This window comes from Epinephelus lanceolatus, chromosome 13, assembly GCF_041903045.1.
Source record: "Epinephelus lanceolatus isolate andai-2023 chromosome 13, ASM4190304v1, whole genome shotgun sequence".
Classification (NCBI taxonomy): Eukaryota; Metazoa; Chordata; class Actinopteri; order Perciformes; family Serranidae; genus Epinephelus; species Epinephelus lanceolatus.
The window spans coordinates 6,103,335-6,247,513 of record NC_135746.1 but is presented as its reverse complement, the minus strand read 5'-3'; the positions used below and the strand labels follow the sequence as shown (position 1 = coordinate 6,247,513).

General features: G+C 41.9%; 3 protein-coding genes and 1 long non-coding RNA gene across 9 annotated transcripts; 3 read left to right on the top strand and 1 right to left on the bottom strand.

Annotated features, from left to right (window-relative positions):
* The first annotated feature begins 443 nt into the window (after positions 1–443).
* Positions 444–10,217, top strand: enpp5 (ectonucleotide pyrophosphatase/phosphodiesterase 5). Its single transcript, XM_033648938.2, has 4 exons — positions 444–697; positions 3,445–4,350; positions 5,685–5,861; positions 9,066–10,217. The coding sequence occupies exons 2-4, from the start codon at positions 3,468–3,470 to the stop codon at positions 9,470–9,472; spliced, it is 1,467 nt and encodes a 488-aa protein (XP_033504829.2). The 5' UTR covers positions 444–697; positions 3,445–3,467; the 3' UTR covers positions 9,473–10,217.
* Positions 10,218–16,777: 6,560 nt separating this feature from the next.
* Positions 16,778–44,219, top strand: clic5b (chloride intracellular channel 5b). Of its 2 annotated transcripts, none has more exons than XM_033648055.2 (6): positions 16,778–17,483; positions 36,797–36,906; positions 36,992–37,117; positions 37,718–37,824; positions 39,382–39,563; positions 39,904–44,219. In XM_033648055.2, exons 1-6 carry the CDS (start codon positions 16,899–16,901, stop codon positions 40,066–40,068), a joined length of 1,275 nt encoding a protein of 424 aa, XP_033503946.2. In that variant the 5' UTR covers positions 16,778–16,898; the 3' UTR covers positions 40,069–44,219. The 2 variants fall into 2 exon arrangements, with proteins under 2 accessions (XP_033503946.2, XP_033503947.1); XM_033648056.2 differs by lacking the exon at positions 16,778–17,483 and adding an exon at positions 27,520–27,863.
* A 14,484-nt stretch (positions 44,220–58,703) lies between these two features.
* On the bottom strand, positions 58,704–111,590 carry runx2b (RUNX family transcription factor 2b). 5 transcript variants are annotated; one of them, XM_078173677.1, is made up of 8 exons: positions 111,043–111,581; positions 110,670–110,793; positions 86,940–87,202; positions 85,339–85,495; positions 83,269–83,373; positions 69,179–69,346; positions 64,485–64,646; positions 58,704–61,964 (listed from the first exon to the last, which is right to left on the bottom strand). In XM_078173677.1, the coding sequence occupies exons 2-8, from the start codon at positions 110,725–110,727 to the stop codon at positions 61,486–61,488; spliced, it is 1,392 nt and encodes a 463-aa protein (XP_078029803.1). In that variant the 5' UTR covers positions 110,728–110,793; positions 111,043–111,581; the 3' UTR covers positions 58,704–61,485. The 5 variants fall into 5 exon arrangements, with proteins under 5 accessions (XP_078029803.1, XP_033505069.1, XP_033505073.1 ...); XM_033649178.2 differs by having other exon boundaries at positions 111,047–111,580; XM_033649182.2 differs by lacking the exon at positions 64,485–64,646 and having other exon boundaries at positions 111,047–111,590.
* LOC144466517 (uncharacterized) lies at positions 111,537–131,554 on the top strand. Its single transcript, XR_013493120.1, has 3 exons — positions 111,537–111,657; positions 115,447–115,497; positions 128,883–131,554. It is a non-coding gene; the product is annotated as an uncharacterized LOC144466517 (long non-coding RNA).
* Positions 131,555–144,179: the final 12,625 nt, after the last annotated feature.

Genomic DNA, 144,179 nt, shown 5'->3' with positions numbered 1-144,179 from the left:
GCCTGTCAGTGGGTCAGAAATAGTCTCAGTGTGACGATGCCGCGTCATGATTGAGATGCCATCTTCCCTATAACAGAGCATGAAGACACCAATCTGACCCCACTCCTCTCAGACAGCACGTGACTGACACCTCGTGGACACAGTCTGTCATTAACATTGCACAGGGCGGATTTTGCGTTGCATTTCCAGCATTATCATGGTCTGACGGAATTAGAGCAGTCTTTCAAGGGGACTATTTTTAGCAGCGGAGCATTATTTTCAGTCTCCTCCGGCTTCACATCTCCAAATGAAACGCCCTTCACGCTGACACACTTCTCCATATTTATTTAATTTGTCATCTTAAAGCAAAACGCCTGTAACCCCGCTGACACCGAGATGTCTATTTATACTACCGCCCCCCCCCCCTCCGCCCCTCCTTCTCCTTCCTCCTCCCTTCCTCATCCTACATTACGTCATCGGGACCGGTGCATTCGCAGTGTATTTGGGGGATGCAGCTCCTCACGAAGCGAAGCATGCACACGCAGGGAACACCGGACAGCCTTTTGTCTTTAAATGACCCGGTTTGGTTTCATATATGTAAATAGAAGCGACGCAGACGTTATTATAAACACACAGCAGGTTAAAAGGCGGGACTTCCTTCCGGCTGTTTATCTCAGTGTGCAGCGCGAGGCGAGCCAGTGCAGGTTCAGATAACAAGGTAAGCTTGTTGACAGTCTGCAGCCCGTGTTGCCTTTTGAATTTGTGCATTTCTCTGCATCGATCCTGTCTTCATGTTGAAGTGCTGCTGTGTGTGTGGTTGTTGTCTTGTTGTTGCACAGCTGCGTGTTGTGGCTGTTAGCTCTGCAGCAGCTCCTGTGCTACAACACGGAGACTGTGTTTCCTCTTTAATGTGTCTCACTGTCATTTGGACATTTGTAGTAAAGTCGCTGCTACAGATGCGCTGCAGTCATTATAACCTCAGTCCAGTGTCATCATTGCTCTCTGACCTGTAATGTCTTGAGTGCTGATGCTTCCTGTTTACTGTAGCTGCTGTCTCACTCCATGTTGTGATGATATGTCAACATCATATCAGTGTCATGGTCGACTTGTTATTGCCTGGAACAGCACATCAAAGCTGCATCACACTGATACTACTGTCAGTTTCATCAGCTCTACTTCTACACTGGGGTCATTATTTTGGTTATTATTAAACTATAAAAATGATCCATGACATGTTCCCAGTGCGCAAGGTGACATTTTTAAATTGTTTGTTTTGCCTAAACAACAGTATGAACTAGAGATCTGTTAGAGATGCACCATATTAGATTGTTTTGCTCAATGGTGGTGCTTATTTTTGACAGCTATTTAAGATTTAGTCTTAGTCTTGAGATCCTTCATAGCTTTAGAAGAAAACTCAAAAAAATTTTAGTCAACAAAAATTTGAAACATTTAAGTAGACGAAATTTCAAAAGGCTTAAGTAAAAAAATAAAAATAAAAAAATTTAGTGGACAGAAATTCAAGACATTTTAGTAAACTTTTAGTCTTTATGTTTTCTGTATGTTTTTTTTTCTTTCTGTAAACTAATCCGGTGAGGCTTATTCACGTATCAGAAATTAGAATCAAACGTATATAAAAATTTCATTTTGACAATTCTAAGAATAATAGCTAAGAATAATTTCTGCACGCTTAGAAACTTTCATTTCTCCAGCTGCGTTTGACAGGTTTAAGGGCTGATTTTCTGTCATATTTTTGTTTAAGAAAAAACAAAATAAAAAGTTGATCACAAAAATAAATTTACGAGTACACACTTAATGATCATCATTTGAAAGGCTCAACATCTCTCTGTTTATGCTCTCAAAAACGTTGACACCACAAATAACTAATCTGAGATGACAAGGAGTCCTGCAGGGATTAGATGTGAAGTCCGACAGCCAGTGGCTACTTGCTCCGCTGCCATTCAGCAGCTTACAAGTGGAGCTAACTACTAACAGCCACTGCTGCAACGAACAGATTCCGCAAAGTCAGACACACAGCTGAATATTTACTGATGAATTACAGCTCACAGCTTGCATCAACGGCTGACGCTGCTCCAGTGTCAGTGCTTTTGCTGGCTAGCAAAACATCCTGGCGCTGACTATTTCCTGGAGTTTGCCAACCTGTCGCTCATGAGGCATTTGAAGATAGCTGCAAGCACAGCTGATCTCTGCTTTCACTGTTTTATAGTCCACCGCTAACATTTTTGTCGTCTCTTCACTGAAAATGAAACATTGATTTTGTCTTAGTTTCTGTTATCAAGATCTATTTTTAGCTCGACATCATCTTGTTTTGTCATGGAAAAAGGTCGACAAAATTTTTTTGTCATAGTTTTCATCAACAAAATTAACACTGCAGTGGTGTAGTGGAGGGTACAGAGTATTCCCATCAAAAAGCCAAAAAACATTGGAATATATAGGACAGTATACCCACTTCCTCCACAGTAACCTACCTATCTACATAGGGGTACACCCATCTCATATGCTACTGTTACACCACTGATTTTGCTGATAGGCCGATATTTTTCATCTAATTTTGGCCGATTGCCGATATCTGCACATATTTTTTTTCTACCTGAATGCAGAGAGCATTAAGTCTCATCTGTAGTGGAATTAACATCATAGTGCAACACAGTCTCACAGACAACTCCCAACAAGGCACTATGTGGTGGTTAGGTTTGGGTACCATTCACATTTGAACTGATACCGGTGTTTTCCCCTCCTGTTAATGCACAGCACTTTCTTCAGTGGTTAAGGGAGTGTTTCTTTGACCCATCCACCACTCCTCCAAATCTCCATGAGCAGACTTTCTCAATCTTTATACTTAATTTGTGTGTCTACCACAACAAAGATCCTCTCTGACTTTGCATGGGTTTTGTTTTTGTGTTGCCAACAGGTCATTTTAACACATTTCATAAAGCACTGTTAAGACTTTGTGTCCATTTCATGTATTCCTAGGTTGTATTATGCTTACTGTTATCATGATGCAGACATGAAATACAGCACTTTTCAAGGTGTGCACATTAAACTTAGAAAACTACCTCAGCTTAGGTTACATGTAAAACATGACATTTATTTTTATGTTACATTTTTGAGCAAATCTGTTGTTTAATCCAACTTCAACAGGTCTGGATGATGCTCTCTGTGAGACAATCCTGACAACAGCCACAAGTTTGTCATTATTTTGAGATACAAACTCATTATTTTGACAGTTTCCTGTTATTTCAAGAAAGTTTTCTTATTATAATAACTTGCAGGATCTTTTTCTTAAACATTCTGTCAGAAATTTAGGCCAAACCATCAAAACAGCCCCAAAACATAATTACACAGCAGCATGTGAGCAGGCTGTCTTTATACCTTTTCCTAGATAAGAGGGATTAATTGTTTAGCCTCACTGAATTCTTCCTGAGCAGTTTGTGTGTGTGTTTGTAGGTTTTCTCGTCACACGCCACACCATGCTGGGCTGCTTGCTGCGAGGAGGCCGCAGTCCTCTGGTCTGCCTGTGGGCCCTGCTGCTGCTGCCGCTGGTCTCTCTCCATCGCTTGAACCAACACGGCCACAGGAGCCACAGCGTGAGGGAGCGGCCCAAGCTGCTGCTCGTGTCCTTCGACGGCTTCCGCTGGGATTACATCCACCGGGTCCCGGTGCCTAACTTTCGCAGCCTGATAGATGACGGAGTGTTGGTGGAGCGGGTGGAGAACGCCTACATCACCAAAACCTTCCCCAACCACTACAGCTTGGTGACGGGGCTGTATGCTGAGACGCATGGCATCGTGGCCAATGAGATGTACGACCCCACTCTGAACCGCTCCTTCTCCATGGAGACGGACAGTATTTATGACTCACGGTGGTGGGAGGAGGCGGTGCCTCTCTGGGTGAGCATTCAGAAAGCTGGAGGGCGGAGCGGGGCTGCGATGTGGCCGGGATCTGATGTGAAGATCCATGGCATGTTCCCTAACCAGTACCTCCAGTACAACTCCTCCGTCTCCTTTGAAAGCAGGGTGGAGCGGATTATTGAGTGGTTCTCTGCACCCAAAGAAGAAGCAGTGGATTTTGGAGTTCTGTACTGGGAGGAGCCGGATGAGAGCGGGCACGCCCTGGGACCCCTCAATACCCTCATGGACAAAGTCATCGCCGGGATCGACGAGAATCTCGGCTTCCTCATAAACGAGCTGAAGAAGGCAGGGCTGTATGAGAAGGTGAACCTGATCGTGACCAGTGACCACGGGATGGCGCAGCTCTCCCCCAATAAAATCATAGAGCTGGACGAGTACGTGAGCAGAGACCTGTACACCTGGGTGGACAAGAGTCCGGTGGTGGGGATACTGCCCAAAGAAGGTAACACTTTAAAACATCTGTCACATTACATTTTGGGAAATATGCTTATTTGCTTTCTTACAGAGAGTTAGTTGCCCAGGTCAAGACCTTTAAATACGTCCACTCTGTGAGTTGACTGATTCGTCTGTCATTGTGACATGAAACAGCATTTTCTCGCTTGATAATTGATCGATCCAATGTACAATTATCCAGTCAGCACCATGGACATGACTAATGCTGTTGTCAAGCTGTGTGCCAGAACCAGTGAGGAGTAGTAACTACATTACCAACTGCTAAAGACAAGACAGACACTGCTGTCGAGGCTGTTCTAAGTTAACATGTCCTCTCAATATCGCCTGACATCATAGTTCATTTACACTCTGCTTAAAATGACAGGTTCAGGCAAATGCTTTGGTCTCTAATGATCGGTTAGAAAATTTAAATCCCCTTAACTCGTGGCGATCGGTTAGAGTGGACACGTCAGACTGAAGGTGAAAATGAAGTGTAACGAGTTGTCTGATATCAGGCAAAAGAGTTTGATGAGAAGATCCATACCACTCTCAGACATGACAGACATCGATCTGCTCTCTAATAATTCATTCCTTCATTGTCTGTAACCACTTAGCAGGTTAGGGATCACAGGGGGCTGGAGCCTATCCCAGCTGACACTGGGTGAGAGGCGTCAGACTATCAGTCACCAGACTATCACAGGGCTGACACATAGAGACAGACAACCATTCACACTCACATTCACACCTACGGACAATTTAGAGTCACCAATTAACCTGCATGTCTTTGGACTGTGGGAGGAAGCTGGAGCACCTGGAGGAAACCCACGCTGACACGGGGAGAACATGCAAACTCTCCTCTAATAATGTATATACACATATTTTAGAAATTTTAAATCTTTTGTAATATTCTGAGTATTGCAGAAACATATATTGCGATATATTAGGATTTAAACCTTTTTTCAAATGCAAATTAATAAAAAAACTTTGTCAACGTCTGTTTTTATCCAATAAAATAAACTGAATCATTTTTATTGCAGCAACCTGCATCTAGTGGACTGAAAAATAATTGATTTTAATACTTTATATGGGTTCCAAAAGTTTAATTTGTATTTGCAACATTATTTTCAAGAATAAAATATCAATATTGATCTGTGCATTGATACCATATCACAATGCAAAATATCGCGATACTATGCTGTATCGATTCTTTTTTCCCACCTCTAACATTTGGCCATATTTTAATTTCAATAATATTTCTATTAATTGTGAAGCCGTGCTTTAACCTAGAATCAAATGGGTTTTTTAAAAAATAAATTCTATCATTGTTTGTCTTCTGTTTTCCAGGGAAGCTGGAGGAGGTGTACAGTAAGCTGGTGGACGCAAACCCGAACATGATGGTGTACAAGAAGGAAGACGTTCCCGAGCACTTCCATTATCAGCACAACGTCAGGATCATGCCCATCCTCATCGAGTCCAAGGAGGGCTGGACCATAATGCAGAACAGGAGCAGGCGCTACATGCGTACGTATTCAAACCTCAGAAAGCTGCATTTGTGGCTGTACGTGATTAAACAGAGTTTTTTTTGCAGCTGTTTCAAGCAGCAGGTTCTGTTTGCTCTAATAATAACTTCACAGGAGGTTTTTCAGTCATTAAACCAAAGCTGGCTCGTGTAATAGCAGCTGTAATTAACAAAGAACGCCAGATTTGTTTTCCCTTAGAAACAGCAGGAGTGCGTGTGTGTAGGTTTGGAGGTTTCTCCTGCACCGCCTCCAAGTGCAGTTATTTTTTCTTCTATTTAAATTAACCTGTTATTTTACTCTTCGCCTTAGAGATCTCAAACGGTGTATCTGGAGTTTCTCATTGCAGATTACAGCAGCTAATTTTCCTGCTCTCCTGTTGAAGGCTTGTTAATCAGTAAAATGACCTGATGGAGTCTGTGGCTGGACTGAAAACCTGCTGACTCTCAGTCCACAGTAACGACGTGGTGTGAGACTGCTTAGCATGCACACTGGCCTGCATATCAAAAGTTGTTTCTACCGTATAGCTGTTTGATTTATGAGAGATCAATAGGCCTGAGTGATAAAAGCAAAGCTGTTACTGTCTAGCAGTGGAGACTTCTGCTCCTCAGTGTATTAGAGGGAAGGCACTGAGACATATTGGCGTAGACCCAGGCTGCATGAACCACATCAATACTCACTTATTAATGATTATTATCAGTGTATGTGAACTGGACCTGCACTTCCTGGTGGCTGAATATTAAAGGCACAGCCACATCACAGTTCTGCCCTGTGTCAAAGACACAACAGATGAATTCAGGGATGTGTTGCATTATGCGTATCTTTACCCCAGCTTAGACCAGTTATTTGCGACAAGACGAAATCATTGTAGAATGTTGCTCTCTGGTTGAATTTCTGGCGGCTGGTTTCAGCTTTATGATTTTTTGCAGCCAGTATCTCGCTATCACTATCCTCATTTATGTTTTGAGAAGCTACAAATTATATTCAGCCACAAAATAAGCCTGAAAAGCTGCAATCAGAGCAGAGGTACAGAGTGTTGTTGCATAGAGATGATACACCGTCTCATGACTCGGAATCTCCAACTCTTTCAAGTTTTCAGAAAGTTGCAGACCGGCGCATTGCATGTAGTTGCATGCTTCGACTCGTCTCATTGTGTCATCTGTTGTCTGAACTGGGCTTTTGAGGTCTAACAACATGTCCTTCTTCATAGAACATTTGCAAAGCTAGTTTTTAAAAAACAAAAAAACAAACACCATGTTAAGTTGCAGTCCACTTCTTCCCTGCCTTTATTGGTGTAATCAGTGGAATAGCATGAAACCATTGGCAGGACTGTGCATTAGGGTTGGGTTGGTGTGAAAATGTTCAAACTGATTTGATATTAAGCCAAACATTGGACTGGACCTGTGTACCATCTTGTAACACTAGGTGTCTTACTTGACTCAGCAGCCACTGCACAATGCTGCACAGTGCCAAACTAATCACAAGGCTGACCTTGACAAACTTGTTTCTTTGGCAAGTGTATACACATGGACTCCGAACAGTGCAGCCTCTTTGTATATATAAATGAAACAGAGGAGGAAAAACAAGACATGATGATAGTATGTATAATTTTAATTAAATACAGGCAAATATACTGTATGTTGCCTTTTAGATCATGCTGTCCTTTCATCCTTGCCCAGGAGATTTAACAGCTTAACCTCTAAAAACAATGGTCATTCACAAATGGCCTCATGTGACTCCAACGATCACCGTTGCAGCAGGAGTTTCAACGACCATCGTTGACACACCATTGGAGCACTAACGAACCAGTGACATCATTGGCCTTGTGAAGACCTCCCCAGAGGTTAAATACCTGGGTTGTTTCCACACCAGTTTGTCAGACTACTTCCAGCCTAGGCTGACAAGCATGAACTGATGAAGCCTCTTGGATAAGAGGTGAAACGTCTTCTAAGACAAAGCTAAGTCCAGCTGCGTTCGATTCAATTGCCTTGAGATAACTATGACCTGGATGAATGAGAATATCCACAGGCATCTTTTAGGTGACGGTTCACCATTTGTAATGTGCACTTTCATGTGTGCTGCCATTGTTGTGTGACGTCAGCTATTTCTTAACTTTTCTTCATAAAGTCAAGGTAGATGGATTTGCCAAGTTTACTTTGAGTGGTGTTCCAGTTTAGTAGCAGGTTGGAAATTTTGAACTCTGGGTTGTCTGGAACCCAGCATTAGACGCGGCCCTGATACTACCTCCACTATCAGTTTAACAGCCGAACAACAATGCCCCCCCCACCCCCCCAATTCCATGTCCATACATCAGGGAGGCAGAAAAACGACGTAATATTCCTGCCCCTTGTACAAAAGGGGCTTGACAGAGCCCTCTCGTCTTGTCACCCCAAAAAACACATGAACTTCCTAGTAAACAAACACACCTTGCACTGTGCGCATCTTCACCTTCCCACCTCTACTGAAATTTGATCTCCATTATGTTGCAGACAGGGGAGAAATGCAGCTCAGCCTTGCTTACAATTTTTCCCAGTGGCCACTCGCGGTATTACAGCGGGGAAAAAATCCTGTGAAGCCCAAAAAGCATTTTCTCCATAAATCAACATTATAAAAGAGACATCTATAAAACTGTTGACAGGACACCTCGAACTGCAAAGAAGGTCAATGATGATACTGTATTATGAATCTCTAAATATTTATTTATATCAATATTTCAGTTTAAAAAGACATGCATTAAATTGTGTTACTGTATTATCACATATGCAATTTGCTGAATAAAAATTGGTTACAAAGAAAAGAAAATTGAGCCAACTCGACAGCGTGTTACGTCACCCCTTGCACGTCTGTTATCATACATGTGAACAATATAAACTAAACATAAAAAAATCAAAACATTGCTCCGTAGCGTTACTGGTGTCATTAAAAAAACTGCAGTCGTCAGTCAGTCTAAGCGTTCATCAAAGGTCTGTGTGCTTGTGTGTTTTCATTTTTGCACATGTGTTGCCGTGATTGATTGAGCAGTAACGAGTCAGCTGGGGCAGCGGTGACGGTAGTAAATCATCTGAGAGAGCAGCAGTGCCAGATTCCATAAATCTCTGCCTGTAATTAAGCGGATGTGGAAACTGGAGATCTATAGATCAACAATGCAAGAATAATTAACATCAGAGTACTGAACCTCTTTATGCAAACATTTTTCTTTTCTCTCCAGTTGGGAACCACGGCTATAACAACTCCCTACCCAGCATGCAGCCTGTGTTCGTGGCCCGTGGGCCGGCCTTTCGGCAGAATTACGTCAAGCACTTCATGCGCTCTGTGGACCTCTACCCTCTCATGTGCCACATCCTGTCCATCCACCCTCTACCAAACAACGGCTCCCTCTTAAACGTTCAGGACCTGCTGTCTGTGGAGCCTACTCCATCCCCGCCCCCCACCCTCACTCCCAGAGTCAATGGATACTCCTACGCCCCCGTCGTTGGTTCTTTCCTGGGCGTGGTGATGGTGCTGGGCTTTCTGGTGGTCTACATCAGACAAGTGACGCTCAAACAGCTGCCCTCACTAAAACACAGAAGCAGGGAGATGTCGCAGCCCTTACTGCAAGAGGACTTGCACCTGTAGCTGAAGATAGAGAAATGATGGCAGACGTAAAAGAAGAGGAGGTATTGCTCCCCAAGGTAGTCCGCTCTGTCCAGAAGCATCCCCGAACGCCTCCCTTATACCACTAAATGCCAGTGTGCTGCTCTTTTTATTATTAGCCGGAGATCAAGGGAATCTAACCTAATCATGTACAGAGGTACGTCTCGCTTGTTTGAGTGTAAGGGGAATGTCTGGGGTTTGCTTCTGGTGCAGGCTTAATCAAGATAATAAACCTTTACATGGGCTTTATAGTGGCTTTGCTTTGATTGTGAATTTTACCTAAACTCATCTCATCATTTTCATCGTCACTAAATAAGTAAAAACTCAAAGCTAAGAGTGGAATTTAACCTGTGACTCTGGCAAGTACGAACCTTTGGTGGCCAAAATTGTGACCTGGATAACATTAAGGTGTCAGTATGCTCGAAATCAACTTGTATTTTGGAGGTGAAAGAGCAGCCACAGTCATCGGTGGGGTGAAAAACCTTAACTGAAGCGTAACTGCACCAACAATCTTTCCTTGATGGCAGTCATAGTTTGTCACTCAGTTGCACACAGGGAAACTTTTTGGAAAGTTACATTAATGTCCGACACAGTCATGGCTGTCACTGTGCAGGGACTAAGAGTGCCTCAATAACACAACATATGGTATTAGCGCCTTTTTTATTTGGCAAAATGTTTCATTTAAACAGTTTTAGTGCTTAAAAATAAGCTTTATTGATGCCTCCTAATAGACAAAGATGACAGTTTTAAAACAAATTAAATACTTACATAAATGGGCATTAAGCATTAAGTGCTTTTTCAGCTAAGATGCTTTGTTTGCATCTGGTTGCTATGATACGAAATATCCGCGGACGTAAAACTGTCAGCACAAGGTAGAGTGCTTGCTCTGGGTGAAGGGGAGGCTGAACGGACGAACCTGCCTATCGATGTGGGTTCTGAATTAATTTTTCGTTTCTCCAGTTGGTTTTTCTGGTATTTGTCTTGCCCCTCCTCCACTGTGATTGGACGGCTTGTTAAAAGTAACAGTGACAAGCAGCTGCAGCATTTTACCCAGAGTTCAACATTTCTCAACGACCAGAAAACAATTGCCAAACGTGTAGCGTTCAGCACAGGATAGATGCTCAGTGCTTCGTCAGGCTGCTGGTGTTTGTAGCAAAGTGTCGGCGCTCCCACCGCAAAGAATTTAAGAAACATGCTGGCCGCATACTGACATCTTGACAGTAAGGCTGGAGACATGCTTGTTTTCTAATCATGTGTTTGCATAGACAGTGGGTTGCGTCGTAAAAGAAAGTATCATTCACTCTCGTTTGTGTACTACGTGTGTTACTGCAGGATTCCACTAGAGGGCGCACCAGAGAACTAATGTGTGTCCACTGGGTGCGAATAAAACAATTTCGGGTCATACGTTTATTCACGAGAGTTGAAAAATACGAACTTCAGCGACCAATTTGCACTGCGATAGCCAGTCAGCATTGAGATCCTCCGGGGACGTATGACGAGGAGGACGTGCCAAGTGAAATACAGAGATTTTATGCTCGTATGACGCAAGTTATTTGCGCGTATGAAGGAAGTCAACACAAATTTTCTAGCATTCAAACTTGCCCTAGTAATGCCTAGCAAAAATTTGACGAACATTAGACGATATAGAACTTCCATATTTGGGTCATGTAAACAATAAACACTAAGCACCCTCATAGCTAGTATGTATAAAGCAGATCATGACGGGGGTGAGTTTCTTTCTCTCGTTCTGCCAACACTGCCCTGACCGTTCATGTGTGTATCACATTTTGAGGACACGTCCCGTTGATTTTTGAGGACGTGCCCAACAAACACTCCAAATGAACGCACGTGACGTGAGGCAGCCATGATGTGCACACAAACACAGTTAAAAGCAAGTATATCTCTGACCTAACAGAGCTATGGACAACAGTCGATTACTTGGTGTAAGAAGAAGGTCATGTCAGATTTTTGCCACCAACTGTTCTACTTAGAATTTCATTTTTAATACAAATGCTGTGAATAATCAGTAAAGCATTCAGCTGCAGTCCCTGGAGACTGGCTGGGGTCAGTATTATTTCTGAATGTGACTTGGAAGCAGATGTTCCACTAAGGACTCACTCAGTGTGCCAGGCTACTGTCGTAGGTCATCCCATGAGCCGATCACATCACGACCTTGCTCTTTAGTAGTCAGTTACCATTTGCCTTTTAACTTAACGGAGAACATCTCTCTAAGGTGTGCAATCGTTTGTGTGTCAGTCTGTTTTATCTTTGTTTTTGTAGAGTTTGTGTTTGGAGGGCATTTTTCTGTATAGATGACCGTGTATCGCCCTGCGTTGACCGTCATAACCATGACCATTTGTTGGTGAAATGTGAAGTGCAATTGATATTGGTCAGTATTTCGTAATAGGGATTAAAGGGTTTCGTTGTTGCTTGGTTGAGAAGACTATTTGGGCATGACTTGCAAGAACTGTTCCCCTGACTTGCACTACAGGACAGAAACAAAACAGAATGAAGGGGGCAGTAGTTTGATGCTTCGTAGGTCATGTATAATTTGCACTTCTTGTTCGTAGTTGCGATTTAAAAAGATAAAAAAAGTTAGGTGCCTCTTGCCAAAAAGCTTTTTAATCAGCATAATCATAGAAAATCAAGTAGAATCCAAATCTGCAAATTAATAAGTCTAATATTTTTTCAGCATCTTTTAAGAAACAATTGGTTGGATTTTCTCCTTATGCTTTTAGATGCATTGACTAATAATACCTGTGCCCAAATCAATGACAGACATCACTGTGATATATACTTTGTACGAAATTTAAATTCTTAAATTGAAAGCATTTATATGGAAATTGTTAATTTTCTGATAATTGTCTTGTTTTATGAAAGAGAAGTGTTGTCTGATAATTTTCCCCTGACTTGTTGACAGAGAAATGAAATATATCCGCAGTATATTTAAATGATTCATTTGAAATTGTTAGAGAAGAAGAAATATTAGATCAGGTTTATCTCAGTTGATTATGAGCTGGATTTGAAATATGGAAATTTAATATGATTTACAAATTAACTATCTTTGCCATGTTGATGCAATTAAAGAGTCTTCTGAAATTAAAGGGACTTACTGAAACTGAAACTGAGCAGTTTGTATTTCTTTATTTTCAGTCTGTCTGTTGATGTGTTTGATTATGATGCCCGGGCCTTTACACATTTTATTAGCCGAGTCCTTTGTCGATTAACTAGAAATAACACATTTCCAATATCTCCACCTAATTGAGTTTATAATACATTTAGTCAAGGATGGATCACTGAATGGGCCTACTGGGCAAAGGCCCAGGGCCCAAAATGTCCCTCAAATTAACACGTACCAACTAGGAAGAGACTCAAAATGACCACAAAGAGATGCAAAACCAAGGTGGCCCTAAAATAATATCAGAATATTTCAGGGTATTTTTGCAATAACGATACTCTTGATGATATAACTATTTGCTGAAAAGATATTTTATCACTAAGAAAATTGCGAAAGGACTCCCGCACACTGTCTAACTTGCAATATATAATTTATTTGCGACGTTTCGGTACTAGACCTTCATCAGGCAAACAGGTCAAGTACCGAAACGTCGCAAATAAATTATATATTGCAAGTTAGGCAGTGTGCGGGAGTCCTTTTGCAACTTTTTGGTCTTCCCGAACACACCTGTCTTGTAGCCTGGAAATCCAGACCCAAATCTAGAAAGATTTAGGGTCTGGCTATGAGTAATGAAAATGGCCCAACTCCAAGCATGCATTTGAAAATATCACTGCACGCAATTGGATAACACTACGACCAATCAGAACAATACACAGGGTGACGTATCCAGAGCTTAGCTACCAGCGGAGCTAACTGGTAGATTAGACTCTTGCCATATCCGGTCGGCAAAACAGCAAAAACGTCTTTCTTGCAAAGGAAAGACTCGAGCGCCGTCTTCTGTTCCTCTTTTAGAGAAAAAGCCAAGTCTAACTCGTTCATTGTAGCGGCCAAAGCTGTTTCAAACAACTGGTGTTCATCCGTAGCCATCTTGCAATGTTTACTGACTGATTCCGGACTTCGTTGTCGCAGCGCTGTCGTCATCTGTTTAGCTCGCCTCTGGCCCGCCTATATCAGATACACCGATGTGATTGGTGCAGCTCGGCTCCAACAGCATGGGTAATGAGCATCATTACTGATTGCCAGAGTGACTCACTGAGCAAATTCAAATTGTGCTCTCGCGAGAACTCTGGATTTCCAGGGTACCTGTCTTGTTTAATAGATGTGCAAAGTGTTTCCTTTGTTCTAGCCTGAGGCTGTGTCCGAAATCACTCCCTGCTCACTAAATAGTGTGTTTGCCATTTTGTAGTGCTGTCCGAATGTTTAGTGTAAATTAATATACGCTATATAGTGGACTCATACACTGCCTGGCCAAAAAAAAAGTCGCCACCTGGATTTAACTAAGCAAATAGGTACGAGCCTCCAATTGGATAATTACTGCATGGGCGATTATCTTTCAGCTGGCAACAAGTTATTTAACCCCAACTGGTGCAATGAGTTGCTTCTCATTTCCTAAACAACCATGTCGAAAGACACATCCCGTGGTCGTGGAAAAGATGTTAGTCTGTTTGAGAAGGGTCAAATCATTGGCATGCATCAAGCAGAGAAAACATCTAAGGAGATTGCAGAAACTACTAAAATTGGGTTAAGAACTGTCCAACGCATTATTAAAAACTGGAAGGATAGTGGGGACCCATCGTCTTCGAGGAAGAAATTTGGCCGGAAAAAAATCCTCAATGATCGTGATCGGCGATCACTTAAACGTTTGGTGAGATCAAATCGACGAAAAACAACAGTAGAACTCAGGGCTATGTTTAATAGTGAAAGTAAGAGCATTTCCACACGCACAATGCGAAAGGAACTCAAGGGATTGGGACTGAACAGCTGTGTAGCCTTAAGAAAACCACTAATCAGTGAGGCTAACCGGAAAAAAAGGCTTCAATTTGCTAGGGAGCATAAAGATTGGACTCTGGAGCAATGGAAGAAGGTCATGTGGTTTGATGAGTCCAGATTTACCCTGTTCCAGAGTGATGGGCGCATCAGGGTAAGAAGAGAGGCAGATGAAGTGATGCACCCATCATGCCTAGTGCCTACTGTACAAGCCTGTGGGGGCAGTGTTATGATCTGGGGTTGCTGCAGTTGGTCAGGTCTAGGTTCAGCAACAGTATGTGCTCAAAGAATGAGGTCAGCTGACTACCTGAATATACTGAATGACCAGGTTATTCCATCAATGGATTTTTTCTTCCCTGATGGTACGGGCATATTCCAAGATGACAATGCCAGGATTCATCGGGCTCAAATTGTGAAAGACTGGTTCAGGGAGCATGAGACATCATTTTCACACATGGATTGGCCACCACAGAGTCCAGACCTTAACCCCATTGAGAATCTTTGGGATGTGCTGGAGAAGGCTTTGCGCAGCGGTCAGACTCTACCATCATCAATGCAAGATCTTGGTGAAAAATTAATGCAACACTGGATGGAAATAAATCTTGTGACATTGCAGAAGCTTATCGAAACAATGCCACAGCGAATGCGTGCCGTAATCAAAGCTAAAGGCGGTCCAACGAAATATTAGAGTGTATGACCTTTTTTTTTTTGGTGGTAACTTTTTTTTTGGCCAGGCAGTGTAGTATCCCACAGTAGTGTACAACCAATGGTCACTAATATATAATAATATATAATATAGGGAGTAGTGAATGATTTCGGACACAGAACGAAAACAGAACTGCAACATAGTAAGTGATCTAGTTTTACAGTTTGCCTTAAATGAAAACAACCTAATTTCTTTAGTTTGTGAACAACAACAGTAACTCAGAGTGAGATTCAGATTCTGTTACAATATTAATAGTTCAACTAAATCAAATCTACCACAAATTACACATTTAAACAGCTCCCAAATGCAAAAAAAAAGTTCCACCTGGACCTTTATGCTCTGCCATTTCTCCTCTAATCATCACGCTGTAACCTGTGACAGGCTGTTATGATACCACAACTATCACATTCACATATATGGAGTTTTTTGTCAAGCCGCGAGCATCACGTAGGTATACAAGTAAGATTATAAGTTTCAAGAGTTTCAGACCTGTCTCAGGCAGTCAGCAAGTTAAAGGCTAAGGTGAACAGATCCGTTTTTAGCTTTCTTTTTAAAAAGTTTATCGAGCTAGCTTCCCTGATATCTATAGGTAATGTGTTCCATAGCTTTGGGGCGTGATTGACAAAAGTTTAGTTGGTAGTTTAGTGGATAGTGCGGGTGCCCCATGTGTAGAGGCGGCGGTTGTGAGTCTGACTCCGGCTTGCAACCCTCTGCTGCATGTCATCCCCCCAGGCAAAAAGCCCCAAGAAATAATCTTAAAAAAAAATCACAAATAAAAAAACAACTTGACGACACAGACTCCCGTGTGGCATGGCGGGAGAGGAGAGGGAGAGACGCTGTGCTGCTGCCAGAGGAGCCGCTGACTGAGTTCCCTCTGAGCGGTAACTCGCTAAAATAGTCTGAGAAGTCCGGGGCTGTTCATAAAACATTCAGGACGCCACAGTTTATTCCACACTACTGAAGCTGCTCCTCTTTTTGGAACCACCACGGAGTCGGTAATAATTTCGCTTCCAGTCATGCTTGTTGTTGCCGTGGGTAACAGTATGATCTCAATATGTCTACAAGTATCATGATATCAATGTTTCATATGATATTAAAAATTATACCGATATTATCGTAAATGATATGATATGCACTCCTACACAAAACTACAAAATGGGCAAAACTACCACAAGGAGACAAAATGATTACAAACGACACAAAATTACCTCAGAGAAACACAGACAGATGCATAATGACGACAAAGAGATTCAAAGCCACCACAAACTTTGTGTCTTGCTCCTGTGTAGGAGAGGTGGTGGGGCCCTTTGCATATCGGTGCCCAGGGGCCCGTCGTCTAATATTCTGTCCATGTGTATCATTGCCAGATTACTTTTTTACTTTTGTACCATAAAACTGAAGTGTTACCCTCACCAAAACAGTGACTTTCAGACCTTTGAATGGAGAGCAGGTTTAACAAATCAAACATTTCGACATATTTGTCTCTGTGACCTTCAAAACGCCAGAAAATATGTGTGTGCCAGCCAGCCCTATTGTACTTCCCCTGTGCCAGCGTGTCCTTGAAGGCACAGGCCTCAACTTTTGCATAAATCACTTGTTAACTTTGCAGGATCAAAGGTCTCCTATGAGTTATCGCTGGAGTTTGCCTAGGTGCTCAGTCAGTCAGAGGCAGACGGACTGTGCGCCACACTGTGACCACTGCAGCTCACCTCCTCCACGTTTAACCTCCTGATCCGCCGGGAAAAAACACTGCAGACATGGACAACATCTATGACACGATTGCTGACGGAAGTGAGCACGAAGAGCGCCGCGATGGAGCCGACAGCCCCGACAGAGAGCCCAGATCTGAGAACCCAGGAGAAGCGCAGGAGCAGCTGTACAGCGAGGTGCAGGTCCACGTCTCTGCGAAGGGGGAGCGCAGCTCCCCGGACTACATGGACACCAGGGACAAAGAAAGAAGCTCTTCCTCCTCATCCAGCGATGATGAAGAGGTTAAAGCAGAGGAAAAGGTTGAGGTGCATGTGGAGCCAGTGGTGGAGGAGGTGAAAGTGGAGGAAGTGAACGGCGAGGCGCACAGCGGATCCAGGCGCTCCTCCTCGGCCTCCTCAGCATCCTCCGCTTCCCCCGGAGACCCGTGCGACGACCCGCCGATCCAGCCCAGGGTACAGGATGAGGATAACGCGGAAGATGGGATGTTGATGTCGTACACACACCCCAACACTGACAGCACACCGGAGGAGTGTGTCGACTACAGCTTGAAGACTCTGGAGAGTGTCACTCTGGATGAGAGCAGCGCTGCGCCGGCTGATCCCAGCCAGCCTGACATCTCTCTGTTCGTCAAGGTAAGAAACAGAAAGAAAACCAGAGTCTGTGCAGGTTGACCCGGGTCAGGCTTCAGTTTGCTTCAGCATCACTGCCCAGCATGAGACATCAGAGAAAGCAGCAGCATTATAGCTGGGTTTTGCCTTTATCAGCAGCACTGAGGCCATCTTGTCTCTTGTCTCGTGTTTTCTTCGCTGTGCTGTGAACTTTACTTTTTTTGGGCACAACTTCTGTTTCTTTAGTGTCATGGCTGGTTATTTACAGTGGATGAAGAAGATGTTTTACTAAAGCAAAAAAGTGTTAAAACACCCTGTTACTAGCAGGGACGTAGCACCAAATTCTGGGCCCTGTGCATAAGCCCTCTCTGTGGGTCCCCGCCCTTTCTCTCTTGATCCCTGTCTCTCACACACACCTTTTGAGCTTTTTCCATTTCCTTGCTTCATTAGTTTTCCTTTATGAAATCCGGATTTCCCTTTTTTTTTTTTTTTTTTTTTGAGGAAACAGTCTACAATGCTGCCACTAGGCTCGAGCTGCATTTAGAGACTAATCCTAGTGCAAGGGTGGACTGAACCATTTTGCGCCTTTAAAGGGTGAGACAGGCTTTAGAGAGCTTTCACTATTATTTTATTCAAAGTTCGGTCTTTCAGCTGATTTAAGTTTTTTAGTTTTCATTTAATTTAGTTAGTGTACTAATTAATTAGAAATAAAAAGCTGCAAATAAAACCAAACTTTTTTATTCCAAGCTTTTAAAGGGCCCCCCTCTCATTGGGGCCCTGGGCAATCAGTGGCAAATTAGTCAACTTTGTTGCCACATCAAACTACAAACATTATTAATCATAAATAAACACATTTCAACCATTAAATGTGATCAGGTTTTGGACCTTGTCCACTTTTGTGTTGGCTGCAGACTGACTTGGCAGAGATGGCTGCCATCTTGTTTTTTTTTTTTGTTTTTTTACATGGATTAGTGTATTGTGCTCTTACTACCACTAGATGGCAAAAAAAAGTGTCCACGGACGAAGACAATGAGTTAAGTTGAATGCGTTCTTGGAACCCATCGGCTGTATTCGGCGTCTGACTTCCGGCAGACGGCAATACAGCCTCTGGGGGCAGACCCCCGATTTTTTGGCATTCCAGTTTGATTTGGGCGGAGGAGGCGAATTTCCGTTTCCGACTTCCGTTTATATATAAATAAATATGCTGAACCATTGCAACGGATTCAGAGTTTGCAGTGACGCCAATTATGTTCCGCTTTGTTAGTTCATCGCACGGACCGTTTAACCTGGCAACAACTGCAGCCAGCTCAAACGTGATTGGTCAATATCACAAACAGCCTACGACCGGAAACCAGGGCTCTTCCGCTCTTCTTCCAGAGGCAAGATCTCCGGGGTTTGCCTACAGACTCTACATTCACTGAATGTAGAGTCTGTATATAGAAACTAAGTTGAATGATATACAAGGTCAAGAAAACCCAAAATGTGATGTCCTCATATGAGGACACAGGGTCTCAGGAGGATATAGTCAAAGGACCAAAAGTACTCATTATGCAGAACGGCCTGTTTCAGAACACACATTACTGTATATGATTGTATGATGATTACTGATGCATTAATATCAACACTAATCACCAGTGGTGGAATGTAACTAAGTACATTTACTGCACTTAAGTTCAAATTTGAGGTATTTGTGTTTTAATCTAATGCCACTTTCTACTCCATCACTCCACTACAATTATTTAATAACTTTGGTTATTAGTTACTTTACAAATTAAGATTTTTGCACAAAACATGTGAAAATATAAAAGTGTAGCTGAAATGAAATGTTGATCGATCAGTTGGCAGAAAATTAATTGGAAGAAAATAAATAATGGTTTCTGCTTCGCAAATATAAGGATTTGCTTATTATTTTGAGGGATCCATTTTACTTTCTGCATTGAGTACTTTCACTTTTAATACTTTAAGTACATGTTCCTGGTTGTACTTACATATTTTTACTCAAATAACATTTTCAGTGCAGGACTTTTACTTGTAACAGAGTATTTTTACAGTGTCATATTAATACTTTTCACCAGTAAAGGATCTGAATACTTCCTCCACCACTGCTGATCACTATAATGTTGCAGCTGATAAAGTTGGAGCTCCTTTTAATGACTTCATATGCTGCTGGATAAATTAATTTACACCCTGGGGATTGATAATGTCTTATCTAATCTTAACCTATAAAGATACCACATTTTTTATTCGTTGATTATATTTGGTATTATTAATATAAAGTGGTCAGATAAATGAAGTGCAGTGAAAAGTACAATATATCCCTCTAAACTGTGTCCACAGTATAGATTTCATTTTATTTTTTATTTTATTCATTATTATTTGAAGATACATAAAACTGAATAAAATCCATTTAGTAGAAAAATAAGAGATGTGTCAGGAGAAGTCGAGGCTCGTACAACGGATCTCCTCTCAACATAAGGAGAAAAACAGATGATAACAAAAAGTCTATGTCATATCAAAAGATCAGAGAATATATTGAGAATCATCATCCAGAGGTGTAACATCAGCCAGTTGTTGGCAGAGACTAATGCACACACGACTCATCACCACATTAGACTCAGAGGTCATGATGTGATAATACTCGTATACTTTAAGAAAACGTAAAGCCAAAAATTTTAAAACACAGATATGAACCATAAGAAGAAATAATAATCAGGCATTATAAAGGGGTCCGACTGCTGCTGCTTAACAACTTATTTATAGCCACAGTAAACACATGGTTCACTGCTGAGGCCTGAACTGACTGCAGAGGTTATTTAGGGTGAGTTTATTGAACATCTCAGTCATTAGAAGTGAATGTACTACATATATGCAATATCTAAGGAATGCAAATACATGTACCTTGAAAATATAAATGGTTGTGTCATTGATAATAATAGATATTTAACTAAGATATTATTGGTTATAAGCAAAAAGGCAAAAACAAGAAATTGGTACAAGACTGAACTCCAACAATGGTTAGAAAATTAGAGCGAGAACAAAATGTTTTGGGTGTTAAATAAAAGAAATGGATGATTTATGAGCGGCAACGATTATTCGTATGATGGATACACTGACAACTTTTAAATTAATTGCCAACTAATTTGATAATTTGATAATTTGATTCGGTTTGAGTAACTGAAAAAAGTTGAGAAAAAAGTCAGAATTATTTGATTCCAGCTTCTTAAAAGTGAACATTTTCTGGTTTATTTTCTCCTTTATGACACTAAACTAAATACCTTTTAGTTTAAGACTTTTTTTCACATTTTTTAATATTTTATAAACGAAACAACTAATTAATTAACTAATTAAGAAAATGATTAAAAGTTTAATACATGAGAAAACTCAGAGCACTTTAATATGCAGTATGCACTTTATGTTTATAACTGTACCATTTATTAGTAATATGTAGTAGGGCAATGTGCAACCTTCATTTAGTACTGGTTAATTTTCTGTCACGCAGCAGCACTTTATCTAATATGCACTAGCACTTTATAAGGGCATCGTGCAATTTAGATTTGTATTTATTTAAATCTGTGCAATATATAGTTTATCTATGCAACAGCACTTTATTTACATGCACCAGCACTTTATGGTAAGCACTTTCCTCTTTTGCACACTAACTCGAATGGTCTCTGTACTCTGTTCTGTGTACTTGTATTGTATATGTCTTGAATGAATGAATGAATACTTGTATTGTGTATGTTTTGTTTCTTTTCTTTTTTCTCTTTTTCTATTTTACCTGGTGTATTATCAACCTGCCAAGGGACTACAGATGGAAACTAGCCTACGGCTATAATCTGGCATATTGACATGTATATGTTCATTAATATGCACTGTCCCTTTTTAAATAAATAAAATGAAATTGAAATTCAAATTGAAAAATAATCATTAGTTGCAGCCCTAATTTTGGCACAATGGAAAATGCTTATGGATGAATTGTATATAATTTTTAAGATACTAGATATGTGTACGCCCTACTTTCTAACGATGATGATGATTGTTTTTCTTCTCAATTAAATTTCAGTTTTATTGTCATTCACTGTATGCAGCCGCACACAGTGAATGAAATGTCGTTACTCACAAACCCAGGCACAGTAAAGAACATATAGCAAACAAGACATTCAACATGGACATGACAACAATAAGGTGCAATAACTGCATTGTAAATACTCATTAAAATAAAAAAAATAGGTAAGTGCAGAGGAATAAATAGGGCATAATAATGAACTCTTTAACAATAGTTCTAGTATTAAATAACACTAGTAGACGAAATACTGATTTCAGTACTAAAAGTCAGCGCTCTCTGTATCAGGAGCTCAGTCAGTGACTTTATTCTGCAGGCAGCCTGATGTAATAATTAACTGGTTTACTGTACGGCCATAGAAACCAGCGGTGGACTCCATGCCTGAGCAAATCCGTCTGTGTGTTTTCCTGCTCTCCTGATAGAGCTGCTGCTCTGTGAGGTGAACTATCAGCACATGCAGGGGTCACTTTGCTGATTGGGCAACACAGATTTGAGAGTCAGTGGGCTGAGCTCAAGGAGCTCTGTCTGAGCTCACTGACTGTAAGGCCCTGTGATCAGGAACGACTGCAGCAGTTTGTGCTGAATCTTAAAACTGTCTTTGTGTTGCATCAGTAAAGGCTGTGGTCGGGTAAAGGCCCATTTATGCTCAACGTTAAATACGGATCCGGATACGGACGGAGCCTTCTGTCCGTGCTTCGCGTTCATTTCGTCCGTATTTCTACACGTTTCCATAAAGCTTACGGATACGGGCCAAACGGAGCAGTACCATCGGAAACCGTGGGGGCAGTGTTGCTGTCACTACCCAATACGTAGCTCTAGTGAGACATGAAGAAGAAATAACAATGGCGGTTACCGAATGCCCCGGCGGACATCCTAAAGTACTGGAAATGACGCTTGTTGTCAATTTCTATCATCGGCAATACTAGAGAAAAGAATTCTCCGTCCTCCAGTCGCGATGTATTTAACGGCCTCACCGACCACCGCCTCCTACAAAGCTGCCTCTGTTTTTGTCTTTTATGCAAGAGGTCCATTATCAATATCTCCTCCACAGTCACCTTGTTTGTTTTTGAGTTTGTTGTTGTCATAAACTTTTGACTCTGGGCTGCCCCCTGGTGGATATATTGGTTAACATCCATGCCAACGTAAAGGACACATGGAAGTATGTGGGCAGTAACGGTAACATCGTTTGAAACGGACATATATATTTTCGTACGTAAAGGGAGCATAAATGGGCCTTAAGAATGGGAGTAAGCGATCAGTAGAGAAGACAAATTAAGTGCTACAATCTGACCTGGACGATTTATCTTAAAGTGATCCAAACATCTTCACTACAGTCGTGATAGGGTTAAGAGCTAACCTGACGCAGAATTGGGACACCACTTCCTTTCACGTGAACGCACAAAACCAAGGGGAAGGGCCAAGACAAGGGCTAAGGGGAAGAAATGGAATTGGTCCTAGGTCTGTAGTCAACGAGTCTGTAAGGGATCCATTTGGGATTGGGGGCATGAGTGGGAGTAATAGTGCCGTCTGGGAGTTTCCGAGTGGGAGCCAAGGGGTTAAGGTTAGATGGATAGGAAAGTAGGATAGAGCATAGGTAGATCGTTCATGATAATACCGGTATGATTTTTAATATCATATGAAACATTCATATCGCAAAAATATTTCTACGTGTTGACATACTGACATCATACTGTTACCCACGGCAACAACAAGCATGGCTGAAAGCAAAATTCTCACTCTGTGGTGGTTCCAGAAAGAGGAGCAGCTTCAGCAGTGTGGAACAAACTGTGGCGTCCTGAATGTTTTACTTCTCAGACTCTTTTAGTGACTTACCGCTCAGAGGGAACTCATTCAGCGGCTCCTCTGGCAGCAGATTCTTTAAATCTATCCTTGCAACTAATTTTCACCCATTGCCCTGATTGGGATTAGAGATATGATATCTTGATGTCGTTATGTCACAATTATGATAAACATGGACCGTAGTCCAACCTGGAGGTGACAACATACTTGGCCCCTTCTCCACATACCGCCCCGCCCCTCTGTCCTGTCCAACCTGTGGGTGATTTCCCAACAGTTTAATCTTCAACAATCGCCATAAACCAAACCGAGCTGAGCTATAAAAACAGGGAGGGGAGTTTGGAGATCGTGGCCCCTCCCCTGCTGTTTGTGAGCTATCACTACTATCACTATAAGCCTTAATCTTTTTTATACTCCTACACTGTGTGATAGTGAGCTGTTTATGATACTAACTGTACAAGATGTGTAAGCAGTCACTGGCAGAGTTCACATGGTCACATAATCATAAGGTTTGTTGTCACCCATGGATCGACCGGTTGTCGTATTTGGTGAGCATGTGTCGACACAGCGGAGAGTTCAAACACTCCTCTCCACCTCTGCTCCGGAAAGATACAAAATGTCTGTTACTGTTTGATGTTGGTTGAATGATTAGCCCAACAAGTCAGTGATTTGAGCTTCCTTTTGTCTCAAGAGGACACAAAACCCCCAAGGCCATTTCTTCTGAGCCCTTAATGGGTTTATGACCAACAAAGGATTAAGAAATCTTTAAAGGAATACATAAACATTTGAGAAATATGCTTGAGATTAGGAGATTGATCCCACTGTCACATTTAAGATCGCTATCAACCCTCTCAAATTATCTCCAAGTAAGAACAATAAGTGTTCAACCTACTATGTAAAACCATTCATTCCATTCATCATTATCTGTAAATGCTTATCCTTTTAAGGGTCGTGAAGGAGCTGGAGCCTATCCCAGGTGTCACTGGGTGAGAGGCAGGGTTCACCCTGGACAGGCCACCAGACTATCACAGGCTGACACATAGAGACAGACAACCATTCACACTCACATTCACACCTACGGACACACCTGCACCTGGAGAAAACCCACGCTGACACGGGGAGAACATGCAAACTCCACAAACAAAATTCAAACTTGGAGCACTCTTGCTGTGAGGCGACAGATGCTAACTATTCATCCAATAAAAATAAATTGTTAGAAAAGACACAGGCTGAAGATGACACGGCATCCCAGAACGTTAATGACAGATGCACCCAGGCTACCTTGCACATCATATGTTGACGTGGAAAGTCCACAACCAAGACCTCTCACTCTGTTCTCATCCTCAAGTCGTCTTGGGTTTGACACATAAAGCTTTGCATACTTGAATTTGGGGATTTTCTGCCACTCTCCTCTGCAGATCCTCTCAAAGCTCTCTCAGGTTGTATGGGGACCGGTGGTGGATGATCCATTTTCAGGCCTCTCCAGAGATGTTTGATTGCGTTCATGTCAGGGCTCTGGCTCAGTCACTCAGGGACGTTCACAGGGAGCCACTGCTGTGCTGTCTTGGCTGTGTGCTCGGTGTCATTCAGCCCAGTCTGAGGTCCTGAGCATTCTGGACCAGGTGTTCCCTATGGATGTCTCTGTTAAGCTTTCCTTTAACCCCGACCAGACCCCCAGTCCCTGCCTCTGAAAAACACTGCCACAGCATGATGCTGTCACCACCATGTTTCAACATTGGTATTGGGTGGGCTGGTTTCCTCCCAAACATAACAGTTAGAATTAAAGCCAAATAGTTCAATCTTTGTTTAATCAGAGCAGAGAATCTTGTCTCTTGTCCAAGAGTCCTTCAGGTGCTTTCATGAAAACTCCAAGCAGCTTTCCTGTGTCTTTAACCGAGGAGAGGCTCCTGTCTGGCGACTGACACAAAGCCAAGATCAGTGGAGCGCTTTGGCGATGGTTGACAAGCTCAGCCAGAGTTAACATCAACTTCTTGGTCACCTCTATTCAAAGACCCTCTCCCTGGATTGCTCCGTTTTCTCACTCTTCCTGGGAACCTTCACTGCAGCTGAAATATTTTTTTGTAGCCTTCTCCAGATCTGTGCCTCGACACAATCCTGTCTTTGAGCTTTGTAGGCTGCTCCTTTCACGTCATGGCTGGTTTGCTCTGATTGTCAGCTGAGACCTTATATAGACACAGGTGTGGGCCTTTCCAAATCATGTCTAAACAGTTGAATCTTAAGAAATCAGGATTTGTCACACATGATGTATTCCTGCTCCCGTGCTTTATTCCCATACCAAACAAATAAGCAACGTTTCGCCTCACGTAGGAGGCTTCCTCAGCCTGATTTCTTAAGTTTTCCCTTTGATGTCAGCACCGATTGAAATAAGTTGATTCGGAGGATGTGCATTCTTTATATTTGTTTCACTAATCAGTTGAATCTACAACAGGTGGAGTTCTTTAAGGTGTAGAAACATCTCACAGATGAGAGAGACTACAAGTGTCATAGTAAAGAGTCTGAGTACTTGTATCAATGTGACGTGTCTTTTTTCTTTGCATACATTTGCGAAAAATTCTAAAATCCTGTTTTTACGTTGTCATTATGGGGCACTGAGGAAAAAGTTAAATGACTTGGTGCCTCAGCTTCCTCCCACAGTCCAAAGACATGCAGGTTAATTGGTGACTCTAAATTGTCCGTAGGTGTGAATGTGAGTGTGAATGGTTGTCTGTCTCTATGTGTCGGCCCTGTGATAGTCTGGTGACCTGTCCAGGGTGAACCCTGCCTCTCACCCAGTGTCAGCTGGGATAGGCTCCAGAGCCCTGCAAACCCTAACAGGATAAGCAGTTACAGAAAATGAATAAATGAATATGCTTTCCAGTAGAAGTATGTTTTTAGAGGAGACTTAAACAAAGACAGCTCTGTCTCTGTCATATCTGCATGTCCAGCTGGGATCACGCCCTCAAAAGTGGGTATTTTCAGCCAAAACATGAACATTTTTGCTGACCATAACCAAGTGTTTTTTGTGCCTAAACCTCACCACACATGTTGAAACTTAAGCATAGTGTGTCCATGGTTTGCAGGCGTGTACAATGGCGATCACATGGTGGTTGAGTTGCAACTATTGCTTTGATAAATGTAAAATCAGCTACACTTAGTGTCTTCTCTAGTCTGTAGCTGTAAAGGATCCTAAAAATATCTGAAGAGAGCTTCTTTAAAATGCAGTGGTAATCAACTGGAATGAGATTTTCTATTTATTGATGCCAAATCTGGGGGTTGAAAGACAGCTGAATGAGATCTAAATCTGATAAGACTTTGTGCTCAGCTCATTAACATGTAGTATTTTCACAGTGTGTGTTCTGTGAGACTCATTGAGACTGTAACGGTGGTTATGGCCTACACAAAGAAAACCTAAAATAACTAATTAGACAGTACTCAACATTTTCCCTCATAAACACATAGCATCTCACTAATTGCTTTGTGCTGCATGTTTGTATGTCAGCCAGGAGAGGGGGCTGCTCTATAAATAGAAACTGCTTAAAAAATTAAGTCTCTCTTCCTCTGCTTCCATCTGACTTTAAAATTCACACAATGAGTTTCTTTTTTGGGGTAAAACTCTTAAAAGTGTGTACCAGTTTCAATGACACAAATAGAGAAAACAGTTCAATGTCTTCTGTGTGCTGATGAAGATTTTTGGTGTCAGACCTGCTTTTATTTTTGTCGCCCTACATAGGGCCGTGTTTCCGCACACGAACGCCAATTCCTGCCTTAAAACCGAAGCCGAGCATCAATAATTCACAGAGGAATCCTCTCTAGATCTCCTGCTGGTGATCAAATATAACCTGCCTCAATCTGCCACAGTCAGACACGTGCGGAACATTAAATATGGATGCTGCAGCTCACGCACTCGAAAAGTGACAAAAAGTGACAGAAATATCAACCCACTTTTTTTCTGCTTGTTATATTTGATATTTGGGATTTCTCAAGAGTGGTGATATTTTTGTGATGTAGCTGGAAGAGTCAACCTGATGTGACCCCGAGGAGCATAGAGACAAAATGAGAAAGTGAGGGCAGAGAGGAGACAGATAGGAGAGGAGGTGATGGTGGTGTGTGTGGCTTTAGAGGGGAGTTTGGTTGCAGTGGTGGGAAGAGAGAGGGACGGGGCTCCACCCCCTGGTATAGACTGACACCTGTTTTCCACTGTGTGTCAGTGAGAGTGAGCTCTGCTCTCCATCTGTGTCTAAATCAGAGCGAGGGGCTCTACCTGCCACCTGGACAGGACACAAACAAGACAGAGGACAGCTCTGCAGCACCAGAGGGTGGTGGAGATCTTGAATCAGGGGCTGAGAACCAAAAACTTACTGTGAGGTGTCAGCGGAGTGAGGATAATCTCAGAGAAGATATCTTTTTCTTCCTGGAGGATGTAGACCTCTAAGGACAAGCAGAGGACTGTAGTTAAAGAAAAAGAATCAAGGTGACAGCCAGAGGCAGGCATCATGTCCACTAGCGGTCAAGACAGAGACCCTGATATCGAGCTTTTTGTCAAGGTAAGACAGACAGAGCTGTGGTTGCAGTATTTTCTAAAGTTTAATGTCAGATACAGGCGGTATATGAGCAGGATTGTCAGTGTCGCACCGCTGTGTGTTTTGGAAAGCTTGTGTAACTCAATAGCAGAGGTAGAGTTACAGTGGCACGGGCACGCTGCGCTCGGTGTTGACCCAGGATTGTTGTGACAGTGATACTGAAGCTGCCTGCTGATGGTGGGAAGCTCAGATAAAAAGAGAACTGCATTAGCAGTGCATGGTGGGCTAATTCTCTTCACTCACAGCCCATTAAAATCACCCACCGTGCTCTCTTATATTCAGCTGTCCCTGACATTTTGTGCACGTGTTCATGGATCAATAGATGCTCCAGATTATCACCTGAAATAGAACAAACACGATGAAAGTGCACCGTCAGTAGATGCAGACCTGTTGTTTTCTCCTCCACGAGATGCGTTCGAGGCCCTGTGGGAGATGTTAGATGCGGATGAATATACCTGAGGCAGGTGAGGTGGAGGCAGGTGGAACAGCTGATTGCTGATGTGCTGCCTGGATGCACTGACCCAATTAGCTGATGTGGAGGCTGCTTTCAGCCGATCTCTCTCCTTGGAAACCGGTCAGATGGGTGACTGGAAGTTCACTGACACTGGGCTCGGGTCACAGTGTTCCTCTTCAGTGCGTGAAACTGTTATTTATAGAAAGATAAACACTGTAGTGAGATAATTTGGTTTGTTTTACATCTAGTTGGAGAATTTGAGCTGTAACTTGTTCAATACACGTTATCGTTGTGAAGTCAAATTCACTTCTGACTCTATGTGAGGTGTGTTAATTACAGAACCAGTCTGATGCACACACCTTTTGTATGGAGTGGTTTCCATAGTAGCTGCAGACCTGAACTGAAGTTTCGAGATTAAAATGGTACATTTATGAGAAAAAAATTGAATATTCTCTGAGATTAAAGTGGCAAATTTACAAGAACAAACTCACAAATTTACAAGGGAAAAAAAAGGGATAATCCCTGAGATTAAAATGGTAAATTTGCGACTAAGAAAATCAAAAATGAGAAAAAAGAGAAAAAACTTGGATATTCTCTGAGATTAATGTGGTAAATTTATGAGAACTTTGAGACGAAAACGCAAATATTCTCTGAGAGTAAAGTGGCAAGTTTACGAGAACAAACTCCCAAATTTACGAGAAAAAAACTTGGATAATTCCTGAGATTAAAGGGGTAAATTTGCAACCACCAAACACAAAAATGCATGAGACAAATTTATGAGGACAAATTCAAAGATGTACACAAAAAACTTAAGATAATCTCTGAGATTAAAGTGGTACATTTCCAAGAAAAGGCTGGTTGGATCTCAGAGAATATTCCATTTTTTTTTTCTTAAAAATTTTCCACTTTAATTTGGATATTCTGAATTTTCTGAGAGGGAATATTACCCCCATCCCTTGGCTCTTTATTGTTTTTATTTTTTATTTTTTTTTACCTTTTGTTTTATCACCCACAGTGGCCGTCACATGTCGTCGTAGAGATGTCATCTAGATGAACAGACAGCTGTCCGACATGACTGAACCTCCTTTAATGACCTCATCATTTGTATTTTTGATGTATTGTATTTTGTTATATTACTTTATATTATCTGAGATTATAAAGTCACAAATTTACGAGAAAATCAGAAAAATTCTGTTTTTTTGTCGAGGAACACACGCTTCACTTTGGGAGGCTGGGTTTGTTCTTGTAAATTTACGACTTCAGTCTTTGTGACCCAGAGAGACAGACATCTGTTGTACATGGCTGAACCTAATGACCGAGCACAACATCTAGACTTTCATTGTAAAATCTGTGCAACACATCATGACACAGTGTATTTTTATTTTATGTGAACCCTAATGATGACTTCCATTGTTGACACATAAACCCTTCATGAGTGGCAAGTCTTCATCGTGTATGCTCATCAAAGGGACTGTTCCTACACAGCCTGTGAAAACTGTTATATAATGTTTTCTGTGGCTCATCAAGGTTTTCTCAGATACGACTGGGAGACTCTGAATGTGTAACAGAGCTGAATGGATCAGTATCTATCAGGAAGTGGCACCTAATTTAAAAACAATGTGATTGGTTGGTTGCATTCTAGGATCCAGTGTTTCAGCGGCTTGACAATTAGTTAAGAATAAAAGTGAGGATATCTTAATATTATGATATTTATATTTCACTCTCTCTCCTGAGTCCTTCAACCTTATGCAAATATACCACCTTTAAGTTTTTTTATTTTACTTTTAGACCCATAAAATAAATAATTTTACATTGTTCATCAAAGTGGTTTTAAAACTTTACTGTGTCGGTTATTTAAAATAGGATTTCTAATAATACCAAAATTAGAGGTTTATGTATTCTGATACTTTTCTTTAACAGCATGCTGTAATAACTCTCAGGTACTGAAAACCTGCGGCCGGTTGCGCAAAACACCTAAAGTCCTAGTTACAGTTTCCTCAAAATAAAATCAGTTGCACAAAACACCCTTAAGTCTTCTCATTACAGTTTCCTTAAAATGTTAACTTCAGTATTTCTGGTTGTCTCGTCTTGGTCTTATGCTGAAGGATTCCACAGGCCGTTGCACAAAAGATCTGAGCAACCAAAGCAAGGTAAAAAAAACAAACAAAATCTTAAGGTGCCTCTGATTCTATCTTAACTCCAACATGACCGCGTTTATGGTGATAAATTAAAAAAGAAAAACTAACACACCCTGAGAAGAGTGTTCTGCAACCAGGAGAACTGAACGGATAGTTTTAGTTTTAATTGCAATTTCTTCTTACAACTGTTTTCAGGTATTTGGGGATCTTTCTAGTTTGTGCTTTTTATGATTGTATTCCTTTATACGTTTAACCTTTCCTCCTCTGACCAGTATGCTTTTCTTGTCTTCTTTTCTTCTGCCATTTTTTCACTATATAACTATAGGGCAACTATGTGAGACGATAACAGGCGTCACAAGTGTGAGTCCAATCAAACAAACTTTTACCACAGTAAAATCTCTTTCAACGCAATAAATGATTTAATGTTTTTTCCTTAACTAAAGAAACCTTTTCAGGGATTCTGTGCAACTGTGTAAGTCCCTCAGTTAAGGACAAATTAAGTCTTAAGTGTAATACTTAAGGAGAAAACTTGAGGTGTACATTGAAGTGGACAACCCACTCTACCTCCTCAATAAAACTGTATACTGGAACTAAAACAGCAACATACACTCACTGGCCAGTTTATTAGGTACACCTTGCTAGTACCAGGTTGGACCCCCTTTTTAATTCTTGGTGTCACAGATTCAACAAGGTGCTGGAAACATTCCTCAGAGACTTTGGTCCATATTGACATGATGACATCACACAGTTGCTGCAGATTTGTCGGTTGCACATCCATGATGAGAATCTCCCGTTCCAGCACATCCCAAAGGTGCTCTATTGGACTGAGATCTGGTGACTGTGGAGGCCATTGGAGTACAGTGAACTCATTGTCATGTTTGAGATGATGTGAGCTTTGTGACATGGTGCGTTATCCTGCTGGAAGTAGCCATCAGAAGATGGGTACACTGTGGTCATAAAGGGATGGACACGGTCAGCAACAATACTCAGGTAGGCTGTGGTGTTTAAACCATGCTCAGTTGGTACTAAGAAAATCTCCCCCACACCATTACACCAGCAGCAGCAGCCTGAAGCGTTGATACAAGGCAGGATGGATCCATGCTTCCATCTGAATGTGGTTTTTCCAATCTTCTATTGTCCAGTTTTGGTGAGAAAACCCGTGTGAATTGTAGCCTCAGTTTCCTGTTGTTAGCTGACAGGAGTGGCACCTGGTGTGGTCTTCTGCTGCTGTAGCCCATCTGCTTCAAGGTTGGACAAGGTGTTGTTGCTTCAGAGATGCTCTTCTGCACACCTTGGTTGGAACCAGTGCTTATTTGACTTCCTGTTGCCTTTCTATCATCTTGAACCAGTCTGGCCATTCTCCTCTGACCTCTGGCATCAACAAGGCATTTTGGCTCACTGGATATTTTCTCTTGTTGAGACCATCCTCTGTAAACCCTAGAGATGGTTGTGCTGAAAATCCCAGTAAATACTCAGACCAACCCGTCTGGCACCAACAACCATGCCACGTTCAAAGTCACTTAAATCACCTTTCTTCATCATTCTGATGCTCGGTTTGAACTTCAGCAGCTCGTCTTCACCATGTCTACATGACTAAAGGCATTGAGCTGCTGTCACGTGATTGGCTGAGTAGCTGTTTGTGTTAATGAGCAGTTGAACAGGTGTACCTAATAAAGTGGCTGGGGAGTGTATCATTTACTCACATTATTATTCAGAGTGTATTTGTAAAGGTAAATGAATTAATAGCCAAATACTGCAGTATAAATTTATTATAGACAAACTTAAAAACACAAGAAATATAAAAACTGTCATTTATTCTTATTTAATTATGTGGTAAAACAAACTAAGGGCACCCAAACTCAGTGATATCATTAGTGTACATGTATGTGACGGGTCATATGAAGTAACGTTGCCTTCACTCATCACAGATCTCTCAGCAGCTCCACACGCTCACGCTCCTTCTGCCCACAGGCCCAGTTGTGTGTGACAGCTTTTGTCCTCCGTGTTCTAGATGTTGATTGGCTATTATCAGCGGCTGTGTATTGTGGTACGGCCGTGCCGCTGAGCCCAGCCATAACAATGCTCAGACAGAAGCATCACATGCGCTCAGGCTGCATGACAGCACCCGGCATCAATGGCTGGCGTCCATACAGTTGGCTCAGCTACTTTTAGACTGACGGCTCTGTGTTCTGGTGTTTGCTCGGAGCAGTGTGCCGAAGCTGAATGACAAAATGTTTTCCACTTCACTGTGGTGTCTCTTATTTGTGAAGTGACTGCTGCTGCTGCAAGGACAAGGAAAATTAATCTACATGATTCTCAATAAAGAGATTTTAATTTCCAAATCATGGCTAAATGAAGGAAACTGTCTCCGCTGTCAGATCTGTGTTGACCTCGAGGTCAGTGCACTTGTTCAGCTGTGTGTTGTGGAGCTGTGTGTGACTGCAGGCCTGCAGCTCTGACCCTGCGTTGTGTGTGTGTGTGTCCTGTCGGCCAGTGAACCAGCTGATCGGATCACTATGTATAATTCAACTGGGCCAGTGGGTCAGGTGTCAGTGCTGAGGCTCAGCTGTGTATCCCTACATGCCGACACACGATCTCACTGCATGTGCACAAATTCACGGCGAAGAGGAAGTGATTCCATCAGTCGTGACACTGCTGAGGAGAAAACCTGCAACTCCAAATCTAATGCTTAATTTATAGGATTAAAAATTCTGGATCCATTGATGAAATAATTTCAAAACCATTCGGATAAAATGCAAATCTGCCAGAGAAAAAACACAATGCTTTAGCTTTTGTTCTATGCCCAAATCTAGAATTTAATCTTTTTGTATTGACTCTCGCTTTATCATTAATTTCTATCTGGGATTTAAGGGAAGACTCTCCACATGAATAGGGTAAAACTTTTAACTAAAAGATGAATCTTCCTCATTTATTACTTACATTAAGACAGTTATTTTTTGTATTAAAAGTTTTCTGTTTAAATATTCAAATGAGGCAATATCTAATTAGGTAAGGTAAGGTAAGGTAAACTTTATTTAATTAAATATGCACTAATTTGCATGAATTCCCAGAACCGAAATCTGAACATTGAATAAAGCCAGATTCAAATTCTTGTTTAATTTTATTATCATATCACAGTCAAATGGTGTTTTTACAGAGGGGATTTTGGATTCATTTTATTTCTCATCTTATAAATCAGAAGATACTGTCAACAGCCGTAAAACAAACAAACAAACAAATCAAATAATTGTCTCCATGTTTTAGGAATAAAATGTTCTATGAATCAGGCCATATATGATTAATGAACAAACTCCTCTGTAAAAAACTTCAGAAACGGGAATAAAACTGGAAAGTGTGGTGTATGTAAGCGCTACTGAAGTGGAGATTTTAGGCTCAGAGTTTGAGGAAAAACTTACCTTTAAAGACATTTACCATAAAATTCCATATACTTTAAGACTAAAAATAAAACCCTACATATGAAAAGAGTACGAATTTAATTATTAGATACCATGGAACTTCCCCAGCTGATTAGTTAGATTAAAACAATTATATTTTTACAAGTTTTCTGAAATGTTATTAGTTTAAATATGCAAATGATGCATTATGTAAGTAACTACGCACTTTTTGTGTGAATTTCCAGAAAACTGAACTAAATTACACACTTAAATGTGTATGTTAAACGTTTTCTCACAACTTGTCTGAAAGGAGACGTTATGGAAGCAAAATAACCCCAAATGTCAAACTTGACCACTGTAAGGAAAGAAAGGCCAGATGAAGCACATGAAAAACTGTTATCACCTGTAGTGAGTCCCCTTAAGGGTCACGTATTTATGCGTGTTGATGTAATGTTTACATTTAAACAACCCATGACGCGTCTCTGAACAACCTTCCTGGTCAAATAAAGTTAAAGATAAGTCAGCTAGGTCCAATATGTGTTTAGTTGTTAGTAACAAGTTTGTTCTTGGAGAGAGGAAACATTGTGTGATTTTCCCAAAAGCATGAAGCTGGTGTAGCGAGTAGGGGGAAATTATTTTTATTATCATTTCATTGACGATTATTTCCTCATTTAAAAAATGTGTGAAAAATGTCCATCACAGTTTACTTGAGCCCAGGGTGATGTCATCACATGTCTGGTTTGTCCAACCAGCAGTTTAAAAATCCAAATTGAATCTGTCTTCTACAAGAAAAGTCAAGGAAAAGCAACAAATTCCAACATTTGAGAGTCTGGAACCGTCGAATAATCACCTAATCACTGAAACACTGCAGCTCTAATGTGTTCAGAAATGTGTCGAAGAAAACTTTCTCACATGCCTCCACAGTGAACGAAAAATCCACCAATGGAGAAGTCTTGATCGGGGTCCATGTTTGATAAGAGCAAAAATACATCAAAATTTGTTTACAAACTCTCACACAACTCATGCAATATAATCCAGGTCTCATTTATCCAGTCGTATGCTCAGTATTTCACAAGCAGACAGTCCTTTTAGATGGGGACCTGAACAGAAAGTCAATCTTATCCATGCTCTCATCAAAGCCAAACTCATTGACAAAACCAACATTCAGTGACCGGCGCTATGGCAGGTGTCACAGTACACGGCATTTCGCAGGAGGCAATTGATGATTTTTGGGGACATAACGGTCAGATGTCATTGAGAAGTAACCAAAAGGGCCTAAACTACGCATTGGAGGGATATATTCATCATTTTATTGTTGAGAAGGTCGATGAAAAGCTTAAATTACAAGCCAAAATTTACAGGTCACAGTGTACGCTTGTGAACCGCATCTGGTTGCCGTCACCATCAAAGACAACAAGTTAAAGTGCCACTGAAGTTAAAGTTTTTGGCTCAGAATATGAGAAAAGGATAACGGCCTTTTTACCATCTTTACCAAGAGTGTCTCTCCGTTAGTTTGGTGCTACAGTATTTACACTGAATCATTCAGCATAACGTTTGCCAACCTTTGTTATCTCTGCCATTACAGATAAGTTAATGAAGCTAAGCTCCAGAAGTTAACGTTAGCTTAACTAGAGCCATTTGGACAACAGCTAACAATGATGTACGATCACCAAAGTACAAAACTAGAACAAAATAGGCTAATGAACTCCCAGCAAACAAGGTGACATGATGAACAACGCAGCTAGGAGCTAACGTTAGGCTAACTTTAGCTAACGTTAGCTAGAGATGTTAAAGATAACTTTATATTTCTTTCCAGCAAAGTGACAATATGTTGCCTCAAACACGATGTTGACTTACCTTAAAACAGATGTAGACATCATTGTTAATCTTATTCACGTTGAGCTGATGTTGTGGTCTAACGTTACCACACAACTTTATCCAAAGGAGACACTTTTCTCGGTTGAGATGTGGTTTAAAGTGTAAAAAATACACCTCGTCGCTCAGTCAGTCTGTTTGTGTTATTGTGTGACTCTGGTGTTTTAAAGGGTTAGTTCAGATTCACCAATGTCACACAATAACACAAACTAACTAACTGATCGAGGCAGAGGTAGACCAGCAGCTCCTGTGTTGAGCGAGGGAAAATTACTGTTTTTGTCAATGGAGTCTGGCTTTGAACAGAGAGCATGGATAAGTTTCACTCTCCTTTTCAGTTCGCGGTCTGAAAGAGCTGTCTGTTTGGGAAGTACGACATACGACTGGGTAAATGAGACTTGGATTCAACTGCATGAGTTATGTGAGAGTTTATTACTCGCATGTGAACCCCTGTGACTTCACTTCACCAAGAATTTTCTTAGATTTTGGAGTCTGTTTTACTGAAGGCACGTGAGAAAAATTAAATACCAATGTCCGCAAACAAGACGGTAAAAAAGTCCCAATGTCCTTAGACGAGTATTTCCTAATTAACAGCGTCTTAGCTTGTTACTGTTGCTAAAATTGGTCAAATTTGTTGCCATATCAAACTACAAACATTATTAATCATGAATAAACCATAAACTGTGATCAGGTTTTGGACTTTTGTGTCGGGATCGGCTGCAGACTGACTTGGCAGAGATGGCTGCCATCTTGTTTTTACAAGGATTAGTGTATTGTGCTCTTACTACCACTAGATGGCACAAAAAGTATCCATGAATGAGGACAACAGGTCTGAGTTAAGCAGAATGAAGTATAAGGTCAAGTAAACCCAAAATGTAATGTCCTCATATGAGGAGGTTAACTCTGTGGTTCTTTTTCACACTACAGCTGCTGTTGTCCATCCACTGTATGCACATGTTCTCCTGTGTACACTATATTTCCACACTGTGTCATATTTCATCGCTCTGACTTGTTTTCCATCGTCTTGTTTGCGTGCAGGCGGGCAACGATGGAGAAAGCATCGGCAACTGTCCCTTCTCTCAGCGCCTCTTCATGATCCTCTGGCTCAAAGGAGTCGTGTTCAACGTCACCACCGTCGACCTCAAAAGGTGAGGATACAGGAACAGCTTCCGGTGCACAAACACACACACTTGTGCCCTTCATGACACACTGCTGTCTCTGTGACCTCTGCAGAAAGCCCGCAGATCTGCACAACCTGGCTCCGGGGACACACCCTCCTTTCCTGACATTCAACGGAGAAGTCAAGACCGACATCAACAAGATTGAGGAGTTTCTGGAGGAGACGCTGTGTCCTCCAAAGTAATTCAACCGGACAGCTTTACAACGCGTAGTTTACAGTATCGCTGACTGCACACACGCTGCTTTGGGCTGGATTTATTTCACTTCAGTGACACTGTTGAAAGGGCAGGAAACATTTTAGTCCAACAAAAGGGGGAATACGTGCTGCATTTGATAAAGATTGATGTTAACTGATACAAGTGTTTGTTGTTTATGGCTGCTGTAAATCTTTAGTGAATGGGTGTGTGTGTGTGTGAGGCACACAAACAATGACTATGTGTGCTTCATTCAGACACACACTTTAATTTTAGGAAAACTCAAGACAGGTTTATTGTTTTTTGTTATTGTCGTTTATTAAGACGACGAAAAGAAAAAACCTGTGTGCGAGCAGTTGCTGAGAAAAAAGTCAGATCAACTAAATCTTTCTTTTATTGCCTGTAAAGTTTTTTGCATTATAAATGGACCTTAGTGTGAGAGAGCTTCAGGGGCGGGCGGCCAACTCGGTGTAACATGCTTTCAGCCTGAGCCCAGCTCCAGTCCAGGTGTTAATGCTATCCAGATGCTTTGGTCCCTGCCTGCGTCTCTGACTGCGTCTCCCTCCCTCCTCTAACGTCTGCTCAGGTATCCCAAACTTGCCGCCAAGCAGAGAGAGTCGAACACAGCTGGAAACGACATCTTCGCCAAGTTCTCAGCCTACATCAAGAACACCAAACCAGAGGCCAACGCCGGTGGGCTGCTCATTTCATGCCATTTACACACACACACACACACACAACAGAAAAGAGAACATGACAGCATTTATTCTGTTCCTCCACTAGGTCGTAGCAGAGTCCAGGAGTTGAGGCTTGCTCTGACTCATATATTCTGCAGTGCTGCCACCTAGTGACGTTACCCCCACACACTTTTACCTTGTCACAGTGTTGTCCTTTAGAAATACCAGCATCCGTCAGTGTTTTCATACCCAAATCTGAACGAGATGCAAAATCAGGATTACATACAACAGGTGCCAAAACAGTTTTTGAGAGGACTTCTATCAGTAAAGTCTCTAATATAGAAGATCCCCTCTGAGGTGGGCTCTTAAATCCTTAAAGACTGAATTTCCTCATACACAATTTTTTCTTCTATTGACATTTTAAGAGTTACATCAAACCCCTACTAGTAAAGAAGAGTATTTTGTACATGAATCATTTGGAAAAGATAATGCAGACAGCTTCATCTCTAGGGAAGCTATACGTTATATTCATAATTAAATGTTTGTGAACATCCCTACAATCAATAGTAAAACATCTCTGTGGAAGATTTGAGTCCCACCTTGATGATGGGATTGGAAAAATTTTGAATGCAAAAGAAAAAATGTACATGTTCTACTGAATCCTATGAGACATAAAGATAAAGACTTAAAGATAAAGTTATTCACAGAGCATCTCAGACCTTTAAAGGGCTCCTAAGGTGAAAACTGTCGGGAGCAGGGAGGAGGACTTTTAAGAGGCTTCAGAGTTTCTTAATCAGGGGAGAAAATGGTGGAAACACAAAGAGGTCAGAGAAATATTCTCAAAAAAGGTGGATGTCAGAGTGTAAATGAAATGCTACAGATTAGAGCGTGCAGGGAGAATATGTGCGGTTGAGCTCATTAAAGATTTGCATGCAATTCCCACCCAACACACAACACCTTCACAGTCAGCAGTTCATTTCATCTCCACTCAATGTCCATATTTATTTAAGAGTAATAAGTGGGGAGTAACAAATATAACAGAATAATTACACACCAGTAAACTCACCTGGTTGTCCCTGTCACTGCTCACTCAGAACGTGGTCACAGAGACATGTGCTTGTTATTCTTGAGAGGCCACAATGTTTGAATAGCTGTTGTTTTATTGTGGATTTTTGTGTTAAATGTTGTATTTGTTGCATTTTAAATGTGTGTTTGATTGGCTGCTACCTCGACCAGGTCTCTCTTGTAAAGAGATTTTCAATCTCAGTGGGACTTCCTGGTTAAATAAAAGTTAAATTAAATAAATAAATAAATAATTTTTTAACAATTTAATTTGATTTGATTTAATTTAATTTAATATTATTTTATTTTATTCTATTTTATAAATTAAATCAAATTATTTTTTATTTTTTTTGTTTGGTTGTTGTTTCTGTTTGTTTTTGTTATTTGATTTTCATTATATATCTTGTCTTAATTTTAGGTCTTTGTACTCTTTTTTCTTACTGTTAAAAATAGCAGTGATATTAAAGTAGCAGTGCTGTACTCATAGTCACGTGTGTATTTCTGTGTTCAGTTCTAGAGAAAGGTTTGACCAAGGCCCTGAAGAAGCTGGACGATTACCTGAACAGCATCCTGCCAGATGAGATCGACGCAGACAGCATGGAGGAGGAGAAAGGCTCCACCCGATGCTTCCTGGATGGAAATGAGCTCACTCTCGCAGACTGCAACCTGCTGCCCAAACTGCACATAGTCAAGGTAAAGAGGGAGAAATATTCATACGTGTTAATATATAATATAATAAGAGGAGTATTTGATTTATAGTTTAGGACATAAAGTTCTTATGTTTGAGGCTATTTTAAGGTAAAATTCAAACTCATACGGGGCATTTCTAATAACTTATAGTCATTCAAGTGTAGAAAATAGTGTATAAACATTAGAGTGCCTATGATACAACACAGGAAAACTTTTCTGAAAATACCTCTGGGAATGCACTGCATGTAAAGTGATGGTGCAGTTATGAGACTGTCTAAGAGCTGATTTTAAACGTCAAGCCTGTCTTCAGTTCCTGAAGTTACAGCTTTACCTTCTCTTTCAGGTTGTTGCTAAAAAGTACCGCAACTACGACATCCCCTCAGACATGACGGGGGTGTGGCGGTATCTGAAGAATGCCTACACACGTGATGAATTCACCAACACCTGCGCTGCTGACTCCGAGATCGAGACCGCCTACAAAGACGTGGCGAGGAGACTGGCCAAGTAACTCGCCAACCAACCTGAGCTCAGACGAAATAAACTACAAACACAACAAACAAAACCATCATCACTGTTCATCATACATGTGACTTTAGAGTCTTCAGTGGTGTTTTTGTCATATTAAGCAGGTCAGATGTTGCAGATGTTATAGGGTGGCTCATAATGCTTTACAGCTGTTCGTGGTGTTACAGTTACAGAGACACAGAAGTGGAGCAGACGATAAATTGAACACATTTAATTTAAAGGGACAGTTCACCTCAAAATCCAAAATACACATTTTTCCTCTTACCTGTAGTGCTGTTTATCAGTGTAGATCGTTCTGGTGTGAGTTGCTGATTGTTGGAGATATCAGCCGTAGACACGTCTGCCTTCTCTCGAATATAATGGAACTAGATGACACTCAGCTTGTGGTGCTCAAAGTGCCAAAAAATACATTTAAAAAACTCAGCATCAATGTCTCTTTACAGAAATCAGGACCTGGTTACTCAAGATAATCCACATGTCTTGTTGGGAGCAGTTTCATGCAGGAACTATTTCTACAACTTCTGCCGAACTGCAGCCGTATCACCATGCAGAAGGAAGTGTGCATCTACTTGCTGAGAGATTTGCAGTAGCACTGACAGGCTGAGAAAGACCAGAAAATTGCCAGGACAGTTTTGGAGCTGCTTTTTAGATCTTGGACACAAGGGACTTCCACTGCAGGGGCATATTGATTGCGACAGAGTTTTATGGCAGCTAATGATGAAGCAGCAGATAAACTGATGTAACATTATGATCTGCCCAGGGCATGTGAGTGGCTTTAGCAAATAGACAACTAGATGTCTGACATCATTGAAAAGACAGACAGAAATTATGTCACACATTTTTGGTAGTGATGAAGCCACTAATGTAAGTAGCTTATGTCTGAGCAGTTTTCCTGTAGCTCTTCAACCCCATCGCCAGAATAAATGTTTGAAATGAAAGTCTCTACCAAAGACAGATACGTAACATTTGTTGTTATGTAGTGGATATGCTGAAACTTTACATTTCTGTCTCGAATGCAGGTGCGTCTTGACTCTTGAACAGAAAATCCTGCTCTTGCTCAGCTTCACAATTTATTAGTAACACTAACATTTCGGTCATCCTGCTCCTGCTCCTTTGAAGAGTGCTCAACTCTTCGTTTCGATGTTGATATGTGATCATGTTGAGGCACAAAAACCACTTGTTTTGACTTGAAATACACTCTTTTGGTCGCACAATCACGGCTGGTGTCTTTAAAAACACCCAGTCTCGAACAGTTGTCTGCAGCTGGCGGCCATCTTGCCAAAGTCATGCGCACGCTATTGTGGCAGCACCCTTCATATGTTCCCCTGTGCGTACTCAAATTTGACCTTAAGCACAATACTTGAGTAAATTTTCATTACATTCAGTTACATTCCACCACTGTAGCTAACGTTACAGCTCAGCCGAGGAGAGCGCCATTAATGTTTACATCTCGCACCCTCATGAGCACGAGCCTCTTGTCCATGAGTAGATGCACACTTCCTTCTGTGTGGTGATACAGTTGGCCGGTGTAGTTTGGTAGAGAGAAAATAGTTCCTACATGAAACTACTCACAACAAGGTCTGTGGATTATCTTGAGTAACCAGGTCATGATTTCTGTAGAGACATTGATAAACATATTTTTGGCGCTACGAGCACCACAAGCTGAGTGCCATCTAGTTCCATTATATTGGTGAGAAGGCAGACATCTTTACGGCCGATATCTCCAACACTCTGCAACTCACACCAAAACTCTCTAAATTTATAAATAGCACTAAAAGTAACAGGATAAATATGTTGGTTTTACTTTGGGGTGAACCGTCTCTTTAAATCACAGGTTTCAAACCACATGTATTTTTGCTGCTGTGAAACTTCTGACCTAACACTTTCACTCAAACACGATTGTGTCCCGTCTGTATTTATTTCTCATAACACAAAGCTCTCTTTCATACATAATCCACCGGTCTGCACGGCCAAACATTTTACTAGCTGCTGATGTCAGGGTCGTTCACTTTATTTATTCCTAAACCCACAGAAGTCGAGTCTGACTCCAGTGTTTATTATCAAGCTTTGGCTCCTGGGGAGACACCTTTGATTCATCCATGATTGATGACTGACGCTAACTGTTCACTGAATATGACTGTTGCAATCTGCAGATTCATTTTGATTGTCATTACTGTCGGTGTTGCTGTAGTTGTTTTGTTTCCTTGAGCTTATATGTATCTTGAAATTCACTCCTGCTTCTGAAAGATTGATTTGAAGAGAGATTGATTTTAATGATAAGTTTATATGATGTTAGTTCAACAGAACAAAATGTAGCTGATGAGGGCACTGATAGAACAAAGCTTGTTTCTGATTTGTTTGCATGAATCTGTTTTTAAATTGTGAGTTTCTTTTTAAAGGTCCAGTGTGTAGGATTTAGGGAGATGTGCTGGTAGAAATGGAATTTAATGTCACCTGAATATCACCTGAAAATAAGATTCATTGTGTTTTTGTTACCTTAGAATGAGCTGTTTATATCTACATAGGGAGCAGGTCCTCGGCTACAGAAGTCACCAAGTTGCACCACCATGAGCCAAACAGCATTGGAAAAACATTGATTTGTAACGTGAAACTGATTTATTCAGTGTTTTTACCGGTTTAAATCATCTGGTACGTTTGTTTTGGAGAGGAAGAGACCTCTGAGGATAATTTGGCTCCCAGTAAAACCTTCCTGAATGTCTGCATCTTAAGTTATCAGAGAAATAAGGTGAGCACACATTAGCAGGTGCTGGGCTAGTGCTCCGTCTGCGACAAGCCAAACAGTGTCAGAAAAATGCAAATCTATAACATGAAACTGCTTTACTCAGCGTTTTTTACTGGTTAAATCACCTGGTTCATTTGTGTTGGAGAGGAAGAGACCTCTGCGGATAATTTGTCTCAGGGTAAAAACCACTGGGAGTTCACGTTTGGCACATGGGAGAGGTTTCAGCTGGTTGCAATCTGCGATATTCACCGCTAGACGCCACTAAATTCTACACACTGCTCCTTTAAAAGAACAATGTGTAGAATCTAGGGAGATGTAGTTGCAGCAAGTGAGGATTGCCGATTGCAACCAACTCAAACTTCTCCTGGTTAGAATTCACTCAGTATACAGGAAGTTTTAACTGGGAGCCAAATTATCCACAGAGGTCTCTTCCTCTCCAAACAGATGGACCAGGTGAGTTAACCCAGTAAAAACACTGAATAAAACAGTTTCACATAAAAAAATAAATCTGTTTTTCTAAAACTGTCATCAGGGAGGAGCTACAAACTACAGTGACTGCTGCGAAAATGTCCCCGTCGAGAGCCAGTGTTTGGTTTGTCCATTCTGGGCTACTGTAAAAACATGGCAGTGAACATGACAATCTCTATAAACAAGGACCCGCTCCCTATCCAGACATAAACGCTGCATTCTAAGGTAACGAAAACACAATGATTCTTGTTTTCCAGTGACAGTGCACTAAAGAAAACACAGTTATTTTGATATATTCCACTTCTGCCAATACATCCACCTAAATCTGACACACTGCTCCTTTAAAATATGAAAAATCCTCGACTATGTGCCTTTGTTTGGAAGTATCAAAAATCCATGCCAACGTCACTGATGGACTCATTCTGAAAGAAATGTATCACAGCAGAGCCGAGACATTTGTTCTGCCTCTAGCTATTAGTGTTCAGTCCAGGTATTGATTTTGTCTTGAGTTACACATGATATTATGAATGGAGAGAGTATTTATTTAGCAGCCCCCAATCAGGCCTGATTAGGTAGAGCCATTAGTGCTGCGATGAAAAGCGTCTTCCAGGCTGGGTCCACGATGGTCAGGAGCCCTCCGGCCCCTTCATCACAGACACATTTCCTCCGCTCTGAGGAGCCTATCAACATCCACAGGCTAAAGTTCAAGTTCAAAAGTTTCATTGTCCATGCAGAGGAGGATGGAAATTTGTCTCGGGGCTTATCGTCTTTGGCTTGGTGTCAGGCTGCAACTATAGCGAGACTTCCTTGAAGAACCATAAGGCTCTTGTGTGGTTTGGACAAACATATGATATGAAATTGGAGCATGATGACTGAGAGCCTTGCTCATTGCGAAGCTCTGCAAATAAAATAATATTTTCACAGATCTGCTTCTGCCTTTTCTTTTCTTTTCCAGCTAGGTGATCAATCAACACTGATACTTCGGAGGTTGTCGTGCAGGGAGGGGGTAGCGGTTTGTCTCGGTGATAGCAAAGGTGCTGGATGGTGCTGCCTGGATCGCGGTCCTGAAAAGGGTTAAGTGTGCCTGACTGAGTTGATCAAATCCAGTGGTGCAGGTCTGTTTCTCCATCCATAACGGAGAGAGAAAGAGAAAGAAGGAGGGAGAGAGAGTGATGACCGTTGACAGGCTTAAATAGAGGCTTCCATGCCAGGGATCAAACGCCATCCCTCTTCTCCACTCTCTCATTAAGACGGAAAACCCGAGCGCCGCCATCCGATCTGTCTCCATTTTTCCTCAAAGGAGTCTAACTTGAAAGATCTGCGCCTGTCGGATTTACAATGGTGGGCGAGTGGTGTTTACTGAGACGCGGCGTTGCCAGAAACAACAGTCAAAGAAAATAAATGGAGCCTGCCTAGTGTTTCCACAGGAGTAAGGAAATATGGAGCGAGACTTGTGCCTTGCTGTTTGGTAATTAGTACCTAAACATCCCTGTCCTTGGATCCCATCGCTCACATCCAACATTTCTGCAAGCTGGATAATATACAGTGGAGCATTAACGTCAAACACGTCTGGTCATGGGGCCTGGCACGCCACATTAATCTGTTATTACACTCCCAGTGGATCCACCAGTCGCTGGCCTTGGCTTGGCCACCATAGCACAGGGAGTCCGTATAGGCTGACAGGGACTCACACACAGCGCACTTTTATAGCCAGGTTTAGTAAACCTTTGCAGCTCAGGCATAAATTGTCTAAATTGAGCTTCGCTTTGAGACCTGAGCTGATTAAAACAAACTGGTGCGTTTGACGTGTGAGGACCCACCAGAAACAGACCTGTGATCCAATTAAGGGCCAGACCCATAGTTTAAGAAATACTGCACACATATAGACCTCAGTGCTCCTCGAGCTGCTGCTTACCATGGATATTGTACCCACGAGACAGACACATATGTTTCAGCCTGAGGTGGAGTTTGGTTTTACCTCATACTGTCCCGCTATTTTAGTAGAAGCCGTGTGTTATTCATGTGCATTAACTGCAGGAGCAGCAGATCAGGCTTCATGTGTTGTGTAATCTTAGACTGTATCCTGTTCTGCACCTCAGATTTGTCAGTATGATCATACAAAGACCAGACATAACCCTGGTGTGTGCCTCTCGTGTACATGGTTGGATTACTAAATGGGCCTACTGGGTACACACCCAGGGGCCCAAAGAGTCAGGGGCCCCCCAGTCATCACCTGCAAAATGTCACTCAAATTAACATGTATGGACCAGGAGGAGACTCAAATGACCAGAAAGAGACACAAAAAGAGATGAAAAGGAACTGCAAAAGGACACAAAATTACTTTAAAGAGACACAAAACAACCACAGAGGCACAAAGCCACAAAAAGATGCAAAATGACCACAAAGAGACACAAAAAGACCACAGAGAGATGCAAAGGAACTGCAAAGAGACACAAAATTACTCCAAAAAGGGGCAAAGCAACCACAAACAAATGCTAAATGAATACAGAGACACAAAATAACTACAAAAAGGGCAAAACAACCACAAAGAGACACAGAAAGACTACAAAGAGATGCAAAGGAACTGCAAAGAGACACAAAATTACTTCGAAAAGGGGCAAGATGACCTCAAAGAGATGCTAAATGACTACAAATGAACACAAAATTACATTAAAGACATAAATGACTTAAAAGGACACAAAACAACCACAAAGAGATGCAAAGAAACTGCAAAGAGATATAAAATCAATCCAAAAAGGGTCAATACAACCACAGAGATGCTAAATGACTACAAAGACATACAAAATTACTCCAAAAAGGGGCAAAACAACCACAAACAGATGCTAAATGAATACAAAGAGACACAAAATAACTACAAAAAGGGCAAAACAACCACAAAGAGACACAGAAAGACTACAAAGAGATGCAAAGAAACTGCAAAGAGATACAAAATCAATCCAAAAAGGGGCAATACAACCACAGAGATGCTAAATGACTACAAAGAGACACAAAATTACTTTAAAGAGACACAAAGTAACTACAAAAAGGGCAAAACAACCACAAAGAGACACAGAAAGACTACAAAGAGATACAAAGGCACTGCAAAGAGACACAAAATTACTTCAAAAAGGAGCAAGATGACCTCAAAGAGATGCTAATAGACCACAAAGGGGACACAAAACAACTTCAAAGGGCACAAAATAACTACAAAAGTGGCAAAACAACCACAAAGAGACACAGAAAGACTACAAAGAGACATAAATGACTTAAAAGGACACAAAACAACCACAAAGAGATGCAAAGAAACATTAAAGAGATACAAAATCAATCCAAAAAGGGGCAATACAACCACAGAGATGCTAAATGACTACAAAGAGACACAAAATTACTTCAAAAAGGGGCAAAACAACCACAAAGAGACACAGAAAGACTACAAAGAGACATAAATGACTTAAAAGGACACAAAACAACCACAAAGAGATGCAAAGAAACTGCAAAGAGATACAAAATCAATCCAAAAAGGGGCAATACAACCACAGAGATGCTAAATGACTACAAAGAGACACAAAATTACTTTAAAGAGACACAAAATAACTACAAAAAGGGCAAAACAACAAAAAAGAGACACAGAAAGACTACAAAGAGATGCATTGGAACTGCAAAGAGACACAAAATTACTTCAAAAAGGGGCAAGATGACCTCAAAGAGATGCTAAAAGACCACAAAAGGGACACAAAATTACTTCAGAGAGACACAAAATAACCACAAAGAGATGCAAAGAAACTGCAAAGAGATACAAAATCAATCCAAAAAGGGGCAATACAACCACAGAGATGCTAAATGACTACAAAGAGACACAAAATTACTTCCAGGAGACACAAACAACCTAAAGAAGAGACAAAATGTCCTCAAAGAGACAGCAAACGACTTCAAAGGGACACAAAATAACTTTAGTTTGGTAAAACAACCATAAGGAAACACAAAGAGACACAAAAGATTAACACCTCTGAAGGCTGTTTAACAACACTCACCTCTGTACTGAAGGTATTTCCACAATCCTAAAAGTCTCTTCTGATCATCTAATAAAAACTATTCTGTGTGTTGCACAAAAAAAATAAGTATAAATGTGTTTTTCACATTGCACCTCTTTTTTATGATCCAAACAAAGATGGTAGCCGGAATTGACTTCCTTCATTGTCTTCTTCTTCTTTGCATTTTTATGGCAGATTGCAACACTAACTTTTAGGTGCACACCGCCACCTACTGTATGGGAGTACGTAGAACAGGATCTAGTTTAAATTATTCATTCATTCATTTTCTGTAACCGCTTATCCTGTTAGGAGTCACAGGGAGGCTGGAGCCTATCCCAGCTGTCCAGACTGTCACAGGGCTGACACATAGAGACAGACAACCATTCACACCTACGGACAATTTAGAGTCACCAGTTAACCTGCATGTCTTTGGACTGTGGGAGGAAGCTGGAGTACCAGCAGAGGGCCCTGCATGGGGGGGCACCGCAAACCACAAGCCCTCTTACTGTGAGGCAGCAATGCTAACCACTGCACCACCGTGCCGCGTATCGTAAAGTTGCGTGTTTACCAAAAAATCTATTCCCCTCTCTGAGTTTCCCCACACTTTATCTCCATTTGTTCAAAGCACACACAGATGTAGCTTTCCTTTTGTTGCTGTGTTCTGGACTTTTCTGGGCACAGCCTGCAGGTGAGGTCAGGACAGGCCTGTGAAAATAATGTACGTCATCCATTGGTTTGTGGTAATGAAGCCTTGAATTCTGTATTTTGGCCGGAGCTGTGGAGGTGCAGTGCAACATTTTAGGAAGACTTTTATTTTGACATATTAAAGACATTTACACCATAAGCTGATGCTCAAAAGGCACAAAAAATCACCAGAATGCAGCTCCCACAAATGTTGAAACTAAACCTACACCCTAGTATATCTTCAAAATCCTATTCTTGTCCAGCCCCTCCAACCCTTTGAACCGAACTTACCCTTTCTTCATTATATTTGACGCAGTGCATTACTACATGTGCAGCATTTTCAACTATATTACAATGTGCACACACTTGTGAATTTACTTTTACCAAATAGACACAATATCTAATTTAAACCAGTGTGATCAAAACCTGGAAAGAACTTCCTTCTGTCTTTTACTTCTTCCTTTGACACTTTGTGCAGCCGGAAATAAAGTGAATAAAATTAAATCATTTTTCAGTTATCTATGATTCTCTTTTTAGATGTAACTCTCTGTTATTTAATATTTTCATTAAAAATGAATGCATTTATATTTTTCTTGTGTCATACAAACAAGAAAGGACATTTCCAGGTATACCTGAATGCAATGTTAAAGGTATACTATGCAAGAATGAAGAAGAGTTTCTTTTTGTCTCTATGTCCTCAATCTTTGTAGCTTCTTTTGTAAAATATCCCGACCAAGGGGAAACCTCCAGGGCTGACAAATGAAGCCAACGCAAAAGAAGTGCCAAAAACTGCAGTTCCTCTAATGACCACTTGAGGCTGACTTTTTATATATAACTCACCCATTTCAATTTTATTAAGACTTAAAGTTGTGTGTAATGAAGTGCACTTTGAATGACAAGCTGACTGCAAGATGTGTCTACAGTCAGATCCATCCCTCACGCCTCCACAGCTCCAGCCGAATTGCCAAATCCGATGCTTCAAAATCCACAAACCAACGGATGACGTACATTATTTTTACAGGCCTGTCCTGACCTCACCTGCATGTTGTGCCCAGAAAATTCGTGAACACAGACACATTAAAAGAAAATAAGAGGATACAGGCAGAGAGCAGGAACTCTGCAGATAAATACACCGCCACATATTTCAAGTGGATCATAAGCAGTGATTGAGACGGATTATGTCTGATGAGTTTTAGGAGAATCGTGCAGAGTTGATCTGTAATAAATAGGAAGCACAGATCATTTGAGCAGAGATTCTCTTTTGCCACTGAAAGACGCCCTCCAATTACCAACTGCTGCCATTCCTGATGTTGGGTAATGACTGACATGTGACATCAGCATCCATGTACTGAGGAGGTGATGGCTGAGGTCCTGCAGGCCCGAGAAGGAAGTGTCTAATCAGGAGCATGGCCGACATGGACAGGAACCATGTCATAACAGGAGATCATGTTTAAAAGAGCAGACAGAGCTGCGGAAGACGAGTCCTCGTCTCTTCCACTTGGAGACAGAGAGCATCTAAGAGAGTATCATATTCTCAGCAGGTCCCCCAACCCTCCCCTGCTCGCCTGCCCTCGGAGGTTTGAGTGACTTGTGGTGAAGCTTGATGGGGATTATTGATCTGCCTGGCGCGCGCCTGCGGTTTCGGCGTAAGACTGACGACCTCACCAGAGAGAGTTCTTGGCACCCGGCGGCCCCTGTCTTAGATCAGTGGTAGAGCCGTGTGGAGGCCGGGACAGGCCTGTCCTGGCCTGAAGCGGGGACTGTTTGAGCTCGGAGCCAGGTGATCAAGACATTTTTCTGTGTATTTAAATAATCAGGCCCAAATTTAGGCAGAAGATAACAATAAACATCTCTGATTGGCTTTTTGGAGAGGAGTCGTAGAAATGAGTAACCATGTCTGCAGACTGCAGAGCCCGAGGGTATTTATGCTCTTGGTTAGATTTACTGGTTAGGGTTTCAGTTCCAGTTGTGGACCACATGAAATAATCCATGGTCACTGGAGAAGGATGTGGACACTGTGCTAATTATGTGAGATGATGATGTCAGGTATTGATACCTACTAGTGAGCCAGAACTTTCCCCTCTTTGCTGTGTTCCAATGTATATAACCGCACTGTGGTGGCCACACTCTCTATACGACCACACTCACATCCACATGTCGGACATGTCTGGATCCTCGGCAGCCCTCACACATCCGCACTGTCAGCCGGGCGCTCACTTTATCATTCATAGTTGTAAATCATCGCTTCTCCTGCAGGAAACACGCAGCATTTTATTTTCCAGTCATAAACCATAAAACCTGCCTCTAACACGAGTTATGATCCTTGGAGACTGAGAGGATGAATGTCTAAAGCAGAACCAGACACGATGGCGGGCATCCTTCATCCCCCTCTTCGCCTGGCATCCCCACACGGCTACGGTTGTGTGGTGGATTTTCCAAAAAGCCCCAACATGATCTAAATGTCACCAGGGTTGTATGTCATTCAGCAGCGAACTGGATCTCACTGCTCCGAATTACCAGTCCATTAGTTCTCAATTAACACTCGCCTGATAAAAATTTAACAGCCCTTCATCTGACAGGAAGAACACATACGGCTCCTTCATGCTTGAGTTTCAGGCGAAGATGGGGCCACTGCCCAAATTTTTGAAATTTTATTGCCTGGCTGAAACCTATGGAAAAGGCCTGTTTTGCATGAATATTTGGCACCGAGCGGAGGTTTATCCTGTCTTATGTTCTGTACACTCAGTCGTACTGCAATAGTTTGCCATTTTTTGACAGTTGAGATGGTGTATAATTTGAAACACTGACATGAAGCGGAGCCCTTGGACAAAGAGGTCTTTTGTTTGTGTGTTTGGTCGCTGTCCATGGTCCTGACACTCGCATTTTCACAGTAATTCCTTTTTTTTTTTTCAGGCGGTGTGGCCGTGTATCAGATTGCATAATCTGAACTGGCAGAACTCATTAAATGTAGGCTTTTTATGTTTCATAAGTGCACTTTTCTCTGCGTTTCACTTAGCAGCAAATGGTTTCATGGAATCAAATGTTTCCAAAGCAGGCTAAAGACACAGGCATGCTTTAATCTAGTGATGAATGGATTCTGGTGCTGGATGTCACGCCAACTTACAGCCTACCATGTCTGTGAGGTTCTGGGCAGCTGCCCGGATGCAGCCCTCCTGCCAATTGATCATTTCTTTTATTACAGGTCAGAAGACAAGTCGTCGTTTACATCCCTCCCTCTCTGTTACTCACTTTTCCAACAACATGGAACTGGTTCTATTTTGGTTCTGGCACCTAATTTTGAAAAGTTTAAAGCATTTTGACCAAAAATAAATTGGTTTAAAATGTTAAAAAGTTGCTTCTCAGCTGGAACCCAAAGTAACAAAAATAGGTTTCCTTGATCTGAAGTGCTAACAGCGATATCAGTGGGCGTGTCATATTCCACAGGTCGCTTCTTTGCATATGCTGTCATACATCAGTGCACTGTCCAGATGGAGGGCAGCAACTGGAGGCAGAGACGACCAACACTGCACAAATACTTAGGATCTGCGCTGTGTACGGCTGCTCCAATTGATCAAATTTGGAGAAGTAAAAAACAAAACAATCAAACAAACAAACAAAAGAAAGCAGAAATAAAAAGTCAATGAGACAGCATCAGATGTCGATTGAAAACCTCCATCTTCAGTCTGGAGCAGCTAATGTCAGACGTTAACGTTAAAGTGTTTCATTAAACATTCCTCAAGTTGGACGTAATTACAATTTGCATTTACAACAAGCCACGAGCCAGATTTTTACTAGGGATGCACCATATTGAATTTTTTTGCCGATATCCGATACATACCGATATCGATATATCCCCTTTTCCCCCACTTAATTTTAGTGATCATCAACTCTCTTCTGTAGTGGAATTAACATTATATTATACATGCATACTCTTATTGTGACGGCCCACCAGCAGACATGGAGACATGAAATACAATTGTTTTTAGTGTATGTGATATTCATTCATTGTGCAGTATAGAAAAAAGCATGTTGGCCGATTCTGATATTTCATTTTAAAGACAATATCAGCAGATACTGATGACATGCTGATATTATCATGCATCCCTGAGTTTTACGGCGTTTCACCAGACCTCTGGGAACAGTCAACCAGGTAGAAAGAAAACGGTAGCTAAAGTTAGCTAACGTTGGCTAGTAACATTAGCTAGTAATATTAGCCTGACAGCGGTTCATTCATGTACAGAGATGAAATATAAATGGCAGTTATACTGAGGCACATTTACTCACCCGCTCATTTCAGTTGTGGACCCAACCGCACATAAAATAGTTACAGTCCACTGGACTCTTGAACGTTTTCATTAGCTCACCACGTAACGTTAGCAACATTCAGAGGTCTGGAGGATGAGCTTTTTTTGTTTTGTATGGATCACATTCAACATAGTTTCAGTTTTCTGAGGGAGCACTTCGAAGTAAATTCGGTGCTTGGGCAGTAAGTTGCGGCTTCAGAAACCAGTGACAAAAGGTTTCCTGTAATGACAGCATGATACGCGGCCGATTGCCATTGTAGTTTAACGGCGGCGGTGGCGTCAGGGGGAAACATGGCAGGACAAGGCTGAAAGTTAAGGCAGCTAAAGTCCAAGTGGGGCAAACACAGACTTTCACCCAAGAGAGCAGTGTTCATGTCCTGTGAGATTATAAAGCCAAACCCTGTTCTTTTTTCCAAACTTAACCTCGTGCTTTTGTTGCCTAAACCTAACAATGTGTTTGTTGTTGAAGGAAAAGAAACATCAATTTGTGGCATTGTACCGATGTAGTGCATTTATTTTGAAAGAGACTGTATGCAAACCGTAAATTTCCTGTGAAAACAGGAGTGTATCTTGAAAGAAGAGAACTTCACACAGTGTCCCAGAACATCAACAACCAACACACCCAGGGTACCTTGCACATTCCTCTATTTCCAATTCATGCAATTTATGGATTCATCACTTCCTGCCTTCCATCTGATTTTTGCATGTCAAGTAGTCAAGCTATTGTCTTATGTGTCTTCTTATTAACAGTTGGTCCATGCTTGTGTTTGGGATAAAAATAAATGCAACAAAACAAAAGCTCACATGTAATTGATGCGATCTACCTTTGATTGGCCCTCCATTGACGACACATTCATCATTACAATAGTTCTGCTCGAAAACTGGTGGAAACACTGGCTGATTTGTGAGATAGGATGAGCAAGTACACCAGTATCTGTATCTGTATTTGTTAAACAAATGTAAAGCCACAGTGTGTAGGAATTTCTCCCATCTAACGTTGAAATCATATATTGCAATCAAACGGATAGCGCACTCTAGCGCCTCACTGTTTCAAACGCGTATTGCAATAACGGTAGCCGCTGTGTACCAAAAAGCTATGATAACATTGATGAAACCATGTCATCCGATACTTCATGGAGTATTCATTCAGGCTCCTACACAGACACACGCGACGCGAGTTGACAAACCACCTCCTCACCATGCTGGCTGTGTGTACAACGTAGGACTGTTGGGGCGGGTGTAAATTGAAACAAACCAATCACATCTTGTCTTTCGACAACTGACATGTGGCCTCACACACCTCATCCCTCTCCTCGCAACTGCGCCGCTGACAGCTTAGCCGCTGTTAGCGGTGCCGCTACTACCCCGGCACTACTGCAGCATAACAAATGCAGTATAACAAAGTCCGACTCTTCGAGCAAAATGCAGGATCATGCATATGAAGCATCACGGGAGACGGAATCCTTGTCGCCAAGAAAGCGCAAAAGGGAATCAAAAAGGCAACGTGACCAGTGAATTCAAAAAAACGAGGGTCAACATCAGGGTAGCCTTTTCCAGGTGGAGAGAGCTGCTGAAGGAGAAAGGTAATGCCAGGCCAGTGCCACTGTTAGCTGGGAAACGGCTAACGGCTAACAGCTAACAGCGGTGCAGTGAGGCGAGGAGAGGGATGAGGTGTTTGAGGTGGAGCCACTTGTCGCTGTTAGCTGTTAGCCGTTAGCCGTTAGCCGTTTCCCAGTTACACCTCATCCCTCTCCCCGCATCACTGCACCGCTGTTAGTGGCTAACGGCTAACAGCTGCTGTTAGCGGCTAACGGCTAACAGCAGCACAGTGATGCGGGGAGAGGGATGAGGTGTTTGAGGTTGAGCCACTTGTCGCTGTTAGCTGTGAGCCACTGATGGAAACTGGAAACCGGCAAGTGAAAACGCGAAAGGCGATTCCGTATTTCTCAAGCATGTCCCTGTACGTACCTGTATTTTCAAGATGGTGCACGTACATGATGAGACACCGGTCGCAATGTATGTATAGAATTTTGGAGCTTAAGGACATACTTAGATATGCTGATGGAGGTAAATACACATGTGCTAGGACACACTTTTGACTGCAAAATTTGTTTGTCTCAAAGAACAACTGAAATTGTTACACATAGTGCCTTTAATTATTTGTATCTGTACTTGGAATGGGCAAGGTTTGTGGGTGGGGTTTAAATTGAAAGTGGGCTGGGCCTAATCAGAAGTTGTTATTTTAAGCCTGAAATGTACATGGATTAATCAGAATTTGCAATATTTATTAACTATGATTAAAGTATTTACAGAACAGCCTCAGAATAGAACTTCAGATGATTTTATATCACAAGAGTAATAGGATTTTCCTTTATCAGTAGTTCAGATAATGACACATGATACTCAAAAAAAGTTCATTATCTGTGCCGAATACTCACTTCATCTGAGTATTCAGCTCAACCCTAGTACCAAGGCTCCAAGAGTCCTGAATAAAACCAGTTCAAGAACCAGAGCTAATTTGGTGGAGGAGTATGTGAGGGGGAGGAACAAAACCTCTTGTACAGGCTCCACAGAGACAAACCATGGGGTGTTGGAACTTTAGTAGGAGCACCGCTAACATAAGTTTGGCCACATCCAGAACTTCCTCTGGCTGTATGGAACACCATATGGGTGGGCCCCTCACCCAGGTCCCTAAGGTTAAATAAAAAAAAGCCACTAGAGTGCGCCAAAGTACACAGTTATTGTTGACTCAGTTTGAAATCCTCCTGGAGTGAGTGTGTGGGAGGGCGGGGGGGGGGGGGGGGGGGGGGGTTGCTCAATTACGATCAGATCACATTAAGATCAGTTTTGGGTGTTTTCTGGTGGGCATGGGCCGAGCTCAAGATGGTCTTCCTCTGAGACGTCGAGATGGCCCATCGCCATTGGTTAAGATCAGATGACATCAGATTAGGAAGGTTCAGGGAGGTCAGAGCTTCACACTGATTCGACAGTCGAGGCCTGCCCCTGAGTTTATCTCGGGACTAAATGAGAAATCAAGATGCATGGAGTCCTGAAGAAAACACACACACACATGCGCACACACACACCACACACAGCCCTGTTAGTGGAGACGGAAACATAGACAGAGATATACAGCTCTGTGAGTGGTATGGGACCCTTGAGGATCACTTCCCGCCTGAGCTGCTCCTCTGAAACCTTTGTAGGGGTCAAGTAAACAGTTTGTATGGGCCGTCAGCTGTGTGTGTGTGTGCAGTCATCTGATTGGAGTGGTTTTATCTCCTCATAAACTCCTGTTTGTATTCCTCTCTGGTGATTGCATAACATAAGGAAGGGTGTGCGGTCTGCTGCTGCTGCTGCTGCAGGACTGCTTACAACCTGGAATAAAAATCAAGGGCACATCATCGCTGGCATCATGTTCAACCACCAACTTCAACAGGGACAAAAACTCCATACCAGTCCCTCTTAAATGAGTCTGCCTGGGCTCTGCTGTCTCTCCCATGCATGCAGGACATTATGCTAATTTCTCCGGGTGTCTGGGTCCCGTTGCTCCTCCGGAGTTCATTACTATAATTGCTAGCCATGGCTGAGAACGCTGTGAATGTGAACCTGAAACCAGCGGGAGCTTTTTCCACGCAATCTATATTCAGGGAAATCCCGAGAATGTTCCCAATCTGAACCTTAAAAAAACACATGGGATGGTGCAGCTTGCCTTCTCTTCTCTTCTCCCTTTCTGTTTCAGCGTGTGTACGTGAGTGTGCGCACACGGAGATTGGCTCTATTATGTCTTGGAATAATGTAAAACAGCTTCCCTGGGTCTCCCTGTCTCTGTTCCTGTCTCCATCTCTCTGGTTTCCCAGTGTACCTTTGAAATGAAGCCATGGCAGTGGCAGTGGCAGTAGTAGTCTGGCTGAGCATGCCGAGGCCCCAGCCCGCCTTAGTCCCCGTCCAAAGACAATGTTGGTGCAGACGGAGCGGCAGACCAGAGATGACACCGCTAAATGGGCTTCCTGCGTCCAACACGCCTCGGAGATCAGCTTGTTAACTGTTTCACAAAAGATTAAACGAGTGATGACACCGCTAAATGTTCTTGGAGAATCAGAGTGTGCTCAGTGGGGGCCCTTTAGATTTAAATGGAAGTTCAGCAGACGGGAAATTTAATTTAAATACCGAGAAAATATGGTGGATGAGCTCTAGACACATACATAACCCTTTTTTAAATGAAAAGTCCTTTTCGATAGCTCACTGGGTAGAGCGTGTACCATTAACGCCTCATTTCCACACACCTCTGTGTATGTATGCGAGTCAACTGGGAGTCTGTTCATTGTACCTCAGTGATCTCTACTGTTTGCAAAACTCCTCCAGCCATTTTTTTCTTTCTGGAAAATGCCTCGAGTTCGTTTAAAAAACTTTTGCAGCAGATTTCAAACGGATCATATACCTTGCACAACAGGAAGTTAGCATAAAATCAATTAGCCGACAGATTCATGAATGTAACACAGCTCTATTTATACATTTTTTCTAAGTGTAAAGTTCGATGGCATGTTTAGCTAGCTAATGTTGGTAGCATGCTAGCTATGTAACATAAAGACGCATAGTGGTTCATACGTCTTTTAACAAAATATTTAAAAATAGCTGGCTACACACCTGACAGGCCGACCTCCTCTATTATTTGTCGCCATTCATTAATGGTCCTGTTTATGTCTCTGTTTTGCTCCGTGCTAATGTTACGGCTACAAAATTGGACGCGAAAATACACTGAAAACTAACTTTTCTGCCATTTCTGCGGTGCTATTTTTATCTGTCCATACAGAGATCTATTTCCTTGTACTCTGTATACCAAAAAAGAGACACAACACTGTGTGGAAACAAGGTGTAAGGCTGAGTCTTATACCGTGGCGGCCTGACAGCCAAAAATTCCGAAGCACTGTTAGACTGAAAAACATCCCATTGGTTCGACAGCCCATTTCTCCGAAAATGCAAACTCCCTGCAGTTAGTTGGACAACCCAGTCGCCAGGAAATACGTTCGCATCGTACATGTCTGTAAACCATCGATTCATTACATTTGTCAAGAACAATGTGGTGAATGTGTGGTTAGGTTTAGGCACAAAAAACATTTGGTTAAGGCTTGGAAAAGATCATGTTTTGGCTAAAAAACCCACATTCGGTAACTCAAACGCCGTGAAGGGTCAATAAAAACACCAGTGATTGATCGATCCCTGAATGCTGGAGAGTCAAATCATCAGTCGGAGACCTCTCCTTCAAGTGGTTTGTTTTTGTTTATGTCCGTTAGTGTGCACGGACGTTTTGTTCCCCAGATTTAGCTGCAGAGTGAGCGCTCCTCTCTTTCACAGTGCTCTTTGGCTACAGGCAGCTGAGGACACAGAGGCAGCTGCCTCGAGGAGGAGAAGCTTTGTCTGGTGGTGAATTTACAGTACAGCGCACAGCAGCTTAATATGACACAATCTCTGGTTTTTGTTTGATATCTCGTGTCGCCAAAGCACTTTTCTGTCCTGTTGACAGCGCAGTTAGTTTGTTTACGCGAAGATCCTGCCCAACCCTGTTCAAACACTCACACTCTACATGGAAAAAAGGACAAGTAGTCGATACTAAACTGCCAAATCTGACAGGACTGGCATAATTCTGAGCTAAGTACAGCAATAGTTTTTAGAGAAACACGACTTCGGAGCAATGGCCGTTTGTTTTTTGGGCAACAGGCTGATGGAGAAAAAGGATTTCAGTCCAACGGGACATTTTTCAGACTAATGAGGCTTCAGAATCTTGGGCCGTTGGAACAATGGCCTGGCACCAGCCTGGGTTTGAGTCCAACCCAGGCTGTCTCTCTAGCTATCAGTTAGGCACAGGGGAAAAAGTCTCAAAAATAAAAAGAAAGGTTGTTTTTGAAAAAGTTAAATTACCTTGTAAAAAAATCTTAAAAGCACACATCTGCTTCTCCTTTATCAAAATTTAAAATCTATGAATATGTAAATATTGTTCATTTCAAAACCTGGAGAAAAGATGTGTCCCAGTTCACTGAAAGTCCGTTCTCAGTGTTGGTGAACTGGATGCTTCAGGTCTCCACATCACACTTGGGTAAGTTGCAGAAGAACCATGACTGGCTAGTTGTGATGTCACAATTTCCTGCTCGTTCAAACACATCTCAAACAGTTTTCAAGTCAACAAAGAAACAAAGAAACTTTCCCCTTCAAGCAGATAAGCGTGAAAACAGTCTGTTACTGTCAAACTCTGCACAGACATTGTTCATTAAATCACAAAAAGCAAACACATTTTTAAGCTGAGGGGCACTTTAAATGAAAATTCAGCAGACGTGAAAATCTAAACACTATGTGCCCTGTTGTTTCAGACGACAGAGGAGATTAAGAGGGAAAATTAAGTTACAAAATTCCTATTTTATTCTTAAAATAGACAAAATGTACAATCACAATGCCAATTTCACTCACTGTTGTCAGGTCTGTTTGTCCCTTTAAAAAAACAACAACAAAAAACAACTCACTTGATGATCTTTATGAAACGTACCAGCAAATCCTAATGGAGTCTCCATTAGTTTCAGTTTCCTGACAAGTGTTCATGAGAGAAGAAGCACAACAAAAGACATAACAAGTAAACTTTACATAAGAGCAGGGTAAGGTAATGGTTCCTGGATATCATACATGTTGATCATTAAATAATACAAGGCTTTGTGATGACGCAACATTTAACCGAAGCAAAGAAAGGAGGATGAACAACACAAACAAAAGCAGATGAGGACAAAATGGGATGTCAGTGCTGCATTGATGTGTAAACAGTTTTTAAAAGACCATTTCCTGTTCAGTTTGGAAAGAAAGAAGCGGATGAAAAAAAAAAAAATTCCCACAGATGTGCATCGTTACTATGGAGACACTGGACAAATTCGTAGTTGGAAAAAAGCTGTAAAATCACAACAATCTAAAAGGTTTTTATTTGCTTTCTTACGTTACACTGTAACAGCAAAAAGACTTTTCGTTTGGGCCGGGGCAGTCGGGGAAATGTACTGTGACATGTTCAATTCCATTAAGTGAGTTCAGAACATCCTCTGCAGAGACGGGGAAAGAGGCACTGCGTGCAAACCTTCAATGAAAAGCTTGAAGCCTGATCCTTGGACAGGCCCGTGTTTTTCTCAGCTTTTTCAAATTGGGTTATTATATTACCTACATGCACTGAATATCATATTGTATGAAAGCAAGAGAAATGCTTTTTTTTTAACAAATACCAACTGCCTTGTGAGATCAGATTCAACTCCAATGTAAATGGCTTGTTTGGCCAAGTGTTATCCATTCTGAGTGTGTATATGTGTGTGTGTGTGACTCCAGTGGTGTTATATCTGCACTGAGGACCAAAACCACGAGCCCTGCTGGCAGCCTGCCGCAAGTGCTGCTAGAAATAAAACAAGAAATAAGTGCTTTATGAAACAAACATACACAAGTCTCCCATATTTTTTGGTTACCAGTTTGCTGCCAGCAGCTGCGTCCAATCACCTCGGTTTTTGCACTTTTTTTTCCTCTAACGCCAACACTTCTCTTTTTAAATCTCACATAGTAATTTCAAATTGGAAAATATCAGACCTCCCGTCATACTGGAGCCACAGAATGGTTTGAGATTGTGACACTGGTATGCGAGGACGACACAGATCTGTTTGGTAAACCATTCCAACAAAAGCAAATTTAAAAACAAAGGAAAATAAATAAAAGTCTGAAGGAATGTCACAGTCTCTCTTTTGTCTTTAACTGTGATATATCCTTTTCAGAGACCGAAAGAGAAAGAAGCAAAGAAACAAACAAAGACAGTACCCGTGTGTGTCACACACTAAGACAAACTTTTTCAAAGCCATCTTTTGCACATGATATGAAAGCTGTGATAGACTTGGCATGTTTCTCTATAATCTTGACAGCCGGACTGGATATGAAAATGAAAATACGCATATCTGTGAGACTTGAGATCATCCAGGGATTATTCCAGTCTTGAGGAGTTCATGTATCATAAAGTAACTGAACCTTAAAAGTCTGACCTGCTGCTGTGGCGTGCACCACAAGGCGTGGCACCGCCAAAAATCATCTTTGGGCTACATGTCAGTTCGTGTATAAATGTACCATTTCTTATTTGGACGAGAGGATACACATGTATCTGTGAGCATGTCAGACGAGACAAACTAAAGAAATCAAGCAGAATTTCCCCGACGGATAATTATTTTTCCCCATTGAAGCTCTCTTTCATGGTATGTTGCCAAGAGGCACAATACAAGTTATTGCTCAATAAATACCAAAGGTTTAATACCAAGCCAAATGTGTGTCAACGCCTAGCGAGGATGTTGGGCTCTTAACGCGTGGAGCAGTTAAACTGAAAGTTACACCAGAAGAAACATGTTGCAATACTCTTTGGAAATTACATTTCATATTCGAAACGATTTAAATCTTTGGGTACGACAAAAACAATTAAACCTCTCACTCTCTTAAATTACCTATCAAAAAAGAAAAAATCATTTTAACTTAGTCATACAGATGCATCAAAAATATTCAGATTACACTTCTTTGACTCAAGTTTCAAATACAATACATAATTTATGGCTTTATAAGTTAAAACTAAGAAAACGCCTCAATCTACACCAACGTTTCACCCACAATATACAAGTTAAATTAATTGGTTTAAAGCAAATTTACTGTCCATACCACTTAAGGTAACATATGTGTTACTCTCATCACTTGCTACTCAGTGCCTAACTTGCATCTTGATATTGTCGTAGTACAAAAACATGCTCTGCAAAAAGCCTTATTGAAATACAAACACTATACAAAAGAGGCAGTCTTTTACAAATATTGTTGAAGCATCCCTTGAAGCTTGTGGATTATAATAAAACTGAAATAAAGTCTCATCCACTTGGGCCTAGTAAACCAAAATTGTCTTTCTCATTATTGCTGTGAGAATGACTCCCTTTGTAGTGCCTTGGTCAAAACACATTCCAGGAAGACGAGTCCATACAAGTCTGGTCTGTTTTTGTTTTTTATCTCAACCTTAATTTCCGAGCAAAATGAAGAGATAGCTGATGAGAGCTCAAAAATCCCCTTTTCAATAAAAAAAGGTTTTGTGCTTTCAAACCATGACATCAGTTGACTTCTTATCTCCGCCCCCTTGGTTTTCTTCAATATGGCCTCCAGACAGCTTCATCCATGCGGCCTCCAGGGTTGAGGACAGTTGGGGAGTTACTGTGGCTCCCGTCGCCGTCCACCCCTCCCTCCGTCTGGCTGGGCAGGTTGGGGTTCACCAGGGAGGTGCCCGTGGAGGCGCTAGTGCAAGGCGGGATCATCCTGGACGGCGAGCGATCCCCGCCGGGAACCATGGAGAACTGGTACGAGCCGGAGGAAGCGCCGTAGTAGAGATAGGGCGTGCTGCTGGTCTGGAAGGGTCCGCTCTGACTCTGGGTGGAGCCCGGGTATGGAGGGGGAAGGTAGGTGTGGTAGTGGGCGCTGCCCAGCGACATGGCCGAGGTGACGGGCGGGGTGTAGGTGAAGGTGGCTGGGTAGTGCATCCGAGGGCTGGAGAAACGGCTCTCAGTGAGGGAGGAGAGGCCCGGGAACTGACGCTCGAACTGACCGGGGAATGGGCTCAGGTCAGAGGTACCTACAGACACACAGAGACATCCATATATTTAGGATTCAACAGCATAGCAGATACGATCATGCACGCCGAAATAACCACCAGTCTGTCAGTTTTGATTATCTTCACTGTGGCTTTGGACTCTTAAACTATTTAGCACATTGTCTTGTCGAGTAATCGAATTTAACAAATAAGTCCCCTGAGAAAGGAAACAGTAGTAAATTAAATTGTATGTAATCGAATATTCCGAGCCAGATATGTGTATTAACTAATTTAGAAAAGACTTTGACTAATGGAGTTTGTGGGCACGGTTATGGAAAAGCATCCATCTATAAATATTGTTATATTCATCAACTTGTGTTTTTCATGTAAACTCTTGATAAAGTTCACAAACACATGAGTGAAGTCCCACACAGGCGTATGCCTTTATATGTTTATGCCTCTGCATATTTATGTTTCTGTGTGTGTGTTGGCGCATGTGTATCTGTATAACTATTTATGCATGCAAATGTGTGTGTGCAAACGGTGTGTGTGTGTGGGTGGGGGGTGCGTATGTGTGTGAATACTGTATGCACATAAAAAAGCAGTTGGGATGAATCAGGAGCTGCACATGTGGAAACACTTTGAGCAGAAACAGTTTCCATGAGATCCATAATGAGGCAGGGCTGAGCTCTGATGTGGCTCCTCTCCTCGCCTCCCATCGGCTCCAGCGTGTGTGTGTACGTGTGCACGCGCGTGAGAGAGAGAGAGCCGAGAAGGAGCTGCTCCATCTCACCCTTCGTTCCTCTCTTCGCTTCATCCCTTAAAAAATACCCAAAAACCACTAACTGGCTGTGGCGAGGTTCGCGCTGGGCGCAGAGTTTAAGGAGAATAGGAGGTCCTCCCCCTCTCGCGCTCCCTCCCTCCCGTCTCCTCTCAGTGGTTTAGTCCAGCCATGGCGCTCTTATCATAAATCACCAGGCGTCTTCCGTGTCACCATGTCTGCTGCGAAAGGACAAGGGGTGGCGGGGAAGAGGAGGGGAGGGGGGGACGCAGTGTTTATGTGCAGGGAAGAATTGCGAAGCCGGGTTTGTCGCTAGCGTCAGATAGCATATGCTGCCAATTAAGGCCTTTAAACTTCCTCTTTCCACAAGATCCGTTTGATTCTAATAGAAATAGTAGGTGATTGTCTCCGCTGTAGAGAAGCAGTGTGATCTCAGACGTGACCGGCGCTGTTCAATAAACTCCTGACTCCTGCTTTTAACATTTGGACCTGTTTTAGTGCTCAAAGGGGCCTGTGATGATGAGCCAGATCCAGCTTTATTAGTTTAAATGAAACCAAAGTGGAACAATGCCTAAATAGGCAAAAAGGACTTTACAAACTCTAGAGCATCACTTCCGAATTAGGTGTTTGACTTAACTGATGAACTTTTGTAACCACGTCTTATCCGCTGCAACATTTCAACACGAGCTGTGTGAAGGTGTGTGCGGAAGGGGAGGGCCGGCGCAGAGTTTGCACTGGAGCATCCATATCAGCTTCTGCTTGTACTTGTCGGTATGTTCTGTGGCTGGATACTGTTACAGAGCAGCCTGGCGAGGTGTCAACATGATCTCCAGAGATCTGAGGGCCTTAGTCACATCACTTAGAAGGCATTAAGTGCTCGAGGTGTGCAAGTGGGTGAAGGCGGCAGGCGAGGTTCGGGCCTGTGTTGATGCGTGTGCTTTGAGAACAAAGCCTGACGCTCGTGAGATGAAAGTTGAAGGGAAAGACCAAACTAATCAAAGCTGACAAGGCAGCTGGCTGGATTTTAAACCCTCTCTAATGCAGAGTCACACAGGCCGCGTCGCGTAATCACTCACCCTCGCTCGGGGCACACACACACGCACACACACACACAGGAGGGTGTAGTACGTTAGCACAAGAAAACAGAGGGAAAAAAAGTAGGGTAGAAAAAAACCTCTCATGGCAGTGAGTCAAACAGGTGTACGGGGGAGAAACTTGTCTGGCGGCATGTAGGGAGTTTAAAGGAGCTTTCACATTGGGGGAAAAACAGAGACAAATTGGAACACAGATGCTGCCGCTACGGCAAACAGACTGGCTAATGCAATTACCCAGAATGCCTTGTGAGAGCAGTGTATTGCTATAAAGACACTTTATTTGTCAGTCACGAGCCTGTTATTATCCCCAGGCCTGTTATTACCCATACTCCTCTGGGATCAAAGGCTTGGAGCGAAGAAAAAACGGAAACAATCGTTTTTTCCTCCACTGTCATCCACGCCATCCAAACCGCTCTCTGGAGAGACAGTCCGACTCTGACTACATGCCTCATTCCTCTCATTTGAGAGTGAGCTAATAGCAGCTCGCTATGCTGTATTAGTCTGAGATGCTTCGTGTAGTCTTTGTTTATGTCTGTGTGCATGCACGTCTGTCTTTCTCGCTCCCCTTCCCTAATTCTACTGGATAAGAAATGTATTATCTGGATTATTCATGGCAGTTTAGGCAGTCCTGATGGGACAAAGAGATTATCTGGGTGGTTTGACACAGTGGCGGAGCAGTGGTTCTACCTGGCAATCGTCTAGGCACGTCACTGATGGCAGGCAGGCCCGTGCCTCGGCTGGAGGAGAGGGGGGTGGTGGAGTGGACTGAGGGGGACGCCATTGGACTCAGGTAGGACGGGTACGTCTGTTCATACGACCAAGGAGGAGAGGACTGGGACTGACGAGGGTCTGATGGGGAGAAGAGAAGCGAGGCAAGGAAAGGAGGAAGGAGAAAAACAGCCCAGACAGATATACAAAGAGAAAAAGACAGACAGGGAAAGAAAGAAAGAATAATTATCAGAGGCCCATCAGCTGGTTCAAATGCTCTGCTTTTTTTCTTTGTATAATGGGTAGCAAATTGACAATAACATTCTCAACAACTGTGGACATTATTAGTGTCTGTTTCTCTGTGCTTAGGTTTGGAGGTAAGTATCAGTTGGCTGCGTTATGCAACATCCTCCATAATGACACATCTAATGTTTACCTTCGAAGAGAAGATCTTCCTGTTTGCCTTATAAAACATTGTGCTTGCAGCTGAGGCACAGAGAGCCTTGCTGGCACACACCCAGGGCATAAACACACCAGCACACAACCAAAAAACATAAAAGCCGCACACACACTTTACTGTGTGTGTCTGTGCTGCAAAACTACTGTAGAGCATGAAAGTTGGTCTATAATGGATTGTATACGAGCTATTTTTATGTGTTATGATGAAGTGTCTAATTCAGTGATTCCCAACCAGGGCACTTGCCAGGGGATGTGTGGAAAAACTGTAGACTTGTTTAGCTTATTTAAAATAACAAACTAAGATTTGATTTTTTTATATCCACATACTGAGTGAGCTGTAATTCCTGAACACAATGTGTTGCCAAAGTGTGTGAAAAGTTGTTAGCAAGCCAACAAAAGAACGGTTAGCTAAAAGTAACAGATAAGAGACTAAATAGTTCACTTAAAGGTGGATAAACAGTTGAAAGAGGTAGCTACAAAGAACAGAAAAACAGTTTAAATAGTTCGCTAAAGTTAATGGAAAAATAGTTGAAATAGTTAGCTAAAAGTAACGTAAAACAGTTGTAATAGTCGGCTTAAAGTAGTGGATAAACAGTTGAAATATTGAGCTAAAAGTAATGGAAAAACAGTTGGAAAAAGTTAGCTAAAAGTAACCGAAAAACAGTTGAAAGACTTAGCTAAAAAACAAAACAAAACAGGAAAACAGCTGAAATAGTTAGCTACAAGTAACAGGAAAACAGTTGAAATAGTTAGCTAGAAGTAACCGAAAAACAGTTGAAAGAGTTAGCTAAAAGTAACAGGAAAACAGTTGAAATAGTTAGCTACAAGTAACAGGAAAACAATTGAAATAGTTAGCTACAAGTAACAGGAAAACAGTTGAAATAGTTAGCTACAAGTAACAGGAAAACAGTTGAAATAGTTAGCTAAAAGTAATGGAAAAACAGTTGGAAAAAGTTAGCTAAAATTAACAGGAAAACAATTGAAATAGTTAGCTAAAAGTAACAGGAAAACAATTGAAATAGTTAGCTACAAGTAACAGGAAAACAGCTGAAATAGTTAGCTACAAGTAACAGGAAAACAGTTGAAATAGTTAGCTAAAAGTAACGGAAAAACAGTTGGAAAAAGTTAGCTAAAATTAACCGAAAAACAGTTGAAAGACTTAGCTAAAAACAAACAAACAGGAAAACAGCTGAAATAGTTAGCTACAAGTAACAGGAAAACAGCTGAAATAGTTAGCTAAAAGTAACGGAAAAACAGTTGAAAGAGTTAGCTAGAAGTAACCAAAACACAGTTGAAAGAGTTAGCTGAAACTAATTGAAAAAAGGGTGAAATAGCTAAAAGTAACAGATAAACAGCTGAAATAGTTAGCTACAAGTAACAGGAAAACAGTTGAAAGAGTTAGCTGAAAGTAATTGAAAAACAGGTAAAATAGCTGGCTTAAGGCAATGGATAAAAAAGTGAGAAAGCCCAAACACATTAACAGTTGAAATAGTTATTGGTAAGTATTGGAAAAACAGTTTAAAAATAGTTAGCTAAAAGTAACAGAAAAATGGGCAAAACAGTTAGCAAAAAGTAACTGAGAGACAGTTGAAAGAGTTAGCTAAAAGTAACGGAAAGACAGGTGAAACAGCGAAAAATAAAAGAGACAGTTCAAACAGTTAGCTAAAAGTATTGGAAAAACAGTTTAAAAATAGTTAGCTAACAGTAACGGAAAGACAGTTGAAATAGTTTAACAAGCAGAAAAACAGTTTTAATAGTTAGAGTAAAGGAAAACTAGTTGAAACAGTTAGCAAAAAGGTAACAAAAGACAGTTGAAATATTTAGCTAAAAGAAACAGATAAAAACTAATTTAGAGAAGACTTTGACTAATGGAGTTTGTAGGCAAGGTTATGGAAAAGCATCCATCTATAAATATTGTTATATTCATCAACTTGTGTTGATGAAAACAAATAAAATAATTGGTTAAAAGTAATGGAATTACAGTTAAAATAGTTAGCTGAAAATGATGGATGAACAGTTGACAAAGTTAGTAAAGGATAAACAGTTAAAATAGCTGAAAAGGATGGAAGGGGGTTAAAGCGGCTTTAAGTAAGGAATAAAGGCTAAACATCCAGCTGCCACTTCTAGTGGTTCATAGTAAGAACGCAAACACAACTAAACCAACCTCATAACTGTTCAACTGTATGAAGACATTAAACACTTTTATGTAATTAATAGCCTGAAATAATTTCCAGATTAAAATCAGTTTAAACAAACAAATGTGGAATATGACGGATGGTGCAGATGAAAGGGTACTTGGGTTCATGTGATGGGGCTGTGGGGGTACGTCAGACAGAAAAGGTTGGGAACCACCTCTCTAATCCAAAAGACTGCCCTCGGATATAAAGTTCAAGATTCACCTCAAAATATTTAGACTTGAGAAGCAGTTTGCTGACATGCAATTAATATCCAATCCAGTGTATGATACTCTCCGCGCGCCGCCACACTGCTACGCTGTTTAACCATCCCTCAAATGATCCTCTAAGTAACACTACAAAGCCATGCCAGAGAGTAACTAAGAGCTAAATGACGACCTGTGACGAGCCTCCAGAGGTGTGGGTGATCAGGTAGCAGCCATCCTGAACCGTGACAGATGGTGTTACCTTCTAGGATGTAGATAGTGACGGAGTAGAGAAAGACAGACGATCTCATACTGCACGAGGCATTCTGTTCTGCTCTGTGGTCCCATCAGGACACACACGTGGCTCCAGTTGGGGTTTGATATTTCACCTTACATATAGTAAATGCTGCTTAGTTTGTGACTCAGTTCATGACTCAGCTCATTCAGTGATATCCTTTAGGTCATTGTTCAGATGTGTGGGGCATATCAGATGTACCTACATCTTCAGCGAATGCTATATTTAGATTTGCTTGGCAGTTTGGGTGTTATATACAATGTGAAAAACATATAAATGTCTAATCTTTGAATGCAAACAGAAACTGTAAGGATGGGTAATCTGTCTGAAATGAATATTATTAAGAATATTTACTGATAGAAATGTAAAAATCACAATAAGGCAAATGCATAATGACACACAAAATAATGATGTTCAAAGTAACAAAGTGTGTTCCACTGTTTTGTATTAGATCAGACAAAACTCTTAACACATGTAATGGTGACTCATTTTGTTATGTTTTAACCCTTTGTATTCTGCAGTAGAAATGGTCCGCCACTGCCTCCATTGGTATTTTTGCTTATTGTGATGTCATTAACTGAAGTATCTTTAAATGCTTCATATCCCTAGAATCTGTACAACCTAAGCTAATAGGTTATGTATGTTAATAAACCGGCGATCATTGATTAAAGTATTTAAATAGTGTGATTATTAAAAAATAATTAAAAAATCAGATGTTTGTTCATCAAATTTTTACAAAACATACTGATTCAAACAATTTCTAAATGTAGAAACATTAAGAAAAATATTTCTTGACCTCAGGTAAACACGAGCTCTCACACCATCGCCCCATTATCCCCACAGGAGTCGTAACTTATGCCAAATACAGTATATTATATCTTTCCCTGCATTCCTCTGCCAATACTTTTACACCCTTTATATCCCTGATTTTATTCTCATCACTCTCTCAGGCTGGTAACTCGAGACCCCTTCGATATACAAACACAGTACGCATGGTTTTGCACCACACATAATGTAGCACAATGACGTCACTACGAGCATACAATGTGTACAAACAAGATCATGCAAACAGGGATCTTCTGCAGCCGTCTGCAGGATGTCCACTTTCAAAGTTTGAAAATGTTGATATATATTGAATGGTTGCCACGCCTTAAATTAAAGTCTTGAATCCAGGGAACCTGGCTATGAACACAACAGACTTCACAAACAAAAATTAAAGCCCAAAATTATCTATATGCTGAATAAAAAGTATTCATAGTTCAGTACAGGAAAATAAGGCACTGGTATCATTTTATGGTATGACACCTCCAATATGTGACAAACACCTTGAAATACACTTCAAAGGTTGTGCAGTAGAAAGATTTTACATTTTTAACTTGTTTTAACGACACAAGACTTGAATCAATGACCGTGTAATCCTGAAGGATCTTTTCACAGGGGGGTCAGAGGTCAAGATCAGCCACAGGACAGTAAGATACGCTGCTCTATGGCACTTCACGAGGGTGGACGCTTGCTGTTATGATGTTATCAGGTGCTCACCTGTTATCTGTGTCTGCCCCTGTGGGTTGAAGGAGTTGGCCCCTGTGTTGAGAGTTGGCCGGGGGCCTTGAGTTGGAACAGCCACCCTCACCCTCATCCTCTCCAGCTCACTAAGGCGGTCTGAGAAGAGACCAGTCTTGGGAGGGTCCTCCAGTTTCTGACGATGTCCTGTGGACACACCAGAACAGTGTTTTATTGGTAAGGAGGTTTCAGGCTGCAGTTAAAAAATAATTTTACTTGCTATCAGTTTTAATAACTGCTGTGATGCTGCGTGTTAACCATATTATCATCAGCATAAGATGAAGCTGACAGCTGATTTATGATCTCATTTTATTTGTTTGTTCTCCTGGCATGCAGTTTGTCAGTTATTCTCGATAATGTACAGTTCAGTGACTCAGCTCCTGTGTGCCATGCCTAACTTGGTAAATATAGTTTGTGCTCCTAAACAAAGAGGAGGTAAAGAGAGGGCATTTGAGAATGGGATGCTACATCCTGCTTATTAAAAAAGGCTCAGGCAATTATCTCATATCACCGCGCCTGAGAGAAAAGGAGAGAGTTAAGATGGGGAGAGTGAGAAGTTGCATGTATGTTTAGTTTTAACCTGAGGCTTCTTCCTCAGGTAAACACGAGCTCTCACGCCATCGCCCCATTATCCCCACAGGAGTCATAACTTATGCCAAATACAGTATATTATATCTTTCCCTGCATTCCTCTGCCAATACTTTTACACCCTTTATATCCCTGATTTTATTCTCATCACTCTCTCAGGCTGGTAACTCGAGACCCCTTCGATATACAAACACAGTACGCGCACACTGCAAACACATAAATCGTGCACACAAACACAAGACAATGTGTCACTTTCTCTGTCTGAGCCGGCCCATCTCGATCCCAGCAGCTTTATCTGCCCTGTAGTGGGAACCACAGCAAAACCTGCCCAGAGGCCCAGGTGTAGACTAGTTTAGAAAAGGTGGGGTAGAAAGAGAGGCCTGTGCACACACAGTCCTTTTTATCACTGACACAGGTCTGTGTCAGTGCGTCTGTCTGGTCTCGCACTAGCTCTCCTGTAAAGGCGGTAAAGTAAATATCAAACAGAGGAGAGTAGAAACTCCTGCTGTGCTTGGCAGAGCTCCAGTTGGCTCAGGCAGAAACAACGAGCTACTTCAGAATCCTGCCCAACCTGCCTGCTGCCTGGGCTGGGAACAAAGGCCTGGCACTGCACCTATAGGACCGCGTGGGTGTTATGGATGGAGATGTTCAGAAAAATCACCATTACAGAGATCAAAGGCCGCAGAAAATTGCCTCACCGGGGGTCCTTGTGGACTAATGGTCTAACATGTGTAGTAATGACCCCCTGGCTCAGGAGCTTTGTTGCATTTCACCCCTCCTCTCCCTCTCCTCTCTCTCTGCAGATTTTATATCAATTGTGCCATCAAATAAATACCAAATGACAAAAAAATAATATTTTAAAAACTGCCTCATCCTCTGCGGAGCATTTTTCCACTACTGCAAGTCTGAAAAAAAAAAAATATTTCAAGCCACAGAAATGCGTTTATAAACTATCTGACTCTTCACAACAAATTAATTTATTCTGGAACAACTGTTTGGAATTCTGGTCTGCAACGAGTTGGGAATGGCGCGAGTGAAAACGCAGCCAGTGACAGTCAGACAGACCATGATCTTTATTACAATGACGTTACCGGACTAGCATCATCCAGTTCAAAATAAACAGACATCATCCGCTTCTTTACATAGTTGCTTTGGAACGCGACTAATATCGGCTACTTGAAAACCTCAGCTTATTGAAGTTTTTTTTTTGCTTTATAACATAATTCATGGCCATATTTCATTAATAATATTTCTCCCTCGTTCCTGCGGATAATTTGTGCCTCTCGCTGGCATTCCTCATCTCTCTGTGCAAGCTGTGCCCAGTCAATCATAGCGTTTCCATTTTCAACAGACCGAATTTCTATTCTAAAAAAGCCTCGGGACACAGTGCGGGCTTTGTGCACAGCCCGTCTCCTAGTGATGGGAATAAATAGCAATGGGAGACCGAGGGAGATGAGGGGAGACAGAGGGGGACAGACACGAGGGGGGAGGAGGCACATGGAGAGGAAGAGACCCTGATGACCAGTAAATTAAGAGCACTGGATGGGTCTGAACCAGTCGGGAGACACAGGCTCTGTGAAGAGTGCTGAGCACACAGCACGGCGAATGGTGAAATAGTTAGAGAGGGTTTAGGATTTCGACATCTTGGAGGAAGATCCCAAAATACAGACGGATATTTACGCGTATATTTAAGGAGATATAGACGAGTCTGATCTGCATGACAAGCCAGCTCTCCGTCCCCGGTAACTTGAACTTCTCAGCTTCCACCCTGGACCACGATATTGTTCAGAAACCTAAGGATGCAGCCCAGTTTAAAGGAAACCAATGTATATTTTCTCCTATAGGAATGCAGCATGTCAACCACCACATTAAGGTCCAATTTACACTCCAAACAGCCAGACCTCAAGTCCATTAGTTTAGCCTGCCTTGACAGTAAATACAGTTCTTCATGAGTTAATTACACCTTTTAGACGACAACTGTTGCCAAACACAAGACGTCTCAGCTGTTTTATCGGAACCCTAGCAGGGCGGAGGAATGAGCCGGGGGTATTTAAAGGAGCGGGAAAGGCGGATGATTTCACTGCCGTAGGGAAAGTCCCTGAGATTCCCATCATCCCTGTGAAAACAGCGGAGATTTTCGATAGCGCCTGCCACTTCCCTGCCCAGCCAGCGGCCGGAAACATGGACAGATTCAGACCAGATGTGAGCAACTTACATACACACATACACACACACACACACAAAAACACACACATGCAAGAATGAACGTATGCAGGCACACGTCTGCGCATGCAATCATGCACATTTGGACGCATGCATCATGCATACACCCTTACAGATGCACATACAGTGCAGGCTCACCCATGCACACACACACACACACACACAGAAAAAGATTAGCAATGATTAGATAACACCTCTATAGATAGTATCTCTAATCACACAGTTGCACACTGATCCTAGAATAGTATTATTTCAGCCGTCCAAGAGACATAAGTCTGGATTCAACTCGCCCCTGCTGATCTGATAACAGTTAGTAAGAGCAAGTAGGCAAACAGAATTTAAGTCTTCTGTAATTAATGGCTGCATTAGATTGGATCTGAGTCTGAGCACCGAGATCTCTGACGAATAGTCAAATGTTCCCTCATACGTCCTGGCTGAAAATATGCCTCAAATAACCACTTTTTTTAAGCTCAGGAACGGTTTGCACTGAGATCTTTTTAAGACAGAGGTACTAATGTTGTCTGGGATTGACCCTGTATCGCAGTAGTCCTGACAAATAACTGAAAAACAATAAAATGTCCTTTTTTTCACCACAACTAAAATAACAAGAATAATATGTAGGAGCTTAGCAATATACCGGTATTGACAGTAACTGTCATATTTAAAAATAAAATAATGATATCATGTTTACAACACACATATAATAATATCATAGAAATAATCCAGCACCTTTTAAATCATTTTGGTCCCTCCCCCAGTGCCATCTGGTTGCCTTTTCATTATCTAGTAAATATAACTTTTTCATGCTTTTGTACAGTTATTGTTAAAGACTCTCTCTAGATGTATTTTGAGTCTAATTAATTTGCCAAAAAAGAGATAAATAAACAACAATAAACAATTTAAAGATTCATTTGACTGATTGCACTTTTTCCCCCAAATATAAAAACATAAACATTGCACCATGCGTCTGAATTCAACACTGATGCTATGACACTTGCAGCTCTTTCTAACCAAACCTGTCAGTATGCTAACGGTTAGCTGTCATGCTGAAAAGAAAGTCAGACTTTTCAAAAAGCTCCGAAGTTGTGAATCCGATACAAAAGATCATATTAGGATAGCCAAACAGAAACAACGGCTCCAAGTGGGAAGTAGCACCGATGCGACCCACATCAGCAGGGAAAACGCAGATGACAGCCATCTGAAACGGACAGCTCAGGACCTTTGTCTACTGTGTGGTTAAACACAACCAGAGCTTTTGATACATGAGCTGTACAGCTGGTCATGTGTGTTATAGTGTTATTATGCAGTTTTCAAATGATAGTTTTGGTGGATTTTGGGAGACAAAGCGTAATTTTTTTGTCTGCTGAGGCGCTTTTCATCGTGTTTAAAGGTGTGCTTGGTGTAAGTGATGAAATAATGATAATGATAATGATCTCAACCTCAATTCTGAGGCTTTTCTGTAAATAGTTTGCTACGATAGAACAAATCTAGCAACTTCGAATAAACCTATATCACTTTTAGGCTTAAAACAAGAACTTCCGGTTAGGTCTCATCCATTTCCTGTTTAAACTCTGCCCATTCCAAGTACAGATAGGAATGCAGATAATTTAGTTGGTTGAATAGATACAGATAACAGTGTAGTCACTGATCCCTCACAAACACCTGTGATTACTCATTTGAAAATACGGTCACATTAACAATGCACAAAATTTCACTCCAAGTGCTAAAAAAAAAATATAAAGGGATGGTTTTTGCTGAGAGTTAGATGAGAAGATTGATACCATTTTTATGTCAGTATGGCAAATTTGAAGCCACAGTCAGCTGCAGGCTTAGCTTAGAATAAGGAGAGGAAACAGGGAGAAACAATTAGTCTGGCTCTGACTAAAGGTAATAAAATTAGTCACAAACAAAATATAAAGTATCAATAAAGCCCTTCTCCCACTGGACAAAAAATCCACTAATACCCGCTAACATCTGGCTTTTGTCTTAAATGTGAAAGGTTATAATCGGCATTCACTACCCAGACAAATGACTCTGCTGTAGTCACGGGTGTTTGTTGGCTCCAGGTCTGATCAGCTATGATCGTCAGTGATAGAAATACTGAGTGGACATGCTAATGTTCTAGCACAATGCAATGACACACTACCACAATATACTGCCCCTCTTTGTCCAAGCAGCGCTCCAGTATCGTTCCAAATTAGTCAGCACCGAGTTTGAAGAAGAAACTGTATCAGTGACAATATATAAAACTAACTAACATTTTCACTGACCTCCATGCTGCTTTCTACTGTTTACTAACCCTGCTTTGGTGGAAACCGGGATATACGAGCTTTAGATTTGCCAGTAGATGGATTTTGTTATATTCGGACAGAGCCAAGGTGGCCGTTTTCCCATTTTTTTGTCTTTTTTGCTACCCTAAGCTAACGTCTCCTGGCAGTAACTTTATATTTACTGTACAGGCTGAAGAGTGAAATCGATTCTCAATTCTCAGCGAGAAAAATGTTTCCAAAACGTCGATTAATTCCTTTAAATATCCCCGTTCCCCTGCCGCCCCGCCAACACATCAAGTTTCGGCTATCACTACAGACACATCACTTGGAAATTCTCCTGCCTGCAGCCTGACTAAGTAACATGTGAGGAAAAAGCGGCGCGCCAGAAAATCCTGAATAAATGGGATAATTTATAAATTTGGTGTCACGTCATGCCCTCTAAGCCCTTCAGTCTGGTTTATGATCACTGGGTGAGCTTGGATGAATGTATCTTTGGGGCTGATTCAGAAAAACCCCCATGCTCGTGGAGCCTGGGTTGAATCAGCCCGTCTGTGTTTGTGTGTGTATGTGTGTCAGTCATCTCGCAGTGGAACAGCCAGTAAAGTCGATGAATGAATACACTGGGTCCATATTTCACTTTTTTATTTGGAGCCCTCACAGTGGCCATGTTGTTTTTGTGAGCGGTCAGAAACAATGAATTATTTCAGGTGGCAATCTGAAACTGGCAGAGCGTGTCTCGAAAGGAAAAGCGCTGAGTGGGTGACAGCCAGACGCCCGTCGACCATGGGGGTCTGGTATAAAGGGAGCAGGAGGGAGGGGAGGAGGAGAGAAAGAGAAGATAATAAAAACAGAATTGGGGGAAAAAGAGAAAAAGAGGAAGAAGTGAAAGAGAGGGGAGGTGTGGGAGATGAGGGAGCGAGTGAAGGAGAGGAGACGGAGAGAAAGGGGGAGCCAGGCTGTCGTGGAGCGCTGCCAGCCGTCTGTGTGGTCCATGCGTTCCAGCCTGGAGGAAGCAAGCCAGGCAAGGGAAGGGCACACACACGCATACACACACTTACGTACACACACAGACGTACACAACAATTCCCAAAGGCGAAACATTTATTGAACACAAAAACACATTATATACACACTTGTACGATAAGTTTAAAGAGCACACAGACACAGAGTTTGGCTTGTGTGTGCTGCACCTCTCTGCTCACATTAAAGTATTCTGATTCAGAACGAGGGGGGCAAATCCCTCTTGAGATGGTTTTTACTGCAGCGCGGGGCCAACAAACTCTGGACACTCTTTCATAATCTTTATCTCTTTTTATGATTCACTTTCTGCCTCCCCTTCTCACTCTCCGCTCTGCTGTCTTCCTCTGTGTCTCCCCCTCCCACTGAATGATTTTGTGTTTTGCGTTGTAAAGGCCTTGGCACCTCTTCAAGGGACTTCATAAGACATTCAACTGACTGACTGCCTCTGGAAAAGCCTGCAGTCTGTTTTTTTCTCCCCTCTCTCTTTTTCCCCTCCTCCCTCCCTCTTTTCATTCCTTTTCCTGCTGATGTTTGGGTGAGTTTTATTTGTCCGGCTCCCATTGTTAAAAGCTGTTTCGAGTAAGGCAGCAGCAGATAGGTGTGGGTGTGCATCTGTCTACGAGGGAGAAAGGAGTATTGAGACGTCTTAAATCCTCCTTAAGTACTTGGAGGCTGTGAAAAAGTACATTCTATTTTTTGGTTCATGTTGCTGGAGGCAGTCACTGACAAGGCACGATAATCCAGAAACATAAAGGGCCTCATATTTGTGTACACAATTCAAATGAAAGCTGGCTGACATAATCTAAATAGTGTGGTAAGATAATTAACATCTGTGAGGATCTTACAATTAGCACTGAGCATAAATGGCTGTTGTCAGAAACAAAGCCCAGGCCTTATGCAGCAGGTAATAGTACCCTGCCGGTGCATGTAATGGCATGTGTGTGTGATGACACTGTTCTGAGGCCTGTTGGTGTCGTCATGACAGACATGTTAATGAAGGCGTCTCACTTACTCATACTTTTTCCAGTGTAGCAGCACTGAAGGTGGTTGTATATTTTAAGAATGTGAAAGGGGCGTAGCCTAGCAACCACTACTATAAGGTTGTTAAGGTGTGTGGGTGTTTGTTTGAGTGCATTTGATTTCGTATGGGTGTTAGTGCTGCATTTAATAAGGTGGATCATGCATCATCATCTATCGCTGATCTCAATTGTGGTGTGCCACAAGGCTCAGTTTTAGGTCCACTACTGTTTTCTGTTTACATGCATTGTTTTAGGGACATTATTTCCACATTACAATAATTCATAAATTAAAAAAAGCAAAAATAATTGTAATATTAAAGGAATACTTTACCCTCCAAATGATCATTTTTCTATCAATTATTCACCCAGGTTATGTTGAATATAGGACGAAGACTTTTCTTGCATGCCTCTACAGTGACCCAAGAATCCAAAAAGAAAATTCTGATGCTTTAAATTCATAGGGGTCCATGTGTAACAACAGCAAACTCTCATTTATCCAGTTGTATGCTCCGTACTTCATAGCATAAACACCGCAGGTACGCTACTCGTCCTTCTGTGAGACTGTTTAAGCTGAAGTGTTTTTAATAGTAACGTTTTAGCAAAAATGCATGAATGAGACTTGGATTACACTGCATGAGTTGTGTCAGGGTCTGTAATCTGATGTTTTGGTATAGCTTTGCTACTGTTAACGCCAAGCCCTAAGACTTCAATTCATCAAGAATCCGCGAGAGAAACAAAGTTAACTTCCTGAATTCAACATAACGTGGTAAGTAACTGATATACAAATGGTCATTTGGGGGCTTCAGTATTCCTCTGCATTTTGTTTTTATGTGGATGACACCCAGCTGTATGTGTCAATAACACTTAGCCATAATAGCAATCTTGTCATTCTTATTAACTCCCCTGATGAGCTGGATATTCAACACTTATTTGCGGCTAAACGAAAATAAATTTAAGATCATTTTATTCAGTGTTAACAACTTCATTCTGCTCATCCATAACAACCATAGCAGTCTGTCAGTAAATGGCTAGAAGTCTGGGAGTCATCTGTTTTGATGCTCAAGTGAAGAGGGTTGCACAGTTCTGCTCACTTTAAAGTCATATCCAGAATAAGATGATTTGTATCTTCTGCTGACCTTGAGAAAGTTATCAATTGCTTTAATTCTATTCCATTCAGACTACTTTAATTCACTGTATTCATGTTCAAGAGTTCTGTCTCTCAACTGCAGTTGGTTCAAAGCAGGGCAGCAAGGACCCTAACAGATTCAAAGAAGTGTGATCACATCATAAGGCCTAGCTCCAAAATACATCTGTCAACTCCTGACCCCTTGAGCTGGACCACAGCCTGAGATCCTCTGGCAAGAGTCTCTTGGCTGTCCCTAGGTTCTCAGGTTAGTAGCTGGAGGTGACAGAGCCTTTGCTGAGGGGACATCTCTGGCTTTGAGAACCTGTGCCAGAGAATCTCAGGCTTGCTACCGCTATGGTTGCCTTCAAATGGGGTTGTGTTTAGCATGTTCACAAGAAGAGCCCATATAAACGCCTCCCTTGGAGCTTTTGTGAAGGCTCCGAGTTCATGAGTTGTGACACGTTTGCTGAAGTTTCAGAAATGGCCATGGAAGTTAATTTTTTGGCGGATGGTAAGTAAATATGTTGTCATTTTAGTCATATAGAGTTATTCTTCCTAATCTTATAATAACTCTGAGGAAAACATATTTCCAAGGCCTCAAGTTTTTCCTCTGTCATTACGCCTTTGCATTTCCTGCATTATGTTAGCGTGCTAAATTGTTAGCCTCGGTGGCTTATAGGCACCAACAGTAGCATCCATGTTGCCGTTGCCTGACAGTGGTGTTCTCATGACTTAACCACTTGAACACCAAGCATATTGTGTACACAACTTCCCATGTCTCAACCACAAGCTAACAAGTTGCACTTTAAGGCAGCATTAATCAACTTTGTCTCTGTCCCTTCACATGCATTTAAATGCTAAGAATTTCCAGCCTGCCGTTAGCCATGTTAACATCTAGTGTGAGTTACTTTACATATTATTATTTCATCCTTGTTATAGGTATACAGACAGTCCTATTTTTGCCCTGTGAAGCACTGTGTAGCTTGTTTTGAAAAATGCCATACAAATAAAGGTATCCTCATTATTAAAGCTGTTATTGTGAATGTATACAGAGGCATATCTGCAAGTATTGTGCATATGTGTGTGAGTGTGAGTATGTGCGTGTGTCGCAGGAAGAGTTTGGCTTGGCAGACAGGTCTCCTGAACCACTAATATTGTCTGCAGGCCTGTAAGTAACCAGGGCCTCTCCACCAGACTTGTTAACACCCTGACCAAAATCGAACCAAAACACGACCCTGTCCCCAAGCCCAGAACCCCCCAGACCCAGCGGCTTCAAACAGCAGAGAGCAGAGACAGGCCTGACCGCTAACCTCCACCGCTGACACACAACACACACACACACACACACGCTTATACTCAGTTATGCACAGAAACCACTGCAATATGCCACAGCAAGACACAGTACGTGTGACGCCACAATGGTTTTTGTCACCTCCTATGTTTGTCTGTCATCAATTAACTATAATGAGAACAGTGGGTTTGGACAGAAAACCTAGTATATTGTGTTATTATGGCTCAGCTATTATCACTCAGGAAGTTTGTCTCAGCTGGCCGCAGCCACCGTCAGGAGCAGCTGAAAGGAGACAGAACCACCTATAAAAGCATACTGGTTTAAACAACCACTCCCTGTCTATTAGCTCAAAATGACATTTAATGAGGCCTATTAGCTCTGCTCCAAATCAGCACTGTGGCTACACTAGACTAATGACACCAATAACACACACTCTCTCTGCAAAATCTGTCATGTGGGTCCACACATGTAGACGCAGGCACTCGGGGACACATGTACATGTATTTGCAGTCATATCTACATGAACAAACAGGCTTTACGCTCAAACACACACAGACACATACATGTGCACACGCTCGCTGAGCTGTTGGTGCAGTGGCAAACCACAGGGTAACCAAGAGCTGTCAAGCGATTAAGCACAATGCGAGCCACAGAAACCGAGTTAGCCTCCCGCTAATAACACAGTGGCCAGAGGGACCTGACTAACCACTTACCATACCCACACATACACACACACTCACTGTAACCTCTGAGGAAAATCATACCACAGATCTTTAAAGTAGGCCTCACTGATATTCGTCACTCCGACCACGCAATTAATTAGCTCGAGCTTAGCGCCACGGCTCAGAGATATGAGGCCCATTCGTTCGCAGGTGGTCCCGCTTTATCCCCCCGCTGATATTAGATGAGGAACCGCTGGGGAAATGACATCCCTCAGGAAGACTCATATGGCTACCATAAGGCTCATCAAACACGCCGACACAAAATGTCCTTCCTGTATGAGACACCCACAACCAGGCAAGTCATTAACAGGGAGCAAAAACTGCTAGCAACATCAGGAAAAGTGTAAAACATAAATAAAAGCATAGAGACTGGTTTCTAATTTTAGCTTTTCAGCCCACGTTGACATCCAGTGTTATTGTCAGCTTATTTTCCAGAAACAACACTGCATTTTTTTCACAGAGAAGGACCACAGAGTGCCAGTGTGTGTCAGCCTCAAGACAGCCTACTGTTCTTTCTCTGCGTCTCTGTGCGGACCCCTCCCTGTAGGGGCCCAGTGTACCACAGGCCTCCTAATTACCCACTCGTTTAACACAAAATAGAGCTGTAATGGCCGACAAAGCCCCCCCCCAATGTGTCAATGAAGCGTTCACAGATAGAATCACAGTTCTGGAGACAGCCGGTGCTCTCAGCTCCGAGCCTCTCCGTGCTGAAAACCTGGAGGAGGGGAGGTGCGGTTGAGAGGGCACATGTGTGTTTTGCCACCCTCCGACCTCGGCTTAATGACCCCTGAGAGGGAGACGTGTTCTGGCTGTAGTTTTTGGGTAAATTACACCGCCGCTGCAATTCTGACCACTTAACAGCAAAGTAAAGAAGTTCAGGGGTTACGTATGATGACATACTCTTTATTGCTTAAATTACTGTCCTGAGACTGAAGTCAGAACATGCAGACTTTAACTTTAAAGCTTTGTTTCAGACCACAAATTGAGCAAATAGAAGGGAAAAGTGGATGTAAGTGTAAAGCCTCTTCACAATGCCAGATCCCCTCACCTGATATCAGGTAGCACTGACGCTGTCTGGTTAAGTGACTCAATCTCACTTCACATTACGTCCAAACTTCCAGGAAAGCTTTCTGGGCTCAAATCTAAAACTCTGTTGAGACCAAACTGGGGCTTTTCTAAACAAATTCTGCTCCGGCTCCCATCTGCTCGCCACCAAATAACAGGACTTGTTTGAAAGTCATCTGACGGGGGACAGCAGATGCACAGGAAATGCTTTTGATCAAACAAGATGGCTGGAGAGCGAGGAAGGATGGAGGGGGAAAAAGTGGGTGTGACTGTGAGTACATGTGCGCTTTGAGGACAAGCATGTGCCTTTGTTTGAGGGTGCATGTTGATGAACGCTGAATGTCGAGCGTCTGAGGCATTTTTTGGCACCACGGGCAGGTTTCCTACAACGGAGACTGATGGTGGTACTAATCCTACTGTCTCCCGGCTCCTCTGTGTCTCTCTGTGCCCTGGTGCCATATGTGACGGGGCAGTCGGGTGGGCGGGTTGTTTGTGATGTGATATTGTTCGATGAGACGCCATGAGATGAGAATATGTTTTTTTTTTGTTTTTTTATGAATAGGGAGGAGGGTTGGGGAAACAGCTGCATGCCAGACCAGTTGGCACTGACGGCTATAGTAAAGTTTTTTTTTCCTCCTCAGTTGTTTTTATATGGCCCATTAAAATGAGCTGATGCTAGCACTCTGCTACCCAGTGTACCCTCTCAGGAATATTCTGCCTCACTTTTTATTTCTCGTCTTTACTCCCAAACCGTCACATGGGAGGCTGAGCTGCTTTCTCAGAGGTCAACTTAATTAAAAGTCTGTTGATTGCTAATTAACACAATCACAACCTTTTCCAGTAAAACTTTTTTTTTGTTAATTAACTTGTTTTATAAGCCTGTCACTATTTTAGCTGGGCATTTGCCGCCATTGGCTGAGTGTACAGTCGTCCACACCCACAGCTTCATTAAAGGGGCACTGCACTGATTCTGAGGTTTGGCCACATCCACACTAATATGTCTTTACTTTTAATTTTAAAGGTCCAGTGTTGGATTCTGGGGAATATATTGGCAAAAAAAGAATATAATAAGCATGTTTGCTTTAGTTTATGATGACCTGAAAATAAGAATCATAGTGTTTTTGTTGGCTCAGAATGAGCTATTTATATCCACATGGGGGGCAGATCCTCATTTATAGAGTCTGCCATGTTGCACTGTCATGTTTCTACAGACAAACCAAACACTGGCTCTTCCAGTTTAAGCGTTTTCACGTTTGCCACTGCAGTTAGCAGCCCCTCCACAACGAGGAAAAGCACACATTTTTTAAAGTGAAACTACTTTACTCAGTGTCTTTACCAGAGATCACCTCTGCGAATAATTCAGCTCCCAGTTAGAACGTACTGAACATCTGGATCTTAAGATACCAGAGTTAAAAAGGTGAGCACATATTAGGAGATACTAAGCTAGTACTCTGATTTGTAATGTAATACTGCTTTATTCAGCAGTGTTTTTACCAGTTTAAATCAGCTGGTCCGTTTATTTTGGAGAGGAGGAGACCTCTGGATAATTCAGCTCCCGATAAAAACCTCCTGAACAATTAACATTGAAAGAATTCTAACCGGGAGAAGATCCAGCTGGTTGCAGTCTGTAATCTTTACTTCTAGATGCCAGTATATCCCCCTAAATCTTACACACTGTTCCTTTAAAACAGGGTTTTAAAACCAAAACAATCTCAGCAGACACAAGCGTTTTAGCACAGTTTCAGAAATAATCTCCGTCCACACTAACCTACCTGAAAACGTATCATATGATCATTCATGTACACTGGGCATGCACGTGCCGATGTTAACATGAGGCAAATTGTCTGCTCTGCAGTTGGTTGCTTAATTACAGAAAACACTGGCGAAAATGATCAGGGTTTTTTTTTTTTTGCGTGAACCGATGATAAGGTGGAACTGTTACTTAAAGTAACATAAGTAACATTATAAGGCGGTCAAGGCAGCCTTATAATGAAAACTGGGAGATCAAGAGTCACTGCAAAGAAAATATGGCGATGTATCAGAGCGTCATCTGAGAGCATTATGCATTGCCAGAAGACGCCATGGCAATGTGAAAATAAGGACTGACACAAAAAGGATGAAATGTAGACTTAGCTAGAATGTTTTGGCTTCACAGGTTGTGACTAATAAGACCAAACTGGGAAGCAAATGTGTGTGTCTCCTTTCATTGTTTCTAAAAGTTTCTGCCGTCTAGCTTAAACCAAAACCCCGGAGTTTTAAACAAAAATGGGGTCAAAAGCATTTTCAAAGTTCTCCATTTTAGGGCTTTTAAAACGCTGGAGTAGCGTGGACATTAGGTGTAAATGTAGCAATAACTATGCAAAATGAAAGTGTGTAAGAGTGGATGTAGCCTCAGTTTGCGCATCATGAGGTGTACTACTCAGTCTGCGAAAACAGCTCAGATAAAAATGTTTTCTGGGGCTCTGGAGGAGCTATGTAGAGTTGCGGTTGTGTCTAATTGATAGATGCTATTGCACTGCATTATGGGAAATGTAGGAGCCAGTGCTTGAGGGAGCTCAGTGACTAACAGTCAGGATACTTTGGCCTCTACTTCTTCAATTTTGAACATTCTTTTTCTTGTGAACCCCCATATTTTTTAAGTACAACACTTAGTTGCTGGTGTTTAAAGTCAATTAAAAGATGCTGTTTGCTCTTTGTGTAAGTGTAGTCCCATACTGTACTGAGTGTGCGTGCCTTTGTACTCACTCCTGGGCTCACGCGGTCCGTCCACGGTGACCTTTATGGCTCGGTGGTAAGTGGCCACTTGTGGTGGGTTGGTGAATACTGTGATTGTCAGTGTGAAGCTCTTGCCTGTGGTGACATCAAACAACATCAAATGACATACCATCTGCAGAGACAATGACCTGCATTCATCGCTAAACCATCCCCAAGTCACAAGTGTGGTTGTGATCACATAATAGCCAATACAAACTGGAAAAAAAATTCGACTTTAAGAGGATTAACGACAGGCAACATTGGCTGTTTGAGAGGGTCTATTTAGGTTTTTTGGCACAGCCTAAATGGAAGACTAACTAGAGGAGCCAGTATCTTGTTATCCAGACTTTCTCCCTGTCTAACGCAGTGTGAGTGGGCGAGAGGCATTTTAATAGTCACTTCCTTTCTCGATAATCCCCAGCAGTTGCTGCCTTGGGGTTAAGTGCGTGTGTGTATGCTCCTATGTGCACGCAACAGGAACGCTATGAATCAGAGTGCGACGGCCAAGTCAGCAGCAGCAGTAACGTCTGAGGTATGCAGACACGTCACGTAGCCGTGGCTACGCACGGGAAACAGGAAGCAGGGGGCAGGTTGCTGCAGCGACTCATTGGAGCAGCTGTCCATTCAGTTGCAGACACCTACCCGAGCATGTCCACCGCTCTCCTGCTCTGCACTCCACTTCTGTAAACATGCCTTTTATAGCAGATGATTTGGGGAGATAGCAGAGCACAGATGCAACAGGTGTTCCACATACCTGATCTGAGGTGCATGTGGGTGATCTTTGATAAAGTGGGACGCCTAGTGCGTCACCTTCCCGCCATCATCGCTGCTGTCATCTGTTACCTGCAATCTAATTCGGGCTTACTGTCGAGGCAACGCTGCTATACGATTAACTCTAATGATGTTATCACAAGTATCTGATTACTCTCTGAATTACCTGTCCTGTCCATCCTTGCTGTCATCGTACTGTGGCACCGTTTCAGCCCTGTGACTATCAATCCTTGTCCATCTCTGTTGGCTCTGCCCGCCTGTGTGTGCACGACTTTTAGCTATCTAACATCCTATCAGTTCGCTCTGCTTGTACTTATCTCGGGTATTCATTTCAGACACCTCGTAGTCTGATCTCCCCTGGCTCCTATGTCACTTCCTGTGACTAGATTCTGTGTCACATCTGAGGGGACACACGCAAGGTCTCTGTGGCAACAGCTTCAGCCACCATGCCTCTTCTTCTCTCTACACTTTGTCCCCGCTCATCCCTCCTGACTGCCTCTGCTTCCTCCCCTTTTCTGACAGCTACAACAGAGAAGAAAAGTCACTGGTGGAGCTGCTGACAGCGCTTATCACCATCAACTTATCGCAGGCGACCACTCTCTGTTAGACGTGTAGAAAAGAAAAGCCTCTAAGAAAATACTTCCAGTAGGTTTGGAGAGGGTGAGAGGCACATCCTTGGCGCCAAATCTCAAATCGTAAATAAGACGATTTAGCAACAAGGCTGTAAATGATGCAAAGAGTCGCTTTAGTGGTGCCAAATATTCAGGGAATGCCACTGGGCCCAATAGGAGCGCGCCTCTGCCTCGCTGCATGACTGCCTGAGGATATGTGCAGAGTGATCAGCTGCAGGGCTGCAGCACCACCCAACATGTTTATTAGCCTGAACTGAGCTGGGTCATGTCAGGTGAACATTAAGGAAGCGATTTAAAAAAAAGACTTGTTATCAGATTAACACTGTCGTACACAGCTGATGCCTGGCTGTGACTCATCTTATCTTTGTTTCTCTTGAAGTAAAACACAAACATCTCAAACAGGAAGCAGTGGTTTTTACAAAGCTCTTCTGTCCCACCTGGGTTAAAAGATCCAAACTAAATCAAGCATCCTCGTTTGAAAGCAGCACGGTTCACCACTCAGACTTTAGGAGATGGGCGGTGGGATTTGAGCCCGGAGTTAGAGATCATTATGTGGTCGCCACGAAGGGAATGTGACCACTAATCCACACCACTGAACCTAATAGCTCCTTCTGAGTTGTAGTAGTGTACAGTGAGCGGAGAGTGTTTCGGGCCTCACCTCGGCCACTGCGGCCCACGAAGCGAAGGTCGTTGAAGCGAGCGACTTGGTTCTTCATCACACCTGAGGCGTTCCGCAGCTCGGCGGAGTAGTTCTCATCATTACCTGCCATTACTGTGACAACGGTCCCATCAGGTATGTCTCCCAGGGCAACCACCTGTAGGGGGAACAAAGGTCAAAGGGCAGAAATTCAGGGAATAATCAGGAGAACGTTTCAAGAGTGTACACAAATTTTACTCCCACGAACTGTGACCCAGAATCTGTTAAATATGAACTCCATCTACACTGCACTGCATCTCCTCCTCTGTTTGTGGTTAAAGAAAATTAGAAAAATTATTATTGGAAAAAAAATTAATAAAGGAACTGCTTCAGTTTAAACGCCAAAAACAAGAGTGAAATCAAACCTCAGCTTCACTGGCAAAAGAATTCATCTAATGTGACAGACTTGTTTTACATCATACCATCTTCCTTCGCATCATGTTGATGAATGGATTTAATTTCACTTCTCAAACGCAGTCTTTAAAACAAAAGCGGCGAGGCCCTGGTGTTATCATTTAGATTCCTGGATGCAGATAAAAGAGCATGAGTAGGCCTACAGAGCAGCAATAATTACAGAGCCGTAATAATAAGAATGGTTAAATAACACATATATTTTCAAATGTGTCACATCTGATTTGGAGCCAGGGATACAGCTACAAATTTCCACTTTGGTGCGTCTTTGATCCATCCTTTAAATAATGTCTGTCGGGTAATTAATAGGGCCTTTCCTGTCAAATATCATAGAGGCAAAAATAATTGTCAAGGCTTCAAAAATGCCTCCAGAGGCCTTAAATGTATAAACAATTAATCTTTGCTGCATGTTGAAATATATGTTGCTCAGTCTTTGCTTTCCTGCTCATTAAACCTCAACATAATCACAATAATTTAGTATAATTATTAATACAGTGGATATAATAGACCACAGTGTGGTTGTTGCATATATGTAGCATGTTGTTGTATTTTTAAAATATTTTTCAATATATGAAATAATTCCCTAAAACAGAAAACTGTAATTAATCACCATAGCAACAAAGCCTTCATAATTAACTGAGCCATAATTAGTATACTGCTTATTGGCATTAAATAAAATCCAGTTTGTTTGTTTACAAAATGTGAAAAGAAAACAACATGAACATGCGTTTCTTTCCTCCTTTTACATCTAGACACATTTAAGCAGACCTTTAATATTTTTCTGGCTCTTTAAACACCACGTTTTCCATTTTGTAATTAATTTTCTGAATAAAGTAAGAGCCTACATTTTTTGTTGTTTGTAACAACAACACACAGCAGTATATTTTTCAGAATTTGTGATAAATCCAGGTGATGAAAAGTAAAATAAGACAGAGGGAAGAGGATAAACACAACACAAAACTCGGCATCCAACACTGTTAAATCCAGTTAAGCTGTATGAGAGAGTTTAAAAGGAAAAATCATGCATTCCCTGTTTACTAAATATTTTTGGCTTGGCTTGATTGATTTGTTTGTGTTACAGTGAACACCGAAATCACATTGTGGTTTACCCTCATTTTAATCCAGCAGCACCTCACTGAGCCGGGACTCACCTTGAAGGCGACAGGCAGCGTCTTGTTGCACCGCCAGTGGGAGGGCAGGACCGAGCACAGAAAGTTGGGGCTGTCGGTCCGGACCAGCTCGGCCGGGTGGTCCGCGATGATCTCGGCCATGCTGCGGTTTTCGTGGGGACGCAGTCTTGGCACCGCCGCCGCTGCGTCCGGCTGCCCGGCTGGGGAGCTCACATCGTTCATCTTCCCTGGGACCGGCTGGAGGCTATTGGACGGCGGACTGAACCTCCGACTGGCGCTGGGATCTACGGGAATTCGCATCACAACAGCGTTGATTATCAAAAAAGGCAGCAAACGCTCTCCAGCTCCTCTCTGCCTTCGCTTTTCTTTCTCTCTCACACACACTCAGGGAGAAACTCGGGAGTGTGCGCCGCTGCTCGCTGAACCTCAGCGTGCCTGCCAATGGAAAATGGGACTTGGTGAAGCGCACACCGCGTTTCAAAACCCTCTCCACTACAAACTTTAGTGGGCGCCTTCAAACGACATAAAATATACTTCTCCGGCAAAGAAAAACAACCCTTGAAAACTTGATGATGTTTTAAATGACAAGCTCTTTTTTCAAACTTCTCGAGGGAAGCGTCCATGCGCCATAACGCAGGCGTAGCTGCTCGTGTGTGGATATAAATAACATCAAATAAATGTCCGAGCGCGTAATGGCCTATACAATTACCAAAAAGCAGGTTTAAAACGGAACGACCCAGATGCTCAACAAAGTTTTTTGTCTGTCTTCCTTTAGTGAGAAGTCAAAGCGCTGCTCCAGGTGCGTCATTGAAGTCTTTGTGCCAAACTGAAAGGCTCTGTGAGAGCCCGCAGGCGATGTACACACACAAAAAGTTTTCAAAGTCAAAGGAAGAAGCTTTAACAATACTTAACAGAGCTATTTATACCCCCGCGACGCCTGCAAACTGTGAGTATTTTCCGTAAAGTCTCTCAGGTTTTCTTTATAGGGTTAAAAAGGTTGATGAAGTCGAAAAAAAAAAATCATCGCCGGTGAGATGAAGGAGGCGGAAAATAGAATCCCGTTTTTGTAGCCGTAAATGTGGTTAGTGTTTGGAGGCCGGGGTTTCCCGTGCTCAGGCTTTTTGTGGTTTATATAGCTCGAGCGCCCAGCAATTATTGCGCTGATGCGACTCCAACACGTGGTGTCTGGAGTCAGATCCATTCCCTCTGCCATAATCTATCACGCCTATACAGACGGCCGGACAGTCTATACCTTCATGAAACACACTCGGGGCGACGTTTCACGCCTTTTCTCTCTGTCCTCACCCGCAGATAAAGACTCACACAGCCCCGCTGTACGTACCGACATGTTACCGCTCCCCTGGACCATCCGCGCGCTCCTGACTCCGGGGACGGTCATTTCCAGTCAGTTAACACGCATCGGTCCCGTCAATCAGTCCGTGTTGTGTTACCACTGTGTCCGGACAATGTGCGGTTCAGAATATGCGTTCAGAGAGCCGAGCCGAGGGTGAGAAGTGAGTTACACTCCATAAGGCAGGAGTGAGTGAGTCACCGGAGAGCGGTGAGTCAGGTAGAGGCGCAGGAGTAGAGTTTCACTCGGTCGCAGGGGAGAGCTGTTGTGCAGGTGTACAGGTATTCTGCTGTGCACGGGCTTTAATTTATGTTCATCCACTCATGTCCCCGTTTCTCGTAAAGCCCGGGCTCTACTGAGACAATTACTTATATTTCACAATCTGTTGAGACTCATACGACTTGTTAAAAAAAAGTATATGGCTGCAATTTACAATTACATGTTAACTAAACATTAAAGCGCCAAGAGATGGGCCTCTGGAGGATTTCAACCGTGCGTAATTACGCACAAGTCAGTGCCTATTCATACACGTATTCTCAAAATGACAGTGATAGAATTAAAGTGCTGCACATTTGAGGCACTTTTATGCAACTTTATGTTTCTACTCCAGAGGGAAATATGACACTGTACATTTATTTGACACCATTGGTTACTTTACAGAAAAATATTTTATGCACAAAAAACACGATGAGCATAAAAAATATGATGAATTGTTTCAGAATAAACTACACAACAGAATATAAAGCAGTTCAAATGAGATGTTTCTGAACCAGCTTTTACAGGAAAATGACATTTACACATAAAAGCATCAGCAGTAATACTCCAATAACTTAATATATAAAAGTTCAACACTCACAGGAGCATTTTTCCTATTTTACGAACACTAAGCATTTTTAATCATGTAATATTTTCAGGACTGGTACTTATTGGTGGTACTGGGACTTTTACTTAAATAAGTACCAAAACTTAAATAAAGGATTTCATTCTACAACTGCAAAATTAATTTTTCAAAAATATTTAACTTGCAAATTATGCATTTTCCAAAGCAAGTCAAAAACAAACAAACAAAAAAATAACACATGCTGATGAAATCTTATTTCAAAAATCACAAATGGCACCTTCACATCCCTACATAATTACAGCTTCCCACTGTGAGCAAAAAAATCAGCTCAAATAAAACAAATAAAATTAATTTTATGCTTTTATTTTAGCGTTGAGATGTGTTATATTTAAGAGTGTCTGCTGCTGTGAAGGCAGGAGGCCTGCTCTGCCTGCCCCTCCTGTGTCTACTGTAGAGGGCATCATCTACCCTCTGTGAGACTCCATATCTCAGCCGGCTCTCATCACCCACCCCACCCTCCGCCCTGATTACCCATCAGTCTCCCAATGACTCTTTTTTTTTTTTTTTTTTTTTCTTAAAGTGCCACATCACACAGCAGCATGTGTATTTGCCACTCTGTGTTCCTTTTCCGTTGCTCCCAAACAGGCTTTTATTGCAGAGAGTTTTTAAAGACAAAGGCCTTTGATACTACAGGCCTGTTTCAAAATAAAAGGGACCTCTGGGAAGCACAGCTGTCAGGTTATTTGGGTCCTGTCAGAGCTTTTGCAGCTTGTTTTTATGCTGTAAAGCTGGATACAGACTTATACATTTTATAATAAGGGTTCTGTGTTGAGAGAAAAAAAAGCCTAAAGCCTGTAAGTAACTTGAAATAACTTGACTTCTTGTGTTTCATAAGTATGTACGTACATGGGTGTGCACATGCATGAATGTCTGTTAACATGTGTGTGTGTGTGTGTGTGAGGATGTGGGAGGGATATATATAAAGTCTGAAAGCATTGACATGCATCTGGCACCTCGTCATGTGGACGGGGAGGGAGAGAGGAAAGAAAAAAAAAGAGTGATTGAGTTACACTTCCCCTCCGTGTGCCCCAAACACCAGAAATATGGTTCACATTGTCCAACATTCTCAAAGATCAACTAACAATTCACGGATGGATAAATGCGAATAGTAGTAATTAAATCTGTAATAGTGATAAACACGGCCTTGCAGAAACCGTGGAGCCAGTTATTCCAACAGAGTTAAGTTTCAGCTCCGATAATATCATTTTTTTCACCGCTGAATACATTTTGGGGTAATGTGGAAAACATCCTTAATGTTGTAGCGGAATTTAATTTAGGAAATGTTAGGGATGAAATAACCTCTGAGTCAATTTCATGCCATCAATTTAATCAACCTAATTATTTATAATGCATATGTGTTTTACGTTACTTTCTGTGGAATTTGAACTGGAGTTTTTTTTTGTATGGTTTATTCCAAAAAGACACTTTAACGTGAACACTATATGAATTTCACGTCCCAGTTTTATCAAAACAATCAACTCACACTCATTTTAAAGCCAAGTACTCAGTCTCAAATTTGGATTTTCTGCACCCTGTTATTGTCCCATCAGAGGCAGCAGCAGCAGGAAGAGCCTCTTGATTTTCCCAGCCTGATCCCAGGCCCCAAAATGCCCCCCCCTCCTCCACCCACCACCTCCACCCCAATGTAGTCGTGACTTAAACCCTGACAAGCTCAACTCATCAAAGAGTGTTTGTCCCATCTGACTCCGCTTTGCCTCTCCGCTGTACGTCCAGCATCTGTCTTCCAGCTCCCTACAGGATACGGCCCGCATTCACACAGCAAGGCCTGCTGCTGCTGCTGCTGCTGCTGCTGTCTGGCTCTCTGTCACTCAGAGATAGGGCGACCTCTGGGTTTGAAATCTGTCGTTTGAAGTCCCGGAGATGTGAGGGAGACACCAGAGAAGGCGTTAATGTGCCAGAATACGCTGTTCAATCAAAAAACACCACTTCTCCGCCCCACTGTCCTGGATCTAACCCAGCCAAAAAAATCAATTTCTGATTAAACTTCAGCTGTAACTTTCACGCTGTATTAGACTTTCTTGGATATTTGACCCATCTTGCTCAGTATTAACAAACCTAATATCATGTAGTAATGAATCTAGCATAAAGCTGCTCATTCAGCGCGGCTGCTGCTCGCCTGGTGCACAGCTGGATCGTCTCTCTCAGCTCTGGTATTATTCATCTACTGTGTTACACTGGCTTGGAGTCACTGCACAGTAGGAGAAGTCACTAACAGTGAAGAACCACATTATACCACATTGAGCAGGATGTGCCTTTTATGATTTATGGTAATATTGTATTTCTGCCGCTCAGTTTCAATTATTTGTTTTCAATAAAAATCAAACTCAGCTGACACTCTCTGGCTAATTTTCCTGTCGAGATATCAAGCGCGTAATAAAAGTTTCTGTTCTCGTTCCCACTTGGAATGACAAAGACTGTGTGAACCGCTAATGTGTACGCGTGCACACACATGCCGTCTTTAATGTTGTCAGCAAACTAACCATACACATTCCCTCTCTTCTCTTGTCTTTTCGTCTGTCAACGTCTCTATATCTCTCCTGCTGTTTGACGAAAACACAAACAAACATGTCTATCATCTCTCCTCACTATTAACACCTCGTTTGGGAAGATGACTGGACAAACTGAGCAGATGCTGAAAAGTATATCAATAGTTGGTGCAACAGTTTAAGCAGGATACACGCGGCTCTATGGGGCCATGCACGTGCCCGCAGAAATTTTTCATGAGAGCGGCCAACAGGGGCTGCAGAAAATCTTGGGATGGCACACCGAGACCAAAAGCTATAACTGAATTTCAGGGATTCAATTATGCTGTTAAATGTTACAAAGCGATTCACAGAGTTTGTTTACATTAACTTTTGAGTAGAAAACGACCGCATCACAAACTTAAATTCAAATGGTGCTGAGCAAACACGGCCTTAATTGGTTAGGTTTCAGTCACCAAAAAAAAGGACCACCTAAAAAAACAAAATCAGTCTAAATGGACGCTATATTTATAATACTTTCACCACTTTATCTTTCTGACAGGGAAGTGAAGGCTGTCATCTCAAAGTCACCAGCCTCAACTGCCAAAAACGGTAATTTTACTTTGCAGAACACAGGAGTTGCTGGTCTACTCCCGCCTTGATCGGTTAGTGTGTAAGCTTAAGCAGTGAAAATATTCCAAATATGGCGTACACTTCAACTGATATTGATTATTTTAGGTGGCTAAAATATGTTTTCCTGCAGCCTCTGTCAATAGCAGTACGTTGTTTAGCTTCCATGCTAGTTTGGTTCAACAAAGACGCTAGCAAAGAGACAAAGTACATGAAACAAGCACAGCAGACATGTCAGAAAGGTCGGACCACTGTGTGTAACTATTTTTTTGAAAGTCAAATAAATTGCCAATTGCAAATTGAGTAGGCTACTGATGTTAGCGCGACATTACAGTTATTCGGTCTGTATGGGCTGATAAAAAACTATGTTAACATGGAGAGTTACGGAATCGCATACTGATAAATATTACCAATTATCTAATGTGGATACACTAATACAGTTACAGTTAACATATTGAGCGCCACAACAATCCTGTTTTAATGTGTTTTGCGGCTGCATGTACACATGTTCGGTGATTCAGTATTCTTTAAAGAGGCTGGTTGTCCTTTTCCTTAAAAAGACAGCTTTAATTCGAAGAAGCACGTTGATCGGAAGGAACAAATCATTTACTGGAAACAAGTCTTCTCAAGTTTAGGGTGTTATCTAACCCCATCCTTAAAAGGTTGCATGACACAGCTGGGTTAGCGATGCATGCCTAAAAGAAAAGCCCATATTTCTGAAACACACTAACTTTTAAACATCATGAAAGACTTGGATATCAACAGGTTTTTGGATATGTGGCAATATTACAATGCCGGTCTTTTAAGGAGGAGGGAGGCGGTGTTAGATGGTCAAACAAGTCCGTCACTGGTGGTAAAGTTTGATAAAATCCTATTTTTGACGCAAAAAAGGAAAGCTGGCGTAAGCTGTTCACTGGTCCATATTTTGACGTGATAAACGTCACATTAGGGCACATTTATTGGAGTATACATGGCTGCATGTAAACTAGAATAATAGTCGAATATCCATTTTTATTAGCCATGTAAACAACTTTGCAGGGAGTCTTCTTGGGAATAAGGGGGAAAAACGGAATATTGTGTGCATGTAAACACAGTCACTGCTGCAAGTTTAGGGGAGACTTGTGGGTACTTGAGGTTTTCATCTGGACAGCTTGAGGTGAGAGTTCAAGGGACCCCTTTGAAAACTGCCATGCCAGTTTTTCCCTCGCCAAAATTTAGCCTAACTTTGGAGCCCTCTTCCCAATAAGCTAGCATGACTTTTGGTACCAATAGATGCTTTAGGTGGTCTAGTTTCAAAAGATACCACAATCGAGCTTAATAATCGGCACGTGAAAGCCTCTTAAATAAAGTAATGTCAGCCTACAATTATCTTCTCCAAGTGGTGTAATGAATTGTATCAGGGTGGGCCATGGCCCCATCTGGTCCCCTTGGTGGGCGCCACTGCATGCACACCTTATATATTTGACAATATATATGGTATATGACATAACTATATATAATAAAAACACAAGATAGCAATGCTCTTTCTCGCTCCTTATCCTTTTCACAAGCGCATACTCTCATCATTCAAGAGGAAAAGTACAGCCACTTAAGACTCAGGATAAAGGCTCCATTTCACAGTGGTGCATTTTTCAAGACACTTAATTATAGCTTTCTAGAGGAGGGCTGTGACGAGGCCCAGGCTTTTTCAGCTCTAACGGGATGTTTCCATGTTTGGCAGGCCACCAGCCAGCCGGCCTGCCAGCTAACCAATCAGCGAGCCCACCAGGCTAGGCAGCAGGGCAGCCAAAGACTCAGTCTACTAGCCAATCAACCAAGAGAGCAGAAATGAAGCCACAAAACTAGCCTGCCTGTCTGCTAGTTAGACTTGGGCTGGTAGCCGGCCAACCAGGCAGTCAATTAGTGAACCATGTTAGCCACCAGAAGAGGATGACGATGGGCAGAAATTTTACTCTGTGTGACCTCATCGACACAACCTCACCGACTCACATCCACGCACTGATCACAGCTAAGCCTTTAATGACTGTTTGTCACCGAGCACCGTGACATCACCGTGAACTGTTAGGACGAGGTCGGCACGTTTTGCGGTGTGTGTGTGTGCATGTTACTGAGCGACCGTTTTCACTGAGTGTGATCCAAGTTTTGAATTAGACTTGGAGTCGGCTGGAGTGGCTACAGAGTTGAATGTATTTATTTCTCGGTGAGAAAGTGCGATACAGACAGAGTTTGTCTGATATTTCACTCTGTTCTTGAAATGGCAGAGAGCAGCATGGAAAGAGATGGAGACATGGAGGGGGCGGCTGCTCACTGCTTGTGGCAGGAGGGTAGAGGAGGGAGGGAGGAGGGGTATAAAGACAATTTCCTCTCTGCTCTTATTGCTCTGACTGTCTGCCGCCTACCGCCTTCACGGAGGTCCCTAATTGAGATCACTTGTACTTAAAAATAGGAACAAAAAAGGAACTTCTGTGGGCTGGGAGATGGAGAGGAGAAAATAAAGCGGTAATATGTGACGAAGGCTGCCATTAAAGAGTCCCAATGATAGATCAGAGTGACTGGGGCACAGAGAGCTGAGAACTCTTTCCCTGTCTGCCAGCGAACCTTCAGATGTTGACGTGTCACACACCACCTGCTGTCACAGCCCTACAACAGTGCATGTGTAAGAGTGTATATGTAGGGTTTTCTGTGTGTGTGTGGTTCTGTGATGGGGTAGAGTGACAGTGCCCGGGGCTGAGGCCAGATATATGCCAAAAAGAGGGAGTTCAGTTTTTCCACTTATGTGAGTGTGTATGTTAGAGTTTGTCTTTACATTGACTACATTTACACACACTAATATTCCACTATAATTCCGAATACGTCAGCAGTCTGAATTTGATACAGGTCATGTAAACAGCATATTCCATTCGGATATTCTGAATTAGGCTTCACTCCAAATGTCGCATATTTCAGTAAAGACACGTAGGATATGCCGGTATTATTCAGGTTTTAGTAGTATTTTTTGGACATTTATCCAGTGTATTTAGAATATATGTCTCAGTTTTTAGTTTTTAGCGCAGTATGCAGTTTCTTGTACAACGATTCACGCGATATCCTACAAATCAGTGTGCCATGAATGACGTTACATACTTAGGTTAAGTTATGAACTTAAGGTAAAGTTATGGTTGGTGTGGTTAGGCAACATGTGCTCATCCCATCTCATCAAATGCCACCGCTTTGTCGGTGGATGTACACGTCAAAATATGACGTGCTAGGTACCCTCCTAGATCTGTTTTGGACGTTCACAAACAGGCGTAATTGCGTGTCAATTTACGCTTCTGTCATACATTATGTCTTTTTTAAAATACACTTCTGTTTTCATAGGAAAGGTACAGCATCACTGTCTTTTCCAAAATAACCTCACAACATTGGTAAAACACGTCGTTTTTGGGGTTTGGGGTGGACTTAGGTTCAGGCAACAAAAGCATGTGGTTGGTTTGGCTTAAAATTCAAATAGGAACCAAACAGCGGGCTCCCGAATCAAAGTCTGGAGTTTGTTTGTTCTTTCTCAAAGGCAGTTTGTAACACTGTTAACAAGTGCGTATCATATGACTGCAAAGGTGCCTCTGTGCATTGGTCTCTGATGCCGAGATCACTGACAAAGCAGCGGTATTTGATGAGTTTGGAGTGACAACGAGTTGTGAAACAAGGGTGGGCATCTTTAAATTCAGACAAGTAAAGAAACTTTGGTCAGCTTTAGGTAAAAAAACGTGGTGATAACAAACCTCAAAATGACTCTAAGTTCACACGGTTTCAACAATGGTCCCCTGCTTCCTTCTTTATTTCCTTCAGCACATTGGTCACATGATTGCGGCCGTGCTAAAAACACGAGTTATATGCACATTACTGGCTTACTGGTGCATTACTTTTGGTAAGAAAATGTACAAACAGTGCTCGAGAACAGTTTGTGTAAGTAGGGTTGGGTATTGGTGCTCAAAACCATTAAGGTATGGACTGAAATAAGCCAGTACAAAGTAGGATCAAACCTTCTCCAGTCAAACGATACCTGCGTTTGATCCTTTTTGTACCAGACCTAGAAAAAAATTACTATTGTATGGTTTTGCTGCAACCACCGCAAGTGTTCTTCGATTTAATGTGACGTGTGATTGGCCCATTACTTTAGCAGCTACAATCAGTCAATCATGTATCGGTCACATGAAGTCAGACAAGGTACAACTCCAGTGAAATTCAGCTGAGTCAGCTTCTTCATCTTGGGCATTGCAATTTACTCCCTTTCTGCCTCCTCTTACATTGTGGGATGCTGCTTTATAATTGTCCATGTGTCTGGACAGTTCTGGTAATCCATGGTTTCTGGTTGGGGAATGATTTAACTGTAGTTTTGGGTACAGTTGCTTCTGTTGTTTTACAAATTAAATCCACCACAGACTCAGTGATTTCATTGATGTCATCGGTGACGCGACGCATACAGTCTGTCGTGTGGTGAAGTCGAGAGCGGTGTGTTTGACGGAGTTGGCACTTCAGCGTGCCGAGATGCCACGAAAATATTTGAAAGCATGGCTATTCTACATGCCTGTGGTGTCTGGTGGTATTTTACGCAACTGAATGCTTCAATTTACATGATGGATGTCGAATGAAGTAGAAAAAAAGGTGTCACATGAAGTACTCCATTGACATCTCTATCATTTAAAGGGTACTGGTATCGTAATTTTTTAAACAATACGACACTGTGGGGGAAATAAAAACCACATTTATGGTTGGAAAGGAGAAACGCACCTACTTTTAAACATTGTCAAGGACTTGGATATCAACAGGGTTTTAGATATGCGCCAATTTCGCAACTCCGACCTTTACAAGAAGGTGATGAATGAATGAAAGAGAAAGGCTGTGTTTGCACGGTCCAACAAGTCTGCTGCTGGTGGAAAACTCTGAAAAATCCTATTTGAGGCAGGGACGCAAAATGGCTCCAGCCGTTCCACCCCACCATATTTTGATGTGATAAACAACATGTTACGGTACGTTTCTGAGATTACGCATGGCTGCTTGTAAACCAGAATATGTGTGAAATGCTGATATTCATTTTCATTATTCATGTTAACAGCAACAGGGCCTCATTCACAAACAGTATATACACAGAAATCTGTGCTTTAAAAGTGTTTTACTCATGAATCTGGGATTCATCAATATTTTCTTATCTGAATTTGTCCATACACTGCAAATAAATTTAGAAGTGCCCCAGATGATGATGGTGATGAAGGCCAAGCTGTCTCAGAAAATGTAAACACACACCATATAACTAAATGTGTAATTTTAAAACTGCATTCATTGAAAAAAGGTTAATAGACAACAGAACTTAAAAAACGTTATTTTACTAATGCATTTGACAAATGTTGCCTTTTAAATGGGCCTAATTATGAAACATCCCTTCAGTCTCATCAGTTATTATCATAATTAAAATATTCAACTACTAACTAATCTACAACATGACCAAAGCATAAAAATAATTAGCAAGAGTAAAAAAATGTAGTTTGATACCTGTTATCAGTGAAACAGTTGCGTGGTAATTTATTTATTACTCAGTTTTTATGCACTAAAAACGTACAAACAAAAGTGCTATAAGTTGTATTCCATGCACTGCACTTTACCCACAAGACTGAAATCGAACATTTGTGATAGTAATGACAGCATCTGTAAGACTATAGCAATCACAGTCTGAACAACAGCTATGATATATGCAGCAGAGGCCTGAGCATCACTTTCTGTGTAATGACACCTCTTGGCAAACACATTTCCATATATAGAGAAATGGAGGCGTGGCAGTGTGCTGATTGCTAATTGCTGACACGTGCCTGTCAATTAAGAAAGATTCTGATTACTAACATATGCATGTTGGTGAGAACAAATTTGGCTGGTGTGCGTGTGTCATGAATCTGATGATAGTTTTGCATGTGTACTTAATTTGTTTGCAAAGAACTTTCTAGGCACATATTAGTGAATGAGGCCCTCTGTCTTTTTCAGAATAAGGGCATAAAAGTGAACATTCTGTGCATATAAAAGATCTGTACAGTGATCAGGCCCACTCTATACAGCCATTGTGTCATTAGCTATGCTATTATTAGTCTTTCACTTTAATTCAGCCGTCCCACCAATCAAACCCTCTCTCAAGCTGCCTTTCCCAGACTCAGCCCCAGAGTGTCCCCAAGGCTTGCTGGTTTCCCCTTCAAAGCATCTATCACTCAATCAGGTCTGATCGTGCTATTAATCAAACAACGAGCCCCCCCTCCTCGGAGACCAGTTTGAAGGATTGGCTTGAAGGAAACGCAGCGTATCCAGGAGTGGTACCGCACCACGGCTGGGAACAGGAACCCTGTAAAGAGCGTTTTTCTTGGACTGAGACCCTCTGTAGGTGCTAAAGACAATACAGACATTCGGGCTAGGCCAACATTCCACTTTACACTTTTCCCTTCCTCTGTGTATTTCACTGGTCTACTTCCCCTCTGCAAACTAGCCGGCTAGTATCAAAATATTTATAGTACATCTGCAAGACATGCTGTTCTCATGTATCCAGGACCGTTTAGCCTTGTGTTCATTATGCGAGGTAAAACTAATACCAGATTTATAGGGGGAGATTTCTCTCTGTTCTCCCCTGTCCGTGTAGCACGATCGAGGATGATTTATGTGAGGCGAGGAGGCACAGGCGAGATAGATAGAGTGACTACACGGCGAGAGGCAAACACGCAGCGGCCCAGACAGGCACTCGCAGGGGGGCTATCAGCTATCACTCGCCCGTTTCCACTGCTCCTGTTTTGGGACTGGAGGAAGGCAGGACGGCGGCTGGAGACAGGGAGGGAGAGGAAGGAGACAGGAGGTAAGGATGTATATGAATGGAGGCAGGGTGGAGGGATGCCCAGGTGCACTGGGTCCAAATCGATATAAGGAGCTGTAGAGGAGGGCCAGATGGAGGGGGAAAAAAAGTCTGTCATGGATGCTCAATTGCACACAGACATAAACATAGCCGGTGTAAACCCACGTCTTGAAATGTACCATATGCATTTTTTGTCTCGGAGCGTTTAAACGCGTCAAATATACTATCTGTTTTGCTTGGCTATGATTGCAGACTGGGTATAATGAATATTACTGTGAGCCCATATCGAAAAGTTCTGGCACTGCTTTGCTGTTTCATTCCTAGGGGCCAATCAACGTCAAAACTGTCAGTCCAGTGTGTCCAGCGCTGAGACAACGGCCAATCAGATAAACAGGAAATGAAAAAACAGTACTGGGCAGGCACCGCGTGCAGCCGCAGCACTGGGCGTGCATCGAGCAACAGCACTCAACTTCCGAGGGTTTGGATCTCGCTCTCCTTTTCTTTTTTTTTTCCCAATCTCTTCCTGATCACGGTCCAGCTCGGAGCCGCTCCAAAAACACCGAGCATGAACTCTGCAACCTGGAGCCATACAGTACATACTAGATCAGATTCCAAACCATTCAGACGTCAAAATGGCCCCAGGATGCCTTGGCTTGTGAAAATGTTGCAAGGCCTTTCATGTAACGCTGGATGCTCTGAGTGCTGAATGAGTTAACAAATTAATTTGAGAGTGTCACCGCTGATGCAGCACACTCAGAGATGGGCCTTTGCCGAAAACCTTAGCCTGTAATTACACTGAGCCTATTAAGCTACTGGTCAGAAGTGACTCACAGCAAGGTGGGGGTGTGGAGGGGGGAGAAAAAGGAAGGGTGGATGGAGTTCACTTTCATAGCTTCCAGCCTGAGATGTCCTCAGACAAAATCAATTCCAGTCATCTTCGGAAAAGCGGGTGCAATGAAAGAAAACATCAGGGAAGTTGGGGGAAAACATGATTTCACAGAAGATAAATGACTATTGTGCGATCATGTGACCTATGACCCTCTATTTTCCACACACACTCAGAAGTTGCCGGTTATTCCAGGACAAGGCCCTTTCATGTCGCGTCTGCTCTGCCCCTCGCTGAGACTCCGATGACGCCAGCTTTATAGCGCCTAAATCGAGTCCTGAGTGGGGAGACTCCTCGACTGCTGGCTCCCACGGGGAACATCAATTACATTGTGAAATGCTGTCCTTCAAACACAATCTATTCTGTGGGTGTTGCATTATAGCAAAGCTGAGAATTTGAGCGTCACACACATAAAAAATCCCTCTTTGGCAACAGGCTTGTTGGGATGTGGTCTCGGGCTGACAATTAAATTGTCCGCTCGGAATATGCTGTCACTCTGGAAGCGCGAGATTTACGGCGAATAATTTCGCGAGAACTGATCATCTTAAATGTTTTAACTGGATTTAATGGCGTCATAGATCACTCTGATATGTTCCTGTGTCCTCCAGAGACTGAAAACTGTCCCCAGTAGTTGCAGAACTCATTTATAGACAATTAAAGAAGCCCTTAACAGTCCAACCTCCCCTCACTGAGCTATTACTGAGAAAAGTCTTCCACCAGAGTAGTTCAACTTTCCTGCAAAAGTGGCAAATATTTGACACTTTGTAAACCACAGAGCATTATCACATAGCTCTCTGAACCATCTTTCAGGCAAAACAAATCAGCTTCTGCCAGTAAAGAAAACCTTAAAATCATAATAAAGATATACAGGGTGAAAGCTGTAAACATTAATCCCGTGTTTACATTGCGAGGGATTCTTTTTCATTAGTAATTGCCTCACACTGTGAGCCTGATGATTGGGTAATATTTATGATGGGCCCTCAGGGCCTGCTTCCCTCTCAGTCTCTCTTATGTCTATAAAATCTTTTACTCTTGGCTCAACTGTAGCACAGACAAGCTACTATTAGAACCTGATTGTATATGTGCTTTTAAACTGTGCCTCTATGGTGCCTTTAATGTGCGTAGGTCATGTGCTTGTGAGCGTATATGCATGTGTTGTGGGTGTGTGTGCACAGTATGTGTGTAGCAGTAAAGGGGCTGGCTCTGAGACTTTGGTTAACCGGACTATAATTTGGAGGCCCAGTGAAGACTCCCAGCAGCCTCTCACTGTTTGTTTACCAGAGAGACCGACTCTGCTGTTTCTGCTGCATCTGCAGGGTCCTGCAGGAAAAGGGCGTGTGTGTGTATCTGTCTGGCTGTGTGTGCATGAGTGTGTGTAGGTGTAATCATGTGTGTAATGCAGTATTCATGTGAAAGTGACATTTAGTAAAACACATAAAGATAAATTTGTCCGTGGGCACTTTAGAGACCATTTGGACAAAGCATTTCCTTAAAATAACATATTTCCTAATGTACTTCTGTTTTTAAGGAACCAATGTTTCCAATTACGCTAAAGAACATCCCTCATTTGTCTTTTTCCTCCTACACCTTTACGCTACAGTAAATCAAAGCTACAATACACCACCCTTTCTTTGCTGAAATGGTAGCTTTGTCATAAATAATAAAACAAAAAGAGCTCAACTTCACAGAAAAACACCCTCACATTAAAAAGTGTTTGTCAGCAAAAAATGACTGCTATTTTTGTTTGTGCCGAGAGTAATTCTCCCGAGACTAAACTGCGCGTTTTCTGTCCCACTTGGGCTTTTTTTTTTCACCAATCCTCCTCCCAAGCAGGAATAAAAAGAAAACAATGCAATTCAAAAGGCCGGAGCTCCCAGCCTGTCATTTAGCTGTAACTTTGAATTGCCTTTGCTCTGCGTGAGCTGTTTTCTTTCACACACACACACAGAATTGTTGCAGCATCCTAAAATTCCATCACGAGAGAGGAAGAAAGACAGAGGAGGAGAGGCACTTTCAAAATATCACTCTAATAAAATATTCCTGCTCCTCTGGGATCCTCCTTTGCTCATTCAGCATCAGGAGAAGTGAAGTGGAAAACGCCTGTTATTGGTCTCCGTCCAAAAAGGAGAAGGAGAGAAAAGAGAGAGAGACCTATTTCCTTTGGGGAAAGACAGAAAATAGAATGAGCAGCGCAACAGTTGACGGAAAACTTTTAACTGCAACAACAAAATGAACTACAGACGACTGTAAGAGGGCAGCTGTCTGGGTGAGTGACAGGATTCAACTCCAGACTGAAAGCCCGCTCTGGCGAGGATCAGACGCCGCATACGTATATAGACTTTGATCACGCAGAGCTGCTTGTCGGAGCGGTATGATTGGATTGAATATGTGTAAACTGGAACAGCTCTGGGATCAACATAAAACACAGCAGCTACAAGTTCTCAAAAGACGCCAGCCTCAGTCGCAGGAAGGGGCTTTGAAACAACCTGAAATGTAACGTAGGGGATTTTTGCAGTTTTGTAACATTGCTGTACAAGCAGAAATTTCTCAAAACTTTCCTGTTTTTTTCACAGCGAGAGTCATGCAGACTTCTGAATATCTGCAGCAAAGTTGTGGGACAGAAAACACAGACAGATACACTTTATTTTAACCCCTTATTGAGCATTTATAAGCAGCATATCAACACTGAAGAGCACAGTGTATAACACACCATAATGTAGTTTTAAATGGACACTAGGACATTTTTAAATGTCTTTTAATGTGTTTGTCAACAACTCCTCAGTCTGACAACGCAATATAACACACTGTAATCATCTAAAATATATCTTTATAGCAAAAATCTATATCATCTTTATTAATAAAGTAAATATTTAGCCCAATCACTCTCTTTGTGTGGTGCTCAGACCCTGTCATACTCACATTGTGTTTCCAAACACTCCTTCACTCTTCATGACAACCTAACAAACTCAAGCTGCTGATGAAGACCATGAGATGCGAGTGAAAGCTCCGGAAGAAATCTGCGTGTGAACAGATAGCTTATGGATGCTTCATGGGAGGAGTTATAAATTACACTTTACACTTAATAAGCACTTAAAATGTCTTGATGTCTGTGTACGACTCCACTATAGTGTGTTATAACTATCTATATACTGCTGATAAATGCTTTTATATCCTTCCTTCCCTCTCTGTCTCTCTTTATTTCTTTTCTTTCCTCTCCCCCTTTCGTTCCTTCCATCTCTTTTATCCTTCTTTTAACTTCATTAACTTTCTCACTTCCTTTTTCTTTTCTTCTTTCCCTCTTTCCTTCTCTCTTTTGCTTTCTATCTTCCCTTCCTTCCTTCCCTGTTTCTTTCCTTTTTTCCTTCTATCCTCCTTCCCATTCTTTCCATCCTTCCTTCCTTTTCTTTCTTCCTTCCTTTACTTTTCTTCCTCCTTTCATCCATCCTCCCTTCCTTATATCTGTCTTTCTTTCCATCTTTTTTCTATTTCCTTCCTTCCCTTTTCCTTTCCTTACTTCCGTCTCTTTCTTTCTTTCTTTTGTTCTTTCTTTCTTTCTTTCCCTTTCTGTCCTTCCTTCCAGCCTTTCTTCCTCATCTTTCCTTCCTCCTTTCATCCATCCTCCCTTCCTTATTTCTGTCTTTCTTTCCATCTTTTTCTTTCTTTTTCTATTTCCTTCCTTCCCTTTTCCTTTCCTTGCTTCCTTCTCTTTCTTTCTTTCTTTCTTTCCCTTTCTGTCCTTCCTTCCAGCCTTTCTTCCTCATCTATCCTTCCTTTCTTCCTTCTTCTTTCTTTCTCTTTTCTTCCCATGATTCCTCCCCTTTCTTTTTTTCTCTATTTCCTTCCTTCCCTTTTCCTTTCCTTGCTTCCTTCTCTTTCTTTCGTTCTTTCTTTCTTTCTTTCTTTCTTTCTTTCTTTCCCTTTCTGTCCTTTCTTCCAGCCTTTCTTCCTCATCTTTCCTTCTTCCTTTCATCTATCCTTCCTTACTTCCTCCTTCTTCTTTCTTTGTCTTTTCTTCCCATGGTTCCTCCCCTTTCTTTCCTTCCCTTCCTTCCTTCATTCTCTTTCTTTCCTTTCAAATTTCGCCCATCCTTCTTTCCTTCCTCTATTTCTTTTGTTTCCTTCTTTCTTTCTATTTTCTTATTACCTTCATTCTTTCTTTTACCTCCTTCCTTCCATCCTTTCTTTCTTTCTTACTTCCCCCTTCCTTCCTTTGCTATCCTTCTTCCTTTCATCCATCTTTCCTTCTTTTTCTTTCTTTCCTGTCTCAACTTCCTCCCTTTTCTTTAAGTCTTTCTTTGTGTCTGTCCTTCTGTCTCTCTTTCTACCTTCCATATTTCTCTTTCTCTCTTTCTTTCTTTCTGTCTCTCTCTTTCTTTCTTTCCATCTTTCTCTCTTTCTCTCTGGAGGCCACTTTACAAATGAGAGCCACCTTTTTTTTCAGCTCCCCCTCTTCTCTCCTGAGACTTGTCACTATCAGCTACACACACTCTTAAAGGTTCAAAGACGAGCATCCCACTACACACACCTACACACACTCTCCTGGCCCCTTTTGTGTCTCTGGGGCATATTTAATTTCAGTGTCTGTGCACACATTTGATTATGTCTCCATGCACGTGTGTGTGTGTGTTTATGTGTGTGTGTGTGTGCCACAGGTGGTACAATGCCGGTGACTCTACTCTGATTATTGCGGTGACCAAAGCATCGCCGCCCCGTCACATTTGTCATCGCCCTGTTCCTGAAAGCGTGGGTGGGAGGGGAAGGATGGAGGGAGAACATAAGGGGAAGGGAGGAAGGAAAGGGAAGAAGGCAGAAGAGGAGGGTAGATGATGGTAAATGGCCACCCCCGCGGTGCCATATGGGAGGTGGTTTGAAAGAGTCAGTCTTGAGTTGCTCTTACTGTACGCCTCACGAGTGCAAACCGATCCTTCCCTTTGTGTCATCTCTCGGTCTCACTTACTCTGTTTCTCCCTTTTTAAGCTTTTTTTTTCTCTCACTCTCTAATTTTCACACGTTTTACCCCTCGTTCTCACATGAAAGAATAAACATAGAGCCCTTCTCTCCTCACACACTCACACACACTCAGGACTCCACAGTTGTCAGACAGACCACCATAAAAGGCTTGCGTGGGCGTTGCCGAGTGGGTGGGCACTCTGATTTTCAGGTGTATTTGATCTGTTGTGTTCACACCTCGGCGCTGGCAGGGGGCCCACTGTGTGGGCAGGTAATTTGAGCAAATTAGGAGATGGGGCCTGTGTGTTATTAATGACACCCCACACCCTCCACTGCACGTTCACCTATTGTTCCCTCCTCTGCACACACCTTTCTTTTCTTCCGCTCCAAGTCCCCCGGTCCCATCTGCGCCTCCTGCTCAACACCCACCCTCAGCCCCTCTGAAGGCGCACTGTATGGAATGCACACACACACACACACACACACACATACATGGTGCACATGGGACGGGGGCGGCAGGAGGAGGGATTGGTTCCAGGTGCCAGTTTGAGTGAGAGCATTAATCAAGCAGACAGCTCTTCCTGTCACCTTCAGCGCTCATACACACACACCACTGTACATCTATACACTCTGTACAGTACTCAGCTGGCACAGTAGCAACTACAAACCTCACTGTCATGACTCCGGAACATCGACACATACCAAACTCCCATTTAAAAACACGAAATTTCTCCACAAGTGTTTTATAAAAGCGTGCCGAGTGACAAACGATTGTGAGAAAGTGAGCGCTGATACCAGCGTCTGAAGACACGTTGTAACAAGGTGTACTTATCCCCTCAGACAGCCCCACTGATGTGCTGCCAAGCTATTGATCACAGTCAGAGCTCGCTGTGACTCTTTGATGCTCCTTCACTCATCTTGTTTCACCTTTCTGCTCTCAAACTGAGCAGAATCTCCTTCTATGTTTACACTTACAGTACGTGTTACCTGACATAGGGTTGCTTAAAAAATACAGCTAACAACCCCGTGCTGCTCTTTTCATGACCTGCTGGTAAGTAGGTTTATATATTTGGGAGTTTGGCCTGAGTCAGAGGGGATACCGCATTCCTTTAAGATTAAACTAACAAGGGGAAAAACCTGCCCTTTTCTCCGGTGAGGGGCAGAACAGGTAAGGCCTTGTGTAGGTGCTGCGGCCGCGCTCTCACTCACGTCGTTACAGGCTGAACCCAAACATCCAGGAGGCTCGACACTCCATATTTCCCCCTTATAGAAACACGGAGCGCGGAAGCGAAGCCGCCTCGGCCGTTTCGCATTGGGGGACGCTAAACAATGCTGTTCAGGTTTCCTGTGGTTTCGCTCTATCAGCTCTCCTTCAAGCCATCTCCTGACTTAAACAAAACATGGAAGGGAGAGAAGAGAGGACATGAAACGGGGAGCGCAGAGTCAAAGAGGTATATGAATCTGGGTTATAATACTGGTGTTCTGTTTCATTAGGGTGAACCGGTTCCAAGATAGACCAATTTTCAAAGTGTTAGGTAGTTACTTCCTCTCTGAGGGCTTATATCGGATAACGGTAATTCGCCCAGCATGATGCAATTGAAATGGATGAAGGGCTGCAGGATCTTGTTAAGTGTGAAAATAGCACAGCGCTGCATTAAAAGCCTCACTGGCTAACGCAATGGCATTAAGCTACCTGGTAATTATGGCGCGCTCAAAAACCATAGCTCTGCGTACTGTAGCATGAGTTTGCAGAGCTGTCCAAGGAACACACACCAATTTGGCACTGAGCTTAAGTAAACACGACAAAGATATTAGAGCAGTGATTTATGAGGAATAAAAGCCAGTCGTGTTAGCACAAACAGGCTTTATCGCTCCTGAGAGAAAATTGTTTTTGAGTCTATTATCAACACTTTAACGGGCAGAAACCTACAGTAAGCAGAGTCAGTTGGCAGGTTGCCTTATCATAACAGAGTAATTAGCCCCCCAGCTACTGACTACGGGGATAAAAGACAGGATAATACACAGCGCCTTGTGAGTATTTACTCTGAACTCCCCGTTTGTTGTTGCAGTCTCCGTATTACAGGAGCGAAAGTGATCTCACTCCCATGTTTCAATAACTCCTCGCTGCTTCGTTTGGACGCAGGAGAGGCAGATATTGTTCAGTTGTTCTGGACGAGGCAGCAAAGTGCAGCAGTTGACACTACAGTCATGGTTCTCTCTTGTTTTCCAGAAAAAGGGCTGCACTCATTTTCACTGATTTCACATCTAATGTTTCAGATATAATGGGGCTGAAATGTGACCATGGAAATACCTTTACAAATTAAAAGAAAAACACGACTCAACTTTAACATCAACAGAGGGAGAGACGTATTTCAGGCCATTCAAATCACAGGTTGCTCCCATGACAATCTCATTTAGACCTTAATAAGCGCCCATTTAGGGCCATAATCAACCCACCATTCACTGTTATACCAGTGCAAACACAGACCAATTAATCTATCTTTGATTAAACATTAACGCTCTGCACCTCCTTGATTACCCTCAGGAATTATGGAGACTAATGTGAACCTCCAGTGCTAATAAGTCCTAATAGCCGGTGCAGCACGCAAACACACACAGCACCATTTTACTCCATCAATATGACCCTGCCGGGATTAAATAACATGTTTGCCTCAGAGGCACAATTAAGCATCGCTAAATAGAGTTCCTTTGAGCGCTGAGTTAAAGGAAGAGTCTTCTCTGCACAGTAGCAGCCAGTGAAGCGCTCAGATTTTTCCCCCTGGCTTTTTCAAATTACCTATTGATGAGTGGGCTTCACGTCTCTCCCTGGCTGCGGGGGGAGGAGGGAGGGATGTCTGGTTCACTTTTAAGATGTCTCCAAGAAGCAGGCCTGTGGTTAGATCTAAGGCAACACTTATGCAACAGAAGCTGCCTTTCTCAAATACATATACGGTTTCCCTGCAAATTATCTGAGATTTTCTTTGGGGAAAGTTTTCCGCCCGGAGTCTTCAGATATTTACCCACATCGCCCCGCTGTTCTTTTGATCGTGTTGATTTGGGTCCGTCTGTGTAAGCACTTTTTTTTTTCTCCCCCTCTCTACTGCAACTGCACAACCCTACTGAACGATAATTGCTCCCATGACTTAATTGTCTATATGTAATTAAGTTTGTAATAGAGAAAATAGGCACTTAAATGTTCCCCAGAGAGGCATGGTGGTTGAGTGGGTGCCACACATGTTGAAGATTATTCTGCCCTCCTCATCTGATCTGCCAGTCTGAGGAGTTATAAAAAAAAATGTATTTGGGGCAATTAAATGAAAATTGCTTGATGTAAATGCCAAGACAAAATTTTAATGAGCCCCCTTTTCTCAATTTGGAATATTCGCCCGCTCCCTCAAGTCGGCTCCATTTATCGCTGGGAATGTACACTCAGACCTAAATTAAAAATGTCCTTAAATACAAATCTACGGACGGGGATGGAGTAATGTGGCTTTCTGAGTAACAAAACATATTTCGTAACTTGTGTTCTCATAAAACTGGCTGACGCCGGACAAAGTGATCCACTGGAGCAGGAAGAAAATATATAAAATCAACAACTTGAGCTCGGTTATATCATTCTTTTGTCCACCAAATGGATTCAAGTTGTGAGGAAGAAACAATTGATTCTTGTACTTCAAAATCAAGGCTGACAGAAATAAATACATGTTTTAAAATCTAAACTCTATATAATAAATTTGACATCAAATTTCACCTTATTCCAGTTAAATGAATCCTCAAAATTTCACTCAACTCAGATGCTTTTTGTGTCTGTAACCAAAACAAAAATATTCACACCGCCAATCTTAATTTCTGCCAGTTCTGATTCACTACATGTATTTATTTAAAATAAATACAACAGAAAGCACTGGTGGTCTTGCAAAATCACATTACGCTGTCAGGGGGGCTTTTTGTGGTCGCACTGACAGATTTACTGCCCAGATGTTCATAAACAGGGGCGACATCAATGAGCCGCAGCACAATATCAATCAGCAATACTCTATGTGAGAGACCTGATCAGTGATTATCTCTCCTCTGAGTCTCCACCTGAACATCTGTACACATCTGCTCCTCTCTGCCTCCACTGCAGCGTGCTTCCAATTTCCTGCAGCTCCGTTCCTCTCCTCTTGTTCTCCCGCGCTCCGACCCCAGAGACACACTGAGGGGTCAGGGGTTAACGTGGTAATAGGTGGTGGTGATTGGTAGAAGACGCTCACTCTCTCCCGGCTTTCAGAGCGTATTAGGAGCCACCCCTGCTTCTGTGTGGAGCGGGAGCCCCAGAACAGCTGTGTCTGACCACGGAGCGACTTCTTAAAAACATCTTTTAAACATTTGATTTGGACGGAGGAGCGGAGGCTATGGACCGGAGCGGAGGAGAGGAGGGGGAGAGGGAGAGGGAGGGCTATTAAACTGTCTATTCCTTGTGTCGCACGGGAATGGAAATGTTTGTTTAAATTTGAAAATTCATCTGGTAAACCCTAAAACATCATTTATTTTGCTGATTAAATTAGATTGTGTAGAGAGGCTGTCACAATAGAAGACAGCAAACCCAAAACAGAGGCCGCAAACTGCAGCGTGCGAGCTGGCCTTCACAGGTAATTGAAAATCATGAAGTTGACACTGCTACTGTTCACAGGTCTTGAACTTTTGTGGTCCTATTTCCTGTCGATCCACTTCAGGATCCAAGCAGGATCTTGACTACAGGACTGGACGAAGATGAAACAGATTAAAACAGAGAATACATTAAATTGAAAAGGTGCAATTATTTGAAACATTATTATTTATCTGAAGAAAGCACAAACCAGGAGTTTAGTACATAAAATAAACCTTTTATGTTTTTCGCAATTTGAGAAGTGATGAATCAGATTGTTGTAAGGTCAAATGAATTATTCCAGCACTTAAATTACAAATTCATATCACAAAAGTTGACATGGAGTGACTCCTTGTTCAAAGTGGATTTATGTGTGTCGATGAAGTGCTCCCTGCAGGCTGCAGAACTCTACACTGATTAATTAATGACAGCAGCACCACTGAACAATTTCAGGAAGCGATTACAGACCTTTCTTGGCAAACTAATCAATACTTCTTCCCTCTGCACACAACAGAGACACCCAGCACACACACAATCCAGTAATCCCCACATCTTGTTTCAATGCTCCACTGTAAACTCTCTTGTGCAGCGTCTGTTTACGTTTGTCAAAAATATCACCCATGCTTTTTGTTTTTGGTTCCGCAAAGGCATCGCTTTGTAAATCTAAGGGTATGTTGCACAAACATGTCATCTTCCTCTTTGAGAAATATTTATAAACATCACATAGAGTAAATACTGGAATCTCTAAATGCAGAGAGGTTTTTGGGGTTGTTGTTTTTTTTTTTTTGTATTTGCGCACCACAAAAAGCCTTGATGATAGTTGGGTCTTTCTTCCACTGCAAAAGCTTGGACCTTGATAGCAGGGTCCTCAATGACCTCAGCTGATCCCCCCTCCCCAACTCTTCTGGACCCAAATCCTTCAATCAGATCCAAGATCCTTACCCCCTTTACCCAAACCCCTTAATGCCTCTACCCAAACCTCAACACCTGACCCCAAGTCCTCCCCGTGACCCGAGCCCCTACAACCCAACTCCAGACACAACAGCGAGCGGTGGCGCAGTACTCACCCCAGAAGAAGTTTTGTTGACATGGTGTCACTGTGCTGAAAAGGCTGTTAGATGCCATAGCTGCCTCTGGTTGCAGCAAGCCCCACTTTTGTTCCTCTGTGGTTTCCGTGACCCTTGACACGTCCTAAACCAAGAGCACGCAGCGTGTCATGAAGAAAAAAAAATGGAAAAGCCATCCACAAGACATGCTTTTACGTATCAACTATTTGGATGACCACAAGTAACAACCAGGTCTGGGTTTATGGAGCCAAAAAAAAAGGAAAAAAAAAAAAAAAAAAAAAAAAAAAAAGAAATTGCAGAGGCAAATATCGCCTTTGCGGATAGATCAGATGGTGTCGGACTTGCTTGCTTGGCGAGTGTGGTTGGAACGTACTTACTCGCTTAGCGCCGTCCTTGTGACTGGTGCTGGCCCGCGACGATTAACCATTTACACTCCAGGTCGCCCTCAAACACCAACCCCGAGCCGCACGTCTGTGGTTCTGTGGTTGTTTGGGAGGCGAGCAGAGCCCTCACACAACCCAAAAGGCACCAGCTTTAAAACTCGTCTCTTTCCTGCCCTCCATGTGCCGTCACTGGAGAGCCTGGGTCACATGCCCTCTGACGTCATCACGGCACAGCAGTCGAGTGGGACAGCCTACCGTTGTGGCTTTCTTCCCTCTCCTCTCCTCTTCTTTCCTCTGGACTTTTTTCTCTCCTCTCTGGCTCCCCTCCTTCTCTCTTACGCGTGGTTCGGCGGCGTTTCCAGGCTCTCTGGGGGATCGGGGTCTGACGCTCCCATGAGTCAGGAGGCTTCAGTGGGGGCAGCTTGTTCAACCGCCCATGCCTCCTCAGCATATGGGGAACAGCGCTCTCTCTGCTTTGCTCTCCCTTCACTCTTTCATCCCCCTCCCTCTCTCCTTCTCTCTGACTCTGCTGCTCCTTCCCTCAACTCCTTTAACAGGCTGCTGTGCTGCTCCTGTCTGCCTCTGAGCAGGGAGAGCTGAGCTTGGTAAGATTTGAGGGTGTGAGTGAGGAGCGAATGGCTGGCTGGCGGTGTGAGACTGGGTGTGTGTGTTTGTCTGTGTATGCATGTGCAGCAGAGAGAATGGGGGAAGAGAGAGACAGAGAGGCTGGGTGAGCGTGTGTGTGAGGAGAAAGCGTAGGTGGTGTGAAAGTGCTTATTTACAGAGGACTCTGTGTGTGTGTGTGTGTGTGTGTGTGTGTGTGTGTGTGAGAGCTGCTTCAGTGTCACTTTTGCAGCCTGAATTTTGAACCTTTTTTTTTCTCCTCCCGTTTCACTAAATGTTGTGTCACAGACAGTCGTCATGTTATTGTGTCATTGCTGTAATAACTGTGTGTGTGAATGATGTACGCATGCAAGCCTGGACTGACCTTTAAAGCTACAAATAAAAACCGGCACACGTGTTATGTGCCACGGGTTTCAGAATATCCCTCTCTGATGGAGGTGAACAAAATTACGTTTTTTGTTCACAGCCAGGGTATGAAGTTATGCAGATGGCTGGTAACTATTATGACAATAACTTCTTGTCATATTTGCTGAATATGTCACTACATGAGGCAGATAGTCTGTGAAAAAAGTCATGTTGTACCTCCATGTAGTGCTGCTAATGGCATTTGCTTAAATTTATTATGGCTGCTAGGAAACAACTACTCAGAGCCTCAAAAGCTGGGCATGCACTGCATGATTTGACCCTGTTTTAGAGATGTTGTAGTTTAATTCTAACTCCGACTGTACGAGTTAATCGTCTGTGATGTAAAGGCAAAGCTTACGATTTATGTGCTCACACTGTGCAGTCCGATTTACAAGCCACAGCCTGAGAGCTCACACGTTATGTGTAAAATAGACAATAAAATGGCCCGTCAGCCTCTTGCGGACCATTCTGGCTACTGATGATTGTCAATTGAAAGATTGTTGTTTGAAAGATCTGGGGCTGCAGGCCGGTAGAAGTTTGTTTGCTAGCGAAGGTACTGTTCACAGTAATGTAGAGACAGACCTCCCAAAAACTGCTTGAAAGTCAGCCTCCAACTTTTGATTCCCCTTCTCTCCCTCTCTCACACACATGCACAAACATACACAAGTAAGCAAGTGCGCAGCACCAACATACTATCTGCGTATACACTGTATGATTGATTAAGAAAAAGAGCACTGACCTTGGGAAATCAATTCATGCCTCTGCTTTAACTGTGAGAGAGCCTGACGACTGCCGACCAAGATGTCCGAAATCCAGCCGAACGTCTGACGGTTTGTTCGGAGCAAGCGGCAACCTCCGGGGCTGAAAATGAAAACAACATGTCAAAACTGCAGTTCCCATAATGGCCACTTGAGGCTGGCTCCAGAAGACAGTCAATCCCCACAGACCCCCATGTTAAAATGACCAACTTTACAGCAGAAATAAACATGCTTACTGCCTGGTGCAAAAACAGTTTTGGTTTCTCTGTACAGGGGAGTGAATTTTTATGTAACTCATCCGTGAACATTTTATTAAGGCTTGAAGTTGTGAACAAACAAGCGCGGGCTGCACTGAGTGACAGGCTGTCTGCCGATAGTGTCCTCAGGTTCTCAGTCCAGTCCACCCCTTGCCTCTCGTCCAAACATGGTCACTTCTGGCCCCCAAAAAATACAAGATGGTAACAGCTAAGATGCTGAACTTGAGGCTTCAAAACAGGAGTCCACAAACAAATGGGTGACATCAAAGTACCTACAGCCATTATTTTATAGTCTGTGGTCGAGTGCAGTTGATGGGGCCATGATTGGTGCTGGCTCCTCCCAGTACACTGCACAATAATGATGCCAAATGAATCTGAAATTCTGTTCAACTCTAAAATGAGTCATGTGGCTGAGTCAGATCAGAAATGGGCTCATTCATTCAATCAAACAAGGCAGCACTGATCAAATATGAATCAAGACTGCATCGCCTATTTCCCAAATGTTTTCAGACATATTTTAGTGTACTGTTTAGCTGTAAAATGAGACACTTTGTGTTGTCTTTGCTCGACTGTTTCCAACATGGCGGCCTGGTCACAAACTGTTTCAATTTACAGCTAAACAGTACACTAAAATGTGTTTCTAAAAATATTTGAGGCAAGAAACAGGCAATGCAGTAACAGAATCTTGATTTATGTTTGATCAGCGCTGCCTAGTTTGACAGTTTGACCGCAGCTCACCAGTGGTGATTGATAGCTGCGTAAGAGACTCTTTGGCTCTGATTGGTTGTTCTGTTCACGTGTGGTGGATTCTTTAAAATGCTATAAGAAGCACAGATTATGTGTCTCGTGCTGCTGTGTCGACAAAAAGTTATTTTTATAAAAGTTACAAACTGCAGTTTTAGTTGAATCTCACAGAAGCGACAGACGGGGGTGGTTCCTGTAAGACGCTGTAAATCATGTCCACCTGTCTCCTCTGTGAACGAGATGCCTTCTCACGGTCTCGCTAACACTGGGAGACACACACACGATAACACAGACGCCCTGCAAGAATGGCTTGCCAACATGTAGTGCAGCGCAGGCAGCTCATGACAATCAACAGTGAATCATCACACTCCTCACACACACACACACAGATTCCCACACATGCGGCACACACCTTCGCACGTCACAGCTCGTCTTTGATCAGCGCTCATAGGTGTTTGTTTCAACAGATCAAAAACACAGACGGGGTGTTAGTACAGCGGTGGAGGAATGTGTGGAATGACGCTGGGAGTTCAGTCAGGTTCGAAAGTGTTTGAGTATATCAGTCATCGTGTCACTGGCCGGTGGGCACGTATGACTAAGCAGAAAAGAGAAGAGCAGTGCCTCGGGCGCTTCTCTTATCATTTGTTATTGCCAATGGAAACTACCTTTTAAACTGTCATTTGCATAAATCTATCACTAGCGCTTAATCACAGCCAGTGATTTAAAGGGCTGCTCCAGACACATTAAAAAAGAGGCACGTTTGATGTGCCATGGGTTTCGAGATATCCCACTCTGATGTTTGAGCAGGTGAAAAAAAAATAGTTTCTGTTGCTCATAGCCAGAGAACAAAACTGGCACCATCCAGCAACTGAATATGCAGGTGGCTGGTAGATTTGCTGCAAAAAAACCCAAAAACAATGGTAATCTATTGAATGGCTGGTAAATTTGAACATACAGCGGCCATTTGGCAGGTGGATAAATAATTTTACAGCATGTCTTCAGGTATCAGACACTAAAATCTAATACTTTAAAGACCTTTTTAAGACTGATTTTTGGACAAATTATTTTTCTTATTCAAGCATTGCAGGTAAGTATAAATGTAGGTCGTAAAAAATGTGTGGTCCTGTGTAGAGGTAGGTTTTATGCAGGAACATGGTTATTAAAGTGATTTAAGTTAATCTACATTAAGATATATCGACTTTCACATGAAAGAGTTTGACTCATTTTGACAAAATAAATAAAAAGAATGGATAAATGAAATTAGATCAAATGTCTGTGACAATTAAGACCTCACAAATTCAGATTCAAGACTATTTAATGACCTTTAAGGCCTGATATTTATGAAAGTGAATTTGAGACATTCTAAGACTTTTAAAGGACTGGCAGACACCCTGCTCAAAGCATTGAAAATTATTGCATTTTATTCTTTTTTAAATCTACAACATGTCTTTTGGACAACACACAGTCCTCACTGTCAACAGTTTTCACTAGAACTACTCTCTACCTTAGAAATAGTCCAAATTAAAAGTTTTGCTGATGGATTTTTAAATGTATTTCTTTCACAAAGAAACTTACTTTTGCCTCTTTTGCATTGAGGTGGCTGCAGAAATCTAACAGAAACATCTCAAACTTTTTGCAAGACTACACACAACAAAAGGTAAGAGATGAAATGTGTTTTTTGTGATTGGTTTGAACTGTTAAAGGGTCAACTATCAGCCAATGAAACAGGCAGAGTAATGACACTGTTGAGGACAAAAAAATTGAATTCCTAAAAATTATACTTGAACATCTAACGCAGGGCCAGCTCTAGACTTTTGGGGGGATTTGGTTTGGGGGTTCCCCTCATTGTAACATTTTGCTACGTCACATGTGACTAAGGCTATTTGTGCAATGTAATAATGTACAATCAAGCATGTAAAGATTACAGTGAGACCTATTAGCAGAACCACTATGTTTTAACAGACTACAGCGAAGACATTGTACTGACCCCTAACCCTCTGAATTTTCTTTTTTTAACACCAGATCCTGGGAGTGCTTGTTACAGACAACGCAGTAGATTCAGGAGATTATTTACTTAGCCTACCTAAAATGTCCTTTTTTTGCTCGTCTCTGAGTTTATTGTTTTGTCACTGTTTGTCTGCAAAAATGGAATGAAATGTTATCAGTTTTTGTTCAGGAAGTTCAAAATTTTGTTTCATTATTGTCTCCTGGTAATAATAATAATAATACTTTTTTTTTTTTTTTAATATCAGGGTGCCCAAAGCTACTGCTTGAATCACTTAATGGGCAGGGAGGACTCTGATCTCAAGTATCTGAAAATACGATACAATGCAATGTGATACAATACAATATGGTATGATACGATATGATACGATACGATACAATACAATACTACTTAAACTACTTAAATGTCCCCTTTGGGTTCAGCGTCCCTGCACTCAACACTGCATTTATTATTATTCATTCTACATTTTAAGTCTTTATATATTTACTGTTCATACAGCCAAGAGCCGTTAGTAATAACCTTAAAACAAATAAACCAAAACAACAACAACAACAACAACAACAACAATAAAACTAATCTTTAAAAAAAAGATAAAGAAAAGGAAAAGCACTGCACACCTTTAAAAACAATGTCAACAAGTACGGTTACAGTAATTCTAATACTAGTATTTACAATGTTTTATCAGTAAGCACTTTGTTTAAGTTCATCACAGCCCTGAGATAACATTTAAAATCAGTCTACATCAATGATGATATTGATTTTATTGCATTAAATCTGAGTGAGGCCAATCTGGACTCATGTTTGCACACTTAGGCAATCTGGGAAAATGTGATCTAAATATATATAATAAGAGCATCTGAGTAATTGAGTAAAAACAAAAGAATTCATTATTTAGCAATGATGACCTTATTTATTTCAAATCTTCACGACCTTAATATAGAGTCAGAAAAAAGTGAGTAAAAAAGTCAAACCTGAAATACAAACAATCCCCCAGATTCCACAGCACAACAGCATTTCCACAAGTCTTTGCCACCTACCTTATTTTTGTGCAGTGAAACATTTTCCTTGGCCTGCTGCTTTGTAAATATTTGCTGTCTAAAACAAGAACATGCTTCTTGAGTTGCAGTGCATGTTACAGAATCCTTAGGGAAGGCCTATTCAGACGCTGCACACACACACAGTGGATTTCACAGTACTTATTTCCATTCGCAGATTTAATCGATCATGTCACCCGTGCAGTTTACCTTGATGCTAAATATAATGTTCAACAACAGTCTTTCTTAATAATTGTTTGACTATATGTTTTGGATCAACAGTGCAATAGCAGAGACTGTACACGAGGATTAGTTTGGTACATGATACTTTAAGAATAATACTTCAGGCCATGTATAAACATTTTTAAAGTTATTGCGAGTGGATGCTTTGCTGTCAGAAGCATTAAACTTTAAAACGGAGTGCAGCACCGCTGTGAGCTCCGCTGAGCCACAGTAAATTACACACAGTTTGATGGGAATATAATTTGCACATCGTGATTGAATCTGAAATACTGAATGAAAAATAAAGCATAAACCCAACTCATATGGCAGGAAACACAACTTCTTGGGTGGCACGGCATGTGATAAACAACCTTGATGAAAATCTGAACTATGATGATGCTGTCGTCTCAGATATCTCTAAATGAATTCTTTACGAACTGTAAGGGTTGAGACTGTAGGGAAGGGATGATGTGTTCCTGTGATACAGTAACAAAGTTTAGTCAAAGTCGGCCAAATATTATTTTACTTGCCCAACTATTGGTCAGGTCAGTGGTTCACCCACCTTTGGAAAACCACAACAAACCGTTTCCATTGCTGAAACCTTGACCACAACCTCTGCTCGTGTCTATAAGCAAGTCTGACGGTTTAACTCAACTCACCCTCGATGTAATCCAGAAAACATGCAAATTAAAGGTTTTGATTTTGTTTTCAGAAGTATAATGTTTTTGGGATATTTGGCATATATACAGTTTGGTTAAAAAAGGTATTTACTGAATTTATTCTGGCCTGATTGGAGGGATCTTTGCAATTATATTGTTAGAGGAGCCAATGATATGGAGTTCACGTGAAACAGAGTGTTTTAATGGATTTAACATATCAAATCATCCTGTATATGTGCTTTATATAAGCAATGAAGGGAGTTGTATACAACCAGCAGTCGCCAGAGGAAAATGTTGGCACTGTACTTTTCTGTAAACTATAGATATGTTTCATTTCATGTCAATAATTCCAAAGTGACAAAAGTACATGAGCTGACTTTGTCACTATAAAGTGGAGGGGACAGTGGATGGCGTAACACTTAGGCGAGACGCCTGCCAACCTACAGACCACTGTTCAAGACCAACAAACAACAAACCTGGTTGTTTATTTTAGTCACCAAATGTAGTTTTTTTTAGCAACCTGTCACTATGTTTCCAGCTGGGATAGTGCCATTAAAAGCAGTTGTTTTGTGACTGAGTCATTACTGCATTTTCTGCCAGAATAGTGCCATGAAAAGCTGTTTTTTTTACCAAGTCATTGCTGCATTTTCTGCCAGGATAGCGATACAAACAGTGGTTGTATTTGACAGACCCATCACTGCATTTCAGATGTTGTAGTGCCACAAAGACAAGTTGTTTTTTACCTTGCCACTGCAACGTTTCCTAAAAAGGGATTGTTCCTTGCCGAGCCATAGCTGTGTTTTCTGACGCTGTAGTACCATGAAAAACAGTTGTTTTTTTTTACCAATCAATTGCAACGTTTCCCGTCAGGATAGTGCCATGAAAAGCACTTGGTTTTTCATGAGACATTGCTGCATATTAAGCTGGGACAGCGCTACATAAAGTGGTTGTGTCTTTTACAGAGGCATTGCTGCTTTTCCTGCATGGATATTGCCATGATAAGCAGATCATTACAGACCCATTGCCTAATTTTCGGATGTTGTAGTGCTACTATAGGTTTGTTTTTTTTTAACCTTGCTATTGCAACGTTTCCTGTTAGTATAGTGCCATGAAAAGTGGTTGGTTTTTTACCAAACCCTTGCCGCATTTTCGGCAAGGATAGTGCCCTGAAAAGCAGTTATAATTTTACAGACCCAATGCTGCATTTTATGACGTTATAGTGCCATAAAAAACAGTTGGTTTTTTTTACTTCTCCATTGCAACATTTTCTGTTGGGATAATGCCATGATAAGCAGTTGGTCTTTCCTGACATCGCTGCATATTTAGCTGGGACAGTGCCATGAAAAGCGATTGTTTTTTACTAAGACATCGATGTATTTTCTGTCGGGACAGTGCCACAAAAAGTGAATGGCTTATACATAGCCATCGCTAACTTTTCGGTCAGGATAGTGCCAGGATGGTTGCTGTTTTTCTGCCTGGATAGTTGCCATGAAAAGTGGATGTTTAAAGTGCCATCACAGCATTTTCTGCCCAGATTGTGCCAACAAAACTAGTTAACTTATGCCAAGACATGATGCTTTTCTAACCATAACCAAGTGTTTTTATGCATAAACCTAACACCACGTTAACTACGGCCTTGTTGAAACGTAAAGAAATGTAACGTTTCAGTGTATCCGTGACGTAAAAAAAAACCATACAAATGTTACCAATCTGTGGTTTGCAGAAACGTAAAATCCCAACATTTATTCTGGCGATCACATCGATACAACATCTTGCCAGCTTGTCTTCATTTTGCTGTACAGACAATTTTATAATATATGTACTCCTTGCTGTCAAAAAAAGCTTTTATGTGAAGGTAATAATGTTAAAGTCTGGAATATGATGTGGAATATAATATTTCATTCATTACTGCTTCTCCACTGGTGGCCGTATACTACACTTGCTATACTTGTGTGTGTGTGTGTGTGTGTGTGTGTGTGTGTATGTGTGTGTGTGTGTGTGTGGAGCTGAAGAGCCTGGCCATACTCTGAGCTCTGGCCAAGGTCTGCCCTGAGGACTGTGGTCGATGGCCCACCCTGCCAGACACTCTCTCTCTCCTACCACTCAGGACCACACACCTTCAAATGGACTCAACTTTGTTATCACAAGCTCTCACAGAAACATAATAGAGGTATCATGTGTTGGAACATGCTTAAAATTACACATGCTATTAACACAGTGTATGTGTCTGTGTGTGTGTGTGTGTGTGTGTGTGTGTGTGTGTGTGTCATGCAGTGCTGCTACTTTCCTCGCTTTGTCACAGCAGATGAACTTCGCAGTGGACTGTTTTCATAGAGAATTATTTCTTGCAACAGAGTATTTCTGGAAAAATATTGGGGGATAATGATACCTAAGATGAGTTAAAATTAACTCAGACGGAGGCTGTGAGGCTGTCTGTATTCGTCTCTCTGCGAAAGCTAAAAATGACGTGACATAATTAGCCCAGAGCAGACATTACACACGTGGAGGTATTACGGTATTAGAAAAGGAAGGGCTTATTAATAGCCCTTTTGGCTCGTGTTGTGTACTCTCTCTGGCGCGGCATCAGAACGGCCCGACCGGGCAAACAGGCAGGTACAGTGATTCACTTTAACAGGCGACATCTGTAAAACGCCAAGGTAGTTTACACTGCGGCCGAGCCCGAATTAACGTGCTTTCATTGGAAACAAACACCACTTGCAATCAGCTTCTGTTGGCCGCTGCGCCGCTGGTGTGAACGTAAATATCTCCTTACAGTGCTGCTGAGGCGGGACGCTGACCTGCACCCATAGAGTGAAGCAAAAGTCATGGTGGGGTTCAGTTCAGCGCGGTCCAAAACCCATGGAAGTGCAGAAACTTAATCTACGACGCCGCGTCGCCAAGAGGATGTTGATGTTCTGTGTGAATTGTTTGGTAAAGTACGGTATGGTATAATCTTAATGAAAAGTAGATATTTTTCTTCTGGAGTCCAGCAGTGGTATCTACATCTTCCAGTGACTTACGGCCCTTTCTTGTGGTGTCTGGACAGCTGTTTTTGGAGTCACAGCTTTGAGGGAAAATAAAGCCAGCCTTTAAGTAATAAGGGGAAATGTTTAATATCGAATGGCGCGCGCACAACCTAAACACACATTAAAAATAGCTCTTGGAGTTGTGATTACATAAAATTGCAAAAAAGGGGGGAAAGTCAGATCATTGGTGGAGGCTGCGATGAGGAGGCTGTGGCTGACCACCGACAGACTGAGCCATTTCTTTTTTTTCCTCCATTCCTCATTTTAATCAAGCGCCCGGTCCAGGATAAACAGTGCCTACCTACACTGCAGTTCAAACAGCAAGGCCCGCTGAGACCCAAGCGATGATTTCTAAATGTTCACTGACAACTTGGTTTAATTTGTGTGCTAAGTAGATGGAGGTGGACTTATATATATCTTTCTTACTTGGCGTACATACCGCTCTCCCGCTATTTCTCCACCTCTGTGAAACTTTATGGTTCTTCTCAGTATGAAAAGCAATACTGGTCCTTCACAAGTCCTGCTGTCTGGTTTATATATGCCATGCTGTGTTAAAGGTGAGGACAGGTCCAGGGCCCGAGGCCTGAGCTGAGACTTTCAGCGGCTTCTTCATACTAGGGATGGGCATTTTGAGTCATTTTCTGAGCAGCCCAGGCACCAGAAGAAAATGTTGCATTATATATATTTCTACAAACCACAAATTTGTTATATTTGCATGTTTCATATGCATCATATCAATGTTTGTAAGTGACATAATACATAAGGTAATTGTTTTCATCACAAGGTGGAGGGGATAGTGGATGGCATGACACCTGGGCAAGACGGCTGCCAAGCTGCAAACCACTGTTCGATACCAACAAACAACAAAATCGGTTCTGTTTTAACAAGTCATTTCTGTGTTTCCTCGGCTTTTTAGGCTCCAAAATGTGTGTTTTGTAGCTTGATAATGCCACAGAAAATGTTTATTGAGACATCCCTGCCCTTCCTGTAGGAATAGGCAGAGGCTGGGATGAAGAGGCTGTAGCTGACCACTGAAAGACTGAGCCATCTCTATTTTTTCCAGTGGAAACTGTGTCATGAAAAATGTTTTTTTTTTTTTTAAATCAAGACATCACTGCTTTTCCAGCTGGGATTGTGCCCCCAAAAACGGGGCATTTTAAGCCAAAACGTGATCTTTTCCTGCCCATAACCAAGTAGGATTTGTGCTGAAATATGACCATGCTAACCACAGCATTGTTGAAACGTTAAGTATTAATGTATGCGCTGTGTAGTAATACCAAATGTAACGTATCCATGGTTTACATAAACGTACAATGCCAACATTATTTTCAAGTTTCAAATTCACTGGTTAAACAACCCGGTCTCAGTTAGCCTATTAAATCAGATATTTAAAGTCAACATTACAAAAATCAACAAACTTTCTGTTGCTGCTGTAACATAAGATAGACGGAGCGCTGAAAGACAGTCTCCAGAACCATTCTCCTCCCAGTCAGTCTGCTGCCTGGTTAGCCCAAGCTAACAGAGCAGGAGCAGCTAATATCTAACGTAAATAGTCCCATCACTCACACTGACACCCAAACAGTGACAACTCTCATTAGAAGCATTAATAACCTTCAGTGGTTCTCAACCTTTTTCATGTCAAGGACCCCTTAACAGATACACATTAGGTCATGGACCCTCATTTGATAAGATTTCGCTGCAGTGACCTCCATCTGAAATTTTTTTTTTTATTAGATATGATCAAGATCAGAATTCTGATGTTGTCAACACAGGAGATAATCGTGGAGGAAGTGGAACCTATGATCAGAGTACTCACTCTTATGACTCGAGGGCTTTTTATTAACATGTCTCCTTGCTTCCCTCACTTGTGTTTTAGCCCCTCTGAGTAAGGATGTGAGAGAGAAACGCGAGGAAGAGATGTGTCGGATACAGTTGTGTTTCCTCACACTAAGCTCCTCCAGGTGCCTCCTCTCTTGTCTCCTCAAGGTGAATTTAAGTAATCCACCTGAGGGTGAACAGCTTCCGGGTCACGAGAGGAGAGAGGATGCGAGGACACAAGGACACATAAGGGTAAAAGCTGAACTTTATATCAGCCGTCACGCCCCTAAAGAGAGGCACGTGCCGAGAATGCTTCGATGTCACTTTTGACTGAGCCTTTTGCTTATCAAGATTGACAACAATGGATTTCAGAGCTCAAAACGCGGCATGTGAACAACGCCCACGTTAGCATAATAAAAAAAATCCTTACTCAAACTGGGCTCACTTCTACTGTGAAATAAATAGTGAAAAAAAAAATGCCAATTTTTCTGGGGATCCCCTGGAATTCCCTCAAGGGCCCTGGGTGAGAAACAATACATTAAGTAAAGTTAGCCATGTGATGCTAACAGTTAGCCCTGTCACTGTGTGTGTGTGCACAGGTGGTCTCCCACCAACTGTCCTCGGCATGGAGCTCGCACTCCTGCAATAGTCTTGTGTTCCATGATAAATGTAAAGAAAGCGACAGCAGGACGAGTAGGTGCTGAGCAAAGAAATACCCTGCACGCAGTTCTACAGTGAAATAAGATTTCTCATATACTAAGACAAAAGTACAAAAGTCATGTTCACATGTAGAAGGTTGGGCGGCGATTACTCTATATGTTGAATGACTATTGATGTCCAAATCAAGAACTCATGCCCATCCATAGTTCATGCCAAAGACTAACTGACCATGACTAAAGATCTTGTGATACTCCTGCTTCTACTCTAACTCCACTCTGAGTCTCTCCACAGCCGTGTCCAGTGAGGTTGGTACAGTATAGTTGCGGCCACTGGAAACCCTGTCATTGTGTGGTCAGTTGTCAACAGCTGAGAGATTTTACAATAGCTGCTAGGCCGAGGTCGACAGAGTTCAAGCGTCTGAACTGCTAAGTCAGCATTATAATTACATCGCGCTGATGATACAACTCCACTACAAGGTCACATGATGGCCCCGGTCACGAGATGCCGTCACTCTAGGCAAATGTCAATAACAGAAATGACTGTGTGTCAGCGGGTGTGAGGAGGAATAAGTTAACTCTGCGCTGGCCGTGACTCAAATCTGGGGGTCACGACAGCCGATCGCAACCTGAATGAGCTTATACATAAGCTGCCCATTATGTGTCTCAGAAACTCAGTTTACTTGCTGTCGAGAACAAAGTGCGCCTGATGAAGGCAGACGGCTCACTGGAGAAACAAGCCATTATGAGGAGGAGTTCGGCACTGTGTCACTGACAATGGGGCAAACAAAAGGCTCTGTTGTCTTCTCCAGTCGGTGGGTTATTTTTTTTTTTAGTCTGTGGGGCTTTTGTGATGGATAATTGCCCTCCTCACATGATTTCATAATGCTGTGACTCGTCTTTCAGTCCCTGTGTAACACAATAACAAGATAAAAAAAAAAAAGGAGAGGGGATCTAAATCTGAATTTTTGACATTGTTTAGAAGTGGCCGCTTTTCTTCATTGTGGTGTATAATTTTAGAAAGATGTATGAGCAGGACTTGAACCAGTCATAATAGAGCCTGCAGCACAGGCAAGCCAGCTCCCAGAGTTCACTGGCTGTATTGTCTTAGGATAATCATTTAAAAGTGCTCAAACAACTGTACCATAGTTTATGGCTTTATATCTTATTGCTGTCTGAATATCAAATTCAAATCAGATGGGAATGCTCCGAGTAAACCCAGATTTATACGGAACAAAAAAGGAAGTTACCATAGTGTGTAGCATTGTACAGCTATATTACATCTGACATTTATATCTTATTTTTACGATTTTTTAACGTTAAATAACAGCACAATAAAGCTGTTTTGTTGAAGGATTTAAGAGCTCATATCAATCACCTGAACCTACTTTAAGATGAATGTTTCTTTCTTGCTGACAGCAGTGTAGTGATGTAGTGTAGTAGTGTGTAAATAAGAGCCAGTGTTGCTGCTGCACCCCAAGAACTGGGTGACCTGTAAAAAACTGGCTGTCTGCACGTGTTTTTTACGTGCACAGAAGAAACCCCGAGGCATTGTCTGTTAGATGCTCGGTAGGTATGCAATCTTTTCTCTGAGTCAGCACAGATCAATCCGGGACAAGCCAGCCGAGGAATGTATTTACTCCTCACACACTTAACTTCAAACAGAGAGCACAAATCACATTATAATGTATGCTGGAATTTGACTAATCCAGCAGCATATTGACACGTAGGAATGCATATATTTCAGCATGGCTGGGTAAGCGAGCACTTGTAAACACATTCTTAAAAAGAAACCTGCATTCCAGTATGCGCCGTTAAAACGCGCACGCAGATTAAATATGCTTGTAAAAAAATTAGAGTCTTACTGTGCTTCTGGGAGTCGTTTTAAAGTGGAAGCAAGAAACCCAAAAGCCCAGTTAAACAGAGGTGGGTGTTCTGTATTATAAAATGTGGCACAGGAGAAAATCAGAGTTTACATGCATACCTGAAATAAACTTCATGAAATTGTGTGGTTATTCACATGAGTGGTTTCTTCATTGCTATATGAAGTATTCAAAACGTCTGCTTGCATAAAAGTGGCAATGCCATTGTGTAAAAATACTCTATTACAAGTAAGAGCGAACTGAAATGTTTGTAAAGTAAAAGACAGAAGTTACGGTGAGAGTAACCAAAGGCCCCACAACACCTATTATTACAATTCTTATCACGATTTTAAACGTTTTCTGATATTCTGAGTATTGCGATAAAACATGTTGCTAAATTTTGCGATTTATAACCTATTTTTCACATGCATGGTATGTCCCCGAAAGGAAAACTTTGTGAACATTGGTTTTATCTAATAAAATAACGTTTTTATTCCGTTCATCTTACTTCAATTAATTTTCATTGAAGCTAACTGTATCTAGCGGATTTAAAATGCAATTGATTTTATTTATTTAGAAGTTTACCAGAAGTTTAAGGAGGTATCAAAGGTAAAACTACTAACTGTGCAGAAACATGGCCAGTGTGAGTGGTATATCATTTTATATTATTTGGCTATAAATACAGATTTATCAGTATGTATGTATACTTTTAATGTTGTAGCTGGTCGAGGTGAAGGTAATTTTATGCGTGTCTGAATACCTTAACTTGCATATTTGATCTATAAGGTGATCATATGTGCAAACTTACAAGTAATATTTGTCAGATAAATGTAGCAGAGTAAAAAGTAAAATTTTAGCTCAGAAATGTAGTGAAATATTAGTATATATTTGTATAAAACTCAGGTAAAGCACCCCAAATTTGTAATTTATTACACTGCTTGTTCAAAAACCACTACCTTGTCTTTGTACAGTAATTTTTCCTTTTTTTTTTTTTACTATTTTCAAGCTAAATCTTAAATACATACATATTAGTTTATACTATCACAAAGAACAGTAACAGCAACACATTACAAAACAAAAGTAATACCAGAGTTAATGAAACCAACAGAAGCTTTGTAAAGGTAATCTGTCAATGACTGCATTTTTTTTATGTACTCTTCACTGTAAAATCTGACAAGTTCATTTTACTTAAACAAATCCAGGAAACTGATTCCTTCGAAAAAGGTAAATTATAACTGTTAGTCGTAAGTTATTTTAACTGTAGCTAATTTTTTCTCAACTGTTACGTAATGGTTTCATTAACACAACTGTTCAGTTAAGTCAGGCTAACTTGGGTTTATTTAAGTTGCTAACACTTAGAAAGAACAAATTAATTTCACTTGTCAATTTTAAGTTGCAACAGCGTCATAAATTTAAGTCAAATTTAAGTGAACACAACCAAATTTGTGAAAACCTAACAATCAGAGTGAGGTAGGTAACTATTACTTTTATGCCAAAGTTATGTTTACTTTAAATCTAGGTGTAAAGCATACTTAAAATCTTGTTGTTTTTATTTAAATTTGTGAAATTGTTGCAACTTAAAAAGGACAAGTGATATTAATTCGCTTTTTTTCTAATTGTTAACAGCTTAAATAAAGTTCGCCTGACTTAACTGAACAGTAGTTTCAACGAAACCATTTGGTAACAATTGAGGAATTTTTTTGCTAAAGTAAACAGAATTTCCGACTAACAGTTTTTTTGTTTTTTTTTTTACCTTTTTTGAGGCAGTTTCCTAGATTCTTTGTAAGTGAAACCAACTTGTCAGATTTTACAGTGTAAAGGACATAAAAAATGCATTCATTGACTGGTTACCTTTACAAAGCCACTTTTTTGCTCAACAACTAGATATAAAGTAAACATAACTTACGCATAATAGTAATAGTTTCCTACCTCAGTCTGGTTGTTAAGGTTGCTTACAGTTTAGTTGTATTCACTTAATTTTGTGAAGTTGTTGCAACTTAAAAACGACAAGTGAAATTAATTTGTTCTTTCTAAGTATTAGAAACTTGAGTAAACTAAGTTAGCCTGATTTAAATGAGCAGTTGTGTGTAAAGTACACACAACTTAAGACTAATAATTATATTTAATTAACTTTTTTTTTTTAAGGAAATCGGTTTCCAATATTTTTTTTTGAGTTGAGTGGCTGAGATTTTACAGTGTACGCTACAGTGTATAACATTCAATGCCCCCACCCCCTGTAGACAGTATATATCCATAACATCTCTGCTCTGCTGTAAACTTCTGCACATCCCCTACTTAATGTGTTTGCACATCTTGCACAAAAATATCAAGCTTTCTTATTCTGAAATGGCTATACTGTACATATTTCTTATGTTAAAGTACATTTTTTTTCTATTTTCTATTCTGTATTTATGTTCTTGACTATTGCAGTACTTTGCCTTTACTTTTAATTCCTCTTAACATGTTTATTGTGTGTTTCTTGTGGGCACCAAAGAACAAACTGAACTCCTTGTAAGTGAAAACCTACTTGGTAATAAATCTTATCCTAATTCAATGCAGTGTAACTTTCACATAGTACAGTGTGTCCTAGGGGTTGACTTTTAATAAATCAAATTACTGTGATATTGTTAGCTGTCCAGTTCCTTAAATTAAAAAATCTAAATTAGAACATTTATAAGCATCTTTCTAATAACTAAACATAGGAATTAAGAAATGCATCACATACAGTTTTATATTTGGTCCACATCTTTGGGCTGGAAAGTTGGAGCCATTTATGAATGAGGGCGTACTGAACTCTGCCTTGTGGCAGTAACGCATTTAAAAGCAGCAGGAAAAATCATTCATGAATCCTAAATTAGCAAAAAGACTTAATGCAGTTCATGGTGTCTTCCAGCACTGTGCCTCAGTGTAGCAGTCCTATAATAATGAACAGAATTAGATACTTTTGTGCCCTTTTCATCCAAAAATAAAAGAAGTACAGCTGCACTTATACACTAATGTGTCTCCTTTGAACAGTACACTCACATAGTGTTGCCTCTCCAACATTATTTTACAGATGGTGGTTTTGGGATGTGTATTTGTGAATTACAATGACTCCTTTTTTTACTCTCAAAACATTCCAGCAGCCTGCAAGATGAAATGCTGGAATCCGAGGCATGATGCTAATTTGAAGACAGAATAAATCTATAAATCTGACTTAGTCTCTCGCCCGGGGACATACAGCCATGATAATTACAGGTTGACTTTACAGACATGCAGACATCTCTCATCTGTATTGCTAATAGTATAACCAGCAGGCTGCTACGTGCTTACTCAATGTCTGGCAGGAGGGGTGAGCAGAGGTAAGCTGTAACAATGATATCATTATAAAGCAGAAATCGGGGTGGCTCAGATTGCATGTTGTTATGACAAAGATTTACTGCAGTTTAAAGAGAATTATCTGTTTGTCGTTACACTGCGTGCAGGATTATCCACTAATTATCATCCGTGAATAATTCTGAAATCACAAATGGAAATAACAGTTGCAAGAGTGCAAAGCCAGATGTTGAGTCTGTGTCATGGCATTAACTGGCAGGAGGGATTAAAACATACTTGTGAGAACATCGCTTTGATTGTCCCTTGCGAACAAACAAACAGGCATCCCCTTTCCACTGGCAGCATGACTATCTGAGGAAGATCTAACACAAAGCATAACGGATGATCCGAGAGGACAGTGCTGCATCTGGTTGTAGTTAAATCCTTGTTTTGCTGTGTCCTTCAGACTTGGTGCCATAGGCCCGACTGCTCAAGCAAGTAGAGTTCATATGGACACAAAACCAACATGTGGTGCCTGGAAGACTCCCCACAGAGGTCAGCTCCAGGACTCACCGGCCCAGGAGACAATGGATCAGGATGGGGTGGATTGGATCGCTGGTGCAGGCCATGAAACAAACACTGGAGAGACATTAAATTGAGCGTTGGCCACGTGGGGAGTTTTATTGAGCTAGAATTCTAGAGGCGAAGCAAAATACCGGTCTGCTTAGATTTAATCTACACTTTCAAAAAAAAATCTTTTCCTGTTTCTTATTCTATTTCTCTGAGAGTTTTTTCAGCTGACAAGTTGGACTGGATGCGAGCCACCAATCAGAGCAGGTGAGCTTCCCATCCAGACCAATCAAACCCTCTCGTTCTCCAAGACGTGACGAATTTCTGCGCGCAATGCTAACATGCCCTCTCGGCTGCTCTCGGCCTCTCTGCCTCCACCTCTGCATACGTAGGAGTTCATCAGAGGCAGTTATATTGTTTTTGCATGGTCAGACTTTTCCGGGTATTTTTGCGGCCTCCTGTTTGCACACCTGGCGGAATTGTGAAAGTTTGTCTTGGGTCATGTGTGTTTACCCACCCCAGGCCCCAGAGGTGACCCCATCACGCCACCGACAGGGAGGCCAGCACTTGCGTGTGGCGATTTCCAAAGTGGCCAGGCTTGGAGAAGTGCCACACTGCCTGTGCTGCCTTTCAGCAATCTGGCCCCGCTCTGGCTGCGCTTAGAGGAGAGGGGTGGAGGGGTGGGGGGGAGTTGTTGGCAGGGCCCTGCAATGTTTTCAGAAGCACAGACTTCTGGCAGCATCGCTCAATATGATGGAGAAAAATGCCTGCTGCTAATGAAAGCCAGCAGTGTCTCTCGAATTGGACTACAACCCGAAAGGCATTATGTAACTGAGATACCGTAAACATTTCAAAATTGTCTCTCAACAAATTATCAGTGTTTATTTTTTCCACATTATATCTGATATTTTTGAAACAGTTTGTAATTGAAGGAACTGCTCTGACTGTAGACTAAGTTTCTTTTGAAACCAAGGACATTTTGTCTGCAATTATTTTTCTATTTCATTATCAAACGGTCCTCCTGGCCAACGGATTTCAAGAGGGCAAGTAACAGGCGCAGTGTTTGGATGTGGAGGCGCTATTTGTACGGGCCTAATTTGTATCCTAAAACAATCAAAAATACAAATATTGACTCAGTGGTTTTAGGTCAGTGTTAGATGTTTCATTCAGGATGTGCAATTTGAATTGAATCACTGTGACAAAATCAAAATCTGGCCTTATCAGAGATGTGCAAACGCTGCATCTGCAATAATCAGCACCTGGTGAATGCTCCTCTTTCACTGGTGTTTTGATAGTGGTGTTTTTGGCCCGAGCTCAGTCCCACACCTACAGTATGTATTAGTCAAATATTTATCTTGTTCAGAAATACGTGGCTATATTGAGATGGGAATAGGGTAAGATGATTTAATGGGCACACCAGAGGGCCCTCTTGGGTGCCAAAGTTTTTGCAATTTTGGTGGTCTTCTTTCAGAGATCAGACACCTGAAGGGTCGTTTAGGAGACCACGAGATGCCGTGATTCAAGACCCACTGAGGGGACATGAAAGTGTGCAGAAGATGGAGGGGTCTGGATGGCAATTACTGCTCATCATTCATCAAACTGCTCATCAAGGCAAATTTCAAAGGGTGACTAAATTGTTGAGAGTCTTGCATACGATAGATTTACAGTTTTTCCCCTTGGTGTCTTCCCTAAAGAGTCAGGGTGGGGAAGCAACAATTTTTATGTCTGCGCAGACATCATCACTACACAAGAAACTCTTCTTCACTGGAGGAGATTTTTTAAGTGTATGAAGTTAATGAAAAGTTACATTTGAAATGCAGCAGCATTCCGGTCGGTCCAACTTACATATTTGCTGTAGTGTTTACGGACTGCTGCTCAGGGAAAGTACAGTACAACCATTTGATCCCACTGAAATAACAGAAAGGAGACATTAAAGACAAAATCTGTCTCAGTCTTTATTTGGAATTCTAAATCCTCTCTTTGACTTTTTAAGCTGCGGACCAGCACAGAAAATGCGATTTTCCAGTAAATTTAATGAACCGACTTTCACTCAAAATAGACTGAAGAACCATTTCATCCTTAAAGCTGTTTCCTCTGAAAGATTCCTCGCTGTATTTGAGACCAGAAGAAGTTTCTAACTTACACATGGCACTCCATATATCACCATTAATGTCAACTGTCATAAACTTAAAAATAACATTTGTCTTGTTATATTTTTCTACGTGTCATGAAATTTGATGAAATGTTCTAGAGTATCTTTTGTGTTGTCCTTTGGATACCCAGCCGCAGGAACAGATACTTCCAGAAGGCACTGCTAAAGTTACAGCATGAGGGGAATCAATCAATATACCCCAGCTCTGCTTTTTCACTTTAAAACGTAGTGACACTTAATCACTATACAAGCCACGGTTTAAAGGCATTTAAAAGACTTGTAAATTCCTTCACGAGTAACAAGTTATTCATTAACTAATAATGCAGAGTTAATCTATAGTGACTCGCTGCCAGAAAACAGTCTGCACTCCTGACAATTATTTTAACACATGCGCACAGACTGTGTCATTTTTTCAACACGAGATGAGTAAACAAAACGTTGTGTTAAAATATGTTGTCATTAACATACTGTCTGTCCAGAAAAGTACAAGTACACAGTGTGTTTTTCCAAAGAAGACATGTAACAAGCTATGTGTATATATTCTGAGGATTATTGTTGTGTACAAATTAGATTAAGACAGGATTACTGGGGAGGAGGTGGGCCCATTAATTCTTTTCTAAGGGGTAATTTCTCCTTCAGAGGTTACAGTAAACAATACTGTTAAAACAAAACACCAATTCACACCAACAAGCTTCAAAATAATACTTAAATTATATCAAAATTGATATTACATATTACATTGAGTATACACTCCCAGGCCACTTAAGACACCTATACAATTCAATGCAATCCAATACAACAGGTTTGCCACAAATTCTATATTAAGGAAGACAATAATGTCAAGTTTTTGTTGACGAAACAACAGTGACAAGCTGCTCCTCAACTCAAATGCACCAAAGACCCTGTTTCAAGTGATTTAAAATATTTATTTGATGTCTTAGGCCTGCTGGGCAACAACATTTTTTTATCTTGGGTGCGTCGGTACAATGGACAACCAAGAAAGGACGACAGAGGAGATACCTGTCCTGCGCACCAATACGACTGGGCTGGACAGCCACAATAAGGTTCACAGGCTGAGATCAATATAAAAAACAAAAATCAATTAATTTAATGCATTTGTACACAAAAAGAAGGGTGCTCAAAGTCCTGTCCAGTCCAAATATTTATGTGAGGACATTAAAGGTAACTGCAAGTGACTCTTTTTTTAATCCACTAGCTGTGAGTCAGAACCCTAATGCTGACTTCCTGAAAAGTACGAGGCTAGAAAATGACATGCACAGGCAGCTAACACTACATCATGCACACGTGCAGACTTAAATACAAATAGATGGGAAGTATGTGATAATATGAATTAATTAACTGCAGGGTGTCCCTGCATTTCAGACATTGAAATGTAATGCTTTAATAATATTTAAAAATATTTGGACAAAACCTATTTTTCTTATTCAAGCATTGCAGGTAAGTATAAAGGTAAGTCGTATATATGTGTACCTTTGCAGATGTAGGAATGTGGTTGTTAGAGTGAGTTAGGTTAATCTGCATTTTGTCAACAGGTAGGTGCACGTGTAAAGTAAAAAGACAGTATTGAGTTCAGTGGTAGGTTTAAATGTTTGTAACATCAGGAATGCAGACTTTCACAAAGCAGAGCTCAATTTATCTTGAAAAACAGAAATTAAAAGATGGATTAATGAATTTTTTTAGGGAGCTCTGTGTAGAGCCACTGCTCCAGCTGGTAGGAGGCCCCAGGGCAGACTCAGAACACGCTGGGGGGATTATATATATATCATCTTGCCTGGGAACGCCTCAGGATGCTCCAGGAGGAGCCGGAAAGTTCATGAAAATGGATAGATGGATAAAAATTCATATTATTTATTTATTAATTAATTACTATTAAGACAGTGTTAGGAGTCAGTAGGGAGCATAAATGAAAGGTCTGGTTTAAATTTAAAAACTTAACACTCTACTTGTTCGCTGTCAAATCCTTTACTATGCTAATGCTAACTCTGCTCTCTGTACTGACAAGTTCGCTCTACTTTGGAGGTTTCAGGGTTTTTTTAAAGTCTGTTCCCTGGTCAATATGTGTTCCCCGTATCAGACAACGATTAGCTTTTGTATTAGTGATGTACAGTGTCCGTTTGGACCTCAGATTTTAGGTAAGTCCACACACATCACCCGCCACAGCAGAGGAATGTGAAAACACCCATCTAGTGACAATCTATGCACAGATACATGTCAGTATAGTCAAGGTCAGGCATTTTAGGGGACATAAACAGAAGAAAAACACATTTTTGAGAGGAGGGGGACTTCAACTAATCTTGTCTGCCATTACACCATCCATCAGATGTTTTGCTGGGATTGCTTAGTTTTAAAGGGCAAAACTTGAAACGCTTCTAAGCCTTGTTTAAGTGTCTACTTCAAAGGAAGAAAGTATTACTACCAGATTTAGGAAAGGTGTTGTTTTATTACCTTTATACTTCCACTTTACCATGTGTAGGTTTGTGTGTTGGGTCAAAGAAAGACCTGACGTAGCATTCTGATAATCCTCTGTGAACCTTCCTAAAGGTTTCACAACACGGTGAAACCTGGGTGGCCGTGATAAATGACATTTGACATTTAGAACTGCTTGCATTCATAACAGTCATTACATCAGTGTTCCCTAATGGTGGTTCTTATTTTAATGGGCAGGATTATATGAAAGGCCGTGACGTTTATATTGAATCTGTTGCACCTAATTAGAGTGGAATGGTGGATGGAAGGCTCTGCTTATTCACAGGCACAAACCGCCGCACCAGATTCACAAATATCCTTTCCTCTAAAGCGACCGCAATGCTTTTGTGTTGTTTCAGGTACAGCGTCTCCTCGTTTCATTAATTTCAGCTAACCTCAAAATAAATGAGGATATACTGTACATGTTGCATTATTCAAACGTGAAGCCAAACTCAACATGACTTGAATTTCTCCCTGGCGCTTTAATTCTGCAAAACACTGCAAGACGTCGGGGAGTTTGGGTTTTATCGTATGAAGGCTCTAAAAATTGACATTAACTTTTGTTGTGAGAGCTAAAAAGCCACAGGGGAGCCATCTGAGGCCCAGTGTGAAATGTTTCTACAAACAGCAGCAGCTATCTGCCCTGACCTTCTCTTGTAACCGGGGCCAGGTTTCCCCAAAGCATCTCTGCACCACAGTAAGTTCATCTAATGTGTCGACATGATCTCAGTGCAAAACGCTTTTAAGAGACTTCACAGGGCCGAGTGTCCTTGTGCCAAACAAGGCTAAATGGTTTACACAGAAAATATATAAACCATAACTGCCGCTTCACAAAAACACAGTTTCATCAGATAGCTCACCCTCCATGTTACAACAGGCCTTCAGGGAACCGTCTGAGTCGTCCCACCCACTCACTTTCTCAGCTGGAGAGAGCAGAAAGACAGACTGTCGCAGATGCTCTCTGTGTGTAATATAACTGGATGATATACAAGTGACTCATCCCTTTCTAACAAATGCCTTCATTTTAATTTCAATTTATTGTCATGACAGCTGTGAGATAAAATATCACCGCTGCACATATCGCCGCTCGCAAGAGCCGAATCACAAGACACGATGACTACCCACCTATTGAAGGCATGACTGACTCTCAGGGCTGCTGCCAAGGGAGGGAGATCCCCTGCTAAACAATATGATATCACTTAATCCTGCTCCTATTCCCCGAGCAGCCAAGCCCACATAGGCTTTCCACTCAGTAGTGATGACTGGGCTCTCTGCTGATGAAAGAGAGCAGAGGCCCATTAAACCTTACGACTCATCGGCTCATCTGAGTAATCTGGAACAGGCACAGAGCTGGGGGAGCGGTTGAAGGAGACAGAGAAATGATAGAGACAAACAACTGACAGTTATAGGGCTTTTTCATCTTTTATGGTTCATCTGTACAGTTAATTTTTCCAAAGAAATTATCCTTAGTGTTTGATTTGACATATTTGGTCAAAACTGTAATGACCAAAGAGAGGAAATAAAAATGTTATTTATTTTCCTGTAGGGATAGCGCCTGCTGTCAATGTTAATTCCAATAGCTGCCCCTCACAGGCAGTTAACCAGCAGGGGAGCCAGCGTCGTTAGATGATGCTTTGAGGGGGAATTTACAAATCACTTTGCTGACTGGAATAGATTTTGTTTTGTAGTCCCTGACTGTAGTTTGTTCATTTTTTTAACCTGTGTTTAATCTGTGTTTAAGTCCAACTGAAATCACCTTTAGTCATCTTTCTTTGTAGTCAAAAGAGATTTTTTAAAGGTATTATTTATAAGGACAACTAAACCCACACACCAAGCAACCCCAGTGTAGAAGGACTTAAATGCAGAGTGACGTTTTGAGCCACACAGCTCTTCCTCAGACTTCTGATACATGACAGAAAGTTGCCATCTTCAATACCCATAGTGCTGGCCTCATTACTGACAGACTGTGTCATTTAAAGTGATGGTCAGAGTTGCCATATGGAATAGTCAAGGTGTGTTGATTGATTCACGTCATCAACTCATGCATTGAGTAACACTACAAAATAACGTTCCACCTTAAAAGTTGCCGGCAGTCGGTCCAGTGAATGAAGTTATTTTTTCTCAGACTCCAGCTGCTGTGAGAGGCAGCAAAACATCCTTTCATTTTATAGTTACAGTTTACTAATAAAACTCTCCACAGTATGAACAGTGGTTACATGAGCCTCAAAACCAGACACAACTCAGCCCTGAGCAGAGTGACCGTCCTCTACTGACCAATCAGACTGCAGCATTCACAGCTCCACCTTTTAGTACCAGATCTGTGTGCTAGGTACCCCAACAGAGGGGGGACCAAACATGGGGACGGCACAGAACGGTCCCATTGGTACCATCCACAACTTTTCACATTGGAAATGGAAAAAAAGTGCACTGAATTGAACTGTACTGTACCATACTGCTCAGTGGAAAGGGGGCTTATGTGACATGCCGCACCCAATATCACACCTAATTAAGTTCCTACTGAGATTTTAGATTTTAGACACAGAAGTGAAACTTGGGGGTTCATTTAGACAAAAGCAACTTTTGAAAAAAAAAAAAAAATAAAAAAAATAAGGGAAAAATATCATATAAAGTATATTTTCTTGGCTTATTTTTATTATGAATATGGGCTACAACAGGTGTGGCATGTCACATGACTGTCTCAGGCAGCACTATGGGTATTTAAGATGGTGACTTTCTGTAATTTATAGAAGTTTGAGGAAAAGCCATGTGGCCCGAAATGTCACTCTGCATTAAAATCCTTCTAAACAGGAGCGACTTGGTGTGCAGACTTATTTGTGTTTTATTTTGCCAGACGTTTCTTTGGTCCAGCACCCACTCCAATGGACGCTGGGGTTTGTACTGTTTTTTTTTTATGGTTTATAAGGACCTCACCAGCATCTCAACCATGGATCTATTAGGAGACCCGGATCTACCGCATTGTGGGACCCACAGAGCATGCACATTAGAGACTAATGACCGTTGAGCACAGCCGAGTGCAGCTGAGCTGCCAACTTCAGCCGGCTATATTCAGGTTTAGTGGATAAAATGATTTAATCTTGTGGCCCTTCTCGACTTTCCAAATGTTATCAGACCAAATGGATCGAATCTTGATATTAAAACCAGACATTTTGTGGGGGTTGTCATGCTCAAAAAATGTTTGCCATTTATTTACAGAAGTCACTTTCCCAATGCAAGTCTATGGGAAAGTCTGTTTGGGCCCAATGGTGTCACGTGATGGGCCTCAGAAATTGTTGTTTGGCTACTATGAAAACTAGCGTCACCTGGCTCACTTCCTGGTGGTCTGATCTCACCTGACCATAGTGATGTTTGCAAGTATGTTCACATGCTGTTTAATGTGCTGCAACTGAGCAGCCAATTACACATCTAGCTCTGCAAACTAAAATTAGCAGGACTTCAGACTAACCTTTTCCACCAGTAGCAGTGATGCTGTCTCCTGAAATCAACATGCAACCCAACACATTCATATATTTTCCATCTTAACTGTATTACTGATAAATGTTGCGTTATAAATAGACCATTTATAGAGATATCTTATAGTTATCTAATAGTTTTATTTTCAAGGCAAATGGCATAAAGTCTTAGCTGTAGTTTGCTGGTGTTCGCTGCTCAACTTACTAATGTTTACACCTCAAGTCTTTAGAAATGTAGCTATTTCAAGGTGTACAAATGTGGGGCTTAAGTCAAGATTTTTTTTTCCCAGCAACTCAAAATCAAAAAACAAAATACACTTCCTCACAATTTAGTGAGATGTATTCATTTATAAGGAATACAGGTACCAATGTTTTATTCCACCTGTGAGTTTAATCCAATTAATCTTACATATTTACTTTAAATTAACACTTTATTTTGAAAAGCAGATGTAGTCCTGTGTATCCTGGGCTGTTTTTATCGATTACGATAAAGGTCAGAAAACATGAGGTACAATTTTAGCAGCAGGAGGTGCGAGTACTGGCTAGCTTGATGCAGAAACATCAGACGCTGCCACTGGATAACCGGAGAAGCACAGAACGGCAGGATTTGACCCAGCTGGGATGACCAACAAAAAGACTGAAGTTAAGTTAGCTGTCACTGGCACCTTCATGGTTAAACTGCATGTAAAGTTGGAGACATACATTGGCAGAGCAGAGCGAAATCTCAGCGAATAGAGCAGACGTAGGCTGCATTTTTAAATCCAATCTGACACTCTACAGTAAAATGTGAGCACTGTTGTTCAAAGAAACAGATCGTTCTATTTTTATATGAATTGACGAACGATTACGTTAAAATGGAAAGCACTCTGCTGCTCCGTCTTCTCAGACAGATTCCCCAGAGGAAGCTCTGCCTCTTGGAGAGTGTGGTGCTCTGAATAACGGTAGCAACAAGGTAACAAACAGCACTCTGAATGACTAATGAGTGACTATGTACAAACACACCCGAGGTAATGTCACTCCAGAAGCAACACACACACAACACACTCACTCCTTCCCTTTTTTTACATGATATACGATGATGATTTAAAAAACAAACAAACAAACAAACAAAAAGAAGAACACGGAACAAAAGCGGGGGGCATATAAGTTGCGCTGTCTCCAAAATGGGTGGCAAAATGCAACTAAATGGTTGCAATCTGGAGCACTGGTTGGCAGGAAAGCTACTTTGGGTTGTTGTTTGAACTCATAGATTGTATATAAAAATGGACGACATGACCTCCCCAAAAAAGAAGCTGAAACATCTCGATCGAAAAAAGAAAAGAAAAAAAGAAAAAAGAAATAGAAAAGAAATAATATATTTCTCACAAACAAAATGAGATTTACAGCGCAGATGTGTGCTGTAGTAACATGTATTTTATTTTAGTCGGACTTTGGGCTAGGCTAACCTGCTTCCACTTTGTGAGAGGAATACAGATTTAACCGCAGAGTGGATGCTCCTAACTTAATGGCGAATGTTCTGAATGCTTTATAGCCAATGTTATGTGGGCTTTTTTGAAAACATGGAACATGCCGTGTATCAATGTTTATAGGCTGTACATGCCTATGGCGTGCTGCAGTCAGTTGCACACCACAGAAGTCAAAAGCGTGTCTCTTTGCAATGGCAGCTTTCAGATGTCAGTCAGCTGCCACCATGGGAAATGCCCACCCAGAGACGTATAGCTTAGATGCTGTTTCCATAAATATGTCCATAAACTGTTTTATCCTCTTTTGACAGACTACTGCAGGACCCGTTCAAAACATGACTGTTCGGACTGGGGTGCTTGTTTGGCCTGTGGTTTTGCTGCTTACTGTTCTCTCAAGAAAAACTCCTACAAACAGCTTCACACTCAACACTGAGCTTCCTTTGGTCCTGAGCCCAAACAGCTGTAGATTTATTATGACGTTAACATTTGAAAAAATTTAATTATATAGCTATTCTATCTTATTGTACCCCAAAATAATGTACAAAAGCCCCCCAATGCACTTAGGTATTCATAGTTTTACTTCCTAAAAGAGTTTTGAGTATATCAGTGAGGTTTACAGATTGCAACCAGCACAAACGTCTCCTGGTTAGAAATTTCTTGAGTGTTCAATGTTCAGGAGGTTTTTACCAAGAGCTGAATTATCCACAGAGGTCTCCTCCCCTCCAAAACAAACAGACCAGGTGGTTAAATACCTGGACCACTGCTAACGACAGTGGTCAATGTAAAAATGGGAATGGCCCTATCTAAAGCCAGTGTTTGGTTTGTCAAGTTATTGGCTACTGTAGAAACATAGCAGTGCAACACAGCAATCTCTGTTCAATTCAATTTCAATTTTATTTATAAAGCCCAATATCACAAATCACAATTTGCCTCACAGGGCTTTACAGCATACGACATCCCTCTGTCCTTATGACCCTTGCGCATTGACAACGATCTTCTCCTGATGTATATATAAACGGCTTATTCTAAGGTAACGAAAACATGATTCTAGGGATGCTTTCACGTCTCTCCCAATGTGTCCTTCTAAATCCTTCACACTGAACCTTTAAATAGCAGAGATATTTTGACAACTGTGAAGTTATTCATGTTAAGTTAGTAGGGCAAACTTACACAATGGAAGTAGTTAAAGACATGCTCGACTCAGTTCGCACCACCACAGTCATCAAGTAGAGCATGGATTTAATTAAGTGGTGTATTTTGCTGGCAGTAACATTATTCTTGTTATAGATTGGTTTGGCGAACAAATACACCCAAGTTGCGGCTACTCATGGTCAGAAACACAGTGAAATACACTGAGCTAGTCATACTCTCTGCAGAGCTCTGAAGCCCTGCCCCCACTGCTACACAGAGCCACAAAGACTGGTAGACTGTTTATAATGTTCATTAATAGACCCTTTTACTGTTTGTCAACAGTATGATGTTTTTTTGGTGGGCGGGGCTTAGCCGGAGGCTAAACAATTTTCCACAGACATTAGCTTGCGCTAGCTAGCAAATACTGTTGGCTTGTTTTAGACAATGGAGGAAGATGATGAGAGTGGTTCTTTCAGAAATACTCCTTCTGAATGCAGGAGTGCACAATATGTGATTAACTTAACCATTTCTTAATTCATACAGAAATATAACACTCTGTTTCTTCAACCAACAGGGCTCTCATTTCAGTGTAGAGCATCAGACTGAATTTATGAACGCAACATGTCAGGTCACTCACTCTCCGGGACCGCCACTGTTACTTGAATAAGTAAACACTGACCAACGGGACCAGACTGGCCGACCCGTATGCTCTCACTTAGGTAGCGTTCCAGAGAAATCCAATATTCCTCTTAATCCCTCCCCAGTTTCTGATGAGGTGGACATGATTACCCTTAATACACATAACGTTATTCATCCCTACAACAGGAAATACTTTTTCCCTAACCTGATATGAAGTGTGCGCTGCACATGTGAGCATTGTTAATGATCGCCTCCATCCAGTCCTTTGGTCTTATCACATTTAACCATAGTTGTCTTTGTTTTTGTTGACGGGCAGTGGCGGCTGGTTTTGAGCCATGACTCCTTCTATTCTGGCTCCCAATAACACAACAAGACAAACACATTTTAAGACCCCTGTGTAGCCTACAGACCTGTGGTGGCGAGTTGTGTTTCGCCTCCAGCTGACAAACTGACGTCATTGTGACATCGGCCCTGAAAGGGTCAATATTAAATGTGTCACTTGTTCATAAGTTAACAATTCACATCCTTGGGTCCCCAGCAATACATCGGCCAAGTGTGAAGTAGATTGGATAAGTGGTTGTCGAGATACGAGAAGGACACAGAAAAAGATACAGAAGCTTTTTGCTTTATAGTTGTTGGGCACATGGGTGGCCTGGAGTTAGGGCACCAACCATATCCCTGGTTAGAGGCGGGCTGGAGACCACTGCTGTATATCATTTCCCGTTTCTCACTCCCCTTTATTTCCTGTTCTCCTCCTCTGACTGTTGCTATTCAAACAAAGGCATTAAATGCAGGAAAAATAGCCGCAGTATCCTCACAGTTAATATTTTATGGGGACTATGAAAAGAAGTGAAATTTCAGTTCTACTCGATTAGATGCCCCCCCCCCCCCCCTCCCCTCTTTTCCTTGTGAAATTTCAGGACTTCACTGCTCACTTGTATCAGCTTTATTAAAATCCCAAATGTGCAGTACAGAGCATCTACTGTGGCTCATTTAAAAGTTGAAAGACTTGTTTCAGCCTGCAGTTTCTCCAACTTCCGGACTATATAGGTCAGGGAAACCTGCCAAAAGGCTTCCTGCATATTGGGCACACGTGTTATGCCACACATCACTGACTGACATTTGATGTTTTGTACCTCTCCACTTCCACTCCTCTCATCCCTCCCCCGCCTCTTCAGGCTCCTCTCACCTCTCTGTTCTGCTCTCCTCCTGCTCCCACTTTTTTCTTTCCTCTCCTCTCCTCTTCTCTCGTCTCCTCTTCCCTTGGATAGTGATTGTGATGGAGAGGTTAATCCAGCCGGCATATGGTTGCCATCGGTGGCAGATCTCCCCATAATGGTGGATGGACAGTGTAGGCTAATCACGATCTTTGATCCTCCACGAAACCCTCAGCTCGCGTGGCTCTGATTTCCTCGCATCGCTGCCACGCTGAAATGAGGAGGCCCTGCCGCTCTGGAAGTCATTTTGGGCTTATTACTTAAGCCTCAGCATATCCCCATTGTCTTTGCAAGCATTGGAAATGACTAGAGGCTGTGCTTCTGTGCAGTCAGCGGTGCGGGTATTTCCTTTAACTGTGCAGCTTTGTTGGCCAACTTTGTGCCTTCTCGCCCTCTTTCCACGGCGGCCAACTTTTGATGAGAGCTTTAATTTGATGTTGTTAAGGTTGTATGGTTTCAACTTTGCCATTTCTTTGGCTTATAATAGTCGAGGTTTTTTCCCATGCGAACTCATAGCCTGTTGGGCGACGTCCTAAAATGGCCTCCAGATTTATTGGTGAGTTTTTTCACTTTCCAAGCCAAAGCGAGAACATTACTCAGCAGCAATTACTACAGCAGTTGACAGGGTCGCTGCTCGCCACGACCTACGCACATCCAAATGCCGAGGTGTACAGTGATTGACTAATGCAGTACTTTTGAAAACGCACAATTACACCTTACGGACCTGGGTTTTGTGACAGTGTCATCTTGGCAGGGCTGAAACTGCACACCGGCAGAGCTCAGGATTGTCACCGGGGCAATCACCAACACCTCAGCAGTAATTAGAGTAAGACTTATGGAGGGCATCAGTCACGTCCCTGTTCCAGTGACTCATGACCCCCTTAGTGGAACACACAACCACATTCACACACACACCTCAGTGCCGCCTGCACACACGTGGAACCAGTCAGCGGACACTGAGCCTGGGCTGGTCTTAAGTAAAATGTAGAGGCTTTGAATGGATGATCTGTTCACAGGGAGAAGAAAGGCAGGCTATCACGTTGCCAGATCTGGAACACATTGATGTTGATGCTACTCCCATTGTCAGACGAAACTGTGGATTTTATTTGATATACAACAGATGATTCACGGGATATATACAAATACTCTGACAGGCTACAGGCAGATTCAGATCTGTGAAATGTGAGTGAGCGTTGCATCTGTGCTTTACAGTGACTGCATCCGCATGCTCAATTTCATTGCTTCTGTTACTGTTTATTTCAAACTGGCACAGCAAACTAAAGGAGCAATTTAAGTCAATATTTAGACCATAAATTCTGCAATAAATAAAACCCCAACAGACGTAAAAACTCTGTATTACTTAGGTTTTGTGTGAGTTGAAGTTTTCCATCAAGATTAAATTAAAAGTTTTGACAGCTCTGGTCCAAGTCACTGCTCCTTTTCATCCAATGGCCTCCCCAAAGGCCAACAAGTACTGGCAGATATGCTCACCCCTGAGAACTTGAAACAGGAGGGATATTTGACGCAGCCAGTTTGCCGGAGTGTGTCAGCTTTTCTATTTCAGCCCCGGGTTTGAGGCGCACCTTTGTGTGTTGCTGTGAAGTAAATGGATATTTTCCTCAAGGATACCTCACAGCAGAGTTTGTGTGTTCACCAGGAGCTTTCAGTGCGTGGTTGGAAGACAGACTACGCTGCAGACAGATCTCTGGTTTAGCTCTGGGTTTGCCTTCTCCCCCCTTCTGCTCCTGGCCAAAACTATGCAGATGAAAGTTTGGAGTGTAACAAAGTGATTAACAGCGGTGCAGCATGAATGGCTGAGGTTTGCCATATTTCTCCTGCTGGGTGGTAACCTAATGGCCATATTAACATTAATTCAATTTTCTCTCATCCTGTCTTTTCAGAGAGGCGCTTCATTATAGCAGGGGACATTCCTGATTTTTACAACATAAAGAGTGGGAAAAACAGCCGACTGCACAGTTACGGAGGAAAACATTTGCTACAGCGACAACAGCAAAGTTTCCCAGGAAATGGGCGGCTGCTCTGGGACTCTTTGTCTTTTCTTTTTTTATCAAACAGAAGCTGCGTTTTATTTTAAAGAGCTGTTTGTGCACATTTTCAAAATGAGAAATGCAGACCATATCCTGTTATTGAAGGCCCGGGTGTCTTTATTGCCCTGTGAGGCAGCAGCACATGGCACTGTCCCTCTCTGCAGATCAGGGTAGCTCGGTGAAGGGGCAGCATGTTTAGTCATACATTAGGGCGAAGGACACTTAAGTGCTACCTGATGTTAGCGGGAGTGCATGTGGACACAGCGGGGTTTTTTAGGCGTGCCTCAGAAAGTATGCACAATAATTTTGCCATTTACTGCGGTCTTGTGATGGTGCACTGCCGCTGTTATATTGGTTTGGAATGTACCATTCTATTTTCGAACGAGCCCACTCAGTGGGTTGTGGGCCACTACGGCCACTGGCCCACTCATGACTTGTACAACAAAGACGGATGATTGGGTCTAAACCGCCCGGCGAAGCTGCCTTTTTGACGCAGGGCATTTTTGAGGTGATTGTGTCAACATTTCTGCACTGCAACATCCTTTATAAAGAAATATGACTGACAGAGCGGACATTGAATTTCACC

What these genes read in the sequence shown, in the direction of transcription:
- enpp5 (XM_033648938.2), top strand. Translation starts at nt 3,468, where the DNA reads ATGCTGGGCTGCTTGCTGCGAGGAGGCCGCAGTCCTCTGGTCTGCCTG. An exon ending in GGGGATACTGCCCAAAGAAG is followed by an intron (nt 4,351 to 5,684) that starts GTAACACTTTAA and finishes TCTGTTTTCCAG; the next exon opens with GGAAGCTGGAGGAGGTGTAC. An exon ending in CAGGAGCAGGCGCTACATGC is followed by an intron (nt 5,862 to 9,065) that starts GTACGTATTCAA and finishes TTTTCTCTCCAG; the next exon opens with TTGGGAACCACGGCTATAAC.
- clic5b (XM_033648055.2), top strand. Translation starts at nt 16,899, where the DNA reads ATGGACAACATCTATGACACGATTGCTGACGGAAGTGAGCACGAAGAG. An exon ending in ACATCTCTCTGTTCGTCAAG is followed by an intron (nt 17,484 to 36,796) that starts GTAAGAAACAGA and finishes GTTTGCGTGCAG; the next exon opens with GCGGGCAACGATGGAGAAAG. An exon ending in CAAACCAGAGGCCAACGCCG is followed by an intron (nt 37,825 to 39,381) that starts GTGGGCTGCTCA and finishes TTCTGTGTTCAG; the next exon opens with TTCTAGAGAAAGGTTTGACC.
- runx2b (XM_078173677.1), bottom strand. Translation starts at nt 110,727, where the DNA reads ATGGCATCTAACAGCCTTTTCAGCACAGTGACACCATGTCAACAAAAC. An exon ending in CGTGGGCCGCAGTGGCCGAG is followed by an intron (nt 83,374 to 85,338) that starts GTGAGGCCCGAA and finishes ATGTCACCACAG; the next exon opens with GCAAGAGCTTCACACTGACA. An exon ending in CGTGCCTAGACGATTGCCAG is followed by an intron (nt 61,965 to 64,484) that starts GTAGAACCACTG and finishes GTGTGTCTGTAG; the next exon opens with GTACCTCTGACCTGAGCCCA.